At 38.2% G+C, this 121,931-nt stretch overlaps 10 protein-coding genes across 15 annotated transcripts in view; 4 read left to right on the forward strand and 6 right to left on the reverse strand.

Annotated features, from left to right (window-relative positions):
- The first annotated feature begins 14,684 nt into the window (after positions 1-14,684).
- Positions 14,685-17,885, forward strand: LOC144661212 (neuroligin-4, X-linked-like). The gene has a single exon (XM_078521907.1). The coding sequence runs from the start codon at positions 14,745-14,747 to the stop codon at positions 16,563-16,565; it is 1,821 nt and encodes a 606-aa protein (XP_078378033.1). The 5' UTR covers positions 14,685-14,744; the 3' UTR covers positions 16,566-17,885.
- A 23-nt stretch (positions 17,886-17,908) lies between these two features.
- On the reverse strand, positions 17,909-35,594 carry LOC144661213 (mitochondrial protein C2orf69 homolog). Its single transcript, XM_078521909.1, has 12 exons — positions 35,521-35,594; positions 34,523-34,604; positions 33,667-33,851; positions 32,209-32,318; positions 30,063-30,185; positions 29,910-29,971; positions 29,398-29,492; positions 28,801-28,864; positions 27,745-27,843; positions 23,806-23,909; positions 20,406-20,667; positions 17,909-19,076 (listed from the first exon to the last, which is right to left on the reverse strand). The coding sequence occupies exons 1-12, from the start codon at positions 35,536-35,538 to the stop codon at positions 18,631-18,633; spliced, it is 1,650 nt and encodes a 549-aa protein (XP_078378035.1). The 5' UTR covers positions 35,539-35,594; the 3' UTR covers positions 17,909-18,630.
- A 690-nt stretch (positions 35,595-36,284) lies between these two features.
- On the forward strand, positions 36,285-38,571 carry LOC144659983 (uncharacterized). The gene has a single exon (XM_078520524.1). The coding sequence runs from the start codon at positions 36,318-36,320 to the stop codon at positions 38,037-38,039; it is 1,722 nt and encodes a 573-aa protein (XP_078376650.1). The 5' UTR covers positions 36,285-36,317; the 3' UTR covers positions 38,040-38,571.
- Positions 38,572-38,723: 152 nt separating this feature from the next.
- Positions 38,724-51,655, reverse strand: LOC144659951 (coiled-coil domain-containing protein 93-like). The gene is made up of 23 exons (XM_078520483.1): positions 51,500-51,655; positions 50,055-50,168; positions 49,184-49,278; positions 48,864-48,975; positions 47,882-47,980; positions 47,327-47,383; positions 46,812-46,909; positions 45,544-45,577; positions 45,322-45,420; positions 44,643-44,693; positions 44,461-44,547; positions 43,711-43,833; positions 43,522-43,584; positions 43,051-43,124; positions 42,463-42,544; positions 41,887-41,961; positions 41,701-41,772; positions 41,312-41,420; positions 40,803-40,885; positions 40,144-40,181; positions 39,748-39,832; positions 39,454-39,567; positions 38,724-39,043 (listed from the first exon to the last, which is right to left on the reverse strand). The coding sequence occupies exons 1-23, from the start codon at positions 51,599-51,601 to the stop codon at positions 38,987-38,989; spliced, it is 1,923 nt and encodes a 640-aa protein (XP_078376609.1). The 5' UTR covers positions 51,602-51,655; the 3' UTR covers positions 38,724-38,986.
- On the forward strand, positions 51,616-75,330 carry LOC144659950 (tyrosine-protein phosphatase non-receptor type 4-like). Its single transcript, XM_078520482.1, has 34 exons — positions 51,616-51,988; positions 55,078-55,185; positions 55,362-55,404; positions 55,742-55,820; positions 56,746-56,790; positions 57,453-57,505; positions 59,235-59,311; positions 59,438-59,484; positions 59,575-59,662; positions 60,091-60,179; positions 60,704-60,767; positions 60,934-61,031; positions 61,531-61,599; positions 62,187-62,255; positions 63,002-63,039; positions 63,285-63,396; positions 63,542-63,635; positions 65,604-65,644; positions 66,008-66,050; positions 66,214-66,270; positions 67,185-67,271; positions 67,699-67,768; positions 68,048-68,229; positions 68,819-68,854; positions 68,965-69,055; positions 69,257-69,321; positions 69,658-69,741; positions 69,815-69,877; positions 70,278-70,409; positions 70,689-70,743; positions 72,889-72,982; positions 73,369-73,504; positions 73,614-73,659; positions 73,967-75,330. The coding sequence occupies exons 1-34, from the start codon at positions 51,833-51,835 to the stop codon at positions 73,987-73,989; spliced, it is 2,634 nt and encodes an 877-aa protein (XP_078376608.1). The 5' UTR covers positions 51,616-51,832; the 3' UTR covers positions 73,990-75,330.
- Positions 71,398-72,288, reverse strand: LOC144659955 (F-box only protein 36-like). Its single transcript, XM_078520489.1, has one exon. It carries the CDS (start codon positions 72,071-72,073, stop codon positions 71,546-71,548), a length of 528 nt encoding a protein of 175 aa, XP_078376615.1. The 5' UTR covers positions 72,074-72,288; the 3' UTR covers positions 71,398-71,545.
- A 729-nt stretch (positions 75,331-76,059) lies between the features above and the next one.
- Positions 76,060-91,711, reverse strand: LOC144659767 (uncharacterized). Of its 3 annotated transcripts, XM_078520267.1 has the most exons (7): positions 91,605-91,711; positions 90,756-90,939; positions 85,402-85,512; positions 85,139-85,208; positions 82,283-82,310; positions 78,419-78,880; positions 76,060-77,788 (listed from the first exon to the last, which is right to left on the reverse strand). In XM_078520267.1, exons 3-7 carry the CDS (start codon positions 85,488-85,490, stop codon positions 77,517-77,519), a joined length of 921 nt encoding a protein of 306 aa, XP_078376393.1. In that variant the 5' UTR covers positions 85,491-85,512; positions 90,756-90,939; positions 91,605-91,711; the 3' UTR covers positions 76,060-77,516. The 3 variants fall into 3 exon arrangements, with proteins under 3 accessions (XP_078376393.1, XP_078376392.1, XP_078376394.1); XM_078520266.1 differs by lacking the exon at positions 90,756-90,939; XM_078520268.1 differs by lacking the exons at positions 90,756-90,939; positions 91,605-91,711 and adding an exon at positions 86,736-86,754.
- Positions 82,326-109,267, forward strand: LOC144659766 (protein FAM221A-like). 2 transcript variants are annotated; one of them, XM_078520265.1, is made up of 6 exons: positions 82,326-82,713; positions 106,444-106,617; positions 106,704-106,962; positions 107,439-107,613; positions 108,116-108,264; positions 108,617-109,267. In XM_078520265.1, exons 2-6 carry the CDS (start codon positions 106,526-106,528, stop codon positions 108,809-108,811), a joined length of 870 nt encoding a protein of 289 aa, XP_078376391.1. In that variant the 5' UTR covers positions 82,326-82,713; positions 106,444-106,525; the 3' UTR covers positions 108,812-109,267. The 2 variants fall into 2 exon arrangements, with proteins under 2 accessions (XP_078376391.1, XP_078376390.1); XM_078520264.1 differs by lacking the exon at positions 82,326-82,713 and adding an exon at positions 106,051-106,187.
- Positions 94,366-105,854, reverse strand: LOC144659764 (E3 ubiquitin-protein ligase ZSWIM2-like). Its single transcript, XM_078520260.1, has 11 exons — positions 105,685-105,854; positions 103,243-103,319; positions 103,035-103,075; positions 102,113-102,329; positions 101,430-101,550; positions 101,038-101,159; positions 99,825-99,909; positions 99,475-99,596; positions 97,109-97,591; positions 96,128-96,458; positions 94,366-95,029 (listed from the first exon to the last, which is right to left on the reverse strand). Exons 1-11 carry the CDS (start codon positions 105,832-105,834, stop codon positions 94,805-94,807), a joined length of 1,974 nt encoding a protein of 657 aa, XP_078376386.1. The 5' UTR covers positions 105,835-105,854; the 3' UTR covers positions 94,366-94,804.
- Positions 109,261-121,931, reverse strand: part of LOC144659757 (transformation/transcription domain-associated protein-like) — a 79,317-nt gene continuing 66,646 nt past the window's right edge. The window contains exons 97-124 of one of the 3 annotated variants that reach the window (XM_078520252.1): positions 121,712-121,807; positions 121,436-121,554; positions 120,868-120,985; positions 120,437-120,552; positions 120,255-120,366; positions 119,120-119,220; positions 118,639-118,749; positions 118,217-118,340; positions 117,930-117,994; positions 117,745-117,832; positions 117,577-117,637; positions 116,946-117,155; positions 116,674-116,705; positions 116,411-116,552; positions 115,946-116,085; positions 115,501-115,600; positions 114,932-115,139; positions 114,601-114,690; positions 114,037-114,139; positions 113,708-113,815; positions 113,453-113,560; positions 112,982-113,056; positions 112,779-112,820; positions 112,275-112,490; positions 111,904-112,045; positions 111,607-111,803; positions 110,989-111,103; positions 109,261-110,284 (exon numbers count right to left, since the gene is read on the reverse strand). In XM_078520252.1, the coding sequence (XP_078376378.1) occupies positions 110,175-110,284; positions 110,989-111,103; positions 111,607-111,803; positions 111,904-112,045; positions 112,275-112,490; positions 112,779-112,820; positions 112,982-113,056; positions 113,453-113,560; positions 113,708-113,815; positions 114,037-114,139; positions 114,601-114,690; positions 114,932-115,139; positions 115,501-115,600; positions 115,946-116,085; positions 116,411-116,552; positions 116,674-116,705; positions 116,946-117,155; positions 117,577-117,637; positions 117,745-117,832; positions 117,930-117,994; positions 118,217-118,340; positions 118,639-118,749; positions 119,120-119,220; positions 120,255-120,366; positions 120,437-120,552; positions 120,868-120,985; positions 121,436-121,554; positions 121,712-121,807 (3,249 nt within the window). In that variant the 3' untranslated portion in view covers positions 109,261-110,174. The remainder of the gene's footprint in view (positions 110,285-110,988; positions 111,104-111,606; positions 111,804-111,903; positions 112,046-112,274; positions 112,491-112,778; positions 112,821-112,981; positions 113,057-113,452; positions 113,561-113,707; positions 113,816-114,036; positions 114,140-114,600; positions 114,691-114,931; positions 115,140-115,500; positions 115,601-115,945; positions 116,086-116,410; positions 116,553-116,673; positions 116,706-116,945; positions 117,156-117,576; positions 117,638-117,744; positions 117,833-117,929; positions 117,995-118,216; positions 118,341-118,638; positions 118,750-119,119; positions 119,221-120,254; positions 120,367-120,436; positions 120,553-120,867; positions 120,986-121,435; positions 121,555-121,711; positions 121,808-121,931) is intronic. The other 2 variants (XM_078520255.1, XM_078520253.1) reach the window with 2 other exon arrangements.

Consider the following 121,931-nt stretch of genomic DNA (forward strand, 5'->3'; position numbering starts at 1 on the left):
TTAATCGGTTAAGTTGAAAAACGGATGTGCCTTATAAAAAATAATAATACTTAGACTCCGCGGGAGACCAGACTTTTATCGTAGTTTCAACTTCACTCTCGTTACTCGCCTTAAGGAATGTATAATTGAATTAAATGCTTGAAAAGCCTTTTTAAAAGTTGTTTCTAGCCAATAAATAGATGTCAAAATTTAAGAAAGACCTGTTGCCAGGGCAGTTGCAAAATATTTTCTATTTTAAATAGATTTGATGTATTTTTTTCGGTAAAGCATTTGTTCTCTCGTGCGTTCGAGTGTGTATAAATTGCAATGGGCTATTTGCTATTTAATTATGTTAAGACTTGCGGTGCCCAACAAATTAAAACACAATTAAAAATAGTGTAAAAAGCAAGCCCCTTTCAGCAACCACACTGTCCGATCTCTTGGCAGATACCAGAAGTGATAGAGGAAGCGAAAAGACGTCTGCAAAAATAGTAATCGACCTATGACATGCTTATCTATCTACAATAAGCTGGAACGGAAAGCTTGAATTTCGATTGCCGGCTGCTCTACTTCTACATCGTTGAGCAAGCGAATCCAAGCAGCTGAACTCCGCGTAAAAGTCAACTCTGCATAAGTGGCAAGTGTTTTCAACTATGACCCAAGTTTTGAACTAGAATATTTGCGGAAAATTTGAGTTATTTTAACTTCTCAACAACGAGACTTAATGATCTCAAAAGCAATCAATGATCCAAAGCAAAGTATTGTAGTTTTAATCCGGGTTATAACCCTAAATTATTTAAATTTCTGTGGTTAAAACCCTGATTTAGACAAATCTCTTATAAAACCTCTCGACTCTCAAGGAGGGAGAGATTAAAGCTTTACAGCAATTTCAATGTAAAGTGGACACTTATTCTTTTGTTTTACCACTACACAAAGTGCCTCGTTGGTACCCACTTATTGAAGACGCTTGGTGGTAGTCTTGATACATACCAGTATTAACTCATAGGCCGTCACTAATGACAACAGAGTATTTTTATGCGTCAGAAAGGTCAAGGATAATAATAAGAATTAACCAAGCATTTCCCATCTGAGATAATACTGATATCATACGGCAAAGACATTTTTTTTATTTCAACGTAAAAATAGAAAGAAACTTAATCTCGTCTTTATTAAAGGAAAAATGTCACGGGACTTTCACAATAGAAAAACTTCTAAAATTCGATGCAAGCTAGCAATTGCGAATTAGAGCAAATGGTGGTCAATCTTGAGCAGATGAAATATTTGCTAAACAACAAAACATTTTCGAATTGTAAACTGATTTACCATGTTGGGCGGGTCGTCGATACAGTCGTTTAGCAATTAAAAATTCTTTTTCGTGAAACTTTTGAAATGATGGGCAAAATTTCGCTTCTAATGCAAATCTTAAGTCAAATCTCATGCAAGTCTTTAATATTTCATTTCTTACCCTAAATTTTTAAATACGAGACATAAAAAATATTTTTTCTGCCCTACCCTTCCTTATCTCGTTATTTCGTGACGCAAGAGTGTCTGTAGAAAAATTGCAAACAGCTTTATGTACGCATTGCGTGCCTATGTCTGTCAAAGGTGACCCAAGTCTTGTGTTCTGTCGACTCCACATAAATCAAGAAGCGAGTTGTGCAATCTGCCTTATAATTTTCAGTTCAAAATCTCTCTGCCTCCCAAAAATAGGTTTCTAGTGCTAAGGGTGCTTTTCCTGCGAGATCCTCATTCCGAGTTTTTCCTTGACTTTTAAAGACTGTTGTGTTATTAATTGTGGGCATTTTGGGTTGATAATACTCCTTACTTTACTTACTGAAGTAAATATTTTGTTGGGTTAAGTGCTGGAGAGGGTGGAGTCGGAAAACGTTACGATATATAAATAGACCAGAGAAATTTGGTCAGCAGGCTTTCCGTCACCTGACCAATTATTGTGAAACATGTAACAAGAGCAATACGAATTTTGATAATGGAAAGAGAACGTTTTTAATAAGCCTGAATTCCAATTGGCAGACCACCGTCGATCTATCATAAGATTTAATGACAGTTTGAACGCCTTGGAAATAAGATGTTTTTGTATGGAAAGCGCTGGAGCCCTGACAAAGGACCGGGCATTGGGCCTTAGGTTAGGGATTGGGCGCCAGGTAAATTACCTGACCTATAAAAATGCATTCTCGTCCCAGAGCCGCTTGTCCCTCTCAGCCGGCTGAGCCTGGGGCACAAGGAACAAGTGGCTCTGGGGACACATGTTTGGTTGGCTAGATTTTAAACAAAGAGAATTTAAATCTAGGCAATCAAATGAACCGTAATAAAATCCATTACAACATAGGGATTTCAAAAGGTTTGATTTGATTTGCTTGAAGACCTAGCCAATGAAATCATGTGTCCCCAGAGCCACTTTTTCTCGTGCCCCAAGCTAAGCCGTCTAAGAGGGACAAGCGGCTCTGGGACGAGAAAAGTAATAATGACGATGATTACAGAAACTAGAAACATTTATAAAACAACTCATTAAATCTTGAAGACGGCGAGTAGCATCCAATATGATGTAGCCGGGGATGTAGCTGACTAAAAGCGAAGACAAAATTTAGGAACCGGGAAGGTCATTAGTGAACCATAGAAAGGGGGGGGGGGGGGGGCACAAAATCACCTAAAAATGAAAACAATTAATCATAGAATTGTTGACTGCTGAATTACGTCAATAACGAATAGAAACAATGCACCACTATCCTTAATTAGTGAATTACGTCACCAACTTCAGAATTACATATCACTGTGATTATAGTCGTTAATTGATCATTGAAGTCATAGAATTAGCGTAGACAAACAATCCCTACCCACAACCATTAATTAGTTAATGACGTCATGGAACACTAGCTTACGTCAGTACGTTTTCAGAAACATTCGGTAAGCAAAGCAAATAATGATCAATAATTTACCATATCATTAGGCAAGAAAATCGGTGAAATTTCTGCTTAAGTGAATTAAAAAATATGTGTAAATCTTAATTCTTTTGATTAGCAGAACAACTGATTCAGAAACGGCATATGTATGTATATCGAAAAGACGTTGAAATCATTGAAAACACTGTTAACCTTGGAGTAGGAAATCACTCTTTGCGTCAGTGAGTGACGTCAGCGTCACGTGGCTGGCGGTTTTCTTACTCGATGTCAAAAGAAAAACAGCGAAACCGGCGGTCGCCACCAAAAGAAAATCGCCAACTATGAAGGCGATGTTTCGTCAGTTTATATTTCGTTTTAAACCAGTTCGTTTTCGTATATATATTTGGGGAAGATTAGTTATCGGATAAAACGAGAAGCAAAGAATTTGCTATTTTTGGACTTGTTTTTCTGATGTACTGAGATTTAATTCAAGTTGTACCGCTAATTACTTGTTCATTAGTGGCAATTAAGATAAGGACGCAAATAAACAACACACTTATGGCATATAAAGCGCTCGGCAAAATTCAGTTTCCAGTAATCTGTACAAGCTTGTGACAGAACGACCAGAGATCCGCTGAAAGCCAACATTTGCTGGCCATAACTTACACTTCGTCTGTCACTAAATAGAAGATGGCCGCTATAAAGAAAGATCACAACAACAAGCAGCCTGGACTACCATCAGCTTTCAAATCAAGTTGGAGGATACCACAAAGAAGCAATCACAGCAAACTGAGGGAATCTCTCAACGCCAAGATCACTAAACTGTTTTCGAGAATTGGCGAATTGTCCTTAAAGAAAAGCACATCATCGCAGGATGTCAAAAAAATGACGCTAGAAGAAATGTTTCCAGAGCGAAAAGAAGAACTGCCCTCAGAAGTTGTTGAGCCTTTCTCGTCAGAGATTGAAGAACTGTCAGCAGAGACTGAAGAAATGTTCTCAGAAATTGCCATCCCGTCACAGGAAGACGAACAACTTTCTCCAGTGATGATTGAAGAAAAGTCACAAGAAGGCGACCACTTATGTAAGGAGCGAAGTTCAGCCACCACACCACAGCGAAGTACATCGCAGAGAGAGCAGAGGAAATTGTGTCCAAACACGCCACGGGACGGTGCTTCGAAATATTCTTTTCTTTTGGACCAAGGAATACAATTAACCGATGCTGCTAAGGAATTAAGCGACGAGAAAATGGATTCGTTGTGGGAAGACATTTTCAAACCTCTTGACTTTTACTCCATTTTACACGAAAAGAGTAAACAATTTTCTTTCTCAAAGATAGAGACAAATACCTTTTCAGAATTTATTGTAAATTTGAACCAATACTGAATACTTCGCCGCTACAGTATTTTTTAATTTCACGAGAAACCGCAGGGTACACAGGTTATTTTGGAAGAAAAGTTTGAACCAAATGTAAATTATACAAAGAGTTCTCAAATAAACTCCGATGATGGTATACTATTGTGTTTCTCTTTATGTCTTGGTCTCGGAAAGTAGGTAGATATCTTATACTTGATTCAGTCGGAGAATACAAATGATTTTATTTTCGAGTTTCCGAGGACCTCACCACCCATCTCCCATTTTCCTTTATCGCAAACGTTCAAAATTCTAATTTGACAGGCGGTCTTGTGGTGTATGAGGTTTAATACGGTAGAGCCCTACTAGGACCGGGCACCGGATCTTAGGTTGAAGATTGGGCGCCAAGCTTATTACCCCACCTCGTAAAAGTGACGATGGTTACAGAAATTAGAAACATTCAAAACAACTCATTAAATCTTGGAGACTTATTGGCATCCAATCATATGATGCACTTGACCGAATGCTAAGAGACAATTTTGGAACCGGGAAGGTCACTAGTGAACCCTAGAACACAGCTGAGGATAAGAGAAGGAGGACACAAAATCACCTGGAAGAGAAACAATTAATTATAAAGCTGGAATCGTTAATTAAAGAATTGCGTCAACAACGAACAGAAATAATGCACTAAGGAAGTTAATTAGCGAATTACGTCATTAAATTGGTATTTACGTTTCAAACTGAAATAGTTCATTATTCAATTACCTTACTAATTTAATTCACTACTATCATTAATTAGGGTATTACGTCATTAACTTTAGATTTACGTATCAAATTATAGTCGTTAATTAATCATTGAAGTCACAGAATTAGCGTAGACAAACAATCCCTGCCTTGCAACCGTTAATAAGTTAATGTCGTCATGGAACACTAAGTTACGTGAGTACGTTTTTAGAAACATTTGGTGAGCAAAGCAAATAATGATTAATAATTTACCAAATCATTAGGCAAGAAAATCTTTGAAATTTCTGCTTAAGTGAATTAAAAAATATGTGTAAATCTTAATTCTTTTGATTAGCAGAACAACTGATTCAGAAACGGCATATGTATGTATATCGAAAAGACGTTGAAATCATTGAAAACACCGTTAACCTTGGAGTAGAAAATCACTCTTTGCGTCAGTGAGTGACGTCAGCGTCACGTGGCTGGCGGTTTTCTTACTCGATGTCAAAAGAAAAACAGCGAAACCGGCGGTCGCCACCAAAAGAAAATCGCCAACTATGAAGGCGATGTTTCGTCAGTTTATATTTCGTTTTAAACCAGTTCGTTTTCGTATATATATTTGGGGAAGATTAGTTATCGGATAAAACGAGAAGCAAAGAATTTGCTATTTTTGGACTTGTTTTTCTGATGTACTGAGATTTAATTCAAGTTGTACCGCTAATTACTTGTTCATTAGTGGCAATTAAGATAAGGACGCAAATAAACAACACACTTATGGCATATAAAGCGCTCGGCAAAATTCAGTTTCCAGTAATCTGTACAAGCTTGTGACAGAACGACCAGAGATCCGCTGAAAGCCAACATTTGCTGGCCATAACTTACACTTCGTCTGTCACTAAATAGAAGATGGCCGCTATAAAGAAAGATCACAACAACAAGCAGCCTGGACTACCATCAGCTTTCAAATCAAGTTGGAGGATACCACAAAGAAGCAATCACCACAAACTGAGGGAATCTCTCAACGCCAAGATCACTAAACTGTTCTCGAGAATTGGCGAATTGTCCTTAAAGAAAAGCATATCATCCCAGGATGTCAAAAAAATGACGATAGAAGAAATGTTTCCAGAGCGAAAAGAAGAACTGCCCTCAGAAGTTGTTGAGCCTTTCTCGTCAGAGATTGAAGAACTGTCAGCAGAGACTGAAGAAATGTCCTCAGAAATTGCCATCCCGTCACAGGAAGACGAACAACTTTCTCCAGTGATGATTGAAGAAAAGTCACAAGAAGGCGACCACTTTTGTAAGGAGCGAAGTTCAGCCACCACACCACAGCGAAGTACATCGCAGGGAGAGCAGAGGAAATTGTGTCCAAACACGCCACGGGACGGTGCTTCGAAATATTCTTTTCTTTTGGACCAAGGAATACAATTAACCGATGCTGCTAAGGAATTAAGCGACGAGAAAATGGATTCGTTGTGGGAAGACATTTTCAAACCTCTTGACTTTTACTCCATTTTACACGAAAAGAGAAAACAATTTTCTTCTTCAAAGATGGAGTCAATGGAGACAAATACCTTTTCAGAATTTATTGTAAATTTGAACCAATACTGAATACTTCGCCGCTACAGTATTTTTTAATTTCACGAGAAAACCGCAGGGTACACAGGTTATTTTGGAAGAAAAGTTTGAACCAAATGTAAATTATACAAAGAGTTCTCAAATAAACTCCGATGATGGTATACTATTGTGTTTCTCTTTATGTCTTGGTCTCGGAAAGTAGGTAGATATCTTATACTTGATTCAGTCGGAGAATACAAATGATTTTATTTTCGAGTTTCCGAGGACCTCACCACCCATCTCCCATTTTTCTTTATCGCAAACGTTCAAAATTCTAATTTGACAGGCGGTCTTGTGGTGTATGAGGTTTAATACGGGAGAGCCCTACTAGGACCGGGCACCGGATCTTAGGTTGGAGATTGGGCGCCAAGCTTATTACCCCACCCCGTAAAAGTGACGATGGTTACAGAAATTAGAAACATTCAAAACAACTCATTAAATCTTGGAGACTTATTAGCATCCAATCATATGATGCACTTGACCGAATGCTAAGAGACAATTTTGGAACCGGGAAGGTCACTAGTGAACCCTAGAACACAGCTGAGGATAAGAAAAGGAGGACACAAAATCACCTGGAAGAGAAACAATTAATAACGAATAGAAACAATGCACTACTTTCCTTAATTAGTAAAGTACGTCATCAACTTCGAAATTACGTATCAAATTATAGTCGTTAATTAATCATTGAAGTCATAGAATAAGTGTAGACAAACAATCCCTTCGTTACCGTTAATGAGTGAATGACGTCATTAACTTCAGAATTACGTATCAAATTTTAGTCGTTAATTAATAATTGAAGTCATAGAATTAGCGTAGACAAAAATTCCCTGCCTTGCAACCGTTAATTAGTTAATGTCGTCATGGAACACTAAGTAACGTAAGTACTTTTCCAAAAACATTCGGTAGGCAAAGCAATAATGATCAATAATTTACCATATCATTAGGTAATAAAATCGGTGAAATTTATGCTGATGTAAATTACAAAATCTGTGTAAATCTTTTAATAAGCAGAGTAACTGATTCAGATACGGTATATGTATGCACATCGAAAAGACGTTCAAATAATTGAAAACACCGTTAACCTTGGGCAAGAGTAGAAAATCACTATTTGCGTCAGTGAGTGACGTCAGGGTCACGTGGCTGGTGGGTTTCTTACTCGATGGCAAAAGAAAAACAGCGAAACTGGCGGTCGCGACCAAAAGGAAATCGCCACATGTGAAGGCTGTGTTTTTTTTTTTCAGTTTATATTTCCGTTTTAAATCAGTTCGTTTTGGTATATATATTTGGGAAAGATATCGGATAAAACGAGAAGCAAATAATTTGCTATTTTTGGACTTGTTTTTCTGATGTACTGAAATTTAATTTGCACGCTAATTAGATGTTCATTAGTGGCAATTAACAGTATGAAATTGATGATACGGACAGAAAACAAACAACCAACTTATGGCATATAAAGCGCTCGGCAAAATTCAGTTTCTAATAATCTGTTCAAGCTTGTTACAGAACGACCAGAGATCCGCTGAAAGCCAACTTTTGCTGACCATAACTCGCATCAAGAGTAAAGAAGATGGCCACTATAAAGAAAGATCACAACAACAAGCAGCCTGGACTTCCATCAACTTTCAAATCAAGTTGGAGGATACCACAAAGAAGCAATTACAGCAAACTGAGGGAATCCCTCAACGTCAAGGTACCTAAACTGTTCTCGAGAATTGGCGAATTGTCCTTAAAGAAAAGCATATCATCCCAGGATGTCAAAAAAATGACGATAGAAGAAATGTTTCCAGAGCGAAAAGAAGAACTGCCCTCAGAAGTTGTTGAGCCTTTCTCGGCAGAGATTGAAGAACTGTCAGCAGAGACTGAAGAAATGTCCTCAGAAATTGCCATCCCGTCACAGGAAGACGAACAACTTTCTCCAGTGATGATTGAAGAAAAGTCACAAGAAGGCGACCACTTATGTAAGGAGCGAAGTTCAGCCACCACACCACAGCGAAGTACATCGCAGGGAGAGCAGAGGAAATTGTGTCCAAACACGCCACGGGATGGTGCTTCGAAATATTCTTTTCTTTTGGACCAAGGAGTACAATTAACCGATGCTGCTAAGGAATTAAGCGACGAGAAAATGGATTCGTTGTGGGAAGACATTTTCAAACCTCTTGACTTTTACTCCATTTTACACAAAAAGAGTAAACAATTTTCTTCCTCAAAGATAGAGACAAATACCTTTTCAGAATTTATTGTAAATTTGAACCAATACTGAATACTTCGCCGCTACAGTATTTTTTAATTTCACGAGAAACCGCAGGGTACACAGGTTATTTTGGAAGAAAAGTTTGAACCAAATGTAAATTATACAAAGAGTTCTCAAATAAACTCCGATGAGGGTATACTATTGTGTTTCTCTTTATGTCTTGGTCTCGGAAAGTAGGTAGATATCTTATACTTGATTCAGTCGGAGAATACAAATGATTTTATTTTCGAGTTTCCGAGGACCTCACCACCCATCTCCCATTTTCCTTTATCGCAAACGTTCAAAATTCTAATTTGACAGGCGGTCTTGTGGTGTATGAGGTTTAATACGGTCGCGCCCTACTAGGACCGGGCACCGGATCTTAGGTTGGAGATTGGGCGCCAAGCTTATTACCCCACCCCGTAAAAGTGACGATGGTTACAGAAATTAGAAACATTCAAAACAACTCATTAAATCTTGGAGACTTATTGGCATCCAATCATATGATGCACTTGACCGAATGCTAAGAGACAATTTTGGAACCGGGAAGGTCACTAGTGAACCCTAGAACACAGCTGAGGATAAGAGAAGGAGGACACAAAATCACCTGGAAGAGAAACAATTAATTATAAAGCTGGAATCGTTAATTAAAGAATTGTGTCAACAACGAACAGAAATAATGCACTAAGGAAGTTAATTAGCGAATTACGTCATTAAATTGGTATTTACGTTTCAAACTGAAATAGTTCATTATTCAATTACCTTACTAATTTAATTCACTACTATCATTAATTAGGGTATTACGTCATTAACTTTAGATTTACGTATCAAACAGAGGAACTGCGTATCAAATTATAGTCGTTAATTAATCATTGAAGTCACAGAATTAGCGTAGACAAACAATCCCTGCCTTGCAACCGTTAATTAGTTAATATCGTCATGGAACACTAAGTTACGTAAGTACGTTTTCAGAAACATTTGGTGAGCAAAGCAAATAATGATTAATAATTTACCAAATCATTAGGCAAGGAAATCGGTGAAATTTCTGCTTAAGTGAATTAAAAAATATGTGTAAATCTTAATTCTTTTGATTAGCAGAACAACTGATTCAGAAACGGCATATGTATGTATATCGAAAAGACGTTGAAATCATTGAAAACACCGTTAACCTTGGAGTAGAAAATCACTATTTGCGTCAGTGAGTGACGTCAGCGTCACGTGGCTGGCGGTTTTCTTACTCGATGTCAAAAGAATAACAGCGAAACCGGCAGTCGCCACCAAAAGAAAATCGCCAACTATGAAGGCGATGTTTCGTCAGTTTATATTTCGTTTTAAACCGGTTCGTTTTCGTATATATATTTGGGGAAGATTAGTTATCGGATAAAACGAGAAGCAAAGAATTTGATATTTTTGGACTTGTTTTTCTGATGTACTGAGATTTAATTCAAGTTGTTCCGCTAATTACTTGTTCATTAGTGGCAATTAAGATAAGGACGCAAATAAACAACACACTTATGGCATATAAAGCGCTCGGCAAAATTCAGTTTCCAGTAATCTGTACAAGCTTGTGACAGAACGACCAGAGATCCGCTGAAAGCCAACATTTGCTGGCCATAACTTACACTTCGTCTGTCACTAATTAGCATAACCACACTGACCTACTATTGGTAATCGCGCAATCTGATTGGCTAAACAGGTGCCTACTATCGATCCGTAGAAGGCTCTCGCGCGCTTAGTCTTCGCTGAATTTTATCAATCAAAACCTTCAATAAATCAACTCTAGCTATATTTTGTGTTTAATAGTGGGTTATGCTAACACAATTAGACGGCTCGCTCTCGGTTTCTACCGGCATTTGATAGTTGACTCGGGGCTTCGCCCCTCGCCAACTATCAGCCGATAGAAACCTCGAGCTCGCCGTCTAATTGTTAAATAGAAGATGGCTGCTATAAGGAAAGATCACAACAACAAGCAGCCTGGACTACCATCAGCTTTTAAACCAAGTTGGAGGATACCACTACGAAGCAATTACAGCAAACTGAGGGAATCCCTCAACGTCAAGATCACTAAACTGTTCTCGAGAATTGGCGAATTGTCCTTAAAGAAAAGCATATCATCCCAGGATGCGAAAAAGGTCACAATAGAAAAATTGTTTCCACAGCAGCAAAAAGAACTGCCCTCAGAAGTTGACCAGCCTTACTCCGCAGAGATCGAAGAACTGCTAGCAGAGACCCAAGAATTGTCGTCAGAAATTGACATCCCATCACAGAAAGACGAAGAACTTTCTCCTGTGATGATTGAAGAAATGTCAAAAGAAGCCCGCAACCACTAATTGGAGGAGCGAAGTTCAGCCACCATACCACAGCGAAGTACATCGCAGGAAGAGCAGAGGAAATTGTGTCCAAACACGCCACGGGACGGTGCTTCGACAGATTCTTTTCTTTTGGACCAAGGAGTACAATTAACCGATGCTGCTAAGGAATTAAGCGACGAGAAAATGGATTCGTTGTGGGAAGACATTTTCAAACCTCTTGACTTTTACTCCATTTTACACGAAAAAAGTAAACAATTTTCTTCTTCAAAGATCGAGACAAATACTTTTTCAGAATTTATTGTAAATTTGAACCAATACTGAAGCCAACTTCGGGATAATAGTTTGTAAGCCCATTGATTCTATTATTCGATTCTTTTTGCTTGCGAACATTCCTTAATAACGGCTCTCTAAGAGCGGTTTGTTATATTTAAACTAACTAACGAACGTTCGAACGAACGAGGAAACGAGTGAAAAAACGAAACAGCGAACGAATTAAAGTAAATTTTGTGATGTAAAATAAGGCAATTATTCAGCCGATCTCATCTCCATACTCATCTCCTAATAAGGACGAAAACAGCTGTCTTGCCAGAGCCAACGATCCTACTGGTCTGCGCCAAGGATCGAGACCTCTGGCCGCCTCCAATACCGTAAGTCCGCGACTAAGGGACTCATTGTCAAATCTGACAAATCTGATTGGCTAAAAATACGGAACGAGTACTCTGCGCGAGCTCACAAATCAGGACCGGCCAGAGCTCTGGCCGGCTCTGAGGACGAGAATGCTGTCCATGGCTGCCACTGTCGGGGTGATATGGCTGTGCGCATGCGTAAGGAACTGGCCATTAACCGCAGAGTTTGGTAGTGCAGTGTTTCCGTCCTGAATTGTTGTTTTATAGATAGAAATCGTATGCATTCATTCAGGTGATTCATTTTCTTTCATCGGCTTTTTTCTTTTTTTCCCCTTGGATTCAGTTTTCTAACGGGCTGCAAAGAAAGAAGGCTCGATAGTTTCACATGGTTTTACTAAAATTAAAAATAAGTATTTTATACCGAAAAAAATCCACACACGGACAAACTGCTTTATAACGTGTAAAGGCGAGAGAGAGCGAAAGAGCGAAATTAGAGAGCGAAATTCCCTTCCGACCCGTAGTGAATCAAGTTTCATTTCGATATTTGTTTATTTATCGAAAAGTAAAAAAATGTGTAAGGTGCAGGGCGAAAGGGAGGAAACTGATTCCTATTACCAGGCCCCTTGCAAGGTCATTGCTATAAAAACGATGTCGAGTGAATCATTCCAAACCTACGTTCAACATCATTCAACATGAGACAAAAAAAATCTGCTTCAACAGGTGTTGAACTGATCAGTCAGCAAAGATTATTGTAACAGTCTGACATCGCTTTTGTTTTGTCTACTTTCGTCCTCTGTTTTGATACGTAACCGATAACCAACGCACGCAAACATCGCAAATTGAATTAATCACTTGGTTTGCTTGATAAAAACTGATTGCACTCATAATGAATAACTGAAGCCGCCTTTTTTACACTCCTAAGTTAGGAGGTCTTTAGATTTTTTTCTAAAATAGGCGGAAGTAAATATTAGGCTGTATTGGTTGTGTCACGAGACCAACTGTACTTCACTAACTTTCGTCACAAATTTTATATTTCAAAATGCTTTCTCATGCACTGTGTGAGCGAAGCCGACGTGAAAATTTCTTTGAGGAAAAGTGCTGCCCTTCTTCGTTGAGTTCCAAAGCTAACAGGTCTAAACAGTTTTCAGAGTTTTGATTTCTTTATATGCCAAGGCCAGTAGCCATAGGTCAGGGCTTCCTTTCTAAAAATTCTTTCGAATTAAGGTAATGCGATATTTTGTTTACATTGAACATTTACTATTACAATGGCTAGTGCCTGCGTGAAGTCTTGGAACTTCCTTCCTGTAGTGTAAGTTAGAAGGTAACTAAACTTCGTCTTCACACAGGGCCTATACAGGCTTCTATCAGTCCTAACGAGGATTTTTTTTTTATTCTTTACTAGTCAGTTGACAGAAAATAGAATATGAAACTGGGACATGTAATTCTTCAGAAGAAAAATACAAACTTGTCCCCAGAGCATGCGCGTTATGGGTCAGCGGTGACAAATCTGTGACCTGAAACAGAATACAAGAGTTTTGGCGGGAAAAGAACGCACGGAACGTAATTTCCCGCGCCATGTCCCGTGGTGTGCCGCGCCGTGCCCCGTCACAAGTGTCGCCGGAGAACCTTAAAATGTCGTTATCAAAAGTTTTATTTTACAAGATATCTTCACTCCGTGAAAACTGATTCTCTTCCCGCTTTGAATAATGTGATACTCTTTTTGATGCGCAATAACTCTGATAAGATTCATATCATATGCTTTCGTATTCTCCTGAAACATCACAATTTTATCAGCCTAGTAAATTACAAGGACAGTAAAATTGCTATATTGTATATGCAACAAAAATGTTTTGGATGTTTATAAGAGCTTTATTACATTTTAAATTAGAATTCGGAGAGCCAGGTCTCCTGTTTGTTACATATGGTTAATTGCCCTTTTAGGATAAACCGTATTGTATTTTGAAACGACATTTTGATTAACAAGTGATGAGCGAATAGATAGCAAATGCCTTCTATACTCGATTTGGAATAATATTCGTTAACCAGATGAACAAATAATGGCAAATACCACATTTGCTTAGTGAATAAGCTACTTAACGTTCAATATCTCCATTATGGTAAAATTGCTTTTGTTTTTCAACGTACACGAGGCAGACACACTCTCCTAAATGTAAATCTAATTAATTAGAGACCAGAGAAGTTCGCTGAGTTCGTGTGAAAACGGTAAGTTTCGCATCATTTGCCACATTTATTGGAAAATAATCATTTCACAAGATTACCAGATTAGGGAATTGTAATTACAAACACTTTCCATAATCGCAGTTAACACAAACATTTTTACAATTCCGGAACTCGCGCCACGCATGTGAATTTTTTATTACATCTAAGCACGAAAAAAGAAAACAAATTTAACCAGCGTGAGTAACATCGCGACCAACTGTATGTCATTGTGAAAATAAATAACCAAAGAAACAGGAATTTTTTCAATTCTAAAAGTAAATTAATTGCCACTTAAGGGTCAAATCCGATTTTGACCCAGGATGGCAATCACGACAGTATTTGTACGTAAAATAGGAGATACGTGAATTAAAATACACTTTCATTTTCCTACACCCTTTGCGTTAAATTACTTGAATATGTCAAATTATCGAATACGTAGTTAATTTGCGCAAAATTTACGCGAGAAAGCCGGTATGCCAAGCGGAAAAATTAAAAAGCGATTTCTCTAGACTACTGGGAGGCATTGCATTAATTACCATTTGAGGAAAGATGCTAAATTCAATTATCCTAACTGATTGTTTGACATTTGTTAGGTACCCCTCGCCGGTTACATCAATAGAAAAAATGTATGGCCATTTCCGTTGAATTTGACCATTCTCAAAACAAACTAAACGATTGATATTACCTTTTGAGGGCATTTAAGATTGTTTCGTCAGCGAATCGACAGGTGAGCCAGGTACAAACATTGAAAGCTTTTCATCTGAGGGCCATTTGGTCAGAGCTCAAGGCTAAGATGGCGGCAAGAATCCAAGCTCCGCGCAAAATGTTACTGGTGCTGCTTGTTACAGTGCAAATTTGTGGAAATCGTGCTCTGGATTCTAACGTCGAAGTCGAAACTAAATTAGGCATCCTTCGGGGGCTAACTGAGGTAATTCCGAACGCCCACGGTCCCATAAAAGCTATACATAAATTTCTGGGAATTCCCTACGCATCTCCGCCAACTGGTGACCTGAGATTTGCACCTCCTCAGCCTCACAAGGGATGGAAGCGGGATGGTGTCTACAAAGCGACTCAATTCAGGAGTATCTGCATGCAAATGCTTCATCATTACAACGTCTCCATTCGGCAAGCTTGGGAGGGATTCTCGGACACGGAAGACAACATTAGCGAAGATTGCTTGTACCTGAATATCTACACGCCTGCCACAAACACATCTAAACAACAAAACAAATCAGAAGAACTTTATCCCGTCCTTGCTTACATCCACGGCGGTGGATTTTTCGCGGGAACTCCGATACGAGTAGTTAGCCCTGGTGAATATTTACCTCTGCAAGGAATTATTCTCGTAAGTATTCAATATCGTCTTGGCGCATTTGGCTTCTTCTCTACAGGTGATTTAACAGCACCAGGAAATTATGGAATGTTAGATCAAGTTGAAGCGCTGAAATGGATCAAAGAGAACATTAAAAGCTTCAAAGGCGACCCTTCTAGAGTCACTCTTCTCGGTGAAAGCGCAGGAGGCGCTAGCGTTAATCTTCACCTTCTTTCCTCATTGTCAAAAGGTCTTTTCCATCGCTTAATAAGTGAAAGCGGGACTGATCTGTCGCCATTTGCGTTTCATGGAAAATCAGGCGTCACTTACTCCTCGCTTAATCTTGCCAAGAATCTAAACTGTCCTTTTATGAACATGCAAGACATGATGGAGTGCCTTCGGTCGAAATCAGCGCTGCAAATCTTAACTACCTCAAACAATTTTGCCTATAGTCCTGTTGTTGACAAACACTTTCTGCAAGATTCTCCGATAAATCTCCGAAAGGCGGGAAAGTTTCAAAAGCTTCCTACTATAGCTGGATTCGTGAGCAACGAAGGATCTTTCTTGCTTCAGGGCAACTCCGTATACAACAAAACTATATTCAGAAGATTTATAGAAGAGCATATGATCAATGGTATGGAGCACAGTGCAGAACGAAAACCGCTGTTAGTTGACGCAGTGGAATTTCAATACACACGATGGCCGAGAGAAAATAACTCAACGAAGATTCGAGAAAGTATCATTGATGCTTTTACAGATTATTACGTGGTCGCGCCGACATACGCAAGCGTTACTTTCCAAAGTCAGCACTGTCCAACATGGTTGTACGAGTTTAGACATCGTTCTGACCACAGCCCTAAACAGAAATGGGAGGGAGTGGCACACGGAGACATTACAGCGTATGTGTTCGGTGTACCACTGTTGAATGGTACCTCACCCCACCCTTACACTGCAGACGACCGAAACATAAGCGATTTTATGGTGACTGTTTACACAAACTTTGTCAAGTTTGGAAATACAACGCCTGAACCCGTTCATGGAATAACATGGAAGAACTTTGAGCTAAACGACCAAGCCTATCTTCGCATCGAAGCCAATCCTCAAATGTTGAGAGATTTCAAGGCTCTGAAAGTTGCATTTTGGAATGATTACCTTCCCGAACTCTCTAACTCTTTGATTGAAAAATCAAAATGCCAAGACCCGGATGTACAGGGAACGAAAAGTGGCAGCCACATCAACATCTCATGCTGTGGCTTAATACTCGCATTATTTCTTGTAAACATTTGGCTATTACCTTCATAAACCTGAAACTAAAAGCGACATTCAATACGCTGGGAAAAGTTTTGAGCGCTGGAGAAATTTTCCGAATTTCGTACTTAGCTGTTAATGCAACGCGTGAAAAGGTTCAATTTTTATAAAGTCGTGTTTGTCATAAAACGTAGCGAATACGGGTTGCTGTCTTAAGTGAAGATATTTTGAAAAACGTGTTGTTCATCACTTCTCAAAATTAACCTCTCAGGAAGCTGCATAAAACAAATAAGCGAAGCGGAACTTATTTTTTGCAATTGTTTATCGCGTAAAAATGCCACAAGCAAAGTAAACAGTTTAACAGAAAATGTCGCATTTTTTGATCAAGTTTGTCCCTGATGAAACAATATTTAAGTACATTGGTTTCTGCAATTATTTTACTTCGGCAAAAAATGAGAAAAAAGGATTAAAGAATGATAAAAGAGCACTTCTTCAGTTGTATAAAGTAAAAAAAAAAACTGAAGCGTCTTGGAAATTTGTTTACAAGTTTGGAATAATTGGAAAAATATCAGGGTGCCATTAACTAAATGAGCGCAAACAATGTTTTAATAAACATGTCGCCTATTTGCCGGATATTTCTTTTACACCTGTTCGGTTATAAACCAAACATTTCATGGTCTGCATCATGATCAATTTTACAGCAAGAGCTAGAATTATCGAAAAGTAAAAAAATACCGAAATTTGAACAACTTCCAAACATTACAGGCTAAGGTAACCAAAATCAAGTACAGAATTGTAATATTTAATAATTGGCCTTATAGATAGATAAATCAGTTTTGTTGTGTTGTACATTACGTTTCATAGCGAAGATGTTTTCACGATGTAGATTTATATACATTACTTCCAACCGCAGGCTCGAGTGAACAATATTAGGAAATCCCTTTAGAGATCATCGAACTTGTGGATATAAATAATTTGCTCAACTTGTACATCTTAGCGTTCACCTAAGGTACATGAACATTTTATAAGATACCAAGTCAGCCAAGTAGCGAGTGTGAGGGCCGTCACATTTGCAGAGGGACAAATCTTACTAATATCCATAATTATGGGAGAAAAAATAAGAGCAGCTTTGTAAAAACACAGTTTTAGATTTTACAGATATAACGATATTATTTATAATTCCTGGTCCTCGGCCGCCATTTTGGATTGGGCTGAATAATACTTCACAGGAGCAAAGTTTGTAGCTACACAGCAATTGAAAAAAATAATACTGTAATTTTGCTTACAATGTTTCAAAGATACCCCTGTAGGCGAAAGTTATTACGTTAAAAAAAAAACACAAACTAAGCGTATTGTTTTTGTTTTATATTGTAACCCATTTATGTATTAATTAAGTACAATTACATTCGGTAATCTTGTATGCTCTTATGTTAATTAAGTTGTATTAGAAAGTGTTTTGTGTATATACATACAAACATTGTACATTCGCTTTCCTTGAGAATATATTAAAAAACACTTTTCTGAAAATGGAATATTATGTTCAAGTCATTGTGTCCTGAACTTTCACAATAACGAATAATAGCTTACCATGGAAACTCACTCTTATTTTTTACGCCAACGAACTAAAACATGCGATATCAGGTCTCTAACGAGTCTATGGGAAAAGGTCTTAACGCTATGGCCAGTGAATAACTTAGTTGGATTATATTGACGAAATTTCTACAAAAACATTGCAACTTTAGGCAACTTTCGGCAAATCAGCAAAGTGCCACAAGGCTTGCCGAGTGTCAGGGTTCCAAATAAATTTAGGCCTCCTGGGCCCGGGGACCCGGGCTCTGCCGCAAGCGTTTTCTGGCCTCCGTGCTCTATGGAAAACTAATATTAGGATTTGAAGCAGTAACCGGCGTGGACTTCAGCTCCAAGGCCAAAAGTTTTAGCCTTTTAGAGCTCCTGGGCTCCGGGCAACCACCCCACCCCGTTTAGGACCTTGGAGTCTGACAATGGATTATGAATCCTTCAAGATAAAGTCTTCGTTTGCTAATTTATGTAACATTTTCAGTAACCAAACATTCACGATTCATGGCAGTTAAATAACAATAAATACTGATCAATACTTTCACTAAAAACTTTTAAGAAGTTCAAAGTGTGAAGCTAGGGAGGGGTCCCTGTCTTGAAAATGATCCTTAACCTTGATATTCGCGCCAAGCGAGCGAAGACTCTCTACAAACTTCTTTTCTTCTTTCCCAATCCACGGCCGCGTTGCGTCTTTCATCTGGTACGGAGTCACGTGCACGTGCACGCGAATGCTTGGCACGTGCTGGGCCAGGTGGTAAAGGAATTTTTCATCCGTTATCCACGTGTTAGACTCGCCGCTATGTCCTCCGTCCAGCCAGTACATGGAACTAATCCGTGACGCGAAGTCATTGAGGCGAGGGTCTACACCCGCTGATACCATGGATAGTTCGTAAATGATTTGATTAAGTACAACACATCCTTTACTAAAACCCACAAGAATCACTTGGAAATCTGACGTGGGGTCTTCTTCTTCCGCTGGGATGTCCAAAACTGTGTGAATTGAAAGGTGATAGTAAAAAGAACAAGCTAAACGTTAGAGATTTGATCTGTTAACAACAATTAAATTAACCTTTCATCGTGGCCTAGCATCCCAGTTACAAACCATACTTAGACAATGGACTTCGTAAGGGGTTTGGGGGGGTGGGTGGGGTCACAACTTTGTACTTACTTATCCTCTTCATGCCCCAGAGGGCGGGGTTATGACTAGGGGTGTGTATATCCGGAAGGCGAATAAGCGGTAAATTGTCACAGAAAAGTACTCTGACGGTGTGTGAAGTTAGAAGAAAATGTTGTATGCAACACATTAAGTGTCTGGTGAAAACTTATCCTGAAAACTTGATTATAATGATCGGTAAAGTTACTTATTCTTATGAAAATAAAATCTGACGAGAGATGTATTGTAAGAAAACAACTCTGATTAAACATTTAAGAATTGGTTTATGCTTAGCGTATGTCTATTGAGTTCAGTTACCTTACGGATATATGCAAAAAAGGATTTTGAAGAGAATGACCGGCAGAAGCAATAGAGTTGGTCGCCGAGGCGTTGTTGAGAGCAACTTAAGCTTGTCGAGTGCCCTCTTAAACTCTCAAGTACATCCATAATTCGAGGGACGCACCGCTATAAACATGACCCAATTCTTTTCTGATATAGTGACATAGATCAGGAACGCTTTGGCTGAGTGTTTGTCCTCGAGAATTTGTCGCGTTGAGCTTCCCATAATTTGCAAAACACTATAACTTTTGCTCCGTTTCGATTGCCTTTTTTAGTTCTTTGTGGGGTTAGAAAATCCACATCGATTTAGACTAGGGAAGACCTTCACTATCATAGAGGAGTAAGTTGTCAGGTCTGGCCGGCCGGTCCGATGTTTTGAAAGTCAAATGGGCCTTTTCCATGAGACTTTCCCACAAATTCACCATAACATATATACTAGTTATGCAACGCTTTTGAGTGGTATTATGGAATATTCGACGAGTCACTTGTATTTTGTCGGTGTACACACTCGCCTAAAGGCTCGTGTGTATACCAAGAAAATACAAGTGACAAGTGAGATATTCCATAGTATACCAGAGAAAGTGTTTGTAACTATTTTATACCATGCCATAGAAAATACGCTTACTAAATTTCGTCGAGAATACAATCGCAGCGCACGATGGGAAGGTTGTGTTGATATTGTCGATATACAACGGCTTTCCTGTATTCTGATTGGCTGTATTTTCTATGGCATGGTATAAAATAATATATACCAGTCTGGCCGGCCAGTTCTGACAAATGGAAAGCGCCCGTAGTTTAGTTCAAAAAGAAAATAACTTTTCACCCACCTTGTTTGACAGAATCCTCAAGCAAAGCTCTCAGGTGATACAAGGCACCATATTCATGATTCCTGTGATCAGGGACACCAAACATGTTGGCCTCCACAAAGTTTTGATAACAAGCAAATGTGTTCAGGTGGTACCAAGATGGACGGACCACCCACACGAAGCTATATGGAAATCTTTTTTCTAAAATTCTGGCCGTGGATTCTAAATTCCACTGCTTCCATTTCTTATTGTGTGCATGTCTTTCCATGTTTTCCACGTAATCCTGAAAATAAACCAAAACTGACATTAATACGCTAAAGGCACCGAACCCCTGCTGCTTTCGCTGTTTCTCGTGTCCCGTGTTAAAGGAACAGTATCACGATATTTAAAGTCATTTTTCTGATTACTTTCAAAGTCGAAACCTTCAAATAATCGTTTTCTAACCCAGAAAAGCAACAAAGGATTAATAAAAACGCGAAAATACACATGGATGGTTTCGACTGACGAAGATTAAGTCGGATTACGAACGACAAACTTGAAAAAAAATGGCCAATTTTTTTCAAGATGCGTTGTTTGTGACGTAGCTCCTTTAAGACGGATTCCACTCAAAGTTCAAGCACGAGTGCATAAATTATTTACCAAAAAACTACGCATAATACGGTAACATTTAAGTATTACTTTAAACATTTCACTGAATTTAATTTCCCTTAGTGACCCCGCGATTTATTTCTCAAGCGTTCTCGAGAAAGTAAATGTTTACCCTGAAAAAATGCTTATGACACGAGTTACTCTGCTTTGAATTGACGTAAAACGTCTGATTTGAGTTTACTTTTGGTAAGTTCAGATTCAATTTTCTCTCGCGGGGTACGAGGTTGAGAGCTAAAGTCTCGGTAATTTCTTCTTATTAATAACTGTATTCAAAATGTCACTATGCTATGTGGGTTTTTTGGTAACTAAATTTTTGCCCTTTATCGCTTGAATTTTCAGTGGAAACCGTCTTAAAAAGTTTCCCACTAGGGGAGGGTTGGTCCAAACTTTTCTTTTCGCCCAAGTTTGGTCGCATTCTATTCTATATACATTTCCATCTGACAGCTTTAGTTTCTCCTTGAGAAGAATTTGAAAAGTTCTCAAACTGACAAAATCGTCGTTTTGTGTTGTTAATACCAATCCATCTATACTAAGCCCTGCGCCAATACTTGAATTTGCAATACGTCTTAACTGCGTGACAGAATTGTCGACAAATTTGTTGTTTTCAATGATCCGGCGCCAGAAAACTGACAAATATTGTGAAAGGGATTTTCGAATGAAATCAAGCGAGCGGCCCTATTCAAGTAAACGACAGATCTGTAAATCTACGATTTCAAGAACCTCTACTTTAGAAATCTACTTTGCAATTGGGTGTTCTCAATAGGAATCGCACGATGAATTTTGGCGGGGGGGGGGATATTTTTTAACTGTTTAACACTTGTTTACTGCAAGTTTACTAATATTGTTCCAGGCTAACGAAGACTTGAACGAAAGTTTATTTTTCAGCCTTGCAATGTTGCAAAGCAACGTTTTGGTACACTGTTAATTGTTCCGACATGATGAAAGCATTGGTGAGGTCATTGGTATCTGGCGTCCAGAAAACTGCACAAGGCGACTGTTCGCTCATACACCTTCATCCCAAACAATTATTTACTTTTTGTACACGACACGTCTGGAGGGAGGAAAACAGGAGAATCCGGAGAAAAAAACCCTCAGAGCAAGGACGAGAACTAACAACAAACTCAACCACATTTGACGCCGGGTCCGGGAGACGGCGGTGGGAGGCGAGCGCTCTCACAACTGTGTCGAACTGCGCCATCCCGGCCCTGCTCCCCAAACATTAAAAAAAAAATTAAAAACATAACCTAGCAGTACCTTTTGCAATAGTTTACAACAGTTTATAATAGCTCACATATCAAGTCAGTATTTAGTTGTGAACAACGATGGCCGATTCTTTCACAGTCTCGAAATACTGCCTGAGTTTGTTTGTTTGTTTTCTCGTGTCAGATATTACACGATTCCCAGACACGAAACGTGTCAAAAAATAGTGTTATTAAAATAATTCAATAAACAAAAAGAAAGCATTCCTTTTCCATTTTCGTTTAAATTCTCGAGGAATGTTTAGAAGCAGTTAATAATCATATCATGGAAATGAAACTCAGTGTTTCTCGAAGTTGAACTTTGAGACGATTTTTTCGTACAACGTTGCTCCTTTAAAACTCACCACTTTTTGTTTTACGTTCTAATCCATTCGCAATTACGCAGAAAACTTAAGGCAGCAAAATTTTCGGCACTTTCTGCGATGAAACACAAGGGATTTAACCAAAGATATTAATGATACCGCCGTTTTGACATTGGGGAGGAAATTAAGTTCAACAGACAGACGCTCTCCACACACGTCAATAACGTTCACTGCCTTTAGATGATTTATTCAAAAGTTTCAAACTGAACACGTCTCGTCTCTTGTCAAATTACGAAAATAAAGTTTATTAGCGAAGTTAAGACGGCAAAATTTTCACATTCTGAGTTTGGGAAGGAAAAGAAATTAAGTCTCCACATTCGACAATTACTTCCACTTTAGATGATTTATTCAAACTGTTCACGTCTTGTCCCTTGTCACATTATAAAAATGAAGTTTATCACCGAAGTTTGAATCTTTATTAAAGAAATGTATGCAACAAATTCGCGAGGAGCACTTAGGAAATTAAGTTTACTTGCACGGCAAGAACTACTGAATATAGTACAATAAACTCCCTGGAGAGTTTACATACAGTACACAACACAAAACAAAACAAACCAGCTTGTTTAGAAGGGCAAAGTATATATGCTTATTGATTCTCGCCGATGCGCAAACTTTTACAAGTGGAAGAATAAGTTTTCGTCTTGAACCAATGTTTTTTTGGGTTTCATTAACAAGATAATTTACGCACTTGTTAGAATGTGCTGTTTGTCGCAAATATTAGATGATGAAATAATCGGTCGGCATAGCGCCTTTCATTTCAAAGCTTTTAACTTCAATAACTTGATAAACAAAACAGTTTAGCGAGTACCTTAATAACAATCGTGTTACTGTACTAGACTCCGCAGCCCTCGAGCGTTTGACTTAAATTAAAATGGAACATTTTTCAAGTGTACTGCAATAACTAAGACGGCAAATATGAAGCTGGTAAAATTCAAAATTCATTTTGAGACACAAAGGAGACCAATAATAAAGAAGACCAGTTACCAAGAAACACTTCATCAACTTAGCGTACAAACGCAAAATACGACGGGCAAATCGAGACAGCAAGCCAGTTTGCACATAATACTTTTAAATAACTAGATAATAGTTAATTATTTTTTCAACACTCCAATGTGATATCGATAAGAATCGCTAACAGTTTCATATCCTTACCTGTACATCACCCGGAAAAAACACAACATGTTGTTGAGCTTCAGCACCACAAAACACCACATCATTTTCACGTTTTTCATGGCCGTGTGCGCGTACGCGGCGAACTGGAGGAAAAGTAGAAGATTTAGTATCCGCCATAAGAACGACAAAACTAAGTGGCAAAATGAAAAACGTGCGTAGAGAGAATGTCCTTCAGGAGTTATAAAAATAAACAAAGCATCATGTATAGCAATATTAACGAAATTACCATAAAAATTGGACAATGTTTGCTTAATAATCCATGTCTCTTTGTTATACTCCGTTAAATTAATCCGGTTTTTGACATTTGTGTGGTGCCATGCTGGCGGTAAGATCACACAATACGAATCGAAGGAAATTAACTTCGTCTATAAAGTTAAACATACTTAAACGATTTATGCACGCTTCGAAAATAATCATTCAGTCGTTAATTTGTTTTAATTGAAGCATTTTTTGCCGAAAATTAGACGGAAAATTCACATTTAGAAAATTAAGTGCCCTTAATTAAGCAAAAATGCCGTAATGTAATTTCTATAGATCAAACACATGGAATAAAAGAGGGCAACGAGAGAGAAAGGGTAACAAAGGCCTGCACCATTAAGCCAAAACCTTTCAAAAGGACGGTGTATTGTTTCGCAAATACCTGCGCTTTTGCGTATTTTGTACATTAAATCTGTTTGTTTTCGACCTCATAAGATCGCATCGTTAACAATATTTCATAGTTTTATCGATAATCAATATATACTGTAACATATTCAGCGTCAAAACACTGTAAAACGCCTTTTTCACAATTTTATATCTCCCGGCTGTTTTTCAAAACAGTTTTTGTTTTAATCAACAGCCCGTTTCTAGGTCGTATTTCTCCCAAACATCAGTTAATGTTGCCATAACCAAAGATAAAACAGTTGCGTTACTTTATAAGGTTTTTAACTAGACTTTTATGAAGTGAACTGGGTTTTTTTGGTAAATCTAATTGATTAACCTATTCAAACTTTCAGTCGCACATTGCTGATATTGCCCAAGATTTGTTAATGCGATTGTTTGTAGCACTGAAAGTTGGGTTTTTATTGTATGCCTTTTTGTTGGATAAAAGTTTAAAAATTTGTTTCGATCAAACATTTCGTTCAACCAATGTTTAAAAAGGCAGTTTTAATATTCTTGTGACGTTTAGCCTCTGTTTAGTTGAACAGGATGGAAAACGTCAACTTCAAACTACGTATTTTTTCAAAAACATCTGAAAGTTCGATTTCATATTTTTGGCGAAAACACGTTTACTGTTCTAGCTATCGTGCGGGATCTCGAAAATAAGAATCATCGAGAAAGCTTTCTTCCCACACATATATGGCAGCGCCACATCGACGTTAGCACAAAAATATCCGGCCAACCGCTGTAGGCAGCATCGGATCCCGTTTAGACACATGACCAACAAAAACACCCAACAAATGTTGGCCTTATTGTACGATAGGCTGGGCCTTTCCTTGGGCGAAACGTTAAAATGCGCACGAGGTCTTCTAGCTTCAAACACGCAAAATAATTAGTCAGTAAAATGCAACGCAGCTGTATAACTGGGCGTTTTTCTCCAAAACGCGCAACACAAATTACACCACACGTATTTTATGTTTCGTTCGATTGATTCAAGCTACACATTCTATAGAAATCATAAAATATATGTATAAAAATATAACTACGGATAAGACAGGAATAGCCAAAGAGAGAATTGCTAATACAAGCCCGTGGTTACGAAATTGCTTCATCCCGTGACACACCCCACCCTACCCTACCATTAACTGGTAGTGTCAGAAAGCGCTCAAAGTGAAAACATTTCTTAGCGCTAGCACTAACTTGCACTTCTTGTTCTTCCATTTTTTCCGAAAAGACTGTGACCATTTCCAACGAAAATAGCACTGCGCCATTATGTCATGTCCCTGCAGGCCGTGGTTAGAACATCCGTTGGTGACTCAGATTTTCTTTTTTATCCCACGCTCGTGAAAACAGAAAATCGCATTTTGTCATGGTCTTTCCTGCATTAAATCTTTCCCCGCAGTTTAAATGCTTAAGGTATTTCACATATCCACTTTTATAAATAAAATTGCCTGTTCGTTTGATTTGGCGTGACATATAGTTTTATTCTTTGAATGCGAATACTTCCGAAGACTTAATTGGGTTTATTTACGCTGACACAGGTAGAATGCTTTGAGTTCAGGCTTCTGTCACACCCTAAACTACACATGTAATGTTTGAGGTACGCCTTTCCTCTCATGAGATGGTGATGTGGGGCAGATGAAATGGTTTGACATAAAACAAGAAAAAAATAGTAGGTCCGCAGAGCATGCAAACATATTCGTTGAACCCTTCAAGTCCCATGTCAACATACAAATTCTCGTTACTGTTTATCACACATTTACCGTGACTCGCCTTGGGAGAATTTGGCTTTAAATCTAGAAGTTTGCTCCTTAGGTGATCGAGTCCATAATTTTCGCAAAAATACATGTGCCTTTATCACAAACCAACGGATAGTCCAAACTTCTCAGACTGCAATTGTTTCAACAAAAATATACGACATATGGTATCTGAGAGACAGTGTCGAGGCTAACCAAGAAGACAGAAATTATCTTAGAATTCTTATTGCTTATTTGGATATCCTATTCATCTAAGAGGCGACCGCGTGCTCCTTTTCTTCGTTGCTGTTAATTGAGGTTGTCAAACAATACTTGTTATTTCGAATGATCACTGTGTGACAGCTTAGAACATTAACCCATTAATTCTCAACAGCGATCAGTATCTAATTTCTCCGCAGTATATCGAAAGAAAAGCAGATTTATATTCAAATTCTCCTAAGAACTACTACTGAAACTGTATATAGACCAGTATTGAGAATTTCTGCTTTGACTATGGGATTTATTACAAGACTTAAACTAAAAGGGTTAACAACTAAATAGCGTTGGACTTTAAACAAAATCTTCAAAGTGTGATTTCCTGTTAAGAAAAATACCTTTCAAGAAAATTCACTTTGTAGTTTTATTTCACACAATCATCGTACACATAAATTAATGTCACATCTTTGATCTAATAAATTATCTCTATTTGTTCCAAGTTAAAAACTATTTTCTCATTTGTTGAATAAAATACTTTCTTTTATTGAACTAACTGACTCATGCTCAGGCACAAGTCTATGGCCAGTCCTTGGTGTTAGTTGTGAGAATTGTGAGCTACATCAAGACAATATCCTTTTCTGATGGTTTTCTTACTTCCTATCACTTGCTTACTTGGCAACATATTCATATCATAAGGAGAAATTACAGTTTGATCTGACTGTTGGAAATTAAAGGGTTACACATGATTTCTTCATGCTGAACATTGTAGATTAGAGCTGCATTCTCTACTGATTTATTTTTCTAGTTGACGCAAAAAAATGCTACTATCTCCAAATGATACTGCCATAGTACGAAAAAATTATTAAATATAATTATTTTAAATAATTAAAGAGCATTTTACCCTGTAACTGGTGGCATTAGTCCACATTTTCAACGTGTGGAATGAAAGCAAGATGCACTACTTGAAATATTATTGTGGACTGTTATACCTCCACAAAACTAACTTCATTCTACACCCACAATACTACTGCTAAAAAATTAAAACCACTGGCATAATATTAGGGGTGTCGAATGGTAAATGTGAGACTTCGCAAGATGGCAAGACTGATATCTTTTCTGCGAGCCGGAGACCTTTTTAGCCTCGCAAAAGAAACCAGGACTCAGAGAAGGCATCAAAGAAAAATTCGGGACGACCAGACTGCTGAAATTTGGCTAAAATTCTGCGAGACATGCATTTTTTGAAGGACCATTCACTACCCCTGATATTATGAAACTTGTCAATATGTTAAAACTGCCGTTGTTTTTCAAACAGATTAATCAGATTTGCCTGGAAGCCATGGAGTAATTTCCCTGTCTCGCACCAACTCTCCATTTGGACTTGTTGTTCCTTTTGGAAGAAGAGCACAATAAACTGGTGTATCAGCTCCTGAATGAAACCAAACAAAAATGGAGTGAATGGTTGGATCAATGAAAATAAAATAAGTAACTATAAGTAAGTAAGTAACACTAAACACGAGTCAAGAAGGGGAAATTGGGGTTTGTAAGGCCTCTTGGGTAAAAGAGGCCTTATGTGCACCCATCCCGGGGGGGGGGGGGGGCACTTCCTATAAATGGGCTAATGGGGATGTGCCGCTGGATGGGGTCGCATTTTTCACGACTGGACTGACTATAATGGGGTCGCCATTTCAAGCATTTTTTATAGAGTGACTAGAATGGGGTCTCACTTTTCCGGGATTTTGAGAGTACGAAAATCTGGCAAGTTGTGATTTATAAACGGAAATATTCGCCGAAAAAAATGTTACCGTATTTATTGCTGCTGTTCAATAAAACAACTCCCAGAAAGTGACTAAGTTGGGGTCGTAAAAATTAAATTTACCCAAAAGTGACTAAGATGGGGTCTGCAATTGGCCATAGAATAAGACTTTAATGGGGTAGGGGTTCTGAGAGGCCAGCGGCACATACCCAACAAAAATTTACCCAAGTACCCCCCCCAGGGCACCCATGCACAAAGAGGAGTAAGTAAGGATGTAAGTATTTTGGTAATATCAATCTTGAATTGCGGTATTCTCCAAACCTGCGGGATGTGTTTTCTTAGGGTTTTGGTTGATGAGAATCAGTATAAGAACCCTGGTTGCTTCGGTCCACAGTTTTATGAATCAGTTTAAAATTGTGCCACTTTTTTCACGGTCCCACTGCTCGAATCTGCCAGCTATGCAATATTACCTATGAAATTGCAGTATTTTCAGAATTTTTCACGGTATTGTGATATTTGCCGAATTTTTTGCAGTAATGCAGTGTTCAGCACACCCCAATGTCCCCCAACAGCAGTCAACAACAGCAATAAACTATAAATTATTATCATTACAAAAAGAGCTGTACCAACCTTCCTCTGGACTCTTGCTGGCATTTTCTCCACCCATGTCTGTTCGCACCCAGCCAGGACACACCTAAATGGGCAGGTGATATCCAATACAATGCTCTGGTTATCAAGTTACAGGTAGTTGTCATGAACCATAATGTGTGTTCTAGAAAAAATTCCCTACCCCTTCCCACAGAAGGCTTTGAGGGAAGGTGACCGACAAAGAAAAATGAGGGGGAGAATGAGGCACGAGGGAAAAGGAGGGGGAGGGGGAGGTGTGAAAGCAAAGGGAGGCAAAAAGGGTAAGGGGTGCAATAAGTAGTTGGTGATGTGTGCTTGGCATTGCAAGAGGGACGGACAATGAGAACTATTAAACAGATGGAACAAAGTACGAAGCTGTGAAGCAAGCTTTCCCATTCTCTGCATAAATCTCATGTACGATACGCTCTGACTGCACGAAATTGTGGAATATGCTTCCTTTGTACGGGAATGATTGCTATGCAGGGTACAAACAAAGAGCATTATGAAATCAGAATATACAATAATTTTGTTCTTTTTTATGGTTTATCCACCTTCAGTTGACAGATATATAACAGACAATAATGTTATAAATATACTCACAGCATTCACCAAGATTCCTTCACGCTGATCATGTTTGAACTCACGAGCTTGTGCCATGCTGAGAGCTGTCACGCCTACCTTGGATACGTTGTAAGCTTAGAAGAACAAAGTCTTGCATTATTTTTTTTATGTATTTCTTTACAGATACACACTAATTTAGTCTTCACTTTCATGCAATTTACATTTAACATTGCATTGCCACCATCAAAAATCAACTGAAGAGAGGAGTCAGAAAGGCCCTTCAGGGTGTTTGTGCATTATTACATATTACATTATGTTCAGAAAAATATACAAAAATTCTATGATTTGTTGCCTTGCTGTAATTTCATCTGAACTTTAAAAATAAGCTTCAAATGCAAATTAAATAGCCCAGCATCAGGGCAAGGACCGAGATGGAGCTCTTGACCTGCACAGGACACCCAACATGCTACATGTCCTGTGATTAGTAGGAACAACTGTCTGTCCATGCATGCAGTGATCCTGAATATACTCCTGATCAAATTCAAACACACCTGGACTGAAAGCTGAATCATCTGGCCAACCATTTTCAGCCATCTTTCCCTCTTTTGAATCTCTGGGGGAAGAAAGGAAAAATAACATCAGAATTTGAAGGGAATTTAATTCCGGTTTAATTCAATTTAACTCTCTGAAAATTTCACAAGTACCTGACATATTTTTCCATAAGAGATGCAATCTCTGCTACTTTCAATGTTGGAGAGGCAAACTGCTTTTGCAGTGAAGGAGAAACACAATTCAAGCTTCCAAGCGTGGAAGACACATTCACCACCCTGTTATGCAAATCAAAACATGCTTTGTCAAATATACAATGAGTAATGATATGAACTTATTGATTAAGTGGGAGGGCCAGATAAGAAAATAGTTGGCTCAAGGATATGGCATACAGACCAAGTGCAACGAGGTCCATGCATATTGACCAAGAGCCATTTTTTTGTAGTTTGGCCCAGCATCTTACAAATGTGCGAGGCACCTTGAAAGGGAAGACAGCGAGGCATGCAAGGTGAGGCAGCAAGGAGTGTGAGGCAAGGCAGCAAGGCATGCGAGGGAGAAATCCCCACTCCAGGGCTTAAATAAAAAGGCTAGCAATTCCACAGTCTTGCATGTGTCAATAATAATATTCTTGTTGCATACAGGGCCATACAACTTTTCCCAGACTGCCTCACATAAACCCATCATACCTTACAATTATCAGGCGCCAGCAGGGCCATTTGGCATATATATAATTAACACCCCTGTAATTACATGCGAATCAACCTTTCAATCCTGAGAGTAATCAACATCGTAAATAATATATTGTCCTTGTATAATAATTGGGTTGGGTGGAAAAAGGGCATCAGTGTTTTTGGCTAAATATTGACATTGCGAAAACTCCAAATTTCATGTGCGGGTTTGTTTACATGTGTTTAACATGTTACTACATTTATTTTTCGCTGGCCTCTGTTCCATTTCCAAGAAAACGTATGCAAATAACTTAGTTTTTCCAGTCAGTGTCTTTAGAAGTTTATATAAGTCCAACAAAGGAACTCCAAAAGACACCGACTAGACAATTCAGGTTTTTTGTATATATTTCTCTAAAACGAAGCAAAACCCAGCAGAAATAAAAACAGGGCAATTTTTAAAGACATAAACAAACCTAAGTGTAAAATTTTGGAGTTGTTCTGGCAATGTAATTTTTTAGCCAAAAATTCCGACCTCCTTTTCTTCACTGAGCCCTTCAATTATAAAAACATGACAAGAATGAAAAAAATTGCTTTTAAGGACGGTGCCTCCTATTGCTACTGCACACTTGTTCTGCGCATCACGCAATGCATCGATAACACTGGGCGCGCACGCTTTTAATTAATTTGCTCGCGCAAAATGACGAATTCAACTACGCGAACAAGCGCGCAACTAAAAATCAAGAAAGTTTTCTCTGCAACGAAAGCCAGTTTATGGACATATCCTAAGCCAGGAACAGCGGAAAGCAACATATAAGTAGCCATTTACCGCTAACCACTGAAAATGGCTCACATCAACAGTTAAAAACAAATCGCTAAGCGCTAAAACGTTACCCGCAAACTGCTAACCGTGACAAATGGCGTAGTGCACGCGCGAGATGCAAATATTCAACTCGCTAGGGAGGGATAGGAAAAATGTAACAGACTCCAAAAGAACATAGAACCTGAAAACAACTGGTATAACTTTTAAAAACGCGTGGTGACCCCCACTTTTTATTTTATAAAATGTAAGTGGTAAGTCTATAGAGCACATGTTTAATTTTTCATTAATTGAAAAAAAAAATTTAGGCCGATTTTCTGGCCATGCAAGTGAGAGCTGCTGGTGTCAAAAATGGCTCAAACGCAATTATTTTGTTAATAAAAACATGGATAACGCAGTTCCAAAGACATTATTTGTTAGTTATTGTAAAGATTGAGAAAAAGATTAATGTTGATTTTGTTCATGAAAAACCAATTTCAAATGGAATTTGCAAGGAAATTGTATTTAGTTTTACTTTATTTTAAAATGCCACGTCAGCACTTTTCTCCAGATTTCAAACCTAATTATCTTGAAAATTTGCGTGGCTACCCCCAATTTTCTTTTTGAATTTTAGTAGCCCTTGGTAACATCTACATTTCTTGTATAGTCATCGGCCGGGCAAAAATACTTTGTTATTAGTAGGCACCGTCCTTAATTAATGTTTTATTTTATTTTCTGTGGGCCTATACAGTGTAGATAAAGGTAATGTTAGCCAACCCAGCAGTGCAGTCACAGGTTATACTCTGTCAACTAAAAATTTTACACTAGCTGTTTCACCTGGCATGTGGTCGCAGTAGCGGGAAGAAACTTTTGCACATGTTCAGCGTTCCAAAGAAGTTTATGTTAACTGTTGTCTCAGCTCTCTTGGCGTAATCAGATTCAGTTTTCTGTTGGTTGAATCCACATTGAAGATTGAATTTATGTCCTAATTTATATTATAACACAGTGTTAAGAGTTCTTTCCAGATTTGAGCATAATTTTTAACTCTGAGACATTTTTAAGCAAAGAGCTTAAATGTGTGCCAAATTATTGTTGCAAAGTGCTTGAATATTTTTTGGCATTCATCTGATATTCATTTTATCTTAACAACAATGATCATTTGCTATTATAAATTACAAAAATTTAAAACAAACATGCATTTTCTCCATCTATAGATCACTTATGTCCAGGATTGAACGCAGGTATTGTTTAATGAGTACTTCATGTTTGACTGTGTTATTTGACATTTCCATATTACTTCATATTTGACAAAATTTGGTGTGTTTTGGTGAACTTTTATTAATGAGGACACTTTGTGATGCCTGTCATGACGAATGTCATCTCATTAGCGTTCAATCCTGGACATGTATCTGCATTATTGTGGCCCTGAATCCCCGATTGAATTGGAATTTAGACTGAAGTGCTGGTTTTTGTAGAGGGAGGAAAACCAGAGAACCTGGAGAAAAACCCTCGGAGCAAGGAGGAGAACCATAAGCAAACTTAAGAGGAAATCCGCCAGGACTTCGAGTAGTTATTGGACAAAATTATGTACCAAAACTATTTACCCCTGATTGCAAGCTTTTGTGTTACTGCTTCAAATATCTTATCGAAAGAAATCTTTTCTAACAACACCACACATCGAAAACACATTTTGAAGTTCCGCTGAATTCCACTGAATCGCTTAAAAGATGTAAGCTTTTGCCCATAGCTTGTGAACTTTAAATATCATTTTCTCAGACTCTGATAAGAAATTGTTGTACCAGAATTATTTTCACCTTATTGCAAACTTTTTTGTTACTGCTTCAAATATCTTATCAAAAGAAATCTTTTCTAACAACACCACACATCGAAAACACATTTTGAAGTTCCGCTGAATTCCACTGAATCGCTTAAGACGAATTTACAAAATGGCTACACGTGAGATTTTGCCTATACCTTGTGAACTATGAAATTCATTTTCTCAGACTCTGATAAGAAATTGTTGTTGGTGTTATCACGGATAATTACTTACATCTTTACCTTTTATTAAGGGTAGGAAATAACGCAATAGGATTTAAATTATTCTGGAAATTGATTTTTGTCCAACTTTAATAAATATTACTCGACTTCCTAGTGGATTCCGTCTTAACCTGTATATACTGCATGATGCCAGGTCCAGGAATCGAACCTGGACCACATTGGTGGGAAGCAAGCACCCCAACAACAGCACTATCCCTGTGCTATCTAGTTTGTCCATGTCACTAAGTTTTTTTCTACCTTGAGCATGACACCAGAATTGTTTATCAACACGTCAAGACCACCAAACTTCTCCTGCACATGAGCTCGCAGCTTGTCAATACTCTCCTGGGATGTGACGTCAAGTTGATGGAACTTGATATTTGTCACATTTAATTCTTTGCTGAGTTCTCCACAAACTTTTGTACCAGTGTTCTCATCTCTAGCTGTGTAAATCATTATCATAATAATATTATTAATTAATAATTAATTGTTTATAAAGTGATGTATCTCTACTGTAAAGATTCTACCAGTAAGAACATATCCTCATATATGGTCTATACGGGTATGTGCCACTCAGCAGGGTATGCATTTTTGCCACCCTGACGCTGGAACAGGGTATAGAATTCAGCCTTTCTCTCTGGAACAGGGTTTTTTTTTTTTCACCAGAACCCTTATTAAGCATGATCAAGTACAGCTACGAAACTTCAGCTCCCCTTGTTGCTTTATCTTCATGTCACAGACGAAATCAAGTGAAAACTTTGTGATATTCACCAGTGTTTTTTATATCTATACATTTTTTCCATTGTGCATATTGTCTGGAACAGGGTACCTATATTTCCAATGTTTGTCTGGAACAGAGTTGCAAATTTTCCTTATTTTCTCTGGAACAGTTTCAGGGTCTTAGAGACTCAGCGGCACACCCTGGCACACCCCTGTACAAAATAGTTGGGAGTACTCCCCCGGGCTTCTAATGAATACAGGCTGAGTAGAAAGTAGCTTCACCTTCAATGGATTATGACAACCAAATACTAATCTTAGTATTTTTCTACGAATAAAACTCTATAATTATAATAATAACAATAGAGTAATATATAATAATCATTATAATAACTACCAGTGAAGAGGACAACTCCATTGAATTCTTTGCACAATCTCTTGACAATCGCACAGCCAATTCCACGGTTACCACCAGTTACCTTCCGAGTAAAGGAAAAGACTTGTTTTATTGGTTTTCATTCTATAAGCTCTGATCAACCAATAAAAACCTTGACCTCGCAGTCTTTTATGTTAAATGGTCAATAATATTAAAGTCAAAACTGTTTACAGACGACTTGCAAAATATGCGAACCAAGGCAAGAAAAAGTTCTCTAATGAAGATGAAGTATTCAACATGACACGAGCATGGGACAAAGAAAAATTCTGAGTCCCCGACGGGAATAGAACCAACCGTTAACTGGGAGGCCATGGGTTCGATTCCCGTCGGAGACTCAGAATTTTTCTTTGTCCCATGCTTGTGTCATGTTGAATACTTCATCTTCATTATTTATTACCGAGCTTAAAATTTACCATCTTTATTATTTACTACAAAAAAGTTCCCTTCTTACCAACTTTGTGAAACCCTCACCCCATTTAGGACCAAAGCATATCTTTTTCAATCAAATTCTAAAACATACTTGATTTCAGAACAATCACAAACACAGCTTGCATTGTAATGTTAAATTCCATAACCTTCCCCCCTCCCCCCCCCCCCCGTCTGCCAACCTGATAGACCAAATTCAAATCCAAAATGGCGATGATCTTGTTAATCGCTTCTTTCCTCTGTTTGACTAAGTTAACTTCGCGTTGTTGTCAGCTTTCTGTAGAATATTCTTTTGCTGCAAGTGTTTTCATGCATGAAGTAAGTCTTAGTTAGAACTCGCGAGCTTATGTGCATTTCTATGTAAATTTAATAATAATCTTGAGCTTTGTAGGTTGAATACTCCGCGGCTGTCCACGTTTATACCAACCCACCTGGACCCAAATCGAACGCATTTGACTGACTACATCAATGAAGACATGATTAAACCATTGATTTTCAATCTTAATAAACGTAGAGAAAGCACAGTCACTTACCAGTGCAAGTCTTTCCATGCTTTATTTATCGTGTGCAGTGCAGTGCAGTGCAGTGCAGAGATGAAATTCACCTTCGCAGTTCTCGCCCCAATCCTTTTCGTCACATGGTCACGCGATCATGGTCACGCGATCGTCGAACAAAAAATATCTTTTTATCCTCTGCTCAGTTTGCTGGGTTACCTGTGAAGTTCTTGCCAAGGGATTCTCGCAAGGATATGTAAATCTGACCAATTTAATTTACAGGAGAAAAAGGCGTAAAATAAATGCATGAGATTTTATTTGAGAGCGCGGCGCGTGGATCATCTAAACTAACAACTTACTGAAACTTTCGAATTATGATACAAAAAAGTGGCATCTATTTATTTTGTTTGTTTCTTGCTATATCTTTCCGATTTTTTTTTCGTTTATTCTGAATTAAGAAATCAATTTCCCCCCCCCCCCCCCCTCTCCACCCACGACTTCACTGCTCCGCGGTACGCTGCCTTCATCAGACAGCACGCATTTTGGGCTAGTCCCGCAATCTTTCCCCACAAGCTTGTTGGGTTGAAGGTTGAAAGCCATTACTAGTCCGTGCCGTGAAACATGGATTTCTTTCTTGGTCAAGAATGGCAAAAATAAACTCAAACTTGAACTTGTCTGAAATTTTCAGTTCTGGGAAAAACCCATGTTTCTTCCGGAATTCCGCTTAATTTGTGTCAATTTTCCAAAAATAACTCTGGCGGAAGTTCACCCCTCCCCAGCGGGATATCCCTTATATTTGCCCTGACTTATTTGGAGACAGTCAGTCCTGATAGAACATGGCCTCAGTAGTTGCAGATACTCTGAGGTTAACATTTAAACTTTTGCTCAACAAGATCCGTGACAAAGGCGCAGATAATCTTAAACACGGAGATGTTAGCGACGAACGATTCAGGGACTTCATCGTTCGCGAACTCACAGAGATCCGAGAAAAACTCGAAGGATTGTGCAAGCTTGATCTCATTGCTTCTGCCAATTTCTTCAAGGATGGTGTCAGTTTAATGTACCACAGCTTTGCCAAGACTGGCAAGTGCAGTCCAAGCATTCAAACTGAAGCTTATAGAGAAGATTTTGACAACATAAGCCTTGTGAACACGGATGTAACGAATATTGAACTGGATGAGTGGGAAGTCCTTCATTTGATGTCGGATGGCTTGCAGTTTGACAAAATTGACTGCCAAGACAAGTTTTTTGTCGAGGCAAAGGAGTTCCTCAAAAAGGCAGCCGAAAGCGCAACAAAAGCTTTTAGTAACGAAGCTTTGGATATCTATGATCGAGTTTTGGCCATGAAGTTTAGAGTTGCTGCCACAATGCTCCAGTTCATCGGTGAACCGGAACTGGCTGTTGTGTTGTGCAAGAACTATCTCGAGCAGCTCAATGGTTTACCTGAAGTCCGCGAAGGATTTTCTGTGCGATTTGGTCGCTTCAATATGAGACGGCTGTTTTGTGAAATGCGAAGAGAAGCTTTGATTAGCGCAGTGGTCTCCATAAATCGTATTATGTGGGAGTATTTGCATCTTTCTTCGAAGGGCGATGATTTCTTACGACATTGGCCGGACATTCCCGTAGATTCCTCGCACAAAATTCATCCCGTCCAGAGTGGGGAAGTCTGTCGCGGTTATTTCTGGGCGTTTGGCGAGTTCGGAGGGGGCGTGTCGCAACTGAATGGCCCAGTAGACGTTGCCACGAACAGCAAAGGGTATTTTATAGTCGCCGATCGCTACAACTTCCAGATTAAAGTGTTCTCAAAGGATGGAAAACTAAGCCAGCGAGTTTGCGAGCAGACGTTTCTGCAAACTTTCAACGAGGACACAATCGTTACGAACCTCCTTCACCCCCAGAGTGTGGATGTGGATAAGACCGACCGAGTGTATGTCTGCAGTAGCTATAAATCACCACTGAACGGACAGTTTATAAACGAAGTCGTCGCTCTTGACAAGGAAGGAGAATTTCGTTGGAGTTTTGGTCGGGGGCACCCCAGCTTCAACCAAGGAAAGCTGACGAGTATTGCCGTGGATAAAAACAGAGGCAGGGTTTTCGCTCTGTGTGAGAAAACAATCTTTGTGCTCAACACGGATGGAATTTTCTTATCGTGCTTCACCTTGACCGGAGGATTCATCCAAGCGCAGAGCTCGCATCTTTGCGTGACAACAAGCGGTAACGTAATCATAACAGCCTCGAATACAGTATTCTTTGTTTCCAAGCGAGCTGCTAATGACACCACTTTCAAGTCACGCACGGTCCACCCCACCCGGTTTATCAAACCACACAGGAAAATCCCCAACACCTTTAATCCATCAGCAATTGCCTTCAACCCGCACACAGAGCAAATTATTGTTGTTGATCGGGCCAGCAATAGCTTGGTTATGTTTGATACAGAAGGGAATTTTATCAGGAAAATTTACTTTTATGAGAAATATTCAGCAGGGGGAGCAACCATTACTAAGGACGGTCACGTGGCTGTAGCTAGCAAATCCACCAATAAGATTCTAATCATGTGAAGCCAGACTTGTGCATTAAGCAACATGTTCCTTCAAAAGATGCCTCCCAAGACGTAAAGAGAATTTGATCAGTTTATAAAAAGAGTCCAAAGCAAGTGCATGTGGTGTTGTTTCAATAAATAATAATTCGTTACAATAAGACCGAAGGCTAGTTTACTATCATGTACTATGCAGCCCAAGTCTGCATATAGGGGACTAGACCGAGGGCAACTTAGCTAAGATTTTAAGGGCAACAGTACATTATTTTGTGTGCCTAGTCATACAGTTTAAACTCGACAAAAACGAATTATAGGGTGCACGTGAAAACTATCTTGTGATTAGGCACTCCTTTACCTGAGAGGAGAGACAGAGTAAATAAAGGAGAAAACAAAAACAAAAACAAACAAACAAACAGAACGGGAGTCCATGTGTCACAAAGGAGGTAGGAACGCTTCATCTCAGATTACGTATTACAGAAATATTAAAGGAAAATAGTGGTATTTTTAAAATCTTTTTAAGGGCTATGTACAAGAAAGTTAAGTTGTTGGAAATAGTGTCCAAGTTATGAGTGATTTTATCGTTATATTTTGGTATAAATATTTTTATATTTTGACGATTATATTTTAATTCATTGGTTTTGTAAAAATCACTCTAAATCAAATGCTTAAAACAGTATGCTGTAAAAAGAAAATAAGTCTGCGCATGTAAATGTTTAATGATATTTATTAATAAAATACAGATTTCTTTACTTGGTTCACATTCATTTAACAACGATACAGATTTCGTATTGTGCTCGGACACTTTTCTGGAGTTTTACAAGGTTGTTTTTCAGATTAAACTAAGTCGTACCAAAGAGCTCACTTTACCCTCTTATGGAAATTAAACAGAAAACCCAGAAACCTAGCGAGACAATTTCAAATCATTTTATAATTTTGCTTCCATCTGTTGGCTGCGAGCGCTAGTGAGAGCTAAGAAATCCCAAGACTCTTGAGCTTTGATAACAGAACTTCGTTCTTATGACATTCCTGCAAAAAAATGACACGACAGTTAGGAGGGATAATTTATTTCTTTTAAATGTAGTAGCAAAACTTTAACCTTAGGGAAACTCGTAAAACGTTCAGTAATCAATCAGAGAAAAGATGTTATCGTTCTGTCCAATCACGTGCAAAGCCAATACCGATCGTGATTGGCTCTCACGCGAATTTCCTGCGCTTTAGATTGGTTCTTGCCCACTTCCCAGAGAGAACTTGTTATTTTTTATTGGCCAAATAATTTGATGGAAAAATTAAAAAGAAGGGGAGAAATTTAAGTGGTAAATAAAAGTAGTTTTACTATAATTGGGCGCGGGCTTCCCTTGATCGGAACTCGCAATCTACTATACAGGGGTCCATGAAAGTCAGTTTGAAAATAATAAGCAAACAAAATATAAACTAACCTCAGTGAAATCTTTGACTGTTTTAAAATACAATCTCTCTTGTTCAACTACGTCAAGGTACTTTTGGTTCAAGGTGTCTCTACGCTGTTTCTCAACAGCTTTCTTCTTCTCGATCTGAAACAAAGGCAAGTCACTTAGGATTATGTTTGTAACGCAACTTTCACAACATACAACTTTTGACACAATAAGTATCTCGTGTTAGAATACGTTGCATTAAAACGAAAGTGTTGCGAGACAAGTTAAAGTACACATTAGATCTACACCGGAACTAAATTGATTCCCAGCCGCTCGTACCCTTTCTTTATTGTCCACAATTCCTCTGACAATACTGTCAAACTGCTTCAGGAACTGTTCTTTGTTTGCGGGAGATGACATTGCTCTAAAAAAGAAACCACATAAAAACCATATATTTCTTTGGCTCCTTTAAAATTACATGTAGTGGACTATATCTGACTGAAGTGTGTTTTGGTGAGCTTTTATCAGTGAGGACACCTTGGGATGTTTATCATGAAGACAAGACATATCTCGTTCCGTGTTCTTGATGTCGCCATATAATGTTGTCGGTCATGTAAGGCCTTTTATTGTCAAATAGTATGTCAAACAGACTTCTCGCTGTGAATTTCTATACTAAGCTATTTCTATACTAAGCTCATACAGTCGGATTAAAAAAAAAAAAGAAAACATTCTTACTGTTCAAAGTTGTCATGGATGGAGTTCAGCAAGTTAACCTGAACAAAAAAGATAAACAAACAATTAAGATTCTTGTTAACTCCTCAATTAACGGTAATTTTGCCATTTTTGCAGGGTTGATAACCCTGCTGTTCTTGAAGCTTGATTTAGACTGTCCACAGCCTCTCGATTTTTCAACGCAAAAAAGCAAACGAAGCGAGCGCGAAGCGCGAGCACGCGGGGGGAGGGGGGCGGGAAACGAGCGAAGCGAGCGAAGGAAAAATATTTTTTTCGCTCCCCGCCCCCCACCCTCTTGCTTCTTCCGTTTTGCGCTGGCGTCCAGTTCTCTCGCCGTTCTCGCCGCGCGCTCATCGATCGAAAAACACGAAAAAATAGAGGGCTGTGGACAGTCTAAGCTTGATTAAGTGCATGTCATGCGATCACAAATTAATCTTGACAGGTCATATTCGTCACGAACTGGTCAATGATGGATGCTTACCAAGAAATAGCCTCCCGCGCAGTCGTTTTCAGGGACGATAGTGTCACTGTGGAGGAGTGAAACACGATCGCCCCTAAAAACGACTGCATGGGAGGCTAACCAAGAAACTGAGAGAAGAAAAAGAGAAGGAAGTGTAGAATGGCATGACGACAACAACAGGAGGTGACTTGATATGACTTACCTCTTTTCCTAAATATAATTTGGTATCATCTAAGGTGTTGTAAAGAGTGAAGAACTGTTTGGTTTCTTTATGAGTTCCAGCCACTAAAAAATAAAACAAGTTGATGATTTTCTTTATAAAATGTTCAAGAAATGGCCCGCGCTCAAACTCGTTACGTAGGCCGCGTGCATAAGAACTCGATTACACACCCGCGTGATTTAAGCCACGTGCTTTACCGAGCTGTCATAAACTCGAACTGACCAAACGCAACGAGCGAAATTACTTGAACATTTCATGTGTGTTATACGCTAGCAATTTGTGATACCCAAGAAAATATGACTTTTACACTCTAATAAATACAACACTTCTCCCCATAACACGTTATTCCACTATTTATTTATTACGATTACTCCATACACTAATATCCTTTTTACGCCGACTCGGGCGTTGGATGACTTGCTGTGCTCTTCATCAAAGTATAAAGACATATTGAAACAGTGGTTTTGTACAGAGCGTTTATTGCTACAAACCATGATTGTACAGTTCCACAAATCTTCTCTGGTACTGAGTGAGCTCTGCACGAGATGGAACCTCGTCAATCTTCCTTTGAAGTGCGGAAATTTCACGGTTCTTCCGAGCCTGGCGAACACAAACGGCGCACACATTAGAACAGAACAGTTGAGTGACGTATTCAGAGAATTCACATGATCCCATAACAGCCCTACTTTTCAGCGAATTTTTCAAACAAAATGAACAATCCTTTTATGGTGCCGTGCTGGTGTGACGTAATTTTCAGAGTAATCACAAGTGCTTGCGCAAGTTTTGATTGGATAAAAGCAATCGGAAGGTCTTCGTTTTTTTTTCGTTTGGCTCAAAAAGTACTGAGTACATTATTAAACATAACAAATTCAAACATTACCAGTAGAAGTCTGATTTTCTCTAACTTCGCTTTATCTGCTTCGTATTGTTTACCGATCAGCTCTAACCTCTCCTGAAAAAAAAAAAGCCAGGTAACAAATTCAAATAAATTTGCACTACTGAATTCTCAAAATTGGCGTGATAAAAAAGTAACACATTTAAGACTTTTTGAATTGTTTAACGTTACCTTCTCATCGCTGTCATCTTCAGATCCTTGAACTTTAAGCTTTTCTAAATTCTCTTGCAAACGAGTCATTTCCTCCTGTAAAGGAAACAGAATCTCTCAAAATGCCAATAGAGTAAAATTTATTTTTGCAGAAATTCATAGCTCAACTTCAACTTTTAACTCAACGTTTATTTTTCCTTGCCCCCGATATTAGTAACAAAACTAATTGAGGCGGGAGGGGGGGGGGGAAAGAGATAAAATAAAAACAAGAGATTCACACACAATTATACAATAGGGAAAAAAAAGACTTGAAAACTCCATGAGCGGAAAGCATGAGGGGTGGGGGCTGGGGCTAGCGAAGTGAGCGAAAGAAAACACCCTCGCAATGACCCCTCGCGCCTCCCGTTTTGCGCTGGTGTCCAGTTCCCCCCGATTATTTTTTTGCCGCTCAACGATCGAAGAAAAACAAGAGAAAATAACGGGCTTTGAACAGTCTACCATTATACATTAACAGCAACACATTCAAGTACTATATTATATTATATATGTAAAATTTTGAGATCAATAAAGTTTATAGAGTTTATATCTCGTTTTTACCTTGCAGTGTGCCCTGAATTGCTGTTCTTGTTTCTTCAGATTTTCATTCATGGCCACAATGGAACGAAGCTTTTGAAGAATGCTAAAAAAAAAACATCCTCTAAGGCCGGGTTGTTTAAAAACTCGATAACACTATTCAGTGGATAAGTGTTGACAAAACAAACTACCCTTACAAACTACCCTGTCCACTAGATGGTGATTTATCAAGTGAAAGGCGTCATCCATCTTTTGAGAAACCAGGGCAACATAAATCACTATCCACTGGAAAAGTGTTAAAATAGTGTGGGGATAGTGTTATCCATCCGTTGAACTGCCTGCCTATTTCCTCTACTTTACACAGAAAAGGGTCAACGTCCATTTCCTTGTGAAGCAAAGGAAAAATAGGAGACAACTGCACACAGACTAAACAACTAAGGCTTGCAACGTATTATGTAACCACTTGTAAAAAAGTCAAAGAAAACAAGCTACCATCATGAAAACCGCAACACTCTTGTTGCCCCTCCCCCACCCTCTCCCTCAAAATCTTTCCACAGTACTGAAGTTGTTACAGAAATTAAGAATACTATTGAACATTAATGTTTTAGATACCTGGCATTTTCTCCGCTCTCCATTTGATTAAACTTGTCCATTTCCTCACTGATTCTTTCTCCACGAGCTTCAGCCTAAAAATAAATCAAACCTTTACCAAACAAGAGCATCACCATCAGTTTATTTTCCCTGTGTGGGGAATAGGGCTGGGTCAAATATAGCCTTCAAACAGGCTTCCAAGTGGAGGAGGGCGAAATAGTTTGGTGGGCAAAGGGAGCCGAGAAGGGCCTGGGGAAGAAAGAAACACGGAAGAAACCTCTCCCTCCCCCCCCCTCCTTTCTCTTCCCACTTTCTTTTCGCCCCTTCCTCGACCAGAGAACCTGTTCACAGGCTAGGTCAAATATGGAGATACCTGTGTTGTAATCAAATTTTGCACTTACTAACAAGTTTACAGATGTGGTATTGTTCAGGTTTAAAAAAAGAAGTTGTAATGTTCATTGTTGTAAAAACATGAATTCTCTCTTGTCTCACCTGTGACAGTTGCTCCTCAGCCTCAGACAAGGTTTCTTGAAGTTTGTTATGCTTCTCTTGTACCTGTCAAAAAGACAAATAAAGAAGGAATGCTTGATCATAGTTTAAACATTTACTACAAAAATGTTACTGGTAGTTGAAAAGCAAATATATTGTATCTGGGTTGTGATTTGATTGAAACCAGCTTACTTGTTCTAGTTTCTTCTCCTGCACAGCAATTTGTTTCTCAAGTGAAGCCACCATTCTCTTGTGAGTTTGTAGTCCTCCCATCCGCTCACCTCGAGCCTCCATGTCCTCCTGTAACTCTGCTTGCTATGAAGACACAAAAATTTGTCCTCATACCCTCCTCATATATTAGACATCACATAATTTACATACATTTTTATGCATGTGTAACACAAAAATCTATGTGCTTTTAATGCAGTGCTTCCAATTTTGAGTGAATGTGTATGATCCGACAAATGCATCCAAGAACACAATGCAGTGACCTCGGCCAGGGCTCCGGGGGGGGGGGGGGGGGAGTATATTTTTTTTGGGGGGGGGCGCCGGTCTTTTTTTGAACCCAGACCATTCAATCCAGAGTCCAGTGCACTAACCATAAGAACACTCAACCCTCCAAGTTTACTTTCATTTTCCTTAGTGGCCATTTGGCCACCAACTACTCAAGTTTTGGTCAGCAGTGAAAAATTTTAGTCAAGGCCCTTTAAATTAAGCTGATGCTTTCAATCATTCCTCTCAATTTTAGTCGCCAGGCTGGCGACCTTGGTTCAAATTTAGTCGCCATGGCGACTAAAATGGTCTTAACTTGGAGGGTTGACACTGCGCCCCCACTGTTTTCACTCCAGCCAAATTCAATGATACTTCATAGCCTCAGGCAAAACAACTTCACAGCCAATCCTAGTGGGTGTTATAATGAGCACAGTTTTCCAGTGTACATACCCTTTCAGCGTACTCAGAGGCAATCTGTGAGATTTCCTCAGACTGTAGCCCTACAATGGAGCCTACAGTGCTTGATGAAAGAGCACCCTGAAACAAATAGTTTTATGAGTTTTAGAAGTTTGAAAATTGACATTAACTTTACAGAAAAGATTTGCCATCTATCTTAACTGCTTCACTCATACCTCTTTTCCTTCCATAACAGCCATTCCCTTCAGCAATGATTTCAGACGTTTCTATAATAAAGAAAGATCATGTGTTTTTACTGTACTTCAGCTTGGAACAGTTTGTTCTTTTAGTCACAGTATAATTTTATTAGTACATTTTTTATGTGCCTGCACCTACTGGGATACATCACATTTTAGCACAAGCAACATGATATTTTTATAAACAAAAAAGTGATAATAATATTGTGACTCATGCTGCTGAATTCTTGTCCTGAATCAACTTCATGAAAGGAGTAAAACCTCAGTTGCTGTCTTTCTTCTACAGTAAGATCACATCACATCATTCTGCTTACTAGTCTGAATGTCAGTCATTGTTTGCTGTTACCCGATGTTTGGCAAGGAGGGTTGCAGATGGAATAAATTATTACAACTGGGGCAAATTTTCACTGCTCCTACCAAAGCATTAGAAGATTTCGGTTAATTTGTTAAGCCAGGTAGCTTCCCTTGTTGAGCTTTTGACCTGAGACAAACCCTCTTAACTGAAACACTGGTTTGGGACGAGGGAGAAGAAAACTCTGGTTACATACTATCTTGCATCTGTGCTCCAGCTTCCCTCTACACCATCCCAGAGCAGAATGTTGTGCCATGATTTTTATAAACATGAAAAACTTAGATTTCATCCCTTACTCCTACTGACCTGTTCAACTACGTACTCATCTTCTTCACCAGTGGATGCCGTCCTCATTCTTCCAGGGACAGCGGCTGCTGCTTTCTTCTTCTCCGCTTGCTCCTTCTCCTAATCAAACCAAATCAAAGCACACCCAAAGGACAAGCTATCAATGGGTTTCTGTTCAAAATCTTTATTTCTCAATGCACACGACTAAATTCTCAGAATTCACTTTAACACTGAGTTACTCACCTTATCTCTTTGCTCCTTGCTAAAACCATACTGCCTGTATTGAAAACACAACAGTGCTAAGTTAATTGGTAACTAGTGTAATATTGTTAAGGAATACAAAAAAAGTTGAATCACTTTATTTAACCCTTCACTCCCAAGAGTGACATATGGCACAAGATGCCATTATATGCTCAATATTTGGACAGATCTGCCTTTTAAAAGCATAGAATCATTCCTCCTTATATATAAGACCTGATTAACCACCTCTACAACTTTGCAACTTTTCCCTCTTAAATTACTTTTAAGGTCAAGTTCATATCCGACATTAACTTCCCAATGGAAATTGAACCCATGACCTCCCAAACATCAAGCAGGCACTATTCAGTACTATTCACTGAGATATGGAGAGACTCATGGGGAGCAAGGCCATTTACTATGTTCATATGTGACACATGTCCTGCATACTGCTACATGTAGGATCAGCAATGTTGATAGTGTACTGTATGATGATAAATAAAGAAAGATCAATGAATTTTATGCTTGGTATTGAAATGAAAAAGATGAAATGTTCAACGGACACTTGTTAAAATCCCAACTGGTAAGAAGCTGACCATTTGGAAGGCAGGCTTTTAGCCAGGTGGGAGTCCAGGAGTCCCATGGACAGCCACTTTTCAGAGAAAATTAATATGAATAACCGAATACAGAGGTTTGGTTAGCAATTTTAAAGTCTTTGGATACCTTTGCACTCATAACTGCAAAAAAACACCTTGCATGCTCTTCTAGGCCCTCCTATGGGGGCAAAGTCAGGCCTTATATTAATTTTTGACTCCACCTTTTTATGAGTGGAGGGGTTGAATTTGGGGACAATGAACACAAAACCGTTATGTCATGAAAAGGAACATTTGAGCCAGGGACCTTCACATTTCAGCAGTTTACCAGAACATGTTTCAACTTGATTACTATTCAACAAATTCGCGCGCTGCCCATATATTGTCAAAATGTTAACATATCTGTCATCTGTACATAACAGATATTCTGCGATATTAGGTTGCGAAGATTCGTCCGAATTCTGTAAGGCGCTGCATAATTAAAGTTTTCTTTCTGCAGAATGTGCTCGTTGACAATTTGTTGAATAATAAAACAATATTATCCTGCTCAATCTTGCGGAATATCGTCAGATTTTAGCCAACTCGGCCTAAGGCCTCATCGGCTAAGTATCAGGCGATATTCCGCACGATTTTGTAGAAAAATTGTTAATTATAATTGTACATCCATGTGACTGTACTCACCAGCCATACTCAAGAAGTGTTTGCCTCACTTGTGTTTCTTCATCAGTTTGTGTCATGGACTCCGGTTTGCGATATCTTCTACGTGGCTTGTATGTTTCCTGTAATGTAAAATTAATGTTTACTTACTGATGTGAAGTCCTGCTGCCAATCTGTGAACATTAAACAAGTTTAATGCCAGATGAACAATGCAACCAATATTATTCAGACTTTCATCAAAGTAAAGTATATGTTAGGTCTACAGTGTATATCAAGGATGTGCTCTAAGAAAAATTACAAGGAGCCCAAAGGTTCCAAACTATGAGATCCAGGGTGCCCAGCATAAAGCTTATATGAAAGAAATAAGATTATCTGGTTGCCCAAAGACAAATGTTAGTCGCCTGAGGCACCCGGGCACCCTTAGAGCACAGCCCTGTTTATACCCTTTAAAAGGCCATCTGCATAGTAACATGTATGCTGATAATTCATTCAGTTTATAAGTGAATCGTTTTCTAATAATTATTCAAAATTCAACCAACCTTGAGATCTTTCATTCCACTTACACACTTTGGTTTCTTTGCAATAAATTCAAGGTCCTGAAAAGAAAACAGTAAAATGAAAACAATACTTAGTTTAGAAAAACAGAGTTCTGAGAGGCGTTAAACTTCAAGTTTATCACACAAAACCAAATAAATGTCCACTAATCGACTAACAGATGCCAACAACAAATCAATGGAGACATCCTTAACAGCTGCAAACTCTTGTATAATAATTTAACTCATCCCCAATAGCTTAGGAAAGCTTGGACTTGAGTTTGAGCTTGGAAAAGGATTTGGAAAGCACTGCAAGCAGGCTAAGCAAGTGACCCATTGCAAATAAATGCAAGCAAGTAACTGCGTCAACAGGTCGCGATGTGCCCCTGCTAACTCATGCAGCTGCCCCAAGCTGCCCATGGAGGATGACCGCTGACCTGCATTGTCTTAAGATTACCGTAACTTCACCTAAATAATATTTAGCCACATAGATTATCAAAAGTAATAATTTATTAAGGTGTAACACAGCCAATGTACAGTGCATGTACAATGAACTTGTACCTGTGGTGTGGAGTGAAACTTGTTGAACTGTGAAACAGAAAACTCTCGAATGTAATCTCCCATTTCTTCTTTTCTCTCAATTGCTTTCTTCACCAGCCACTGAAAGCAAAAGATTACATTTAAAACATTGACTTCTTAAAAGTTAGATTGATGCTCTTGGCAAGTTTTGTCCTATATCACTCTGTCATGGAAATAATAATCAGTTATCTATTTCAATCACTTGCTTGTTCATCCATTTTATTCATTTTTTTTTTCATCTGACAGTGTTTGTTTCTTCATTCTGTCCATCTGTGCATCCAGCCTTCCATTCATCCATTTGTCTGTATGTGCAGCCATCCATCTATGCGTCCGTTTGTGCTTACATCTATCAGTCTATCTGTGTGTCTGTCCATGTATTTGTCCATATGTCCCTTTGCGTGTGCATCGTGCATCAGGCCAACCGTAAATTGGTTCCTCAAAGACCCTTTCTTTATTCATTGCCTGGCCATCTGCCCAGCTGTCCTATCGTTCCTTCATTCTTTTATTCACCCAGTCCTTTATTTATTTGTTTGTTTGTTCAATCACAAATATTCTGTTGATTTATTTGTTAATTGGTTCATTCAACCAGTAAAGATATCATTTAATTATTCATTTCATATCAGACATGCAACATATATAAGTGCTCTTGTGTACAAATCATGTACTTTCCAATACATGTACAAAGAACTAAATTAGTGACTTGTTTTCCACTTACTATTCTTCTTGTTAATCCTGTGCTTTGTGCTTCTCACCCAACTAACCAAATGCCTGTAGCAGGCTAAGCTCATTTTAAATCTATCATCTCATTCTCATGTTTGGCAATGTTATACATTAACAAACAGAACACTTCTATACAGTAAATCTCAAAACAATTTTTGAAAATGTTCTTATCCACTGGAAGTAAGAAACATGTTCCCCAGCCTTTAAACACCAAAGAGATGAACAATGAAGAACAATCTGTTACCTGTATCACTGGGAAAATGTTGATGAAATCCAAACCTTGAATCTGATGAGGCTCGAGACGGTGAGGACATTTCATACGTGGAAGAACTGCAACAATCTTCTCTGTCAAAGCTCTGGAAAAATATCATGTAATCCAATTCAGGAGCCCTTCCTAGACACTCTCCTAACTAGGGGGAGTAGATACATGTAAACTTTACACTCAGTAGTTATATACTTTTTAAACTCTAAACATATATTATAGGGATATTACCAATGAAACGACCCAATTTCCAAGCACTGAAAGACTATATGGTTTTATCAATACCCAATAGCTATACTTACATCTTTTGCCCAATAGTTGAATTTTCTTGGAACAGCAGATCAACATCAATGTCAAAATCACAGACTGAGATACACCATGTCATACCACCAACAACCTTGAAATTAAACAAAAACAGAATAAAAGATTAACACCATACTGGAAAAGAAGGACATACAAGTAGTACAGTGAGGTGTATGATGGCTTTTAAAAGTATTATTGCAGTAACCAGGTTAGCTCAGTCAGAGCAATAACAACTCTTTCTCAAAGTTTATTTTTTTCCTTAGTAGCCATTTGGTAGACCACAAGCAGTCCCTATTTTTTCGCAGTCTGTCGAGCTTGAAGCAAATTTCTTTTTTCGAAGAGTCTGTCGAGCTTGAAGCAAAAAAAATGAATGCGTGGGGGGAGGAGGCGGGGGCGAGGCGAGAAGCGAAAAAAAATATTTTTTTCGCTTTTCCCCTTGCCCTGCCACCTCCCCCCGCGCAGTAATTTATTTTTTCGCTTAACACTCGACAGACTCTGCAAACATTTTTTTTGTTTAACACTCAATAGACTCTGCAAAAAAATGGGGACTGCTCGTAGTCTAGTCTGAAATTCAGCTGTCCTCTCGGGGTTGGGTCGAGAGGACGGCTGAATTTCAGACTACTCGTAGTCTACCATTTGGCCACCGACTGCTCAAGTTTGGTTGCCAGTGAAAAATTTCAGTCACTAAATTAAGCTCACAGTTTCAATACTTCTTCTCAATTTCAGTCGCCAGGCTGGCAACTTTGGTTCCAATTTAGTCATCAGCTCCAAAATTTTAGTTTCCATGGCGACTAAAATGATCTTAACTTGAAGGATCGAATAGACTTAAAGCAATACAAGTAGCTTGACTGTTTATTTTTTATGACAGACCTTATCAAATGGTGATAGGCCTTTGATTCTTGCCCTGAAATATCCTGCAGCCAGAAGAAGCTCAATGGTTTCAGCCATTTTAACATTTTGCTCCTCATCTTCACGGGTTTCAACCTTCAGAGACAAAATAACATTATATGTTGTATTTTAAAATTATTTTCAGGTCAGAATGATTCTAAAATTAACTAGCCTGATTTGTATTTTTCTTTGTTCCAGATTTATTACCATAATCTTGAACAACAACAACAACACTAATAGGTATTAGTAGAACTCCGCTGTGTTCTATTGGAAATCCGCGAATCTGATTGGTTCTCTCACTGTTTTCTATTCGCCGATAGAAAACAGTCGCGCGCACGTAGTATTTTTTTAGCGGTAAATTTTCTTGTTTTTTGTCTTCAAAGTGCACAATATTGTAGGTTTTGGACTGCAATCCTTTAGAGTATCTACTAAAACAATTAGACTACTCGCCTTCGTTTTCTATGAGCGATAGTCAACTCGGCTGCGCCTCGTTGACTATTTGCTCATAGAAAACTCGGGCTCGTAGTCTAATTGTTAAATAGCAATTGGACTGAGTGGAGTACAATTCAATTGGGCGAGTTATTTCAAAATGGGCTGAGCATGCAGTGCGAGGTAGATATGAAATTACGAACATGCATGATTACTCTCTGAATTGTATGACACCAGGTGCAATTACTAAGTAATCATATCTATAACAAATTTTGAGGTAAGGAAGTTTTTGAAATATTTTTGCAAAAACACAGCAGGAAAACAAAAAGAAAGAACCCATTTAAATGCATATGATTGATGCGCGGATGATGTAGGTGTCCAATTACAGATACCATCCAATTAGAAGTTGTTGAAATTGAACAACTTCAAATTGGATACCTGTAATTAGACACCCACGTGATAGAGTGCCAATAACACGACAAAAAGATGCGCGCAGAGCCAATTAAAATTGAGAATTTTGTTAATATAATTAAAATAATAATTACAATAACAATAATTGTCGTTAATAGGAGAGTTACAACCCATCAAGGCTATATAATTGTACTTGTCCTCAAGTGCTGAGGGCTAGGGGTATTGTTCCTGTTGTTTGTCCTATTGTTTTCTCGAAGAGTAGCAAGCCACTCATGAGAGACCTTGTGATTGAAGAGAGGATACACCCACTAACTCACAATCGCTTCAGTTCACGTACGTACGAACTAATGCGTCTTCCGCCGAAAACTGAAGGAAACAATTGCGGTATCCGATCGCTGTCAATACAAGTATTTACAAGTAAATTTAAATGCGTGGGCGAACTTTTAGTAAGAGTGTTTGCATCTCTTAGTCACCGGAAATACCAAAACACCTCCTACTTTCCCTCAGAAACAACTTCTCGGAAACTCAAAGATAAGGAAATATCTTCAGCAGTTTTAGGCAAACAACCTACTCATATGGATACAAACCTTCCTAACCCTTCCTTCTGCATCTACCTCTGGCTGTGAAAACTTCTCGCTGAAGGTTTTCACTCCGGCAAACCTCGAAGAATCGCGAGCCATCGCCGCCATTTTGAAATCTCCAATATACGCGAGCCCGCGATCATCCTTCACACGACCACGTGACGTCGAATGATTTACTTATCGCTGGGTACCTATCGCTGATGATTACAAATTTCTACCATCAAAATACAAACGAAAATATCAGGCAGTTTGTTTATCATTTTCAAGATCGATTGCCTTTCTTCCCAAGGATAGACCACTGTGACTTATGTGAGAGGGCTTCCTTCATCGTACGCCTCAATGTCAAGACGATTTCGGCCGACATCGCTTGGTTCTCAAAGCGGAATCTACAGCGTGCGAGGCTCAGAGTTAGCGCGGAGCGGGAACACGACTCCGAACAAAATACGCTGTGTCGTGGAACTGTTGGATGATTCGGAATTTGTCATTGATATTGATGTAAGTAAATTCCATTCGTTGTTAAATAGCTGAGAACTCGATGGAGATGTTCTGTTGTGTGTATAGGCGTGTGTGAATTGATTTAGCTTCATTCACCTTTCTCAAGGTGAGATGCAGTCGATAATGGTGTTCTCCCGCTAAGCAGCCGCTCTGTCAACCCTAGTATGTGTAGTACATCTGTTGTTTACCTCCTATACGCCCTTGTTTCAAGATACCTTTCCGACCTATTAACGAAACAAATAAATACTTTACCTACAAAATGGGACAGGTTTCTGTTTTGAAAATTTGCGCTAATTTTAAGTCATGATTCCAATTATACTCTTATTGAACTCTATTTAGAAGGTTGCTTGTCGGAACCCTGAGTGCGAATACAAAAGTATTTTTATCGACCTTGAAACACCTCCTTGCTGGTATTTTTTGATCGTATTCAATTAACCCGCGACCAATTTGCTAGATTTTAGTTTTACAGATTGCTCTAGGCTGGAAATCTCCCCATGTACAATAAAGTGATTCTCGCGATGACGTGGGGAAAAACCGCCAAAGCGATCCGGTTTGGTCAAACATCACATGGAATTAAAGAGATTTTGATCGAGTTAAATATGTTTATAAAGTAAACACAAGAATTAAGAAAAAGTTACATAGTTCTTGAAAAACATCTAACTTTAAATTACGCTTGGGAAGGCTTCAAAACTGTGCTTAGTATTTTTAATTTTTTACTTATCTTTCAAAAGATCTTGGAAAGTGAAGGAAGTCCGGGAATGCTTTTGACATTTAGGTTGTCAAGAGCGTTTTGCCATATTTTCACACCTTGAATTTGCTTTTTGATCTTTTATACAAATAAGAAATGGAAAACAATAGTTTCAAAAGAAATTAAGTTAAAATTTGTACTTTGACGTTCTGGCTTTTATTTCAACATGTTTGTCGATCCTGTTTTATATTCATGATCGCGACCTTCTGACGATTTCAAGCAGACATTATGTTATTTTGGTATCATGTTGCAGACATTTCTTGCAAGATACTGTCATGTGTTTTAGCTAAAATTGATTGATTACTAGTTATTGAAAAATTCAATTTTATACTAAATAATATTAAAATTTTGCTCTGAGTACATATTGTTCAATTACATCATTCTTTATTTGGGAAAATGTATTTTAATGAGAAACATTTTACAAATTATAAATATTTTAAGGCTGAATCAAGAATGTTCTTAAAGGGGATTTGCAATTTACTTTCATGGGCATTTTTGTTTGAGTAATGCAGCATATTTCGATTCAAGGTCACATTATTTTATCAATATATTTTTGGGTACATATTGTAACCTCAAAGATAATAACATGTATTTTCTTCTGTCATTTCAACAATAGATTTATAAATTTTTCTAACCTTTGTCTGTATTTATATACTCAAATGTCTGACATTAGTGAAAAATACGGTTGACATCGAGACTAAAGAATTCAAGAATATTAATATTGCATGTAATGTTACAAATGAAAACTGCATGATAGGTTTTTATGTGCTCCGTTACAAATTTAGAAAATCAAATCCTGTCCAATAGATATAGCCCAAAGAAAAGTTTCTTCTCTTTTTTGTGCTAGCTTGTATATTTAACTTGAAAAGGAACATAAAAGGTTTGACTCTATACAGCCAACTTGAACTGGGCCCCTTAGAATAAAGTTGACCGATCAAAACGCTCACTGAGAACAAAGGGTGGTGACTTTTTTTGCAAACAAACCAATAATGTTGAAGAATACAAACAGTAGTTCAACAACCAAAATTATTTGAAAACCCAACAAAGTTGCTGGAGATGTGAACCTCTCGGGAAACTTACAATTTTTTGATTGTTTAGTTTCGATCCTAAATTTTGGTTGTGTTTTCACTTGGCCGATTAACTAGCTGAACATTCTTTCTGGGTGTTTGTTTACAGACAGACATTATTTAGTTAAACGTGGCAACTGTTTTCACTGTGAAAATTTAAGCCGCTAACTCAGAAGATTCAAATTACAAAAGCGCGCAACAGTCAGAAAATACAGGAGACGAAGTGCTTTTAAAGACTTCTCGTGCAATATTTACGCGCAGGAGAAGGACTCTCTTTTATAGGATGCAGTAAACGTCTCTACAAATGAGGAGTATGCGAGGATATGCTGTTGATCCAGCAGCAAAACAACATTGAACAATCCTCGCCGAAAGCGCAAGACGCCGGCGCCGTGAAATAGGAAAGGTCTTGACCGACGAACTGGAAAATGTAACGGAGCTAGTGGAATTGTAAATCGAAAGAAACGGGAAAAATGTTTGAGCTCGTTTGCCGTTTAAAAAGTTTGGTTTTGCAAACTGAACCATGGGGAGAGCGTCTGGCAAATAATATTTGGCAGATCATTTGCAGGGATCTGTCACTGCACGCAATGCGATTGGCTGCGGTATTTGTCAGGACAAGTTAAACCATCTTGCGAGGTGGTATAACTCTGCATGAATTTCCTGTAGAAAAGGCGAGAAAACCCTCTGTTTTTCCTTGTGAAAACAGTTTGCATTTTTAACTCGCTTAACATTAGACAAAGTGTTTTCACTGTATTTCCGGACTTTTCCAACTTTATCTAGCTAAAATTGTCCTAGTGAAAACACAACATTTGAGAGCTTTTTGACAGTTTCAGTATTGCAGTCACAAAATAAGTTGTAAGCTAAATCTTTTGAGTAAATGTAATAAAATCATGATACTTTGTTGCAGATTAAAGGATCTGTAGAGCGTATACAATACAGAAATTTTGCAAATTCAGGGAAAACAGTCTTACATTTGCCTTCATTTGGTTACAAAATTTGTTGTACTGAGTAGTTGTCTGGATGCTTTAACGTCATTGGTCTGTTAACAAAAAAGATAGCCATCCATTGTCCTCTACTTCTTGCGATTTGTTTAGGTCGATATATTTTTAACAAGTACGCCATGTTTTTATTTTTTATTTTTTTATCAATAATTATTATTAGTAATATTACCGGTATTATTATTATTATTTCTGTCTTTGTTTATTTATTTAATAACTAATTGAATTTTTAGTAAAATTACATCCTGCTAACACTTCTGTGTCCGTATTTCTGTGTAGAAACACTCCAAGGGTGAAGTATTGCTAGAAGCTGTTTTTAAACATCTCGACTTACTGGAAAAACACTTCTTTGGTCTGCAGTATGTCGCTGACTCTCCCGATAACTTGGTTGGTAGTCCGTAATCTCTCAGTTACATGTATTTTAGAAGATCTTACAGTACAACTACAGTATTTCCAAGCAATTGTTGTGATTCAGTTACATTGTATATGCAATGGTCAGAATTTTGCAGTTTAACGTATGTGTACGATTAATTGCCTTTTCTCGTGTTATATTTCATAAACAGCAATGGCTCAGTCCTGAAAAGCAGATTAGGAAACAACTGAAACGTATGTAGCATCATTTAAACAACTTAATTCAGATTATTGTTTAGTCATTTATTATAATATATATTTTTATATATTTTTAAAAAAACTTATCTTTCTTAGCGATTTTTACTTCTTATTACTTTTAATGCACATTTTTAATTGTTAAAGATTTATACAGCTCATTTTAGCGAATTTTTATCGATTTAATTATATTGTGGTTTTAGTAATCTTAATTTTTTTTAACATTATTGTAAAGCACCTAGAGCAGGCCTGGATAGGTGCTTTATAAATATTTATTTATTATTATTATTATTATTATTATTTTAACAATAATCACATCTTTTATGTTTTGCAATAGGTGGCCCACCATACATATTTTATTTCAGAGTGAGGTTTTTTGCCTCAGATCCCTCGAAACTTTCTGAGGATGTTACAAGGTATGTATAATGTCGACACAAGTATATGTCAATAGAAATGTTCTTGCCAAATTTTTCTTTTTTCAAGTACAACTGGTGGTTTTTAACCTTGTCAGTTTGGCTTGATTTATACTAGAGACGGATGATCCGTCTGGAGGAACTTGCATTTTAATTAGGCAAGCATTTTTTAATTCTTTAGAGTGATAATTTATCTATGGGCAAAGAGACGGATCATCCGTCTGGACGAACTATCTGCATAGTTCATCTTGGAAGACGAACTATGCAGATACAGTAAAAACCCGCATATAAGAACAAGTGGATTAAGAACACCCAGGCCTGATTTTAGGAAATAAAGTACCATTTATATAAGAACACATTCAGCCTGAAAAATGAAAGTTGTTCTTAATGGAAAAATATCAAAGATCAACACTAGTTTTCATTGCACACATAATAGTTCCACCCCAATTACAGTACAGTATTGCCTTGATTTATCAATTTTATTAAAATTAAAATACAATTGTGTGCATATATATTGATTTCATCTATTGGTAGCCTAGTATGTTCCTTATTTTAAGAAACTTTTTTTAAGAACACTTACAGGCTGATTTTGCAGATTATAACCCTTTATATAAGAACCAAATCAGCCTGAACCGCCAAAATAGGTGTTCTTATACGCGGGTTTTTACTGTAGTTCGTCTGGACGGATGATCCGTCAAATACAAGTTTGTCCAGGGGATCATCTGTACTGCCACTAAACAGAACACGGCAATAAAACTGACAATTTTAATCAAGTGAAAATGAGTTTTTTTTAAATTTTCAGTTAGCAGTTTGATGATGTAGGATTGATGGTTCAAACATTTTGCGTTGAGTATAGTAATATTTATCATTATTTATAACAAACTATATGTGACATTAACTGTTGCTGTTATTTATTTAAAAATTTCAGATATCAGTTCTACCTTCAAATTAAACGAGACTTGTTGACTGGAAGGTAAATTTTGCCCCTTCAAGTTACTAATGTTAAACCATAACATAAATTTGTATCTAAAGCACAGTGGATTCGCGGCATAAAAATGTTATGGCCATGTCTTTACTACTCACAGACAGACACCTTGTTTTGATGACCAGTTAGTGATCAACCATAGATGCCAAAGAATATTTTAAACTTGTCTGTTTTACGTAATATGTTGTAGTATATTTATTTGTATTTTCCTTTTTTCTGGTGTATGGTAATATATGATAATGAAATATATAAAACAAAGGAAAGCACCAAATGGTATGAAGGGTAATATTGAACCACAACATTCACTTGCATGTACATGTACGAAATAGAGCAATTTTGTACATTTTGTAAAAACCAAAACCAATGAAAATAATCACTGGCCACTCAGAAATCACACAAACAATCCAGTGAACCAATCAAAACTCGAAGCAAGTACATGAAGCCAGTTTAAAGTGTGGGATAGCTTGTGTGAGTGAGTCACAATTAGTTTTGATTTTACTTCTGATTAGTTGGATTTAGATTAGAGTGGCATGAGTTTTTTTAAACCAATCACTTAGCATGCATAGTAATGCAAAACCAAAGCACATGCAAATTATTTTCAACACTCAAGTGAAAATTGTTCCTAATGAATCACTGGGTATTTGTTGTAGGTTACCATGCCTGTATGACACAGCAGCAGAGTTAGCTTCTTATGTGCTTCAGGGTTAGTGAATCTTCTCTTGCAACATTTGTGTTGTCAGTGGTGTTTCTGATTGTAGGTACATGTAAACAGGAGTTTTTAATAATAATGCACCTATCAATGTTAAGCCACTGGGGGTGGGGTTACGGGGGCATAGGCCGGGCATTTGAACCTAGCTGAGACTCTGTGGTTTTTCTATGAAAATGCTTTTTTTTTTTTTTTTTTTTCTTTTCTGTTCAAATGCCCAACTCCAGGGCATTTGTGGATGTCCAAAAGAGTCTTTATTGTTACTTTAACTTCAATAAAATGTTGTAAGAAAGGCCATTAAAACGGTCAAAAGTCCCCACCACGGGCAAACAATTGCTGTCAAATCCCCTGCCTATGCCCGGCCTCCCCCCAGCAGCTTAACATTGATAGGTGCATAATAATAATAATTAACATTTATATAGTGCAACTTCTATATAAATACGCAGTTGCGCTTTACAATGGGTGGTTGAGCTAAAATTAAGAATTAAAATAAAAACTAACTTTAGAAGTTCAAAACTATTTACATTCTTTAAAAACTGTGTACACTGTACATGTACTATCTAAAAACTAATTATTAATACTGAATAAAATCTGTACAGTACAAAACTAGGAGTCCTCTTAATTAACAGGTGTGCAGGGGGTCACAATAGAAATTTCAGCAGCTGTTGCTGCTATGTTTTTACCAGTAACAGGGAACTTCATGGCTAAAGGCCATGTACCTAGCTTGAATCTATCTACTGCAGCAGTGCTTTTACAGCCGTAACACTTCCAATTTTTTTGGGGGGGTAACACTCATGACAGGTGTTACGGGTTACAGGTTCAACTGAGAACCCTGGGTGTGGACATCCCTCACTATACAACTGTGCTGTATATATACTCTCATCAGCTTTCATGCACAGTACATCAAGTCTGACTCTTGCACTATTTCGAATATTGATCTCGTACGTACATTACAAACCAATAATTGGTTTGTAATTGTACGTACAAGATCAATATTTGTAATTATTACAAATATGGACTAGTTTACCTGAAATGAACCACTTTCCATGAGAAATGGAACTCATGCAATACATAAGTGCAGAAGCGATGACGTTTCACAATTTTGGCCTGGTCTTACATAATTTTCTGAGAAAATTTGTCAAGAAACTTAACGTAAATAAAAGTAGCTGACCCGTCTTGTGCGTGATAAAGACTGTTATCCAACTGCAGCTTACATGGGTTGTTAAACCTAAGAAGCAATGTTAGTGATTGTACAACTAGTAGTTAGGATCCCTCCCTGACGGAATTCAAGTAAATACGGTACCTTATTCTTACTAATTTTCGCTGAACGCTGAACTGAACAAGGGGGGGCGCTGGGAAATGCTGAACAAATGCTGCTAGAAAAGTGTTTGAAAACGACTGCTAGAGAAGCCACCAATCTGCTCACAGAGATGCTTGAATAGATGACCTCTTCGATGACCACTAGAACAGAAACACAAACACATTTCAAAATGAAGCTGCAACGAACCATGTTAGCCTGCACTTTAACAGGTGACCGCTGACCCAAAGCGCCTGCTAGCTCGTGGCAGGTAACTTAGTTAAACGACCCAGGTTAACTTTGTTACATGCCATTTAACTTATATAATAATTAAAATTATGAAGTCAGTTAATAAATTATCAGAGATAGAATTCCAGCCAAATGTGGTGCCTGTCCAGTTGACTGAAGTGTAACTTTGTTTGTTTGCAGGTGAAATTGGAGACTTTGATCCTAAGATCATGGTTGATTATTCCTACGTATCAGAGTTCCGATTTATACCAGACCAGGTTTGTACTGTTTCTTTGGATTTGAAGCTTAATTCCTACAACCGGTACATGTATTATACGGATGGCTCTGCAAGGGTGCAAGTAAATTAATTACAATTGTTAAGTTAACATTTCTTTTTATTTTAGTCAGAGGATTTTGAAGAAAGGGCCGCAGAATTTCACAAGCATCATGGGTAACAGAATTTATGGATAATTTGTATACAGGATATTTTTCAGTGACATGGAAGAAATATCCAATTAACATAATCACAATCATTTTGCAGAGGCCAAAGTCCAGCAGATGCTGAGTTCAATTTCCTTGAGGTAGCAAAAAACTTGGATTTGTACGGAGTTGACCTTCACTTCGCCAAGGTACGACTAACTTTACTTCTCCACATGCCAAAGGGGGGCATCAGGCATCTGCTGTTGTTTGTTGCCATCTAAGTATGCTCTTAGCCCTCCCTTTAGCTCACATCTAAACATGTACATCTTTTCAAGGTCCCTTTGCAAGCCACAATGCCAGCTGTATCCAGGCTGGGCTCACTTCTATTTGCTTTGTGGATTCTATTCCATGGCTTGACCTGCACTTTGGTGTTCAGCCTTTACATCATGCATGTACCTAGCATTGTCTTCCTTTGTTGAAAGATTTGGCTCCTACTCTGCCACTTCCTACATTAATGATCAGTGTCAGATTTGTAGAAAATGTATGGTAAATTAAAGAATAACTAAGGAGATTTGAGATCACAACCTTAGTATAGTTACACGTACATGTCGCCAAAATTGTTTTGTTTTGTTTCCAGGATCATGATGGGCTTGATCTTCATATTGGAATCTCCCCCCTTGGTTTGACTGTCTACCACAACAGATGTAAAATAAACTTCTTTCCTTGGTATGAAAACATCACATAATTACTGCATGTACATTTGTATTTCTCTTCCTTCGGGTGACTGTCATTACATGTATGTATTTAACATTAGGGGGGTAGGGGGTAGGCCCTGAAGAATATGCTGGTTATGGTTTGTAGAGATTTAAGATCTTGTTTTGGTAGCAATGGACAATTTTGGAATAATGCCTAGGGGTAAAAATCCACTTGGCAACCCTCCAAAGGTACCTTTTATGTAGCAGCTCCTCTCCCCTCCCTCCCTCCCTCCCCTCACACCCAGTATTTATGTAATGTGCTAGACAATTCTGTGGTACCCAGTAAGTTGTACTCATCTACATGTGCATAGAGATTCATTGTACAATAGCAAACAAGCTTATTAAATATTTATAGACATACCGAAAAGCATAGTTTTATTAGGTAACTTCATGATTAATGTTTCAGATGAGTCTAACAATGATAAATAAATTAATCAAACTTTATATAAAATGTTTCTGCTACCCAAAAAGTAATTCCTGGTTTTCAATTTGCAGGTCAAAAGTTGTTAAAGTTTGCTTTAAAAGAAAAAGATTTTTCGTTCAGATTAGACCTGACTGGGTAAGAATTATTTGCACATAATTTGACCCTTACTTTTATAAATTATTTAAATCATATAGCATAGTGCATCTAGCCCTTGTGTTCATTTCTTTAGTTTCAGGCTTCTGTTGATATCTTCATTATCCATATTTTCTCTTACCGGTATATATATATATTTTTTTTGCAGAATGAATGGACAGATAATGTGATTGGTTTCCACATGCCAACTTACAGAGCATGTAAAACACTGTGGAAAACATGTGTAGAGTATCACACATTCTATAGGTCAGTTTAAACAAAACGATACATAGCTTAATGAGCACCTCCCAGAGGGCAGACACCTCTTGTATGCGATCATAACCAGGACCTGGTTATGGTATTTAGCCAGGATTTGAAAAATGGGCATTCAAAGATTTCTATAAGGTCTGACTCCACCCTCCTAGAAGGGTCTGAGGACAACATTTTTAAAAGCATGTAAGGTGTATTTTCTGTTTTGAGATTTCTGTTTTCCATATTTGTTTACAAATATCTTTCAGTACAGCAATTCATTTAACCATGGTCCTAACCAGATACCAAGACTAGTAATTTAACAGTTTTCAGTATGCACAACATTTTTAATCTCCCCTAAGTGGTCATCTCCTAATTTTTTTGGATTTCTTTTGGTCCCAGCGGTGTCTGCTTATGGGAGGCTTAATGTATTAGGCACTGGGTGCCTCATAATTTATAAATCAGTAATTTTTAGCATTTTCAGTTCTCATAATTGTCGTTTATTTGTCTTGTTTAGGACTCACTTCCCAAAACCAAGCAACAGCAAAAGCACATTGGTCAGGATTGGCTCCAAATATAGATACAAGTAATGTTTACTTACAGTGCATTTTAAATATTAGAACATAATTGGAAGATGTTTTGAAAAATAGTTATTGATAACAACAGAGCTCTCAAGTTGATTTTCCGGAAAAGAGTGAGATTTTCGATGGCATAGCCGTCAATTGTGATGCCAGGCGTCACTTTCTTATGGGGGTCTGGGGGCAAGCCCCCAAGAAAATTTTGATAAATTGAAGTAGCTAAGACTTGTTTTCCTTTATTCTGAGCGGAAATGTGACCCTTTAAAAATCACTATTTAGATCCTAGCAATAGTCATTAAACCTACTGACTGGTGTAATGCTGGCTCTGCATGATAATTTTACACTGTTGGAAAAAGTTTGAAGCGAGTACAAAGGAAACAGGGACTAATTATATCAAGAAAAATATTTAATTCACGACAGTACTAACTAAAAGCAGCAATTTTCACCTCAAAATCAACTGTTTGAATCCGAAACCTTAAATGCATGAGAAATAGTTAAAGCGTGAGAGCGGATTGGGTTCGTTTGTATGAGTCTCACACTCAATGCATCAGGCTTGAGAGCTTTGTAGCAATATTTATTGAATTTTTGGTTTCAGGGGAAAAACAGAATATCAAGCTATAGAAGAAGGCAGAAGACAGCCAAGAACAGAGCCAAGGATTGTAAGGTACAACAACATGTACTGAAATCCAAGTACCGGTATCCTTTCTCCTTACTCATTTCCAAAACAATAGGTGACACAGTGGCCAAAATTTCTGTTATTAATAATGCTTAGTGCACTGGAATCTAAGGCTGCTTTCCATTTTCCCAAAATTTTCAGAAATTTAGGTCGGAAGTCAAATGGAAAGGTCTGTTTCAGTTTGGTCCGACCGGAATATTTGGGACCACCTCTGGAGGTTGCCCACTTGATGGGTTGCATCCGTTGGAACAAAATTGATTTATTTATTACGATTTACTCCATACAATACAAATACAATATGAATAATTAAGATAACTAACTAAAACAAACAAAAAGCTGTGGAGAAGGAGACAACCAAAAGTGCAATAGCACCATACTAGGGATGTCCCCACTTATTAAAATTTAAAATATATATATATACAAATATACAAATACAAATATACAAATATTCTTTTTGACTAATTATCCATAAGAAAACTTAAAACATTCCTTCTAAAAGTTGCAATACAATTTGCTTCTCTAATGTTATTAGGTAAACTATTCCATTCATTAACAATACAGTTAATCGTTTACTCCAACCCTTCCATCTTCATTTGTGCAATTTGGGGTAAAAGTTGCTACCATATTATTTCTAATTGCAGACTCTGACTTTCATTAGTTTCATTTCCCTTGTTTGAAGTGCTTGAAGTAGTAATTAATTAATCAATATTAATCATTTACTTGTAATGTTATAGGACTCTTAGCAGACGATACTCCAGAAGAAATGATGATGGTGAGACAAGACACATGTTTGATTTGTAATTTTATATAATATTGTTAGCCTAAAATCCTATACAAGCAAGTTTGGCGCACAATGTGCAATATAGTAAGCATGCTAGGAAGACTAAAACTAAACTGTGACATCACTGACTAAAAACACAACCTTCTATCTACCTGGATGCATCTTGAAATTGAACTAAATCTAACACAAATGTGCGTTTTACATGAATTTTGACCATATTTTGTAACTTTCTTCAGGTTCTCGGCGGAGAATTGATCTGGATCATGTGTTTGATAAGGATGACATGGTGTTTAATGACAAGACATCAGCTCTTAATTACTCGTCATCTGTGCCATCAAACTTTGACAAGTAAGCATCTTGTTTATTACTCTTTCAATAGACCATTTTCGTATTCACGGTATTGACTGGAAATAGCTTGCAATGGAGGCTTATGCGGGGGAATATCATTAAAAAGAGCTTCACGTAATTTGCTTTCTTAATTCTGTGTCATTAGAATAAATCACTCATTAGTTAGAAGCAAGAGCCTCGGAATTGCAGATGAGGTGCATATGAACAGACTAAAGCCTGCTCTTACACCGGAATTACAGGTAATTAAACTAATTTTTTTTTTTAAAAAAGTGAACAAATCTATTTACTTATTTTTTAATAAGCGAAAATATCTTGAAAATACCTTGTATTGTCCGTTTGTGATTTCCAGTCTTGACACTTTTGTCCAAACAAAGTCAGGTGCGGAGGTTTCAGAAGAGAGCAACTTATCAACTTATCACTATTAAGAGAGAGTAACTTATCATTATGAACATGGAAATTAAACATGTGAAGCGGTAAAGACAAAGCATGGCTTGAAATAAAGCAGTGAAAACCAGGTGCACGTCTGTTAAATAGACAAGTCAAATTTGTCATAGAGTATGACAGCACATGTCGTTTTGCTTTCTACTTCCGCGAAAACGCCAGAAATGCAGCACGGAATGATGTCTATAATAATAATAGTATATTTTCTTGAGTTATTTTTTTGAACTATTGACCAAAAAAAAAGAAAGTCTCGTCCAAAATTTTCGTGTTAAATCCGCTGCCATTTAGTTAACATTATTAAGTTTTAAAAATGGTCATTTAACCAAGTTGTGGATTCAAAATGAGAAATAAAAGCGTTACTTTGGTTTAATAATGTTTAAAATATTGTAAAAATTGGTTATTAAGTCCCAATGTTTCGGCTGTCACTTAAGCCTTTATCAGGGGAAAGTGATAAAAAAATTTCAAAGAGCACGTTTTATATTATGCAAATTCGAGCTCAATAAGCTCTGTCCCTCAAAGCTAAATTTATTAGAGAGTAACGCTTTTATTTCTCATTATAAATTTTTAAGTTTGTTATTGTTATTGTTGTTGTTGTTGATTGGTGTTTTAAAGAAAGCGCACTTTTTCGTGCCCGTCACGTGTTTATATCGGTTCGTGACCGTGTTACGCCCGCGTGTACCTCGCGTGCGATCATTCTGACTTGCATCCGGGAAAAGGACTTCCGCTGTACTACTTTACAGCTCTCAAGTGTATTCTCTGCTAGACTGTTATCTGTCTTTCTTTCTCCTCTTGTCTTTTTCTGTGGCTTAGCGTAAAAGTATTTCCTCAAACGACTCATTTACTTCTGATATGGAGGAAGATACAGCTGGCTGCAGTTCTCGGTCGGTATGTATTGGGGAAGACGCAACACTCTTTTTATCAACTTTAATATGGCGCGCTCACGAACCGCCATAATGTACTGTAAAATCTTAGTCAACTTTTGACTTCATTTCTTTGCTTTGCCTTGTGTTTGCTATTTTCTTTTTGTCTCACTTCAGTTCTAGACTGCTATTTGGTTTCCATACGCTATCCTAACTAAACGCAATGTGCGCTACTTTAAAAGTGTCATGTATATTGTCTAAACCCATGGACGATATGGTTATGAATATGCGTAGCTTGGAAATTGCATCCGAATTTTCCCAACGTCATTTTGTTCTTCTTTCAGAGCACAGCCAAGCTGTGTTCTAGCTGTCAAATCTTGTGGCTAGGGAATACAATTGTTCTTAGGGGAGGAAAAACCTTTTCTCTTTTTCATCTTTCTTCTCACCTTCGAAACCTAACACGAACATCTGTTCGATGAAGAGCTGTTGTTTAATCTTTCATCCTTTTATGGAATTCATAACCTTTCCTTTCCAAGTTCCTCTTAGCGAACGTTTAAAGTGCTTCATATGTAGCATGCATGTTAAAAAGCATATCACAAGATGCCTCATTTTGCCTTGACATTTCCCAGTTATTTTATTCATAACCCGGCTGAATCTTGTTCTTTTCGGTTAATTACCGCTTTTGAAATTTTTTTCCATAGCACATTATTATTTGGAAGATTCTTCCCGTTTAAATGGAGTTTTGCACATCACAAAAAATTAACATATCGTTTGAGCACGAAACATTACCGCTCAAGTAAATTTGCATTGGTGTAAAAGTAAACATTCGTCTGTCTTTTTAGAGTTACAGCTGAATTATGGATTATTGTACAGATCTTTTATTGTTGTCTTTCCATTCCTTTACAGAGAAATGGTTCTGCTAATCAAGAAGGTCTTATGACTGTAAGGTAAAAAAAGTGAACGTTGAGATAAACGTCTTCTCTAGAATTTTTTTCCGCTTAATGCGTTGTTTTAGGTTTAGCATAGCGCCTGCTTCTGTTTTTCCGTTGTTAAACACATTTTCCTTCCGTCTCTGTTTTTAATTCTCCTTCATTTAACAAATCTAGCGAATCGTGGATTTCAGTGAAGTTATAATAATGTTATGTTTTGGCTGGGTTGTATAGAATAGCAATTATGACTAGGCAGATATTCCCAGTCGTAAGACTGGGTGCCCTGTGGCTCTGGGTACCCTACCTCTATTGGCGGGAAAGTTGTGGATACTGCACAGTGGGGATTTGCTTTAATTTTTTTTAATTCCATTTTTCTTTCAGAATGGAACCTGACGAGCAAGGACGTTTTGGATTTAACGTCCAGGTAATTTTTAAAAATGTTTAAAAACATTTTCATCAGTAACCTTCCTCAAACAGTGCTTTCAGTCAACCTTTCAATACTTTTAGACGAAAAATATTTGACAGCCTCGGTGAAAGGCATGTTTAGTTTATACAATCACCTATAAATATTGGTTTTATCTTTTCAGGGCGGTGCAGACATCAATTTGCCGGTTATTGTGTCAAAAATCGCACGTGGAATGCCAGTAAGTGAAATCGTTAAGTTGCCATTTTGTGAACATTCAAACTTGCAACTACTATTCCTCTCAGCCATAAAGATTCGTAAACGCATTACCGTATTTTCTCAAATAAACGCCCAAGTTTTCTCAAACTTGGCTTCGTGAACCCGGTGTTTATTTGAAGCCGGCGTTTAATCAGGGCCCGGCGTTTATTAACGGACTGCAATTTTCTGCCAATTTTTTTAGATTGATTAATTGTTACCGATCTTCGAGACCAAGGGGCAGTTTGTCAAGGCGGGACGATTTTTCTCTTCGTTCTGCCCCGAAAAAGTGTCCCTGGGGGTATCCAAAGGTGACTATTCCCCAAAGGTGCACTATTGCGGATTGGATAGTTTATGTTGCAATCGAGATTTGTGACAAACAGAATATATTAACTTGTTAGCTTGACCTCAAATAAACGCCGAGACCTCGAACAAACGCCCCCGGCGTTTATTTAAAAACTAGCAATTTTGACCCGGTGTTTATACGAGGCCAGCGTTTAATCGGGGTTCGCCGTTTAATCGAGAAAATACGGTATGTTTGTTTGAATAAATCCCATAACCTGGTATTAATTCATGAAACAAAACTGAAAAACGATTCAATTGGAAAACTTTGACTAAGTTTGATAAGTTTTCCAATACGTAAGAGCCAATCAGGATTGAGCAAAAACGTAACTAACCAATCATGAGTTAGAAATAAGGAAGGCGGGAAAAGTTCCGTTATAGCTGATGAAAATCTAGCCAGCATAAATCTGCTCGCAAAACTCATACAGATCCGTTAGACAAATTTATTTATGACTTGTAATTAACATTCTAAAGTTTCGATTCACTTTTCCATTTGTAGATTGTTTCAGTGCTTGTAAGTTGTTTATTTCCCTGATGCTGAACTCTTGTTGTTTCTAGGCGGACATGTGTATGCCACAGCTACAAGAAGGAGACGAAATTGTCCACATCAATGGAAGAATTGTCAAGGAACTAGCACATCAAGAAGTACTGAGCTTTTTTAACTCATTCCCTCTCTATCAACTCCTATCTCGAAATATAAATTCCCCTTACTAATTACCTTTCATTCCTTCAATGTTATTTCTGAGAATTTTGCGATCTATCAAAACTATCCCCTAATTGATTATTTTTTTAATTAGTTTCCTTGTCTGTTTGACAATGTATTGATTATACAACGAGAAATTAGGTTTTAATGTCACTTATGTCAAATTAAGCGATTTGAGCAATATTGTTGCAGTTGTAAAGCCAAGTTTTGAGTTTTGAAAAAACTGTAAACGTTTGATTTTTCTCGTGCTTTTTGGTGAATAAACGGCTATACACACGACTTACGTACAAACTACTGTGAGCATCTAGCAGATATCATCAGCCGTTACACTAAAAAACGATCTATTTTGTCGATCTGCTTTGTTTTTAGATTGTGGATCTGATCAGAACAATCAGCAAATCAAACCGAAGATTGCTTATCATGACGATACGGCCAAACGGTGAGAAAAAATGGATAAGTTTTTGTATATCATTGTGCGAGGTGATAGCTTTACTGAAGTGTCAGTGACAGATTCTAGGGAAAACAGGTTCATTTTAAAGTGTATATAAGAAACGAGCTTTAGTGTGCAAGCTTTAGAAGTTCGTAAGATTGCACACCATAAAATGGTGCCGCGTGTTCATTAAAAAACATTTAGTTTTGATTTGTTCTTTTATTTTTGCTTGGGATTAACAACCAACTTATTAGATTTGATCGACCAACTGTTTAATTGTGTCCTCAGTTTTCATCCATTCTTCTCGGGACGGCAATGCGGAGTCGCCAGTTCATGTTGTCAGTCCGGAGCAGTTCAGCGTGGCTGAACAAAGACACGAACAAGAACGAATAATTGCCAAACACGTCAAAGAGAAGGAAGTCGTAAAGGACACCGAAGCACTTCGAGTTTCTGTGGAGCAACTCAGAGAGGTAATGTTCGGGAAAGAGAAATCACGTGGAAGGCCATGTGTCATGGAGGGATAAGCCAATCAGAATGCTGGAAATTTACCCGCCGTCCGTCACAGCGACGGACGCAGCTTCCACTTGTCACTTTTCTTTATTAATCAATAATATTTATTAACAAATAATGTAACTATGTAATTAAAATCAAAATGTTGTAAGTAAGTAGTTAATGTGAGTATTGTAGATGTTTGTTTTGTTTTAATAAAAAAAGAAAATAAATAAAAATAAAAAGCTTCCACTTTTCCCGCCATATTTTCCTAATGTGCCGCACCGAGTCGAACACAGTTGCTAGCTTTTCCCGCCAAAACTTGTTTCCTGGGGTTAAAACTTGTCATGCGATAAACTAGTAAATATGCGGTATGCTTTCTTAAAGGATACTGTGAATATTTCACTCGTGACTTGATTTTCATTTAGCCTGCGAACAGGCCTTTTGTGGGGTATAGAGAGAGGAAAAAAATGGCCGGCGGAGCGAGGCAAGGGCGGTCTGGGTAGGAAGAGATCTCGCAGGTGTTCTCCCCCACCTATCGACTAATTTATGTTGCTCTTTGATTTGTAGAATCTGGAAAGCGGTGATCTACTTGTGTACTTTCAGGTAAATAATGTCAAAGCCTTTTAAGCGACGGTACTCGTTCTTTTGTTTTTAAAAATTAATTTAAAGTAAAATTGGTTAATGACTGACATTCAAATGTATTTTTCTTGCAGGAATTATACAGAAAAAAGCCTGGAATGTCCATGGAAGAAGCAAGAAAACCCGAAAACCTTCCACGAAATAGATACAGAGACATTTTACCCTGTAAGAACACAGCATTGATAAACACTTTGAATGTCATCGTCCAAATATAAATTCTCTTTACTAATTGCTGCACATGTTATGAGAATTTGACAGTCCATCAAAACAATGCCCCTTGATAATGATTTTCTTTATTTCCACATTAGTTGGTGGGTGATAAAATATTTGAAATAATCATTGAAAACACTTTGTTTATCTTCACAGACGACGACTCACGTGTCAAGTTGTACAAAGGAAAGAGTGATTATATCAATGCTAACTACGTTAGTGTAAGTAACACTGCAGACAAGATCACGTGACTTATATAGTAGCAATGACCGACTGACTGACCGAACAACCGACCCCCTCAACCATCGACCTACCCTCCTACCGACCGACCCATTGACCCCCCACCCACTGACCGACCTACCCTATTTCCCACCGACTGCAAGGCTGATCGGCCAATCAGTTTTTTGTGATCTGAAGAATTGCAGTGATTTATTTCGAGCTATCAAGTACAGTAGTGCATTCACAGGGTAGTTGAAGAGTAAATAAATGAATGAAGTCATTTTAAAAGTCTTGGATCTGCCCTCCCAGCTGATCACCATTGATTGACTTATTTTCAGATGGAAATTCCTGCACGAGGAGTCATTAACAGATATATTGCCGCTCAGGGTCCATTAGAAAAGACATGCGGCGATTTCTGGCAGGTAAAACATAAATACAAACGAATTAGGTTAATAAGTCTTTTATTACCTTCTAACTTTACTTGTTTTGTTGTAGATGGTTTGGGAACAGGAGGCGTCCCTTGTTATCATGTTAACTACTACAGTAGAGAGAGGAAGGGTAAGGATATCAACTTTGCTGCTCTTTATTTTTTCGCCGTTAAGATTTAGCCATGCGTTTCATCTACTTCTAACGCATTTCTTTTCGCGTCCGTCTTTCCCTCGCTTTCGTAGTGGCGAACGAAAACAGACCTAAATCTTACAAAATCCGACAATAATGGTTTGATTTTGTAGAACAGTCCTCTACAAATGACAGGAAACCATAAGGAAGGGAGGATGACTAACGATGGCGAGGATGGAAATGGATTACAACATGGGCAAACTTGAAAGAGTAAAGCTTGTTTCGGATTCCGTTGAAATTGGCCAAAATCTTGTTGCAGTGCTCATTTACAGATCGCAAAATTAATTTTGTCTCTATTTAAACTGATCCTACTGGCTGTTATTTTTTTTATCATTTTTAGGTGAAGTGTCATCAGTATTGGCCAGAAGGTGAAGAAACTCTCACGTTTGGAGATCTGGAAATAATCTGCACAAAAATCCGTGACTTTTCGCCTTCCTACATTTACAGAGAAATGTATGTCACCGACTCTAAGGTACTTAGACAATTTTCACTCCTTCCAATCTGTATAGCGCCCCGCTCGTACAATCTTGTTATGACTCTTGTGAGGTCGTTGTCTTTTCCGGATCCGCTCGCACTGTTTCGGAAATTCACCGACGACCCTGCCCACGTGAGCTCAAGAGAAAGGCGCGTGATAAAATATCTTTTTTTACTGAGCTCTTTAAGTGTATTTACTTTATATTTATTTTATTCCACTTGACGGGTCTGTTGTTGTACTTACATAGTGAATGGAGTTTTTTGTTTGAATTTCCAGAGTCTGCGAAGCCGAGTTATTGTTCAGTTACAATACGTTGCTTGGCCAGACCACGGTGAGTAGGGTTTGCTCCCTCCCCTCCCTCCCCTTCCAGGGTCCCACCCCTCTTAGCCTCATCAAGTCAACAAAGTTACTTTGTGGAATTAGTTCCTTTAGAAGATTCGGTTGATCAAAGCAGATTAAGCTGATCCAAGATTAGTATAAACTTCAAAGCTATTTATGGGAAATCAGTGCTGATTTCTGTTAAATTATTACTGTTTATCTCAACGTGATAATCTCAAACAGCACACCGCGGATTAAACTACACAGTGGCTATTGAACAACTAGGTGGTAAAAGATAAAGAATTTATTAACAGTGAAATATTTTTCATTCATTCAAATTTGAAGCTTAAAATAGAATAACTTCAAAAAGTTTTGTTTATTTAAATACTGATTTGCGAAAACATTAGTGTTTTTAACTTTTTTCGCTTCGTGAGAAACCAGGCCTGGTGAGAAACGTGAGTCAACCTCTGTCAATACATGATTGATATTTTGAAAAGGCGAAACCTCTTGAAAAGATAAGATTGCGGTATGGCTGTCGTGTTTATATACTTTCACATGTAAGAAATGGTTTTTGATCGGAAACCTTTGAAAAATGAGCTAAAATTCAGCGTTCAAGATTGCATTGTTCCGGTATTAAAACAAGCTTATTCTTATAAGCTTACGTAGCTACCGACATATATTAAAATATCAAAATGCTGCTTTCGGTAAAACATTACAAGTGTACTGAATCCGGAATATCCAATATCAAAGAACAATTTGAAACGGTGTCAAAGGTCTCGGACATCAAAAATGTCTTTGTAGTAGCACTTAGCTGTTCATTTGATCTTCAATCTCCGTAATTTTACGCGTTGTTCAAGCTTGTTGGTGAAGAAAGCTTTTCGCCAACCATGTTCCTTTGCCAAAATCTTCATTTCATCTGTGACGGTGTCACAATAAGCCAGAAAGATCTTTTCCCAGAGTTGGTCGCTTGCACAAATCTTTCTTGTAAACTTACAAACAGCTCCCAAATGGACTATGTCGATTAAATCAAGAAAGGATGCGATGTGGATGACAGCACGAGGCGGTAAACGAACCAACCAGTCTCCACACACAACAGCGTGGACGTGCTTGAGCGTTTCCTCGCCAAAAACACGGCTTATATCGCCCTGAAGAAGTGTATCGTCGTCAAAATCCTCCCAGGGAACTCTCTTCTGGTTTGGCGGCAGTCCTCTTTGATCTCTTCGGATTGCAATCCGCCATGTTCGCCAAATCACTTCTTTTTCATTCACCACGAGTTGATGAAAATCTTTGCTTGGCGAAGGCGCTTGACCGACTTTTTCTATGAAAACTTTGACTGTGCTCATTGTTTCTAACTTAAACGGCTTGTTGTGACTAAAGGGTCGTTAAACCAAAGTCATACTTCGCTTCAAAACTCAAAATGTTTTAGAAAATATTGAAAGCAGCAAAGCAGCGAGATTCAGTTGCTTTGTTGCGGTTGCGTGTTTGCGCGGGAAATTCTGACCAATTAGACGCCGCCTTTCGTTTTGTATGTCATCCGCCTACAACAGCCTTCTTCACTTTGCAAAAAAAATTCTATCAATCTTATGTAGAAAACGGTGCCGATTTTAGCCCTTGTGATATTTCTTTTCCTCAAATAACAGTCTAATTATCCGATCCTGGTTTTGATGTTTTTTGTTTAAAAAGGAATATTTAATAGCTGGCCACCTGGTCAAATATGTCGATGTTTTATCTCAGTTTTGTAATATTTATCTGATTTCATACAGCTTTTGGCCAATAGCTGGAAAAAAAGATTGAACTTATTTGACAAACGTTTTATTTCGGTTATCAATTTTGTGCTGATGTTGATAGTTTTATCTGGCATCGCTAATACGTTTTCTCATTAGTTCGTTCTGAAATGAAGCCGCTTTCGTTTTGTTGACAGAATAAAATTTTCGATGAAATTTTTGACAAGTTGCCTCTTGTTTTACATACAGCGGTTTGTTTTGTGATTTGACGAAACTTTTTCGAAAAAATATTTATCTGAATCTCAATTTATATATCTTGTGTGTTTAATTATACTTTTTAGTATAAATACTACTGTTTTCCTTTTGAAAGAAACTGCCTGAGGGTGCAAAAAATAAAATGTAATAATTTTATATTGTTTTGTTTTGATGTATAGACGTTCCTGACGATTCGACAGATTTTCTTGAATTTATTCACATTGTTCGGCATTACCGCGAAGGAACAAATACTCCAACCGTGTTACACTGCAGGTAGGCAAATAGAATACGCCATGGAGCTGAGCTGAAAGTAAAAACTATTTTATACACTGTAAACAAGTCGATTTATGAACGATTTTAATACGCGCAAAGATAAAAATGTCGGACGGATTTATCAGTGGGAAAGAACCGTTATGATAAAATCGGTCCAATTTGTAAAATCTGGTTGCATCACATTTTTATCTGATCCAGGCGTTTTTTTTTAGAAAACCGACCGGTTTGTAGGTTGTACGTGAAACCGATCGTGAACGACGTCAACATTGTCACGCTCAACAAATTTGCGTGACGTCCATTGTACTACAAATACTTCTGAGTCACTAAAGACTCTGAATAGTTTCACCCACAGGACCGATTTCAATTTTCTTTTTCTTTTTTGCAAGTGCTGGTGTTGGTCGCACAGGTGTCCTGATTTTCATGGAAACAGCATTCAACATGATTGAAGGAGCTGAACCGATTTTTCCATTAGAAATTGTTCGAAAAATGAGAGATCAACGATGCTCGCTGATACAGACTCCGGTAAGTTGATAATTTAGCTGTTAAATCATGGCACCGTTTTTCCAGTGCAGGCTTCTAGTTCTAATTTGCTTGACGCTGAGGGATTTTTTTTTTCCTTTTGTTCTTTTAGGGACAGTTTATATTTGTTCTGGAGGCTCTTTTGAGAGCATACGATGGTGAGTGTTGGTTTAAATACGTTCTCCTCCACTTTATATGTACTGATTTAATGTATCAAACTTCAACATACTCCTTGATATTTGACGCTGCTCTTTGAGAATGAATGATTCCTGAGAGGGAATTTCCGTCTTCTTACTTACTTAGCCTCCTACGTCAGTCACGGCATAGAAGGCTATTTCTTACTAATACTTGGCTACCTTTGCACATTGCGTGACTCATTTTGCGTTACGCTAATCAGATACGCATGCGTGTTGCTAAGCTTCAGTTCTACCTGTTGACATTGAAAATATGCCATTTTGTTTGTAGATGAGATGGTTAAACCACTGTAACGCCAAGCACTAGATCAAGATGTCTCGCCTGTTTCAATTACAGGAGCTTCAAGGTGGAAAAACCGGTTAAACCTGATGGACCGTTTAATGTCACAGTTCTGTAAAGTGCCAGTGAGGGACTTAGCCGAGCTTTGAATCAAGTACAAGCCGTCAATCCAAGAAGCAAAGAATACGTGACAATATTAAATGATTGCGTGACCGTCCACAAAAGAAGATTAGTGCGGTCTGGTCACAGTAGGAACTTTTAGATAACGCAGTTGATCCATTTTAACAGAGTAGCATTTTATTTATGCTTTTACATCATCCACACCGTCGTAATATAATTGTACACTTTTCAAAGAGTGATTTTATTCTGTTTAAAGAATGTTTATTCGCTTTTTTCATGCTAAATTTTCATAGCGCTATGAACGCCAAAAAATGCGTGGTTGCTAAAAAGCTAAATGACCAAGATTAATCGCTTTTTAAAACGTTTTTAAAGAGTTTTATTCTAAGATTAAGTAAAGAATATCTTAATAAGTTTAAGAGAAGCATATAACCCCGAATTGTGTAACTTCGGTTCATGACCCAAACAAATCATTGTCATTAGATGACGTCATGGGATGTAACCATGGTGATTGTTACAATGAAATGCCCTGTACAACTTTCAGTTGTTAGTGTTTTGTTATTTTTTATTTGTTTACGTTTGTTTTTCAAACTTATTCTCCAATCAAAGATTAATAATATATTGTTTAATAGCGGCCGGAAGTGGAGCGCAAGACGACTTCTGTTTAGACAGGCGACTTATCAAGCGGACTCTTCGAAACAAAACCTCGTGAATCCTTAAGCAATTTGAAACTTTTATTGGGTAATTTTTAATGTTAGGCAAGCAATCCTCTCCGAGTAGTCGATTACGTAGTGCCTTGTACGAATTGCTGCTCCATACGCCTTTGTTAATCAGCCACGTGATTGTGTCAGTGACGTCATAATCTGGAGACACCTAATATGGAAGACATTGACAATAACTGGAATTGAAAAGTTGCCAGACTTAACATTTTAGCTTGTTTCAGTTTAAGTGTAACTATTGCTTTTATTGTACTGAGTCGCAGAAGACAAACGCCTCCCATGCCTCAGTCCCAACAAAAGTCGCTGGGGGGGGGGGGGGGAGGAAGAGCCGTGGTCTCCGTGGTCTCGGAGATTCATACTGAGTCGTTAAAATTTGTGTAATCATTGTAATGGGGCCATAATTTGAAATCTTTTACGTGATGTGCAACATTGATAATGTTTTTTAAGTGTAGGATATCACTGTAAAACAGTCAGTGCACTTTGTAGGTTTAAAATTAAACAATTTTTTCAATGACTCGATTAACTGTGCCTGTTGATCCAGCCCCTTGTATGCTAAACAACCAAACTGTTTGAGGAGGGCAAAAATTAAACCAGCTAATGTTTGGGGAGGGGTCGGGTAGGCGGTAGAGTGCCAACTCTGGGGAGTACTCTTGTGTGCTCGCGCTCGACTGCCAATTCTGCATACTAGATTTAGATTACGTTCCATTTCCGAGGCCCAGCCAGCTGAGAGAATACAGAATGGGTACGGAAATGTCATTTAGACTGACTGGCTGCCGAACTGAAGTAGTTTTAAGTGTAGGATATCACTGTAAAACAGTCAGTGCTCTTTGTAAGTAGTTCGCCAGCTTATGGCCTGGTTTCTTCCGCGTGATTACTGCTGTGCTCACCAATACAGAACTAGCAAGTAAATAAACCGCCATTTTAAACAGCTGATGTTTCAAGCAGGGCCTAAAAGGACAAAATAAATTACTTGCAAACACGATATGTATAATAAATAGTTTGCATTTCGAAAAAAAAAATGTTTGCAGAGGTGCATAAATTACAAAAAAAATATTGCAAAAGAAAATTTTTCATACCCCCCTCCCCCCTCCCTCCCCGCCCCGTCCTTTATACTTGATCTGCCCTGAAGGACTGACGCTCAAAACGACTTAATGGCGGTTAATTTTCGTCGTCAAATCGAAGCTGATAATAAGCTAGCGACTTACTTCCCTGACTATGTAGAAGACACCTAAGTATTCACCAGTCACATTTTTCAAACTTCTTCATCCATTTATATTTCTTTCAAATTTGTACAGGCTTTCGTGTTTTACAAACTTTCCAAAACCCAACACTTTTAAATACAATTTTAACATAATGTTGGTATATACAACAAAGGAAATGTCTTACGACCTCCGGTTACGTCAGTTACATTAAATTTGACGGTTATTCAAAATTACTTCACCACGGGTGATATGTTGCACGATCAAACTATATTAATTGTTTTAAGTGCAGATAGTAACCTTAAATAGGTTTTATATTTTATCATTCCTTTCAAAAACCAGAAACTACTGGAATTAACTTTTACATAAAACTCGCAAGCTACATAGTAGCTGTTATGTCAATTACTTTTGCATGCACTAATCGCACAAATTGTACTCAATTTGCAAGTATTTAATGCTAAGAGACGGACCATTATTTTTTGGAGGGGGGGGGGGGGGATGAAAAATATTGAAAAAAATTGTTTGCAGGGCCTGGAAAGACAAAAAAAAATTGTTTGCAAAAACGATATGTATAACAAAAAATAGTAAGAATTCGAAAAAAATTGTTTGCAGAGGTGCATAAACTAAAAAAAAAGTTTGCAGAGGAAAATTTTCTTCCCCCCCCCTCCAAGAAAATAATGGTCAGTCCCTAATACTGTTACACTGTTATAAACCAATAAGGACAAAACGTTAATTTACGCCGAGTCAAATCGTAAAACTGATAGCGCGCGCTCTAATTTTGCTCATAACTGCATTGTATTAGTTGGGCTCCCGTCTTTCAATTAAAAATCTTTCCCTTTAGTTTTATGGAAGTTATGCAACCTGAGGTCTGACGTTAAATTATAAAAAAAATCGTTGAAAGGGGTGGCATAAAACTACATGTACTTTTGCGTGGTTTTGAAGCGAATTTATGCTGTAAAATGTAACTGCGGAGATCTCAAAGCTTATAGAATTTTTTTATAAATATTTTAACGCGATTGTGAAGTATTTCTTTCAAGCAATCAACACTGGCTAACGTAAAAAAAAAACAAACAAACAAACAAACAGATAACAACGTTCCAACAGTATCATTCCACGACTGTTTAAAGGATCTAACAGCCGTCAATCATATGTTCTGACAGGAAGCCATTTCAAAGAATGAGTCAAAAGACGCACATTCCATAACAGACCCACGTGACCTGTCTCGTCCAACTGTATTCCGTCTTTTCTCGTGTGAAAATATCTTACACGATAATAATTTGCCGTCAATGGCAACTAGATCAATCTGCTGTCTAGTGAGATTTCCATGCTTGGAACAAAACCGAACTTTAATTTGCAGGATTTGATTATTGTGTCAACAACTTGATTATTTGTGTCAACCACGAACGGGGCGAAGACGATGATATCCTCCTAAAGCTACGTTCTGTCTGGTGAGGTTCCTTATTATAAGACTCAAACCAACGAAACTGTCGAAGGTTTCTACGATAGTTACCACATCGTCAAACTGATTTCACCGTACTGCGAGTCCCACCGGTAGAACGCCCTAGCCACGCCCTTGCTGATCTGGAGCTGGCATCTCCACTTGCCATGATGGCTAAGTGCTGTTGTGACGTGCGTGAACGTCTCCGACTCGAGTCGATTTTCTTCCTTGAACTTGTAGATTCTGTGGCCCACGTCGTTCGGTAAGTAAGCGGTTCGCCTGCGATGTGCGCAGCGGAGACGGTAAAACAGTGTTACAGAATCGTCGTTAACCCAGTCTCCTGTCAACAAAAAAAGAAAAGTTAATAAACATAACCATATATTGGGGGCAGCTACCAAGGTGAAGGGAGATGTAAGGTAGAAGTCCGTTCCAAGAACAGAAGTGCAGCTACTCTCGTAAGCTTGTAATTCTACTGGACCTCTTGCGTGGCAGTTGCTATTGTTTTGGGGGCTAAGGGCATCGTTTCTTTTTGTTCTACTGTTCTCTCAAGGGTAGCACCCATTCATTTAAGACTTTGGGAGAGCTGCTACCTAACCCGAGTGGGATTATTCTACCCCCTCGGACGGAATGCTAGTCCCCCAGGTTTGCCGGAGGAAGAATGCGGTGTCACGCAATTGTGGAGAAAGCCCAGCAAATTAGAGGAGAGACACTCTGTGTCGACTATATACAGGCATGCGTTCAAAGTAAGAGAAATTATAAATGCCACAACTTGGCAATTTGCCAGCTGACGAAACGATAAATTTATGATTGAATGGTCCAGTGACAGTCATGTCAGTCATGAGGTTGTCTTACAGTCTTACATAAACTCGCATTAATTGGGGGAAACCTTCCGACTAATTTTGTAGCGACTCAAATAATCGTCCAGGATGTGTACTTGTGATGTCAAACACAGCATAATAATCTGACTTACCGCCAACATGAAGAACATAAGTGACAGGCGCAACGACTTTGACATGGAATTCCCCGTATGCGGAAGAAACATCTTGAAATCCTGTCATGGGCTTTTCTGAGATCCAGTGGCCTGTATTCACGTAAAACACTTGCGTAGGGACATTCCATTCACAATTGCATACCCTGAGGATTCGGTCAGACCCAGGAGGTCCCTGTTGACCGGGGGTGCCGGGTTCCCCCTTTGCTCCTGTAGGCCCTGGAGGACCCTCCGGGCCTCTCATCCCCCTGGGTCCTTCCTTCCCCCTCCAACCGGGGACTCCATTCGTTCCATTGATCCCCGGTTCACCAGGAAGTCCCTTCCTTCCTCGCCGACCCATTAATCCGGGGTCCCCTTTTTCGCCTTTAGTACCCGGGATTCCGTTGAGTCCATTTCTGCCGGGAGGTCCGTTTGGTCCTTGGGGGCCTGGATGACCGGGAATTCCTGTAACGAACAAACATGACTTCAGATATGAAACATGATTCGAGTAACTTATATCACAGGAAACCCGACAAAGAGAGGCTTAATTTTGTAGAACAGTACTCGACAAATGACAGGAAGCCATTAGGAAGTGAGGATGACTAACGATGGCGAGGATGGAAATGAAAAACAATACCTAACACTCACTTTAAGTTAAGAATCCTCCTTGCATTTAGTTAACGTTTGTGAAAATTCGCCATTAATTTCCTTGAAAACCATGCCGTTAAAACGCATGTTCTTTAGTCGAATACTTTCGTTCGACTGCTACACATTTTTTTTGAAAGTTTTGGATACTATTTACAACTTTTATAAAAATCTTCCAAACTGAGAGCATTAATTTCAATTGTGCGCAAGCTTTATATACGATTTTCAAGATTTTACATCGCCCACACTAAAAATACTGAATCGATGACTTTCGAAACGAGGTTGTAACTTCGAAGGAAATTCAATATTTCACATCACATTCGTATTGTCTGCTACAAGTTGTCTTCACTTTATTCACGAAACGTAAGATGTTTCCTTTCTATGATTTATAAGAAAAATATTTGCTGTACATGACTCATGCTGGCATCACTTAAGTTGTTACTAAGATATCGGACTACTGGGCGTTTCATTTTGTGGCTGTTCACACTCCATTTCCTTGAATTAAAAATAACGTATTTCAAGAAAAAAAATTGTTGACTTCTTTATTACACGAGGGCAATATCTAATCTATCCTGTGCTTGGCTTGGGTTTTTTACTTTGTCCGCCATGATCTTGCTTTAAAATGACCGGAGTACGTGAGAAAATGTGTTTAGCAACTTAACAACTCTGCTGAACGATTAGGTAAAGATTTCAAATATAATAATTAATTTTGAGCCCCGAGGCGACTGGTGTTTTTTTCCTAAATCAATGAATATTAACCAGATGTCCATGTATGATACACCATTTGAAAGGTATTGATCAGAATAGTTCATAAAACATGTTATCAAATAATAAGAATGTTATGGCTTTGAAAGAAATGGCTTTAAAATGTAAAAAGAAAAAGGTTTAAAAATATGTGTATCTCCATATATAGTAGGTACACCCCAAAACAATAGCTTATTTTGCAGCTCTCGGTGTTATGGTTAATTTCAGTTATCTTGCATCTCACATACATATCAGGAAAAAAAAGTTTCAAAAGTTATAGGGGTGGTCAATCAAGTCACAAATAGAGGGGAGGAATAGTTTTTGTCTTCAAAATGCAGATCTTTCCAAGCCATTTTGGTGGCAAAAATTCAAATAAATTGGACAAATACTGACCAATTTATGGCATCATGTGCCAAATGGCACTATCGGGGCTTAGAGGGTGATTATTTCACGCAAAAACGATCTCTGTCCAGAGTGTTGATTTAGCTTCGTTTAAGAATGAAATCGAACACTGAGGTATGATTGGACTTGGTAATGGCCAATTGATTTCTTTAAGAAGGTTATACAAATAAAAAGTTGAAATATGCATCAACTGTCAAAGCACACGCCAGGGAGAATATTCATAAAACCGCAGAGTTTTAAAATGCGTTTTGCCTCAAGCAAAGGTGTGATAACCACTTGAAAAGCAGTTCTTATGTTAAGTAATGGTGAGGAGAATGTGAAAACATGACAAGTAAGATAGACGATATAGATCGGCGATACAAGGGCAGAAAGATTTATGAATACAAAAGCAAGCAAGCCATATTCGCCCGGGATATCCGGCATACTTTTTTGGGAAATTTCTCTAGGCAGAAGTTGTCGCAACTCTGAACAACTAGAATGTTATTGAAATATTTGCATGGAAAAAAAGAAACTGCAGATTCTTTTTCATGCGACGGGGGAACTATAAGAATTTATTAAAAACCGCCCTTTGATATTTATGGTATTTTTAAAAAAGCCTCAAAGCTTCTTCATGCATTAAATCTTCTAACCTTATTGGGTTTTTATAAGAACAGCAAAACTAGCACAATATTATCTGTCATATTCGACAAGGAAAACTTGAAATGCAATTCTTTCTTTTGTTTTAATTTTCGATATAATTGGTTGCAAACTTACACTCATATTCAGGGATTTAACTTTTGCTGCCTAAGTAGACTTGCTCTATTTTAGTCTAAGCTTTGATCGTAAAAAAAACTGATCTATTTTCATGTTTAAGAACTTCTGCCAACAGTATTGGCTACCAATCTTTTTACACGTAATTCTCTATTGAAAAAGTGCCAAAATATTAGTTTAAAAATAGCTTGATTGAGATAAGCTATTTGTATTCCTTAGAAGAGTGTTACACTGTAGTAAGTGAAACAGGAAATTGAGACATTTTCTAAGCAATATATACCTGATTTTAGTGCTAGAATAATCTGTTGAAAGCTCACTGCTATATTGCACAGCCTTTGAACGAAACATATATTCCCTGGAATAACTTTCACGGAAAAGTTTACCTAAAAAAATATTTGCGCTTATCTTGCTTGGTATATTGTGGTACAGTGGTTGCTACATTGGTTCGAACCCACGAACTACAGGTCCACTGCTCTACCATCTAAGCTACAAAGCTATGATGGGAATAGAGCGTGAGTGATTCCTAGTTGATTCACTCAGAAATATGCCTGAGGATAATTCTATATAAAAATGCACAGTAAATCCTGTGAATTAAATCTGCGACTCTGAATACGACGATAGTCAAACAGTTAGGGACTTGTAGTAAGGTTCTCAATCTAAAATCCCTTTTTCAAACTAACCCGTTTAAGTAACCTGAAGAATTTACTACTCAATGAGTTTAAAATCTAACCTATTAAAATCATGACGACATGACACCGATTCAGCTATTTTGTCCTTACATTTAAAGAAGTTAAAACCTGCCATAAAATCCAAAAATACTGAAGTAATGAATTTTGAGGACAGGCACCAGCCCATGAACAAAAAATATAATCTGTAATAATTTTAACGGAAGAGTTGACCTGAAAAAGTATTCACTCAAATAATGACATGAACCATCAAGAATAATGGAAATGAATAACATAAAGTAACATTACCCTACCGTCTGCTCATTAAGTTTTTTGCGGAGAAAACAATCGTTCGAAAGCTCTCTTTGAACCTGAATTTGTTCATTAAAGCCTGGTTTTCACCAGCGTTGCAAGCACAAGCGCAAGCACAAAAAAGGAGACATTTCGACCCTTGTGCTTCTGCTTGCGGCAAGCACAAGGATCAAAATGCAATGCGCTTGTCTTATGCTCGCTTCGAAGTTGTTTTCACGGTGAAATAAGAGCTGTTTTCCTTGCGCCTGTACTTGCATAGCTAGTGAAATCCAGGCTTAAAAAGAAGCCTTGTTAATTAACTGTCTTCAATTTAACTTCTCTACTACCATCGTAAAAAAGTAAACCTTACCATTTCTCCCAGGTGTACCGGGAATTCCCTGAAATGATAAAAAGATACAGTGTGAGTTTCCTTGTAGAAAGGAAGACAAAACGAAAGACGCCAACTTGACTGTAATTACACCTAATATGAAGCATATTTCGATTCAAATGCCATGGTTTGACAGTAAGACTATTTCTTTTGTGTATGTAACTCTTTTAGTGAAGCTAAACCCGACTACTAACCAACAACATCGTTAACAGATCACTTATTTGTTTATCGTTACTGTCAAAGGCTTTTAAAACCTTGCGCGAGCTAAAGAGCTAACAGAATTTTAAAGCGCGCGAGCATGTGTTATTTATTGCGTCATATTGCCAGAGATACTGCAACAGATAAACAAACGACATTGCAGGAGTTGAGCGCTTTCTAAAGTTAGGACTTTACAAGGAACATTTGGATTCAAGGTAACTCAAAACATTTAGCGTTCACTTCTGCAAGACAGTGAGCTTACAATACGTTGTTTTTTAAAACTGCAAATACATTCTCATACATTAACTTTCAGTTTCAACCAAGCTAAGCTAGGAAACATTGAGTCTGTAACTGAAAATCATTCCGAAACTAACTTCTTAAATTCCACGATCTTCAGACAACTTCCTTTCTCCAGCAGTTTATGAATTTAGCTAACCGTTTTGTTTTTCGATCAGCCTGTTCGATACCTTTACAAGACACAAAACTAACAGAATTCGTGTCAAAAAGGTTGTCCAGCACCTATATGCATGGCGCTTTTCTGAAATGCTGTAATCTGTTTTCAATTTGTACAAAAAATGCTGAAACAACTGTTATGTTGTTTATAATCCAGTCTCAACCTTTGCCTTATGCCATTTACTCTTAACTGGGTTTTCAATTTTGATACAGTTGGACAATTTCGCGTATAGCTGATAAACGATTCTTGATTGCAATTGAATGTTGACGAGAAGAGAGATGGCATTGACCCCGTCCCCTCCCCTCTATTTTCCTATTAATCCACCCCCGACCCATCCTCCCACGTTTCTTTCTTCACGGACTAGTACGTCACAAAAGGCCTTCGATAAGAAAACGGGCTTTTCCGTTGTTTATCACGTAGAACTGGTTAGAGAATGAACCTTTGTTAGTTGGGACCCACTGAATTTAGCAGTCAATCTGCAAGGGAAAGTCGACATTTTTTCTTAAGTGTTATTATTGAAACATTCACGAACAAGGCTGTTGAATCTAACCCACACTGAGCTCTTGTGTTTATTTGCTTTCTTTTATAAACAAAGTCGGAAGATATGAACCCATCTAACATTTACTTTTGGAAAATAAATATTCCTGCAAAACTAGAGTCGCAACGGACACGAAATTGTCGGCTTTGTGGTCTCAATTCTAAGAACTTTGGCATTCAAGCAATTCTTTCCCACTAAGTTTGGTGCAATTAGCGGCAAAAAATAGTCAACCACAATTTCAATTTTAGCAAAGATTAAAGCACAATGCAAAAACCGCAAATGTATGCTCAAGAGGAAGAGAAGGATCGTGTCAAATAAGTAGAGTTAGTAACTCATAAATCATTCTTAATAACTTTGTAAGAATGTGTAGGAGTTTGCCGGCAGAGATTTGGTTAGTTCCAAAGTTATCACCATGAAGCATTACATTCTACATGAAGGATGCAGTTTGCTTAAGAATAATCTTACTGTTGCTATCACTTCCTTTAAATTCTCTAACTTCTCTGAGAAGCGGAAAGTTTAATGACAATGAAGTTACGCAAGTACTGCTATCAAAAGTATAACCGCATGTTGATGTGGTGAACTCGTTAAAGTTTTCCATGCGTTTAGGGCCCTTTAGCAATTAGTTGACAAACGGTTTACTTGCAGATCTATTCAATCGAAATCTGAGCATAAAAATAGATGACTTCGCTCACGCATTTGCTCGTTTCTTATTGATCAGATAATTTTACCAAATTAATTAATCTCGTTTTGTTGATGGGGTGTTAAATGAGCATTTACTCCAAACGAACACTTTCCTCGAAAGCGCAAAGCTAAATTTACGAGCGTCATTTCGTGACAAATACCTTGCTTAATCAAACATGCGAGCCTTGTGGCATTTTAGTTTTTTTTAGGACCTGTTCTCGAGTAAACAAGTCTTACAAAGCCCATTTACTGGCTGACCAAATTAGCACGTTCGTATTGTTTTGGATGGGCTGACAAGTTGCTATCAAAAAGGCCGCTCTGATATACATTGTACACGTACTCTTTAAACAGCGTCTGAAGCTTTGCCCTTCATAAAAGATGTTCGACGCTAAACGAACTCGAAATATCAGGAACTAGCTCGCATATTTACTTTCCGTAAAGGGAATTTCAAAAAAAAACATTTAGTTCGTTCGTCACTAGTCTCTCTGATATTGTATTAGAAAACGTTGTGTTTCACTGCCATCGACTTTCAAAGATTTCTTTATCTTTTTTATCTCTATAACAAAACACCGTTTCGCAATATAACCAAACGCACAAACGTTTGACACTAAGCAAACTTGAAGTACATTCGAAATTTTGTACGCGGTGAGAACATTAATTTTGCCCTTCAACTTCTGTGATCCGCTTTAGAACAAAAATAACGAGCGAGGTCAAGAGCTTGTGTTATTCTATATTGGAAGCGTGCTATTGAGTAAAAGTGTTTTGTATCATAACCAGGTGAGAAGAGAGAGTGAACGCATCTATAAATGTCAACATTTCAGCGAAATCCACTCAAACGAAAAAAAATTTCTTCCGCGGTGCGACTTCTTTGCACGACTTTGCTAAAATAATGCTTCTTTGTTTACAAAGCTGAATTTTAAACAGCACTACGTTTGAATGAAAGAGTAATAAATGTTTTTCTACTTACACAACAAGTTACGGTCTTGCAGCGTGAATTTTCGCTTTCGCTGCCAGTGGAGTTCGTCTCTTGGCAAACGCTAGATAAAGAAAATGGCGGTCAACATTTTGTAAAAAAAACTTGCGACGTAGTTTTGCCTTGAGCTTCAGAGTGTTGTTCTTTCTTATCTCACTACACTGTAATTATAGTAGCTTAAGACCCCAAGGTTTTCTTGAACCTATGCACACTGAATGTCGCAGCAACGAAACGACACAGCGAAACAGAGAGCTTACCTTAATGTTGGAAGTCGAGAACATGCTGTAACCAACAGGAGTATTATCATCTGACAGTGACTGAATGAAGCCATCCTCGAATGCAGCATGCAGTGATAGCTCAACGAGTGTCTGAAATTAATTCAAAATTCGCGTTGTAGATCAGTGCCTTATTACCGTAATAAATTCACTTCAGAAATCAGCGGTGCAGAACCGTAAGGCCTATAAACAGGCGAGAACAGCGAACAATACTGAATTAAATTTCTAAGACGTGCACACAATTAGTTTGCTCAATTAGGCTGTTGCCCTTGGCTAAGTTCACCTTGTGTAAGGCGAATATTTTCCTGATAGATTTATTATTATCGCAAAGAACTCAACAAAGACATGACCTCTGATCAGTAAAACCCTCTCCCTGTATCACGAATATGACGGATGTCAATGCGAATAGCGTACATGCTTTGAGAATGTCCAATACTGAAAAGTTATTTCGCTGCCAAAAATGCTTGTTTTAAGTTTTATCACGGAACATGGCATGTTTAAAACCCACAAAAGTAACCCACTTTTATGCCACTGTGATCACTATGAATGAATTTGCACTTATTATACACACTTGAGTGGCAAACATTGTGTGTTCTGCCTTTTTTCGTGCAAATTAAGATGCAATGCTGTGTACGTGTGATATACAATGATGTATGTACTTAGCTTAACACTTCACGGGTGATATAACCTTACCAAAAACCTCTTTGATAAAAATAATAATCCGATTTGACTTTAAAAGATACATTTTAGACAAGTCGTTTTTCTCAGCAGAGCAGACTTGTAAAAGATACATGTATGTTCTGGAATTAATTCATGTAAACAAAAGTGAAAGAAAGCCCTGATTAGCAAAAGTACTTTAATCATACTTAACTTGAATAAAACATTAAATCCGAGACTTGAGCAGCGATACTCCTTCGATTTTGGCAAGTAAATAAAATTAATGTTTGAAGGCCAACATACCTTTTTCATTTCTTCTTTTAATAAAAAAGTTCAAAGAAGCTTAAACAGAGTGTTCAAAAGATTGCCTGCTAAGTCGTCTAAAAATGGCTTTCACACTTGTTCAATATATCTTACTTAATTTTCGTAGTGCTTTCATTGATAATTATTTCGATGACTCTATCAATTTAACTAAAATAGAAAACAAAAAAGGCTTAATCAAGGGAAATAAAAGCCCCAAATGCGTCATAAAACGGGGTATTTTAACAAAAACAATTTTTGATTCATCGATAACATGAAAACCTTGTTGGTCTTTAGTAGCCCCTTTAAACCCCAGAACATAACTTTCTATAAATACGTGGCGCTTCTGGGAGACTAACCTCTTTGCACCCAAATATGTTGCTGTCTTCTTCGCAAATAACAAAAAAAGTATTTCGTGTTTTTCAAAAAATGTATTTTCCGCTAATTAAAAAGACGATGGGGCTCGATTATCTTGCAACCAGTGGGAGGCCATAAACTCTTAAACCCACCTACACGTTCCATGTTACTGCGGAAGCCAGTCTATGTAATATTGTTGCACATGGAAACCTTCACTGCTGTCAAATGGATTGTTTATTTGGAAAGAAGGAGGCCGGATAACTAAGATTATGAAAAATTAAAACGAAATATTGCTAATCCCATATATCTCGACACGACTGATTTAAATGTTCTTTATGTTTTAGGCTAAAAAATGAAACTTGTAACATAAATAACACGACAGGGTGAAGTACAATTCGTCAAGTGGTAAACAAAATCGGAGGGCGCTCTGCGTGAGTTCGATTTGTTTAATCACAAGTATGACTACAGACCGAATTAAATGACACAAAGTTCTGTTGATAATTCATCATTCTCTAAAACATAATCAGATGATACAATTTAGACAAAGCGAGGCCTGCGCGTAATTAATCATCTATATGAAAACATTTGAAGAAAAACGCCATTTGTTAAAATGTTTTGGGAATGTAAAAAGAGAGAATATTCTGTCACGTGAATTGAGGAACCCATTCATGTGCTCGGCACGCGATTTTGTTATTGGACAATGGACTAGCTGTGTTATTGGACACATTGTTACTTATTGTGCACACCTAAACTGCTCGTGCTCAATTTGGCGCGATTAATAGAGCGTGCAAGAACCAGAAGGAACATGCACGAACAAATAGTTTTTAGAATATTTTGATTTAGAATAAAAATGGGAATAAGTCATCCAAAATAACGCCCCAATAATAACACTAACATCCTAAAAGGTATCCATTCACAAATTATTGATGTCAGTTAGAGTTGGACAAATGATTTTGGAATAATAAATAGTAGTAAAAGCAATTAAATTAAAAAAAGGATAAGTATACACATATATAGAACACAAGAAGTTGCTGGATGCAAATGTAGTAATTAAAGATGTGAAAGCAAAATTAAATAATACTTTTTAGCTGTAATAGGACGTGTATTACATATTTGGTTAATCCTAGTTATTGCATTTATGGTTATTCGGTTTATTGCATTTATAGTCAAATTTTACTACATTTATGGTGAGTAAGTTTATTACATTTATGGTTAAAACGTTTTAAATTATTACATTTGTGGTAAATTTTTATAACATTTTGATTGGTGTTACATTTATGTTTTTTATTACATTTATGGGTGATAGGCACCTTTTTGGCAACTTTTCACATTTCGATCAACATTTTTCTCTTCGATCAACCTTTTTCCTTTCGTACAACTTTTTGCATTCTGGGCAATTTCTAGACCGAAGATTTCCGAAGATTGTCCAAGTGTTACGAACGCTTCCGAAAATTTTTGATCTTTTCCGAAGATAAAGTTTGCCGAAGATTTCTGAGGAAGAAGCGAAAATGTTTCAACTTCCGGCTTCATTTTTTTCGATTAGCTCTGCCAGAATTCAGTCGATATTCAAAATGGACAGTCCTGTGGAAAGATCTATCCAACCTGTATTAGTTGCATATCACAAGAATCTGCTGACGTCACAAGTGGTTGAATGGCCATTCCTCCAAATCCCGGAAAAATCCGGGCTTAGCATAATCAGGGTTAATGTTTTCGAGAATTTTCTTAATTTATAGAAAACAACGGATTTTTTGGATCAACTCTCAAGCAACTTTCTTTTTGTAATAAAAAGCAACTTTTTGGATTTTTTGAAGCAACTTGCGAGCAGCATTTTTTTTTAATTTCGCGCATCTTTTTGGGAAATTCTGAGCAACTTGTGGACAGCTCTAGTCCAAGTAGCCTGGTTATAACAGTAATGTAGTGCATAGTTTTTCAAGGATTTGGGTTTTATATTAGGGGTGTTTTTTTTTTTTTTTTTTTTTTTTTTTTTTTTTTTTTTTTGTTTTTTTTTTTTTTTTTTTTTTTTTTTTTTTTTTTTCTATTAACATCAAGTTTCTGATATGGTTATCGCTTAAATAATTGCCTGTGTTATGGTTTAATTACCGAGATACATGGAGCCGAAACCAATTGTGGAATTGCACGCATTTTAGGCATCCTAGTGATGAATGGTTACGGCAATTAGATATTTTGAGGAGCGCCATTACGTTCATGGTCTGTCCCCTTAGAATTGATATTAATTTCGATTTCAAAATATATAATTTTGGCGAAATTTTAATATATTTAATACTCACAATATCTAAATTTAGTTGCAAACAATACAACTCAGCGGAATTGTGAAGCAGTTAACTTTATAAAATCGAATTAAAAACTAAAATATTTGATTTCATGGGTTCACCGAGACAGTGTTGTTTGTTTTCGCTGAAAACAAAATGATGCTTCAAGAAAACTGAGAAATTAAATGTGAACGGATTGGAGCTTTGCAGCATGTTTAATAATAATAACAAATAATAACAAATAAATAAGAAGCCACATCAGCTCCAGTTAGTTTTCATGTGGGCCCTCTATCCAGGTCGAATTGGAATTTAGAAATGTAAGTTTTTTTAATGATTACTTTTCACTTTGAGCATGGCCATAACAGATTTAGTACAATAAACTTGTTTATCTTTTTGTATTAAGTTGCGTCTGTCAATTTTCTTTTAGAAGCACCACCTTCGGTTCACTATTTAAAAACGCGTCCGAGTGCATTTTCGAGTGCATAGAGACGCACGAGGCGCAGCCGAGATTTAGGATCTTAGACCTGCCAACGAAGCTAAACATGTAAAGCTTTCTGTCACTTATTGCTTGTACCTTTTGTGTTTGTTATTGTTTTTGCTTTGTCTTGTAAATCAGGTTCACACAATATATCTCTGGAAATCAAGTTTATTTATATAGTCTGCCAGACTAGACGGTGCTTCTAATGTTTTTAATTCGCTGGACCCTGTGTCTCACAGGGTCCAGCCACTAAAACAATCTTTGCTTGCAAATGAAAGAAATTCAGTAATTTTTAGGGGAAAGGAATTTGCCATACAACTTTTAAATGGATAATACTGCAGCACTTGAAATGATTTATTTACTTTGAGATGGTTGCCTAGTAATTCCTGATAATTTCTGATAAAGGTTTTTGCCAGTCGGTGCTTCTATGCGAAGTAGCCAAAAAAAAAAAAAAACTGTTTGCTGTAACGAGCTGCAGTTTTGCTTTTTAAATCTAGAATTCTACTGGAATTCACAAAGGACTCCTGGAGTTTCACTGAAAAGTCAAATCGTCCGCCTTCGTGCTTGCCATGGGAGAAGAACAACATCTACGTAAAATTGATAACCTTAACCTTCCACTCAATTATATCGTTCAAAATTCTCACATTTTAAAAGCATTAACAATTGAAAATGCAAATAGACTAATTAAAAGGCCAATACATTAAACGGTTATTATATATAAATAAATAACAGAGGAATCAAAATGACATGTATCTGCAGAGTGATCTGATTCAAAGTCTTGTCTCCCGAGAGTTGTACGGCTTCTGTGTAGGTTTGCACACTGGTTTTTCAATGAATATATATTTGCTATTTCCAGACGCTGAATCGAAACCAGAAAGCACTAATATCATTAATAGAGATTGTTAATTGAAGGACCATTACAGTATCGTAGCAACGGACCAACTGTGTGGGCTGTTTGAGGAAAAAAATTCTTATCTAAAAAAAACATACAGAATATCTTTGAAGGCCCGCTCAGTTTTTATAATCCTACGTTTCTGCGTTTTGGCTACAACAACGTTATATTTATTGGATAAACTGATATTTAAGGCTTTGTGTCAGTTTTTATGTCACATTATAAAATAACAAAATTTGAGAAAAGTCATAAACTTCGTGTGATATTTGGATGAAAGCACATCTGTGTCATGTTTTCGAATGTTTGTGCATTTTGTGCAAATGTTTGCCTATTTAGTTTACCCTTACTAAAGACATTGTAAAGACGATATAATTCTACTTACTGATACTAGTAAGGCGCTATTCTTTGAGGCAATTGCTCAACATCTGGGAGAATTGAAATCCATGCTGCAAAATGATCTACGCGACCGGTGGCACGAACTGAAATCTACCACGAATCGAATTCGAACAGGTTGTCGATCATGTGACCATTGATTGACTGATTGCGTGTGGAACCCAGTCGAAGTGCTAAGAAAGTTGCATAAAGTATAAATTATTTGGATATATTGAGAGCGATTTTGCGGCTGAATTAACAAAAAAACAACTAGTCTGAAAATGAAGTAAACAAGTTAAACTGAGACAAATGGAATGCATTGTTTATGACATGGCTATATCAGTATAACTAATGAAACGTTTTACGCATAGAAAAAATCCAGTTTTTAGTACAATAAACAGTATCGAGAAAAATAGGGCATTTTTGACACTTAGATCAAAGCTAATATTTGTCACGAGTCAATAAAAATTGTTCTTGAAATCATTAAGTATTGTCTGTGATAGGGCTTTATATGTGAATCTCATTTCTTATGTTCTGCGCAAATAGCCAAGCAAATTGTTCTTCTTACAAAGGTGTTCTGATCAAAAATCTTTCAGCCTAGTCGCACGCCTTTTTGTAATCTAATACTATTACAAACTGCAGATTTGTTTTGGTTTTTGTTGTTGTTGTTTTACTTAGGAAGGTGGAATACTCAACCATTTCATTCGGGAAACGATTCAAACTCTATAGTAGCATTTAATAACTCTGCCTGCACTCGAGAAACTCTAGCTTGATCTTCCACAATTAAGCCAATTTTCGACCCCGTTAGGATAAGCAAACAAAGCGAAACAAGATAAAAGATTGCGGTTAAACCACCTACCTTACTACAGAAGAATTCAGCATGAGAAATTCGCGGTGAAGACAGAATGATTTTGCTGCAACTGAAATCCTTTTGATCCACGTCAGATAGGACTTACATTACCACATCCACCCTCTTCAAAATCTTGTCCAATATTCCGCGCAGGATAGGTTGGCGTCCGTAAGGCCGGGGGACGCACTGCTTGAAAGCAATTTAGCATAGATTCATATCATACCTTGCATAAATATCATATAAATATTGCGGCCAAATATTGCTAGCTATGAGTAAACCTTAACAAACAAAGCTTGCTCGTGTGCGAGAATGCCACTCAAAACCAAGTACAAAATACACCTAAAAGCTTATATAAATACGATAGACACTAATCATAACTTCAATTAAACTTATATCTATTATTTTTCTCTTATCTTTCTATCAATATCATTTAGTATTACCGTTTGACTTGTAAACTGTTTTATTGGTATTTTGTAGCTAGATTTTTGTTGCTTTTCCTCGACGTATTGAAGATGCTGTGTATTAAAGAGTTTTGCTCTTTCTATTGCAGCCAGCTTTTGTTCCTATATTCATTAAATTATATGTAAAAACTAAAATATACCAGTGGACACGATACAGGATGCTAAACTGGATCAATTTTTAAAAATCTATTCAAAAGTAATGTCTAGTCTTATATTTTTGAAACAACAATTCAGTAGCATGATGATTATCGGTGAAAATTTTTCATCTTAAGTAATTCAAGATTTAGATATTAAAACTAGTTACACTGTAAAACTAATCTGAACTAAAATCTTAATTCTCATACTGATACTATAATTGTGCATACAAAGGTACAAGTGCCTCTTCATAAAAAAGAAATGTTTTTAGTGTAAACGTTTCACAATGCAACATTTCATTAGCGAAATCCAAGACATTAATCACAGGAAATCAATGTGTTTATTTCAAGATTTCAGCTTGTTAACCACAACATCCATGACAAATGAGTTTTTTTCACAATCCCATGTAATTTTTCCATCAGAGTGACGCATCGTACAGAAATAAGACTAAAGATTTTATTTCGTACAAACTGACAAGTCGGCTAGGCAACACAATAATTCAGATTAAAGCCCGGGATCAGACTCTCATGAAAGGGAATGAAATGAACCCAAACGAAAAACAACAAGATCAATAACAACAACAACAAAATGTACCCCAGACGTCAGTGGCATATCCGGTAGCTGGGTCACGTGAAAGATCGGATTTGACGGTGCCTGTAGTCTAGTCTAAGACTGCGTTAACATGCTCAGCGATTACATAACAGAAATTGGATTTTAAGTATATTACATCCGTTCGATTGTCCAATCATGTCTTAAGTTCTGCAATATACGTACAATAACAACAACAACAACAGATTCTAACAACATACTCTATGTCTTGCCACGGCAATACAGTTTTTAAAGTTGCTAAAAATGGATGAAAATTGAGTTATCTGTATTAAAATACATTTATACTCAAAAAGATGATGTTGGTTTTAAGCATGTGTTTCAAACAGAACAAGTTAATTCTTTTCTATATACAGACTTACAGACCTTTTTCTCTGAAAGCAAATTTAGAACAAAGTATGCAGATTACGTAATATTTGTAGACAGCCTTTGTTATTGGACCAGGCAATTAAAAACGGCTTTGAAACTTAATTGAACTGATATACACGAGGGCCAGATTTTATCATGCATGCATTCTCGTCTCCATAGCTTTAAACACGTATATCAGAGTTTAGAGCCTAGCCACTAGACCCAGGGGTCTCATGCCACTGGACCCAGGGGTAATCCCGGGGCTGCGTATGCGACATCAGACCAAAATATGCGATCTCTGCCACCCTAGTTCAGACCTGACCCAAAAATTGATACCTTATAGACCAATATGGTCAAAATCTATACCATATTTCGTTCAGACAAAAACGGTTCTAAAAAGGGATTATTATTATTACTGTTTTTCCACTGTTTGTTCAACCAGTTGAATTTACCATTGACTTTTTGCACTCAAAGACTTCCTAACCTCGAATTTTTTATTAATACTATTAATTAGTAATTTCAAATCGTCCTCCGCGCCGCTCGGCCGATTATAAAATTACTCGCCCGATTACTCTCTGAATTGTACTCCACTCAGTCCAATTACTATTACTTATTATAATTATTGTTATTATTATTACATTAGGTGATTATAAGGGAGTACTCCCGAAAAAACAGAGAAAGAAGCTTAGTGTCTTTGCGGCTAAAGTGATGATACGTTAAACCCGACTATTAGAGAAGTTGGTTAGGAAGAGCAGATAAAACCTCACTTATAATCTTATCGGTCAATTAAGAAATGAATTTCTTATATGTGGATATAAGCTTTTATAGTTCCTAAAGGAAACGTCTTGTTGAAAAGATATCAAGTGACGTCAGTTTATTTCCAGTTGTTATCTTCCGGTTCACTAAATTTAGTGATTCAGTGTGCTGTTATAATGGCGCCATTTGGCCAGATACGGATATGATAATCACTTCGTATGGAAAAGGACTGATAACAGAGCCTGATCTAAAATTCATAATCTGTGACCAAAAATCCTTACTCAACCTGCACAGTGGCGCTCTCTTCACAATTCAAGAAAAGGAAAAATATTGCTTGAATCAACAAATTCTTTCCGCCATTATTTCAGTTTTTTTAGACCAACACAATACTTTTCAATGTTTTTGAACTATCTTCCCCGCCATCTTTCAGGTACTATTTATAACAAAGAAAATTCGACACTATCTAGTCTCTGAACAGATTGTTTTATTTGTTTGATAACTGCTTAGCAGCAAATGGTACGGTACGCTTTTTAATATGTACAGTTTATTTTTAGCATGTGGCCGGAAGTTAGCAAAAACATTTCGACCAACTTTATTCAAAATACCATATACTTTCCCCCTCTGTCTAAAGTATGCATCATGAATCGTGGGTTTTCATCTTAGCAACGAGGTTCTGAGATATTTCAGCATTTCGTTCACGGCGTACAAAACGTACCATGTTGTTGGGAAGGTGCGTACGTCTCTGATATTGCCTTTACAGTAAGACACAATACTCGCGTATTTGTTCCATAGTAATCTTTGTTTTACTATGTAATTCAAGCACTATTGACCATTCTTCGACAAGTGTCGGCCGTAAAACATCTCTTCTTTTCACACTTTTATAATAAAAAACTTATAAAATTATCAATCTACGTCTACAGGGGGAAGGTAGACTGATATCCCAGAGCCGACAATAGGCTCCAAAGTCACTGCGAGTCCAGGGTCTGATACAGATTGTCTGGAATTCTTCGAGGTTAGTTTTCCTTTCATAAGTTGTCCTTTAAGTCTCTGGTCGGGATTCAGTGGCGGCGTCTGCGATCCTAACTGCACAGCAGTTCCTGAAGCGAACAGACTGAGTTCTCCCACGGACTGCAAGGTAATAAAAGCTTGAGTCAGGTTTAACAGTACTTACAGACCTTCTAGGCTTGATAGTTATAAAACGCACTACTTTGAGTTTCGTTCTGTAAATTTCAGCCTCACGTTTACACTTTTGCTTATAGAAACCAGTTTGAACTGGTTTTTAGTTGTAAAAGTGAGAACTACTCCAACAAAGATCTGCTTGCCCAATGTCACCAGAGAACGATAATAAGAAGGAGACGTTGGAGCTGGGTAGGACATGTGTTAGGATGGAAGGAAAAGCTATTCCAAAAACAGCAGTTCATTGGACAAAAGAAGGAAAAAAAAAGAGGAGGAAAAAAAAAAAAAGAGGGGGACGAGGGAAAACAAAAATAATTTATCTATCGGGGGGAAAACAAAAAAAAAAAGAAAAATATTTGATATTTTTTTTCCCCCCCCCGGGGGGTAGGGGGAAGGAAAAAAAAAAAACCGTGCTCCATTGTTCAGTACTATGATCTGATATTAACCATTTTCCGGCAAATGCGTAGAGCGACAAAACTTTTTTCCTTAAAGAAAACGGGCAACTGTTTCGTTGTCCTCCTTAGCTTATGTTTACGGCAAAGAATTTAATGCTACGATTGTGAACACTAGCTAAAAATATTTTGTAAACCAAGTGAAAGAAATTGAAAAACTGACAGCCTCACAGTGTTGCAGTTTTCTCTTCGTAATTTTAAAGTTCACAAAAAATGGTTGTGTACAAAAAAATTAAGCTTGATAACTTAAAAACTTCTAAACAATTGTTTAGTGGTGTGAAAAGAGTATCAGCTGGGTAAAAAGGGGCTGGTTTTCGGCAAATCTTCGTAAAAACATCCTCGGCAAAAATACCCAATCAAAGCCCCGTACGAACACTCTCGAGTACTTCGGCCGAGTCCCCCAAACGTTTTCTCGTCAGCATGGCCCAATAAGGATACGAACGTCATGCAATCCAGTGCTCAGGGTCTTCAAGATCCTCGGTCAGAGGAGACTGAGGACTCTGGATACGAGACTGTACGTCATGTTGCCTAGCAACTATTCTGGCAAAGACCGTGGGCTCGCACAAATCTGCTCATTGACTGATACTTTGCCACTTACACTGCTTCGCTGTGTTCTGTCCAGTTTGGGTCTCGGCCTCCTCGTGTCTCCGCTAGAACTTCTACTGTTGTTAAAGTTCTGAGGCGGCATGGGTGGTTTTGAAGAGTTTGCAGGACTGAACGTTATGTTGTGTCTTGTGAATGTCTTTATTCCATGGGATGATTCTGGTGTAGCTCTCTGTCGGGATCCTGTCCCGTCCCGTCCCGCTGATGACAGTCGGACAAGCTGTGTGACTGAAGAGTTACCGGTATGTGCAGTAATACGAGGTTGATCCAGCAATGGAGGCTGTATTGTTGACATTTGATCAGGAGTTTGGATGTCTACGTCCGATCTGGAATAAAGTTGGATTTGTAAGCAATCTTAAAATAACTGTTCTACTTCAGTAGAAGGTAATATAAGAATGTGCAATTTAAGAAAGGTTTTAAAATATTTTTGCTTCTATCCAGTTTAATATAGACTCACTAGTGGACGTTTGGGAGAACAAGAAATGCCGTGCTATTCAGAATTATAAAAACAAAGCTTTCAGAGGGCACTTTTTTGCAGTGTATTTTCTAAATAATTTTTTAAATTTAGGCAACTTCGACAGCAACAGCTCAATATAAGGAAGTAATGACCAAAAGTGTAGTTTGCCTAATGCAAGCTTATTCTCTAAGAAAAGACATTAATATGGTCTTGCCACTTTAAAAGAATCAAAGCCTGCACGTTCCATTTTCTCAGAAACTTACGAGAAACCAGTGCACATTACCTTCACATACACGGGAAAACACAACTCTAAGGCTGGACAATCATTTTCTTGCAACGGTAATTAACTAATAAAATGTCCTGCGCAGGGTTATGAATAAAAAATAAAAACTGTAAAATAAAACGCTTTGTTGGACTGAAATCTAATTTAAATTTTAATCCAACAGAGCGTTTTATTTTACAGTTTTATTTCCATTATTCCATAATTAATAATTTATTCCATAATTTTCTTTCACTCACCTTGATCTGTTGTTGTTTTGTGATGCCAACAATCCAGACCCACTGAGAGTAAAACTGCTTGGTAAACTTCTTGATGAATCATTTCTTTCACTTAGTCCTTTTAATCTCTGCCCAGGTCTTTTCCCAGCCCCGCCTAAAGCAGGGGTACTGTTTGAACCAGTAATATAACGTCCCACTCCCGGCACCACGTGACCATTTGGCTGCGGTGGAGGTGCAGGCGTTATAGATGCCAAAGTTGTAACAGAACCGACATATGAGCCATCTACAGGGCACTGAGAGTGGTTTGTAAGCCAGTTGTCAATACAGGTGATGTGAAATGGATGTTGACACGGTAAGGTCTTGATGGGCTGGTGTGTTTGGAATCCTTGTAAGCAGACGCCACAGCTGCTGCCATCACTGAGCAGTCTGTGTCTCTCTTGTAAAACTTGTGTTGGTAGACTGTGTATCACGTGAGCAGGGATCCCATCTTGATCAGTTACCTGCCTGTGGTTTTAAACACGATGAAATTGTGAAATTTAGTGGCTTCCCAACACAAAAGGCATTCACAAGCCCATTTGGTGCAAACAACAAACCAACAAGGACTTGTTTTGATTTTGTACCTGGATGTCATGAAGGAGTTATAAAACATTTTTGCTCTTTTATTTACACAGACCAGGTGGCCTTTTTAGACAAAAATAACATTATAGTGAAAGGGAGGGGTAACAGGTAACAGAGATGAGCTAAAAAGCAAAGTTACCACGGTTACTCAATAGTCTTGGAAAAAACAACCTTCCTTTAATATTGTAGATTGAACCAACAGTAACGTCTGGAGATTCAGAAGTCTTGGGTTTGTGTTATCACTGAGCTTGAGCTTAAAGGCAAATAACAATTCTCAATAACATGTGAAAACCAAACAATTGTCAACTTAAGTCCAACTCTTTCATTTTTGGCTTTTGCTTTTAGAAACACATGCAATTTTAGCAACAAAAGCTGTGAAATTTCCTTAAGCTATTGAAAAAGTACACTGGATATCAATGTGAAAAACCAAACAATTGTTAACTTTAGTCTTACCCTTTCATTTTTGCCTTTTGCTTTAAACACATGCAATTTTAACAATAATGCATTGTTTGTGAAATTTCATTAAGCTAACAAAAAAGTACACTGAATATCAATACTAAATGTTATTTTATTATATAAACTGCAGCGGTATAGCGAGTGGTAGCAAATCGATAAAAATGGTATCACACATGTGTGGATAAAAATGATATCCACACATGTGATATAATTTTTGACCAATCAGCTCGCAGAGCTTTCCATGTTTCAATGCTCAATGAGCCAACCAGGGGGGGGGGGGGGGAAGAAACGAGGTCTGGGACCGAGTAGCGATGCTCTCACAACTTGCAAAGCGATCAATTCACGATGTAGTCAGCGGTTTTTGGACGATGATGCAACAGGCAATCTTTTCCCGCGAAATGGAAGCTGCTATGTCGTGGAATCACTTATTATAAAGGGGTTCAATTCTCTTAACTAAAAATCTAAAAGCAGCTGTTTAATCCGAAAATTTCGTCATCGTCGTGTAGTTTTAAGAACGCAGAATTTTGTGATGCCGTGCTACTTTTCAGTGCTGAAATGCAAATGTTTGTACCACGCTTTTCAACTGGCCCACATGGGGATTGTAAATGAAGTAAAACAAAGAAAGACCAAGTCAACAAACAACTTCGAAACAATAGAGCAAGAACAATAGCTCCGACTAGAGCGGGAATATTCATCGCCAAACCTTTCCGGAGAAATTTTCGCTGCTTTAAAGACAAAACTTAGAAAGTCTTTTTTATTACTACATATATAAAAAAATCGAACTCTCTCACTGGTCCCATGTTGTTATTGTTTTGGCAAGTTCACAAAGAAAGGAGCTGCTCATGTGCCTTAGAGACATCCGCTGACTACCGCCCCGATGATTGCTTTGCAAGTTGTGAGAGCATCGCTCAGATTTCATATAAGAGAATGTATGGGAAGTTGCTTCCCCCCCCCCCCCCCCCCCCCTGGAGCCAACGTTTATCTATATTAAGTCAAAATATCTTCGGATCTTCCTCGGCAATCTTCGGAAATCTTTGGAAAAATTCGGAAAATGTTTGGAAACATTCGTACGACCTTCAGAAAACATTTTGACAATCTTCGGAAATATTCGGAAAATGGTCGGAAATCTTCGGAAATTCGTCAAAAATACTGTAATTAGTAGGTTTATATAATAAACAGAATTATACATGGTTGCTTGGATATATGAAATTTATCTTCTCATGTTCAAAACCGATATCGATTTGAACACTTGAAGATAAATTTCATATCTCCATGCCACCATGTATTATCCTCTATGTCTCTACCAGCCCTACCTGTCAAGTTGTAGCAGCAATTCATAATCGCCATCAGAAATGTCGCGGTTCAGTAGGTCACTTATGACTGCATTTGGTAACGGTGTGATTCGTTGAGCTGCACGCCAGCGCTCACTGGGTTTCTAAAAATAAGAGAAGAGACTGGTGTGGGTGGATCTGATATGTCCTTGAGACTACAGAATTCAAAATATTGCTGCGAAACAGAAAAATAACTATTTAAATAAAATGCCAAACAGTGCAAAAAATAAACTTGATGTCACGCGTAACTTGACCAGAAACATTTAACAAAAGGCACAGACGTCAATTTGTGTTCAGTTATTAGAGATATACTCATGAAATGTATTACTTACCTGTCTAAACTGGAAGGAATGTTGCATATGGGTATCTGTGGCAAAGCATGTGTGACATAGGTGATAATCTGCACAAACAACACACCTGTGAAGAGATGCACAATTATTAAGAAGACTTAGTAACACAGTTAGTCTGTGAATACAGATGGTCTTGTGTCTGATTCATGTAGACTGTTCACAACATCTCTATTTTTTCGATGCAAGAAGAATGCAGTAAGGAAGAACTGTGACTGACGTGAGCACAGGGAGTGATGTGAAGGTGGGGGGCAAAGGCAGATAAGTGTGCAAAGAAAGCCCTGTCTGATATAAGCCCAGGGTTAGTGATTATCCTGTCTGGCTGGGCAAGTAACATTTTCGGACTTTTTAGTTGGGAAATGAAGTAAGTCTTCAGGGTAGCACACTGACGATGGTTCCAACAAGGGGCAGCCTGGAAAATCCATTTTATTACATTTACATGCACACCCTGCAGATGGATCTGTTCAAACTGCATGCCCCATTTTGCGCACTCTACTGATTGTGCTTACTTCCAGTTCTCTTGAAGTTGTTTTTATTTTTAATGCTTTCGATGATCTGTGATTATCTTGCAGCAGAAAACAAAACAGACTGCCTTGCAGGTTAGTACATGTTTGCTACAAGCAGGGCTGTGGAAAACCGATGTCAACCATTTTTGTAGCTTGACTTCTCACAAGCTAGGAAGGACATAAGCCAATTTTCACAAAACTTCATGTATGTGTTTTTGATGTTATGAGTTAGATTTATCTTTGCCTTAAAATTTTTCAAACCAGTTTGATTTTTATTTTTCATTGTTTCACACATTGTATTCATTACCATAATCTAAAATACCGCTATATAGGAAATAAAAATTAAACTGGATAGAAAAAATTTGGACCAAAGAGAAATTTTAACAACATGTGCATGAAGAAATGTGTGGTTAAGCTATATTGGTAGAATGACTTACAATTAGGATAGAATTGTGTGGTTCAAGCCACTGAACATTTCAGGGCTGTGCTCTAGCAGTGCCCAGGTGCCTCAGGTGACTTACTTTTGCCTTCAGGCGACACGTATAACTTTTCTATCATGAAAGCAACTAAGAGCTGGGCACCTTAGATTTCTTACAGAAGAACCTTTGGGCACCCTGCAATTATTCTAAGAGCCACAGCTTTACATTTTCACTTAGCACATCATCATGTGAAAGGACATCTTTGTTTCTCACCTGTAACATTTTCCTGCTATAGGACACAATCTGCACCTTTTACAAGTCGCCCCAAGGTGAAGATCTTGTCTTTCTGCCCTTGTTTTACGACGAGATGATTTATGAAACTCATCCATCAATTCCTAACAACAGAATGATATAAAAATTAATTAGAAAAGTCCAACAGTTTGAAATAAAGGCTTCACAATCCTCAATTTCTAATCTAAATATAAAATGTTCATTAGAAAAAAATATTAAAGGATTATGAATTAATCAATTTAAGTACAAGATAGAGTCTCCTGCCACATGGATGGAAAAGATGACTGATCCTCAGCAAGTAAGACAATCGCGGCAGCAGGAAAAGGACTTTTAAATCAAAGATCACAATTGGCTTTAATTACCAGCTTAATTACCTGAAAAGATCCAAAGTCCACTCTGCAGAGAGGACATTTAACAATTTTTTCGCCAGTTGAGCGTTGATGTTCAGCCCAGATCTTCATGCATTTTATATGCACACTGTTACCACAACCATACCTTCAAGAGATCAGAGAGATGCTTTGTTTGTAAATCAGAACTTTATTTAATAATTGAAGGAGGGACGTGAATAGGGGTTTGCAAATCCCAAAGATCCGTGCTATTTTTTGGCTTAATTCCATGTTCCACTATTTTCGTTCAAATTCAAATCCGCATTGCATGAAAACTTTGTGTGGATTAGTTTTACTGCAACAGACATTAGATGTTGTTTTTCATGCCAATTTTTCAAGAAGTTTCATTTCATTGCTTGTTTTGTGACAATTCCGCCAACATACCGACAAGGACTGACCAGAGTGCGATCCGAACTTTGTTTAGTTAATTTATGATCCGAACTTTCTGACATGAAAAGATCGGAACATGGCCAAAATCCTTAGCTAATCCACAATCCACTGTATTTTCAAAATCACAGAATCCGCTAAGTTTATCGCAAAAATCCACAATCCATGAGGTTTTAAAGGCCAAATCTGTCAATCAAGGAACCTATTCACCCCCCTCTTGAAGCTTAAAATAAACAGTGCAATAACTCTTTCACAATATACTAGAGTCCAACTTGCAGACTTACTTGCAATACGTTAATGGTTCAGCCTTCTGTAGAAACTCATCCTGACAAATAGGACACACATCTTCTTCATCAATTTGTTTCTGTTTAAGTTTTTCTCTGTCATCAGAAGAAGCCGTGTCCTTCTCAGATTCCTTTCTCTTTGTTCTGTTTGATCTTGAGTAGCCTCCTCTCATGACCTCATTAATCTCACGTTCCACCAGTGACAGTTGAAAAATAACTAAAAGCAAACCAATTACATTCACTGGTAAATTGTTGAATGGAATACTTAACAATATTATTAATAATTTGTTAATATTCCAAGAGCGTGCATTGGATATGAGATGGTAGATGCCAACAAGGCACGTAGCACCAAGTTGACCATAACAATTTCATGGCCAACAAGCGCGACGTTTTACTTAAAACGCCCAAAGAATTACAACATTTGAGCTGATCCCCAGCTGTTTTGGTTGACGCGTATTGGCTACCATATTTGTGGTCAATGGTATATGAGCTCATATACCATTGCCTGTTAACCAATCAAAATGCAGGAGTTGCAATATACCATTGCTATTTTTTAATAATGTGTATTATTTATACCATAACATACTGAAATTGGACATGAGTTATACAGGTCATGAGTGCTTCCTGTGAGGGTAAGTATTATAATGTAATTCTATGAAGGCACAGTAAAATCCTTATATCTCGAACCTCAAGGGAAAACAAAAATTGCTTCGAGAAATCGGGAGGTTTGAAAAATTGGGGGTAAAATAAGAGAGTTCAGTACTATCCAGGGGAAACAAAAACAAAATTGGTTTCAAGAAATCAGAAGTTTTGAGAAACGAAGAGTTTGACAAATCAGGATTCTACTGTACATGGGTGTTTTCTAATATGTGGGTGTTTTTAACCAAAGCATCCTATTTCTCATTTAGTTTAGACAACATACTTTGATTTTCTTTGGGTACTCTGAATTTCTTGAGAAGCACCCTGTGAACGGAAAAAATTTAAAAAATAAATACCAAAGACATCAGCCAGTATTAAGTTATTTTTAAGGGCTAAAAGTTAAGGAACAGTTATTTATATATATAGACTTATTAAGTATTCTATCAGGAAGGGATGTAGGAATGGAGTAGTAGTCCAACAGGTCAACTTACCAAAGAATGTGAATACATAACTCCTTTTCCTTAGTAAAAGTTTGGCAAGTACAAGAATGTTGATCACCTAAAAACACCTAAAAAAGAACAGGAAAATATCTATACATCAATCATTCAGTCAACTCTTGTGAAAATGGACACTGTTGAGACCGGCTCCAATTGTCCGTCTTAGAAAGAATGTCTTACAGGGAGTTTAGTTACAGATCAAAGTCTCTTCGAGATACCGACTTTTTTTGCATGAAGTATGAGTCGAAGGTTTATCCTGTGCATTGTTCTTCGAACTTATCATTACGGTTGCTTTGTAGTTTAGTTTAACAATTTCCTATCTTCGCGGAGGAAATGCAGCCATATAATTTTGTCAAAAATGGCTCGTCCGCGCCGGGTATTTATACACATATTCCTCAACATTACACAAATAAACAGTGCAAATTTCACCGAGATCTGACAATTCTATACTTTAAAATTGCAAGGACCTTTCGAGGCAGTCGATTACGGCAGCGAAATTAGCAAATGAAACAGCAAAATATGCGTTCGACGCTTTGTTTTTGTGACGCCATATTTGAATTGTTATAGGTAGACCGCTGTTCAATGTGTTCAAGGCCGTATCGTTACGATTGCTCCACGAAAGAGCACGAAAAAAATACGGATATTTCCGACTACTGTCGGAGAAAACATTGCGTAAACAAATCGATACACTCAAGCTGCGTTTTTTCTGACTCGTCCCCAGTCGTCTTCATCTGGCACGCGGCAATCTCTCCCTCCGCTGTATATTTGCCGCGTGCTGTATGAAGACGACTGGGGACGAGTCAGGCGTTTTTTCGCTCCCCGCCCCCACCCTCTTGCTTCTTCTGTTTTGTGCTGGCGTCCAGGTCTCTCGTCGTTCTCACCGAGCGCTCATCGATCGAAAAACACGAAAAATAGAGGGCTGTGGACAGTCTATGCGAGGGTCGGATATCAAGACAGCTTCTTCGTGGGCTTAAGAAGGATTAAACAAAAGCCATATATACAGTGAATGCTATCGAATTATATTTGAAGATGAAATACGAAGGAATTTTGCTGTCTTTGACTGGAATTCCACTCGAACTGCGTAGATACGATCGCATGTTGTAAAGCCGATTCATGCAACATTGCTGTCAACGCGAGGTCACGTCCCTAACGACCTAGGCTGATGACGAAATAGAATGGGCGCTTGTAGCGACCAAATTTGGCCTAAAAAAGAAGCCTTAAAAGAAGCCCCCATCTCTTGCATTTGTTTTAACTTCAATAATATCTTTGAAAAGAGCAAGTTTTTTGGTATGGTTTATTTTTGACGTTTGTAATTTTTAAACGATGTAAGTGCTAGTGGCTATTTATTCGTGTTTTAGTTACGCAATCCATTGTTTGTGCGACGCTTTTTATAGATCGCCTTTCAGACACACGTGCGTTGAGATAAGAAAGCTGACATGTCACTTTTAACATTGTTATATAACGTTTGTAAATGTGACAAGTCACGTTTTTTCCACGAGATCGCGTGATCACCCACAGCGGAAAGTAATCCCTTGAGAAATTAAAATATTCCCTTGAGAAATTAAAAAAGTCCCTTGAGAGTAGACAAGAATGTTCCAAATTTTGCCCCACATAACTGCTATTCTCCTATTTTCGCTTGTAAACAAGCAAAAAAAGTCGCAAAAATGACTGAAAAATGCAGGAACAGGACCAATACCAGGGAAAATAAGATGGAAAATGTTTTCCTATGATTATTGCATTTGACACACTTACGCCATTACTACAGTGTGAATCGCGTCATGTAAGTCAACCTACCACATCTTTATGAAAGATGTGCACATATGTTAATGGTCCTAAGTCATGTTGTAGGCCTGTTGTAAGCTTGTTGCATGGGAAAAAGTCTTACTGTGTAAATCGGCCCCAATAGAGGTGTCATGTAAACATGTTACAAAATAATGTAATTACTGCAGATGCAGATTTAAAATAAATACTAAAGACGAATAAAGACTATATTGATACAAAGGAACAGAAAGTCTCCCTACTCGGTGTTGTCAGACAAACTGACTATTTAAGTTTATAAACACTAAACATTTTGTAAATAAAATTGTGCAAAACAATGACGATAATTTAAATTCATTGTTCCGCGTCATTCATTGTAAAAAAATGGACAACAGTTATGTGCATAATGTGCTTTCAAGTGTAAACATAATGTAAAGTGCATATCTGAGATCTAAGATCTGCCGTGTACCCTATAAAAAATTCTCAAGCTTACATTCAGTTACATTGCATCACGTTCAGGAAGCAAACTGCACCGTAATTTACAGTTGTTTGTACGAATTGAAAATTCTGTTTTGTAGTCTAATGTCAAAGCTAATCGTCATGTAACACTCGATAGATAAATTAAGTTAACACAGTTACATTGCTAGTGATAAGAAACAGCTGTTAATTGCAGCAAACCTTAAATTTTCGATCCAAACCATCTTCCTTCAAAAGAAACCCAGTCGGACCCGTCTCACGCAGCAGATAAATCCTAGCTTGGCTGGCTTCTTCGATCCTGTTTGCAACAACATCTGGACAGAGTCTTTTCCAAGGAATCCGTCGAGCCATACCACAGTGTGTTATTTACTATACTTTCGGAAATTTCAAAAGAATATCATAAGAAAACCAACTTCATCCTCTGGCATTTGAATTTTGCAAATTTGTTTTTGCCTCGTATTCACGCTTGCCTGGCAACGATTTCAGCAGGGGAAGACTGGAACTAGTAACTGAAGGACATTTTATGTCGCTTATATGACGGAGATTCCCGTTGTTTTAGAAACGAAAGAAGCTTTCTCGTTTTGTTCCGACTTCTTGTTTGAAGGTTGATTTCGTTTTGCATCCAAAATGGCAGAGAATCAAATACATTTAAAGCTGGATCATAGTGCTGCAGCTTCTATTGATCAGTACTTGGAATACCGGAGGTATGCGACTCAAATTTAGAGTCAAATAAACCAAAAACAAAGCATGCTAAACAACCTGCAGTAAGCTTATTAAATATGCAAGTACTGAACTCTGAAGATATTTAGGCTAAAAGTTCTTTGAGGTTGATCGAGGCATAATCATAATCTGCCATTTTGTGGAAAAGTGCATTGAGATGCCGCTGCATTTGCATTTGCAGAATTTTCCGTAAAATAAATTCCCGAACTTTGGATTTTTCTAAGTAAATTTTTTTTTCAGGATTGTTGGGGACGATGATGGTGGAAAACTCTTTACCCCTGAAGAATATGAAGAGTATAAGAAAAATGTGCTGCCCGTGAGAATGAAAAACAGGCTGTTTGTTAGCTGGACAGCACCTAACGGTATGGACTGCAAGATGGTCGGCCCAGAAACAATGTGTTTCTGTAATCACAGGTAAAATATTCAATGTTATAATAAATTTGAATTTTGTACATTCATGTAAAAAATACAAAATTAATAAAATGTTTTGCAAAACTTAGGTACAAACAACATAGAACTGATTATGAGACATTACCACAGACCAGACCTATTCCAGTTCCTTGTCGAGTTAGTGGCTGTAAATGTAAGAGCTACCACTATGTACCAAAGAACGGCACTCAGCCAATCAGATGCCAGTGTAAGCACTTTGCTGACGATCTTCCAGAAGTGGTACCATACAAGTGCTCAAAGGGCTGTGCCTGTAAGAAGTTCACAAGTTCCTACACTTGTGGTTGTGGACAGCCAACTTATGCTCATAAGGTTGGTATAGTTCAGATCAGTTATAAAGTATCTTTGAATTCATTGAAATCAAAGTTCTCTCTGCCTCTGTGGGGCTCTGTGGGCAAAGAAATTTTAATAGCAGAAGTCAACCATTATCTTCTGGCTCACATGTATACCTACTGTCACGTTTAAGTATTGTAGAACATGGAGACACAACCAGTCCCCTTCCCCTCCCACAAGAATTTGCTGGCCACTCCACCCCCTTCCTGAGAACAACAAAAAAGTCACTTGGGGCCCAACTTCCCCACCCCACCTACCCACTGGCTTACTGTTCCACCGCTGACATATGGCCTACTCTCCCCACTGGCCACAATCCATATTATTCCCTGCCAAACAGTTCAGTCTATAAAATCAATAGTGCTGACACAATCACTTTCATCCAAGGTTATCACTCAATATCTACATGTACACCGGACTGATATAATTAATACAATAAATCATTTTTCATTTTGCAGACAATCGTAGAGACAAAAGAAGAACGAATATCTCGTGGCCACCCAGTGGGTCAAGATGTACCTTACGCTGCTATGGGTGGAATAACAGGTTTCAGTTCACTGATGGACGGCTATATGCGCTTGGATGACAGTGGAATCGGACCACCGCCCTTACATATGTTGGAGCAGCCTGTGGGTAGGTGATAACTCTAATCAAAAGGAGATCAGTGATTCTTCATGTCTGTGGGAGGCTTGGTGGCCTAATGGTTAGCGTGCTGGCCCCAGTTGTTCAAAGGGTGGATAACTTTATCCACCAGATAAATCACTATCCGGTGGATAGCGCAGTATGTTTCGTCAGCACTTATCCACTGGATAGTGTTATCCACCCTTTGAACAACCGGGTCCTGGACTCCAGACCATGGTCCCGGTTTCAGCCCTAGCCGGGGTCACTGTGTTGTGTTCAGTTGGCAAGACACTTCACTCCCACAGTGTATAAATGGGTAATGGTGAAATATTGCTGGAGGGGTACCCTGCAATGGACTAGCATCCATCCAGGAGGGAGTAGAAATATTCCTAGCCACTTTATGCTATCGAAACCGGGATAAGCTTCAGCAGTATGGGCCACTTGGCTCAAGGCTTCCCTTATTTTTTTCATGTCTGCCCTTGAGAAGCAGCTTTCCTTCATTATGTTTTTCTAGGGCCTGATGATCATCCATTCCTCAGAGCACGTGCTGGTATGGCTGGGCTGTCATTAGAGGATGGGATGGGGGGTAGCACAGGGCAAGTGGCACGCAGAACTACAGAGGAAGAAGACATGGCTTACTTTGAGAAGCGATATCAAGCAAGGGTGAGGCTTCTATTTGACTGCATCTAGGCTTCTAATGAGACTTATGAAGAAGCCAATTATTATTTAATAGGACAACGGGGCAATATATCATTCAGCAGTGTCTAATGAGTAAGCATTAATGAGGGAAGTTTAATGTGTTAAGGGTCTGAATACAATTGGTTAAAAAGACACTGATTGGTTAGAATATGCCAGTTTCAAATTAAGTTGACATGTACATGTCAATTTGCCACTTTATGCAATCCAGAAACCAAAATGCTCAATAAGCGCATTGGTGCATGTACTCTGTATGCATTGCAGACCTGTATTTATCTAATGTTTTAGCATTTTAAATGTACTGTTATTGTTATTTTAGCTGAAGGCAGAAAAGGAACAAGCCAGATTGCAAAGATCACCTCAACCAAAAAGATTGACAGCGGCAAGCACTGGGCAGCAGAGCACAAGCAGTGCTGCCAGGAGGACTGGGCCAAGTAAAGCAACATCAGCAACCAAGCCTGCTGCTTCTTCCAGAAGCCCTGGAACCCAGACAAGCAGGCAGAGCCACAAATGATGAAACTGAACAAAATCAGGCATAAATTACTGGAGCAGTGCTATGGCATTGAGTGTGTCAATATGTAAAGATGCGATGAGACAGTATCAAGCAATACAGTCAATTTGTTTTGGGTCACACAGTGTGGCTCAGTCTCGTCTCCAGGCCAATTTTCGCTATGCAATTGAGCGGAGGAGGCTTGGAACCGAGTGCGAACTCTCCCGACAAGCTTGGTGGGTGACGTCACATCCAAACTCGCCGGGGACGTGGCTGAGTGTGGCTATTTGTTGTAATGGCATCACGAAAATGTGTATTGTAAAGTGCAGACTGCAGGCCATTGTCCCCAAATCATTGTCTTGTGAGATAACAATAAATGGAAAACAACAGTCTGCAGTCCGCGGAGGAGTAACGTTCCATGCTTAGGGAAAAAAACGTACACACACAACAAGTAAAAACAGCAATGCACAGAGTGAGGATATGGCTAGACTGTTTATTATTTAAACTGTACATACACGTGCATTTCTACTGGGTTTTCATAACTTATTTTTTAATGAAAAATTTTAAATTATACAAGAGTGAAAATAAAAATAAAAACAAAGGAAATTTACAGTGATTAAATTATTGACTATTACATTTTTTCCCCTCCTACATGACATCTACTTTACCAGCAAAAGAAATGATACTATGAGGTAAGAAAGCACAAGATAAAACAAGCAACAACAAGTAATCAGCTTGCATGTTTCACTCCCAGTATACGAAATCCACGTGTGCAACGAAATGCCTATCTCGTTGGCCAGGATATTATGCTGTTGGGCCATAATAAAAATGCCTACAATACTTGTTACTAAGTATTAAAAAAATGCAGTGTCGCCACTTCTACAAAGGTCATAAATATTTCCTACAATGGGTACGCAATTTGTTCTCATTGAAACTACAGTTACAGTGTCAAAAGATCCATCCATAAACAAGCCTGCAAATAATACACAGAAACGTGTAAAGGGATCTACACTGTACGTTCCCTTTTGTTACGGTATATTCAGCCGTCTTTCGCGACCTACAAAATTACCATCAAAGAAAGCTGAAAATAATAGCTTAAATGAGTAGAAAAACAGCAAAGAGGTGAAAATAAACCGTAAGCGAACAAGTTTTGTTAATGCTGGGGTAGATGGAGACGGATTACAAACGGTTCTTTTTCAAAAACTTGAAAATGGTAAGCGAACGTTTTTAAGATGAACCATTCGTGGCATAGTCATTTTATGATTATTGCTCCTCTTTTGTTTTTCTTGTTGAATAATTTTTCTTCATCTGGATAGTACTTGGATCCAGCCGTACAGTATGATAATGGCGAGTTCATTTTCATCCTGGACACGGGTTGAAGGGTGTTCTATAGCCACGGATGCCAGGCAGGATCCATGCGGCACAAGTTATCAGGACTAGTGGCCGCAGCTATCAGAGTGGTCACCTTGGTTTCACCTCCCTCGTACTGAGCAAGGTCTGAAAAGATCAACACATGATATTTACTTGAGTAAGTGATAAGTTACGTGAGAGTTAACGGCCTTTATACAGTAACTGAGAAAATTCTCGTGCGCTCATTAGTCGAAAGTTATGGTCGATAAGAGTAAAGACCGTGGAAATGACATCACCTGTAACGCAGTGCAAGGCAAATTTCGGAAACTGACTTGAGAAATTATCGCGACTTTTTCAGAAAACATAATCTGGCGAGTTGTGAAAAGTCAGCTGGAACATTTATAGGACGAAATTTCCTACACATTTGTCGGATTCAAAGGGGAAATACTGGAATACTGACTCGTGGTTCCACTTCTATTTCTATGGCCTATAAGAGTGTTGACCATGCATGGAAAAATGTGAACAATGTGTGAGAAATTGACGGGAAATGCTAGAAACGAGCATTTGGCAAGATTGATAAAAGATGGAACTAAAGTTACAAGCAAGTTTTGTATTGACAAGTGCTGCGGCAGAAAAACGTTTTGTAAACTAATCCGTCGAAGCAGAAACATGACCGGTGGTAAGCGCGGGAAAACAAATAACCGGCGGCATAGCAAACGCGTTGCGCGGTAAAAATGGCGTAAGCCAAATCAGGATCGATTTTGGTTTACCAAACAGCACATTGTTCAAGTATGTTACCACTGAAAAGAGATGAGTTTAGTTCTAATTAAAGTACGTCTTGCATCACTTACTTTGTAACCTTGTGGTGATGGCAGTCACTGCTCCATTCACGAGTGTTATCAACAACTCGCTATCCATGTCTGTTGGTGGGTTACTCAGGGGGAGGGTGTGAGTCTCATCTTGTTTCTGCGTCCAAAACAAAAGTGTGTTAGCCGCGGACAACGTGGTTTGAATAAATAACTTGAAAAGCACTCCAACTCAACGCAATAAAAAACAAGTTACTCCGTGTTACAGTAGAAAACACACTTGCTTTGCTACTCCTACTGGAACGTTAGGACATCCAAATTTCGTTTGCTAAGGTTTTCCCCTTAGTTAACACACGCACAGAAAGCATTGCGAACCAGTGCCGTAACTAGCAAGAGGCAAAACGAGGCACTTGCCTCGTCTAGATTTTTACCCAATGTTAAAAACAAAATATGTTTGTTGGGAAAAAAATCCCCAGTTGAACAAGATTGATTTTTCTCAAAAAATACGTCATGAAAAATTCTAGATTTCAAATTTTTCTTGAGGGCATGCCTCCAGTGCCCCCCAAGCAAGATCTCGCCTCGTCTATGGCAAAGGTCTGGTTACGGCCCTGTGAACAACTCACTTAGACAGTATACACTTAATGAAGTGGTTTAATAGCCCACCTTCTTGTGCCAGGCAATCATTTCGTCTCGAAGCACGGCCCTCAACACGCTCTGTACACTGAATTGAGGCTCCGCTAAACACCGCGCGGCGGATACAATGGCCGCTGACATCACTCCATTAACACCAACCGGCGTCACGAACTCGGCAATGTTCGGAGTCAGTCGAAAAGGTACGGCACGGTTCGCGTCCAGTTCACCTTAGACGTAAGAGTAGCAACATCAGGATTAAATACTCGTTTTCATTTTCCCAAAAATTACCACCAGAAAAATACTGAGGTAAAAAAAAAGAATCCCTACCTTTAGCATCGTCAACTTCAAAGCGACTGTAGGAGATTGTTAGTCGGCCCGAGTCTTGCGCGATTTGAAGCATTTCTGGTCCCAGTCTTGTGAGGTGCAATGTGAACTCGGCAAAACCCGACAGAGACAGTTGAATAGAGAGCTGGATAACAACAAGAAGTTATCATAAGTTTTTTAACATAATTTTGGCACACAATCCAGGGATCGCGGAATATTTCCGAAAAAAAAAAAATAGACTTTCTAAGAGAAGAGTCTCTAAAGCCCCCCCCCCCCCTCCCCCCACTTCAAGTCACTAGTCAGCCCCCTCCTCCTCCTACCAATTAGAAAATGCTTCGCGGTCCCTGCAAGCCACACGTGAGATCTTTAAGTACCTGTTTCCTGAAGGTCCAATAGTCAGAAGGATCCTGGTACGTGTACTGGGCCCATTCTTTTAGAAGAATTTCTGGTACTAACGTTAGCTGCACCTCTTTGAGAATGTCCCTTAGGACCTGGTGAGTCACCTGACAGCCACGTGACTGCACGGAAGCGAGGCGTTCGTAGTACAAGGCAATTGGTGCATCAGATTCTATGTGCTTCTTGTCGCAACGCTAAATGAAAAGAAAATGGGTACAATCAATAAACTAGTCTTAAACTTGATTTTCTCTGTTAGACTTCAAGCGAAAGCGTAATTACAAAATAAATTAGGCATACATTTGGCTCATGAGAGGTTTAAAACATTTTAGCACTGCTCCAAAGTGGAACATTCCCGAACCCTCTATTGGCTAGGTAGACTCCACAAAAAATGTTCATGTTAGGTATTCAAACTTCACATGAACCGCGCTTTCAAAAAAAGCGAGACAACTGCGGAGTGAACGCGGTAAGTTGATCTAACTTACCTCAGTTAGGACTTCCCTGAGAGAAATGAAAGATGGGTTGTCCTGAAAAAAAGTAAAAAATAATAATATTAGCGAAATAATAATACAACTATTTGTTGGCTGTTTATTTACAGGATAATCTTAGGAGGACTTTGTAAGCTGACTTTTAGTTGGTTCTATAGCGTTGTGTGACTTTATACAATATTGCGTGACATGTGACTTACCTCTATGAGTCGCATTTGAGGTGATACAGCAACAACACGTGGGACGGTGAATAACAGATGTCTTTTGCAGGACTCCTACAGAAAACAAAGAGAAATAAGACTTGCTTAATTTTTTGCTCGTAACTGAAATTGGCAAGGAATGCCACTGGCACTATAGAGCGTTTTCATACGACGTCACGGCAGCCATATCAATTGGTGTTCCAAAACAAAGGAATGGCGGCCATATTGGTGTACCAAGCCATACCTCTGAGAATTAAACTCTATTTTTATGTTTTTATGCAAAAAATCTTTGGTTTTAGTGAGCCAATATGGTCGCTGGCTGCGTGAGTGAAAACGATCTATAGGATTGTAGACCCCAATGATTAATTCATTTGTTAGGGGGTGGGACTAAGGAAGGGTGTAGTTCTACAATCATTCTCTCTTCAACTGTGATTTGAAACTGTTAAACATTTCCAAATAAATTATTCGCACCTTTCTCTTCTCTAAATAAAGGTTTAGAAGCCTCAGCAGTTGTAGAATTCTCTCTTCTCTTCTTGATTCCGTCATACAAGCATCGTTCACCACAAGGTACGGGTAAATCTGAAAAGCGGAATTCAAAAGTCTCAGTATTTTTCTTGGTTTCCTACTCATTGTCTCCTGTTCGAATTGCAATGTCGCTACAGATTGATATAATCTCCAAGCTAACGAAAATTGTAAGTTTCATGATGACGTCATATGGTGACATACCTTTCCGTTGTTACCCCGGATGTAGAGGCGCCTTGCAGAAAAGTTGTGTTTCTGTACGAGTTCAACTCGCGGCATAAAGCGAGCGATTCTGATGTAATATGGGCTATGCTGTGGGAAAGATAACACCAGATATTAATACTAATTCTTACTGGCCTCTACTTGAACCGTAGTCTCCCTCCGAGGGAGACTACTTGAACCGTAGCAAGTCTTTTAATCCACTACAAAGTAGCTTAGAACTTGAAGTACTTGCATCAGACACACGGTGTAACCTTAACTCTAAGCGACGACAAATTTTTACAAGGGAAGAAATAACTGTGATTTAAACTAACCGTGTTGGCCTTTGGCATAAGGAACTCGCCAGGTAGTTCTACTTCTGCTGTGGATGTGGTGAAATTACTGAGGAAGCGACATCTCTCTTCCAGAAGAAATGAACTAGAAAGGAACAGCGAGTTTTGCAATTAGTTTCGTCAGGACCTAAACAAACGTCAAAAAGTCTATGCTTATTTGATGGGAGTTTGTTACCAACATTGAAAGGCAGTTCTAAAACTGCAGCAAACCAATCGGAATTCGAAGCAGAACTATGCAGTCAGCGACCGGCGCGGGAAAACGTCTAGCCAGTGGCAAGGGCGGAAAACTTGTAACCGGCTGCAAGCGCGGGAAAAATAGCGTAAGCCATCTCATGATTGGCTTAGTTTTTCATGGGATTACTAATATCATCTCAGCTCTGATTGGCCAGGGTACGTTGCAGAGGGTAGAATACGTTGTTTTTATGACCAAATACAGCATTTAGTAAAAACATAAGTACTTTCACAGTCGTTAAAGGAAAAGCGCTCTTTACAAATTACATTATAACAACTATAAACCGCGATTTACTGTCTACTGGCGTGTCTTACTTTGGAAGAAGTTTTGCTTTTTCCTCGAGAATCTTGATCCATTTCTTTAGTTTCCCAATCAAGTTGTGAAGACCCATGGAGCCTGGTTGACTAAAAGATAAAGAAAAAGATAGGATTATATCAAAAAACCCTTCTCAAAGCAAAAGGTCACATCAAGATAGATCAAACACGTCGTTAAAATATAAGAAATGTTCTGAGGTGAATTTATTATGAATCGAACATGGTGCATCCTTGGAATGACTTGTAAAGTTAAATGTTAACTGTAACCAATAAGGGAAATCCAAACGGTGATATCAGCCTTACATGTAATGACACATTTCATGCAGCTTACCTGAAGTCAAAATCGATAGAGAATTGTTCTTTCAGTCTCTGGAATACTGGATCTTGAGCCGTGGCCTGGGCCCTTCTTGCCAGGGACTCGGATGCAGCCGATGAAAAGGTGCTTGATACGCTTGAGGCCGACTCAAATCCGATCCCAAATGTGCTGACTAACTTCTTTACAAAGCTTAACGTGTGGGGTGTGATACGGGCAGCAGAAACTGTGTGAAACAAAAACAAAAAATGTTTATACACCACACTCTCTCCACCATTTCATAAAATTAAAAGAGAATACATTTTGTCACCAAGCAACACGGTCTTAACTAAACAAAAAAGTCGACAAAACATAATTATAATAATATGAGAACCTTCAAGTTTCCGAATCTAATTATCCAATCAGAAAAAAAGCAAGAGCACTAACGTCAGCATGACGTCAAGAACATAGGTCGTGTTACTTAGCAACCGTTCTCCGAGGAACGCAGGCTCAGTTAATTCCCGGGGACAATTTTGCCATCAAAAATATGTTCTTCTCACATTTGGGTTAAGCAACAACAATAACAGAATTAGAGAGGGATTGGTTACCATCTCCTCTTGTCTCAAACGCCACTTGATAACATTTTGTGAGTCCCTGACGGAGCTGTCTGAGTACCTCTTCATGCCAACACTCTCTAAACCACACCATCTACGACAAAACAACATTTTTACAAAAATATATTTAACAATATTACACAGCTATAAATACATACAGAGCTACGCGATGTAAGCAACGACGCTGTAGGTGGTTTCGTTAGTGAACTATAACGACTCGTTGCACCACGTTGACTCGGAATTCGCATAATTTCTTGGTAAATTCGATGAAACATAGTTATCGTATTTACATATCACTCTTTAGCTGTAAGTTCCTTTGGCTAACTCACTAAAACAACAGTTAAACCAAGTTATTGCAAAGACCCTAACACTAAAAAGACCATACGTGCTGGTCCAAGTGGGACAGATAAAATTACATCCAAAGAATCTAAACCCGTACCTGATCAACTACCCCTTCAAGGGCTGAGAGAAGAGTAGGATGAAGGTCCCTCAGCAGGTGCATAATCTTACTACAGCGCCACATCTGGGCTGTGGCTCGGATCGCTCCAGGGTCGCTCTGACTGCTGGCTGGCGCAGGGCCTGTAGACAACATGGTACACACATAAGCATTCAGCAAAATCGTTTCCACAGCGTTTCGGAGCGTTTTTCAGACACAAACATACAAAACCAAACTATGCATAAAATGATACGGATTAGATTCGATATTAGTCAATTCACTTTTTAAGTGCCATCTTTACTCTTCAGTGGAAGAACAAACACCAGTTTGGTTGAAGCGGACGTTGCCACGTCATCTTAAGATAAGTTTCTAAGGAAAATCGCGGGCTAAAAGTCAAATAGCTGGTCCCCCGTGGTGTGGCTATAATTATCTTACCGGACCCCTGTGGGGTGCCTATTGTTCTCTTACCAGTTCCCTGTGGGGTGCCTGCTGTTGGGGTAGTGGAGCTGGCGGTCGTAGAAGTCGCTGCTGAGCCTGCAGTAGATGCTGCAGTCTGTTCAGCGGCACCCGGTGTGGTTGGAGTTGTCGCTGTCGGAGTGGATGGTGTTGTCTGAAATGAAGAGCAACGCAATACAGGATAAGACAACGCAACGATAATGATTCCAGGACATGAACAAGAATAAGATACTCGATGACTTCTGAGGAAGTCGAGTAATTGATATTTTACTTACAGTGGTCACTGTTTTGGAACTTGCTGCTTCAGCTGGAAATAAAAAAAAAAACACGTACATTTAATTTGTGATAAATTGAAATTCATAAATGACTCCGAAGCAAAACAACAAAAATAACTTATTTATCCCTCTGCCTCAATGCAATTTCTTCATGGTAATTTTGACTAAATCAGTCATGATTTTAATTGGCCTTTTGATCGAAAAATGCTATTTCAACAGTTTGACGATATTCATTCTGTGCACCATACACGAAGCGCTAAACGTTAACATACCAGTTACCGAAGAACTGACTGGTGTTGAGCCGGCAGTTCTGTTTGCTGTTGACGAGGCTACTGTGCCGGTTTGTCCTGTTTCTGAACCCGTTGTACTGGTTTTAACAGTAGCTGGAGTCGTATTCTGTGATTCTGTGGAGGCGGTGCTGCTGCTGCCTCCTGTGGAAGATCGCTGACTTGTAATGACTGCTGCAGCCGCCTCCATTTTGTCTAAAATGTTAAAAACAAAGCAGTTTAGTTACTTTTGACAATTGATGCGTTACGATTTTTTTACCAACTACTCTTTTCTGGTAATCGAAGAAATAAGACGATAGAACCTTGATCAAGTCACGAGCGAATAAGTATTAGGCTGCAGATGCAAAGAACAGGACGAAAGCTCGGGAAAATATGGAAACAACCTATGGAGAGCGCGGAAAAAAATGTTACCAGCATAAAATGCTGGTAAATCACGGTTGGTTTTGGTTTTGAATCTGATTGGCTGAGATGAACATCCTTGTTTTGATTAGTTAAAGTACGCTGCGCAATTTTCTTCTACAGCACATGCTCAAACAAACAAACAAATCGAAAACTCGACACGTGAACTACATGGGCAACTTTTCGGATCGAGAACTAAACAATTTTAAATACTTACGTCGCTCTCGTTGTTCAATCTTCCACGTTAGGTACAATGTTCGGATTGGGAAGTACATGGCCTACATAACGAGAAAATACGTTACAAACTGAAGATATAACTGTCATTACCGGTTAGCCAAGTAAATAAACAGGACATTGAATTAGTAGAAACTGCGGGTCAACTTACCTGAGGATGAACTCTGCCAATGTTACAAAGAAGATTCAAGATCTTTTGACCTTCACGGCGAACCAAACATGTCAACAACTGAGGAATCCTACATGGAAAAGAAACACATGAAGAACAGCGATAAACAGAAAGCCATACAACAACAAAATATAACCAGTGAGGAGAAGTGAGCTTATGTTACATACCAGGGAAGCCAATGAACCGGGGGGACACCGACACAGTATTTGTCCACTGCTTCGGAGATAGACCCCTGTAAAATACAAACCAAAGCTTTTAGCATTATAAACATGATGAGAAATGTAATAATCAAACCCACCCAAGCCGAAAACAACAGTGTTTCAAATTGTAATCGAAAGAGTGATCAATGCCCTGTTACCGCCAACAAACGATCACTGAATAACAAAACCTACAATTAAATTGTTCTTTCCAATATCACGTTAAATAACAAACAGGATATCACTTCATATCAGACCTTTTCGTCATCATAAGTCATAAGCCAGATGGTTCGTGCCAGATACTTGCGGCATTTGGCCTCGTTCTGGTGTCTACAGGCGTGAAGATAACACACAATGGCGGATACACCAAGCTGCATGTTCCTATGGCAACAAGTTGAAAGCAAAATAGCAATAAGTAAGCACAAATTTGAGATAAAACGAAATCCTTGGTTGAAGGTTCAAATTTAAGATTTGCGTTAGCTGAAATGCGAATACGGACAACAATTTCTTGCGATTTGTCATGCAACAATGGTATAGAGGAAGAGTGACAGGAAAATGATGCACGTGTTACTCGGACAATATAGCCTTCCATTTGTGAACTACTCAGATCGCCATTTCCTCTCAAATTTTGACGCGTAATCAAACATTTTCAAGAACTTAGTAAAAAGCAAAATCTCACCTCTCCAGAACAAACAGTCCATCAAGGTAGTCTCCCCACAGGGCCCAGGCCTTCACAAGCGAATCCTGCATTTGAACCGCTTGGGAGAAAGCTTTGTTTGCATCTTCAGACCTACAGACGCACGACAAAACAGTCTGACAATGTAACATGAAAATATTACATTATACGTAATGTTTGCGCAAGCGACACACGTGCGTAACAGTTTTTGCTCTTCTATGCGAATGAGATGTCTTTAGCCACCTTTAAAAAATTGCGTCAATAACTGAACGCCTTGAACGACTTTTTGAGTGTTTATCAATGAAGCAATGTTCAAGAAAACCACCGGTCACTGAAAGGACGGATGAACTTACATTTATTTGTTATCCCTTTCCATGGCAAAGTGTTACACCTGAAATCTTTTAAGCATTGCTAATTAACCCCCCCCCCCCCCCCCACCACCACCCCGTTACCATTTTTCGGTGCTTCTTCAAGGTTACTTTACCTGCCAATATGTGCAAGGAACATTCCTTTGAGAGCAAAGAACTCAGCCGTCATTTCCTTGGAAAAGTATTTGAGATTCGTGGACTCGATAACCTCAAGACCCTGCAAAGATACACAAAAAACAAATTGAATCCTTGCCTGCTAGTTTTGGACGACATGAAGAATTCACACTAGAACTTTCAAGTACATTTATTTTCCTTTAACAAAAAACAAAAAAAAACTCGAAAGAAGGAAGCCAAAATTTCAATCTAAGTTGAGTTAGGGCCAACAACTAAAAATCTCTAAATTTAGACTCAAACTTTTCAAATTGAAGAAACGCCAATATAGAGCGATTTTCGGTTGAGTGTCTAAAGCTAAAACCAAAGTAATCACTCTGGCCAATCACAAAGATAAATAATATATTAATTACTAAATAGACAATCCAGTGTACATGTGGCCGGCACGAAGCGCGGGAAAACGTGCGCGACCGACTCATGATTGGGTTTGGTTTTACTCCTGATTGGCTGAGAAACTGGTGCGAGTTTTTTAAACCAATCATTAAAGGGACTATGTCACAGATTTTAACAGGTTTTTGAACAGCCCAAACATATATTTGTGTCGTAGGAAACCTAAAAATAATGGTCCATTTTTATTGACTTTTGCTATTTTATAACACTAAAACTGTTTTAAACCGCGTTTGGCTGCGGTTGGCTCGGATGGAAATGGATTGCAATTTGATAACGTTAGCCAACGTTTTCAAGTTGTTTCCGCCCGTCTTCAAAAAAATCGATATTTATAGCCGATGTTTGATTTCTATCCCCAAATTAAGGTTATATCTTCTGTTTAATGTTCAAGATGTTTTTCATGGGTAAAGTTGCCTGCCATATATTTAAGAACAGTTTAGACCAACAGGTGCGAAATCCCCCTGACATAGTCCCTTTAAACGTAGTAATGCAAAACCAAAGCAAACGCGAATTACTTTTGACACTGAAGTGAAAACTGCTCTATAGCGTTTAATTAGGAAGAAAAACACCAGACAGGTAACAATAAACCAAAAAGGAACAAGGATGGTTGAGATTGGACAAAATAGAGAAGGATTATGAACGACAAAGATGTGTCATTGGCTACGCACTCCTGTATTAATGTTACCAACCAACCTCTTGTAACTCCTGCTTGCCCATGCCACCAGCCATCTGCAGATAACATTTCACCTGTTGTCTGATCTTTTGGAAACAGTCCACGATAGGAACGCTGGGAATTGTGTGGATTCTAGAAGAAAATATAGAGTGAGTTGACCGTTTGTTTGTCATGTTTGCTGGCACAAAGTGTCTACACAAACCTGCTGAGCGAGTCCAAGCAGACTCCCGTCAGTCCTTGCTTCCTGGCTATGTAACCATAATGAATAATGGCCCAGGCGGAGGCGTGGACACCAAGCATGGAGTGGTTACTCTGCTGCTTTGAAAAAACAAAAACAATCCAAAAATAAGGTTAAATTGTGGAGCAAGATATAAGTTTTTTAGTAATGCTACCTAAAATACAGAGCACTAGAACAATAAGAAAAAGTGTGTTACAGGTGACAAAGATCGGTGACCAACATCGTACTCTACGGAAAATAGCCCAATACTGAACATCGCGCCTTGCTTCCTACTCATAGAATGGGGCCTTTGGATAGTAAGGGACTGCAAATGAGACAAGTGTATTTACTGACCAGAAAGGAAGATAAGTGTGTATTTACTGGCCAGGAAGGACGATAAGTGTGTATTTACTGACCGGTTCGTGTTGGGCTTGACTCTCATATGCCGCCACAATGGCCTGATAATGATGATGTCTCCACATAAACACGTCACTCCAGTGAGATAAATTGTCAGATGGCATGGGAAGACGATTTCTAAATGTGAAAATTATAAAGAAATGTAAAGCGATTTTATTCGGTGAATATGTCTATTACTGTAATATTCGTACTTTAAGTAATTTCCACAGTTGGACAGTACAAATTTATGATAATATTTTACGAAAGGGAAAGAAGGTGAAGGTCTGTAGTCCTTGAATCAATGTAATGGCCAAAAGAAAAAAAATGAGCTGCTTGATTTACAATAAATACTTTAGGTTGCAGAAGCAAAGAGCTTTTCAAACTGTTTATAGTTGCGCCGGTTGAAACTTCAATCCAGTCCGCACTGGAGTACAGAAAACTGTTTATTTACGGCCAAGATAACGATCGAAAAGTAAATTGTTGACATTAGCTGATAGAGAATGCTTACAAAAAAAGAAGAACCGTTCATTGACTAATTCAAATCTCTATTATCTTATGACAAGTTAATTAAGAAGAGCAGATTCTCACCGCCATGTTTTCACAATAGCTTTCATGTCATGCAGACTGGTCGATCGTCCAACATTAGGAGGTGAAAGTCCCGTATGAATCTGAGCCGCTTCCTGAAGTTCCATGATTTGTTGTGCCGCCTGAAGATAACAAATAAAAAAAAAATTAACAAAATACACAAATAAAGAAATTACAATAAGCATCAGGATCGGGAAAACAGTATTGCCGTCGTGTTTGCTAATTAACGCCGATAAAAGTGATGACAAACGAAGTTACAGGGGAAAATAAAAAACCCACCTGTAAGAGAGGGATGTGTTGTTGTGAGATAACAGGAGGAAGTCGTCTCCACTGACGGATTGCTTGAGTTGTGGAATGTTCAACAAGTTTGTCGACCTGTGTAGCAAACAAAACCAAATCATATAATTGCCAGTAACAACGGTATTCTGACCAACAGCGTACGTTGTCAGCAGACAAAGAGAACTACCTTAAAGTTGCGTGACAATAAACAACCCAGGGT

The sequence above is a fragment of the Oculina patagonica genome, chromosome 7, assembly GCF_052425735.1.
Source record: "Oculina patagonica isolate OP01 chromosome 7, crgOcupat, whole genome shotgun sequence".
Lineage (NCBI taxonomy): Eukaryota > Metazoa > Cnidaria > Anthozoa > Scleractinia > Oculinidae > Oculina > Oculina patagonica.

Bases quoted from the DNA above. Each gene is read 5' to 3' on its own strand.
- LOC144659766 (XM_078520264.1), top strand. From the start codon at position 106,111: ATGGCAGAGAATCAAATACATTTAAAGCTGGATCATAGTGCTGCAGCT. The intron at 106,188-106,443 runs GTATGCGACTCA...TTTTTTTTTCAG, and splicing joins CAGTACTTGGAATACCGGAG to GATTGTTGGGGACGATGATG. The intron at 107,614-108,115 runs GTAGGTGATAAC...ATGTTTTTCTAG, and splicing joins TATGTTGGAGCAGCCTGTGG to GGCCTGATGATCATCCATTC.
- LOC144659951 (XM_078520483.1), bottom strand. From the start codon at position 51,601: ATGGCGGCGATGGCTCGCGATTCTTCGAGGTTTGCCGGAGTGAAAACC. The intron at 46,910-47,326 runs GTTGGTTGAATT...TTTACATTACAG, and splicing joins GTGGAATGAAAGATCTCAAG to GAAACATACAAGCCACGTAG. The intron at 44,548-44,642 runs GTATGAGTGAAG...TATTTGTTTCAG, and splicing joins CTGTTATGGAAGGAAAAGAG to GGTGCTCTTTCATCAAGCAC.
- LOC144659983 (XM_078520524.1), top strand. From the start codon at position 36,318: ATGGCCTCAGTAGTTGCAGATACTCTGAGGTTAACATTTAAACTTTTG.
- LOC144659767 (XM_078520266.1), bottom strand. From the start codon at position 91,627: ATGCTGAATTCTTCTGTAGTAAG. The intron at 78,881-82,282 runs GTAAGGTTTACT...TGTTCGTTACAG, and splicing joins CGGTACACCTGGGAGAAATG to GAATTCCCGGTCATCCAGGC. The intron at 77,789-78,418 runs GTAAGTCAGATT...TTTTGTTGACAG, and splicing joins TTATGTTCTTCATGTTGGCG to GAGACTGGGTTAACGACGAT.
- LOC144659955 (XM_078520489.1), bottom strand. From the start codon at position 72,073: ATGAGCACAGTCAAAGTTTTCATAGAAAAAGTCGGTCAAGCGCCTTCG.
- LOC144659950 (XM_078520482.1), top strand. From the start codon at position 51,833: ATGTCAAGACGATTTCGGCCGACATCGCTTGGTTCTCAAAGCGGAATC. The intron at 61,032-61,530 runs GTCAGTTTAAAC...TGTCTTGTTTAG, and splicing joins GAGTATCACACATTCTATAG to GACTCACTTCCCAAAACCAA. The intron at 61,600-62,186 runs GTAATGTTTACT...TTTTGGTTTCAG, and splicing joins GGCTCCAAATATAGATACAA to GGGAAAAACAGAATATCAAG.
- LOC144659764 (XM_078520260.1), bottom strand. From the start codon at position 105,834: ATGGCTCGACGGATTCCTTGGAAAAGACTCTGTCCAGATGTTGTTGCA. The intron at 103,320-105,684 runs GTTTGCTGCAAT...GTTCTTTTTTAG, and splicing joins GTTTGGATCGAAAATTTAAG to GTGTTTTTAGGTGATCAACA. The intron at 102,330-103,034 runs GTATGTTGTCTA...GTTTGCTTTTAG, and splicing joins AGTACCCAAAGAAAATCAAA to TTATTTTTCAACTGTCACTG.
- LOC144661212 (XM_078521907.1), top strand. From the start codon at position 14,745: ATGGCGGCAAGAATCCAAGCTCCGCGCAAAATGTTACTGGTGCTGCTT.
- LOC144661213 (XM_078521909.1), bottom strand. The intron at 32,319-33,666 runs GTAGAAAAAAAC...TTCAACCAACAG, and splicing joins ATTCTGGTGTCATGCTCAAG to AAAACTGAATCTGATTACGC. The intron at 19,077-20,405 runs GTGGGTGAAAAG...CAATTCACACAG, and splicing joins TGAGGATTCTGTCAAACAAG to TTTTGGACATCCCAGCGGAA.